The 114,142-nt window shown below is 42.8% G+C and overlaps 1 protein-coding gene across 1 annotated transcript; it reads right to left on the bottom strand.

Annotated features, from left to right (window-relative positions):
* Positions 1-8,882: 8,882 nt before the first annotated feature.
* MYH15 (myosin heavy chain 15) lies at positions 8,883-101,974 on the bottom strand. Its single transcript, XM_081198862.1, has 42 exons — positions 101,829-101,974; positions 99,386-99,489; positions 96,884-97,027; positions 93,203-93,359; positions 90,227-90,254; positions 88,416-88,509; positions 87,349-87,369; positions 85,912-86,004; positions 83,753-83,816; positions 83,539-83,637; positions 80,073-80,176; positions 76,120-76,258; positions 75,239-75,357; positions 74,013-74,162; positions 72,428-72,598; positions 71,158-71,337; positions 69,538-69,670; positions 65,485-65,558; positions 64,477-64,564; positions 64,237-64,354; positions 62,895-63,018; positions 53,704-53,840; positions 52,966-53,221; positions 47,818-48,060; positions 46,895-47,071; positions 46,134-46,279; positions 45,055-45,145; positions 41,595-41,984; positions 37,796-37,922; positions 35,347-35,465; positions 34,757-34,953; positions 31,974-32,323; positions 28,757-28,881; positions 21,699-21,814; positions 20,771-20,963; positions 18,557-18,760; positions 17,039-17,164; positions 15,846-16,016; positions 15,446-15,550; positions 14,646-14,741; positions 12,087-12,224; positions 8,883-9,017 (listed from the first exon to the last, which is right to left on the bottom strand). Exons 1-42 carry the CDS (start codon positions 101,917-101,919, stop codon positions 9,000-9,002), a joined length of 5,820 nt encoding a protein of 1,939 aa, XP_081054988.1. The 5' UTR covers positions 101,920-101,974; the 3' UTR covers positions 8,883-8,999.
* Between the last annotated feature and the right edge of the window lie 12,168 nt (positions 101,975-114,142).

Here is a 114,142-nt window from a genome sequence, read left to right as displayed (position 1 = left end):
AGCGCTATTAAACTGTTTAGTTAGGCTTAGAGAACATTCCCAGGTGTCAAGGATATGTCAGGATGCAACGAAAGGCATCACTTTGGAGAAGGCATCACTCGCTCCAACTAAAGGAAAGTATCTGTGGTTCAGTTCAGGGTAACAACAGAAGCAGTTTTCAAAGCAGAGCGAGCTAAAGTGTGAGAAGAAACTGAAGGCACCTTGGGATGCAGGTACATCTCACATCCACACACTCATACAGGCAGATATACCTTTTTGTACACACTCCCCCCGTCCTTAGCTTAGCTGTTCAGCTCAGCTGGAGGGCACATCATCCCCTTAACACTCATTAAATGCTCAATCTAATGCACAAGGGTGCATTGCAGCCCTGGGCTCAGCCTACTCCAGTGCTCTGTGTACTTTAATTTCAACCTTTTCACTGCCACTGTTAAAACATGGTTGGGTCTTTCATGCCAGAAAGGTTTGCTTGGGGCATATTAGACCTCCAAACCACCCCTGTTCTATATACATATTTAGAAATAAATCAAATACTTCGAATGTGTCTAAAGTCTCCCGCAATCTCCAAGTGGAAGTGAAGCCTTAGCACTGCTGCCCCTGGAACTTCTCCCAAATGTGGGAAAGTGGGAACTTTGGGGCAGAGGGGAGGCACAACATTTACTGATATTTCATCCCCTGTCCTGGGCAAACAAGAAACCAGGGCCAAACTGGACAAGACAATCTGAGATTTCTGATTTATTTGTTTTTTAAATGGTTGGGGCAGTGACTCGGGGCCAGACCTTGACCATACCTTTTCCTCATGCTATTTTCCACTTCAAAATACTTCTCTCCAGCACTTGTATGTTTCCATATATAGGTCAAGTAGCAGCAGCGGGGGCAGGCAATTTCGATTTGGAAAATGACATGGGGCGAAAGAGGTTTGAAAAACCCACCTCGCTTTGCGCTATGGCCTCCCGGGGCTGCTTTTAACTCAAAACAATTGATGGCAGGAGATTCAATCACAGATCTCTCACCATTTTGTCTAGTTGAGCCCTGAGAAGGAGTATGTGATGCAACTGAAGCAAGGATGATGCAACTGCCCCTCTCTTCCCCTTAATAATGTATTTTTAAAAGATAGAACGAAAAACATTATCAGAGCACCAACATTTAAGCGAACAAACAGTTCTTCCTCTGCACCATTACATCCAGACGAATGGTTCTACTGGCAGGTTGCATTTGCAATTTGGGAAAGAAATGCACCATTTCTCTCTCTAAATATTTATATCTTCCTACATTGCCTTTTAAAGGCTGTAGAAAAGGAACAGGGCAATTGTCTGGAGACTATATCCTGCCTTGGTCTATTCTGGTAATGACAAAAGCAATTCACTGGAAGAAATGTGTGCCGCCACCATTACAAGCAAGATCAGCTCCTGGATCAAAACCCCAAGTACAAAAATTGAACAGTCCTTTTTCATGCAGAAATCCCTGAGGAAATGTACGTGCAAGCACATTAAAATTGCATAGCCCTCGGCTGAGTGACAGCAGCTTGTACAGCTGTTATTGGAACACAACTCTGGATACAACAGAAGCAATGGTTAAGCCGGGAAAACTGATAGCAGGCTGAATACACCTTAACTGCATTATACGTGTTGGCAATCGCTGCCACGCACCTTGGGCTGTACATATCGCAGCATTTCAGGCATTCGGATAAAAGGAATGTAACTGTGGGGGTAGTGATACAGGAAGCACAGTGCACGGATTTTTGGAAGGAATCCAATCTGCAAGGAATCCAACCGTGGACTTCCTGCTAGAATGTCATAGGTAGGGCTATTCTATGTAGAGAGTAGTCAAAATATATGCAGAACTGCCTCACAGCCCTCTGTTGCAGCCATGTCTGTGGAATGAGTGTAGGTTGGAGCCCGCCAAGGTGCCTCTGAATGGATGCTAATTCAAAAAAGAGCCCTGTTGGGTCAGGCCAAAGGCCCTTCTAGTCCAACATCACAGGGCCCAACCGGAAGCCTTTAGGGATTCTCCAAGCAAGACCTGTTGTAGTTCTCAGCCTCTGAATAAGGCTGGTAGCTGTTGATACTTATCTGCCACAAATTTGTCTAATCCTCTTAAAGCCATCCATATTGGTGACTATCTCATGGGAGTGAATTTCATAATGCAACTATGCGCCATGCAAAGTACAGTGGTACCTTGGGTTACATACGCTTCAGGATACATACGCTTCAGGTTACATACGCTTCAGGTTACAGACTCCGCTAACCCAGAAATAGTACCTCAGGTTAAGAACTTTGCTTCAGGACGAAAACAGAAATTGTGTGGTGGTGGCGCGGCAGCAGCAGCAGGAGGCCCCATTAGCTAAAGTGGTGCTTCAGGTTAAGAACGGACCTCCTGAATGAATTAAGTACTTAACCCGAGGTATCACTGTAGTGCTTTGTTTTGTTTCTTCCAGCATTCAGTTTCATTGGATGACCATGGGTTCTCAAGTATTATGAGAGAGGGAGAATAATCGTATGCGCTTCTATTGTACAGTGGTGCCTCGCAAGACGAAATTAATTCGTTCCGCAAGTCTCTTCGTCTTGCGGTTTTTTCGTCTTGCGATGCACGGTTTCCCATAGGAATGCATTGAAAATCAAGTAATGCGTTCCTAGGGAAACCGCCTTCAGACCAGGTCCGGGGACAGTCTGTCCCCGGACCTCTTCTGAAGGCTGGGGGGGGGGACAAGGGCTTTTCTTCCCACCCCCAGCATTTTAAAAAACCCTGGGACAGCGGAGGACTTCTCCGCTGTCCGGGGCGATCTTAAAATGCTGGCGGGCGGCATTTTAAAATCGCCCCGGGACAGCGGAGGACTTCTCCGCTGTCCGGGGCGATTTAAAAGCCCCTGGGAAGGCAGGCAGGGGGGACAAAGACTTTCGCCCCCTGCCCGCCTTCAGAAGGTGTTCCCGCCCCCCGCCCCACTTCGGAACAGCTTTCCGAAGTGGGGCGGCTGGGGCAGGTGTCCCCGCCCCCCCGCCCCACATCGGAACAGCTTTCCGAAGTGGGGCGGCTGGGGCAGGTGTCCCCGCCCCCCTCCCCACTTCGGAACAGCTTTCCGAAGTGGGGCGGCTGGGGCAGGTGTCCCCGCCCCCCCTCCCCACTTCGGAACAGCTTTCCGAAGTGGGGCGGCTGGGGCAGGTGTCCCCGCCCCCCCTCCCCACTTCGGAACAGCTTTCCGAAGTGGGGCGGCTGGGGCAGGTGTCCCCGCCCCCCCGCCCCACTTCGGAACAGCTTTCCGAAGTGGGGCGGCTGGGGCAGGTGTCCCCGCCCCCCTCCCCACTTCGGAACAGCTTTCCGAAGTGGGGCGGCTGGGGCAGGTGTCCCCGCCCCCCTCCCCACTTCGGAACAGCTTTCCGAAGTGGGGCGGCTGGGGCAGGTGTCCCCGCCCCCCCTCCCCACTTCGGAACAGCTTTCCGAAGTGGGGCGGCTGGGGCAGGTGTCCCCGCCCCCCTCCCCCCTTCGGAACAGCGTTTTAAAATGCTGGGGGTCGGGAGTGAAGCGCTGCCGACCCCCAGCATTTTAAAACCTTCCCGGGACACGGGGAGATTTTAAAATGCTGGGGTTCGGCAGTGCTTCGCTCCCGACCCCCAGCATTTTAAAACCTCCCCGGGACACGGGGAGATTTTAAAATGCTGGGGGTCGGCAGCGCTTCGCTCCCGACCCCCAGCATTTTAAAACCTTCCCGGGACACGGGGAGATTTTAAAATGCTGGGGGTCGGCAGCGCTTCGCTCCCGACCCCCAGCATTTTAAAACCTTCCCGGGACACGGTGAGATTTTAAAATGCTGGGGGTCGGCAGCGCTTCGCTCCCGACCCCCAGCATTTTAAAACCTCCCCGGGACACGGTGAGATTTTAAAATGCTGGGGGTCGGCAGCGCTTCGCTCCCGACCCCCAGCATTTTAAAACCTTCCCTGGACAGGGGGAGATTTTAAAATGCTGGGGGTCGGCAGCTAACGCTTCGCTCCCGACCCCCAGCATTTTAAAATCTCCCCGGGACAGAGACTTCTCTGCTGTCCCTTGGAGATTTTAAAATGCTGGGGGTCGGCAGCGAACGCTTCGCTCCCGCCCGCCAGCATTTTAAGATCGCCCGGGGCAGGCGGGGGGGGGGAAGGCAGGCGGGGGGAGCAAAGACTTTTGCCCCCCGCCGGCCTTCAGAAGAGGTCCTCTTCTGAAGGCCAGCTGTGGGCGAAAGTCTTTGCTCCCGACCGCCAGCATTTCCCTATGGGCTTTCGTCTTGCGATGCAAGCCCATAGGGAAATTCGTCTTGCGAAGCGCCTCCAAAACAGAAAACCCTTTCGTCTTGCGGGTTTTCCGTCTTGCGAGGCATTCGTCTTGTGGGGTACCACTGTATTCTTCCTTACATTTTCTCCAGTCTGAAAAACCTGAAACGTCATGACTTTTCCTCATAGGGGAGTTGCTGCTCTATATCCTTGATCATTTTGATTGATCTTTCCCACACTGTTTCCAGATCTACGGTATCTTTTTGAAGTAAGGCAACCAGAATTGACCTCAGCATTCCAAGTGTGGTCTCACCATAGATTTGTACAATGATATTGCCGGTTTTATTTTCAATCCCACAGTAATATGGAATTCACCTTTCCACCGCTGGGTCAACATCTTCATCAAGCTGTTATCCACTGTGACCCCAATGGCCAGTTTTTTGTCAGTTACCGCCACTTCAAACCCCATGGACATAGATGTGAAATTTGGGGTTTGTTTGTTTACCCACTGTGCATCGCTTTAGACTTGTTTACATTGAATTGCATTTGCCATTCCAGTGCTTATCCATTTAGTTTGGAGAGAGCCTTTTGGAGCTCTTTGCAATCATTTTGTTTCGACCACCGTGAATGATTCGGTAACTCTGGGAAATGTGGCTACCCCAGTGCTAACCCCTAGCTCTAATCTAAACGAATAAGTTAAAAAGCACAGGTCTGGATACTAATCCTTGAGGGACTCCACTTAAAGTGCATCTTAATTCACATTAATGTGTTTTAAATGTGCATCTCTTTACACTACATTTTTCTTGGTCTTCATCATAATGTGCGTGCAGCAGAGTCTCTGTATCCTCCACTGGCAGATAGAAGGGCCACAGCTTAGCGGTAGAACACATACTTTCCATACAGACAGTCCTAGATTTGATTCCTGGCAGGCTGGGCTCGAAGAGACCTGGAGGGCAACCACCAGTTCATAAAACATTACTGTTCAATGGCCTGACTTGGTGTAACTGTAAGGCACCTCTTATGTTCACATTGTATTTAATGCTTAGAATTAAGATGACCAGGAAAGTTCATTTCAAATAGGGATCTCTCACATGAAGAGGTGGGTGATAATTGCATGGATCTAATACCAAAACTAATATTACTCAAAATCCTCTGTTACAACATTTTAAACAAAATTGGTTTAAATATATATTTATTTTTAAAAATATATCCCATGAGTTTTCTTCATACTTGTGCTTGCAAAGTTTGTTTCTTTTCCTTGTGCTGAACGCTGGCAATCTAGGTGTTTCTAAATGTAAAACAGACCCTAACAACATATATAGTGCAATTTTGGAGAAAAATAAACTGTGGTTGAATTTTTTTGAATGCAACCTTCATCCTCCAACCTCTGCTGTATTTGCCAGATACTTTCTTTTTCGTTTTTGCCATTGATTTGCAATGAACTTTTATAGCTCAAGCACAGCTGGCTGAAATTTTTCGGAACATGCAGTACAGAAGTTTTCAATTAAAATGTCCCTGGGGGTATGTCCTATAGTACTAGCTCTAACAGCTCTTACTTTGTATTTGAGGGAAATGATCAGATGGAACAACATCCCTTGAATGAAAACAGGCAGGGAACTTCTTCAGGAAGCAGAATGACATTTTGAAGCCATTGGGGGAAAACACATTGCTTTCCAATTGTCATAGACAAAAAAAAATATGCAGTCAAACTTCACTCATCCTGATATAATAGAGACCGCTCCTACTTGTATATATCATATCATATCATATCATCATATCATATCATATCATATCATATCATATCATATCATATCATATCATATATCATATATATCATATATTGGCATTAATTATGAGGGATACTGAATATTAAGTCATAGAATAGACTAAATGAAATCAATAGACCTATATAGCAGTGCATGGTCAGTAACCTTGTGGCCAGGCCCTAGTCTACAGATTTCCCCTTGATTCTGGTAATTCGGTGGTATTATGCAACTTTCAGGTTCCCCTGAAGAAAAATCATCAGTCTTTATCAGAATAAGACAGATAACCCAGGCAGTACAGGTCACCACTGCTCAGCCAAAGTTCAAATCCAACTCTGATCTACTTTTGCAAAAAAATGTTTTCAGCTACTCTTTATACATTTACAAGGCACTATAGTGAGGCAGATTATTCTCTTGCCACAAGGATCCATAATATAGGGCTGCCATACATCTGGAATTTCCTGGATATAGCCAGGATTCATGTGTCAAAAATGGCGTCTGGGCAGAATTTTCAAAAAGCGGTTAAAATGTCTGGCCATATCAGAAGTGTCATTTTTTTGCCCAATTTCCTTAAAAAATAGCTTAAAAACAACAACTTTTGTGTCTGGTGTAGATGAGTGAACAACAATAATAACTACCTATACAGAGGAATAGCCATGATTGATTTATGTGCTTATTTGTCCCTTTGCATGAAGGAAGATTGGTGCAAGTTCATATAGAACCTAGGAATTCCCTAGTCTTTCTGGAAGTAAACACCCATGTTAACTCCTAAATCCTTAACTGCTTTGTCAGTCATTAAGAGCAGCCTTCCCAAACTAGGTGTCTTCCATATTTTTTGGACTACAACTCCCATGATCCACAGACAATGACTATGGCTGATGTAAGTTGTAACTGAAATCAACTGGAGGACACCAGTTTTGGGAATGCTAGTTAAGAGAAATGCGTTTAAATCTTTGCCATTGTGTGGACATGTTGTCAGTGTGCGGTTTGGAACCCTGAAGTGACAGAGTGCTAGTCGAGTGCTGGCTCATATTTCAGTGCAAAGCTTTAAAATCCCTCGTGGCCATTAGATTATGCATTCAAGCCACTTTGTCTACTGTCAAGGAAGAATGGAACACAGTGACAGAGGTACGCTTTCCAAAATTAAAGACTATGCTTTCTCTTTTGTCACTCACTCTCCAAAGAATCCACTAATAGCCTGGAATCATTAGTACATAATTACTTCCTCATGTCTTGTCAGAAGGCACGCCTGACTTATGTTTGACAAAGTGGGTGGAAGAGCATTGATGCTGTCACGGCAAATCTGGCAAAACCAAAGAGGCTTCCACATCTTCGCCTTGGACCTAGTGGAAAGGATGGAGGCCTCCTTTTCCTTCTACTCTCTCCTCCAAACCCACCATTTCTGTGGAGGATTTGGCACAACCACCTACTCCCCTTGCCCTACGAAACCTAAATACATATACAGTCATACCGCGGAAGTCAAACGGAATCCATTCTAGTCCGTTTGACTTCCGAAAACCAGTGTAGCTTCTGATTAGCTGCAGGAAGCTCCTGCAGCCAATCGGAAGCTGTGGAAGCCCCATCGGACGTTCAGCTTACAAAAGAATGTTTGAAAACTGGAACACTCACTTCCAGTTTTTGATCGTTCAGGAGCTTGAACGTTTGACTCCCAAGGCACCTGGGAGTCGAGGTACGACTGTACTATCTACGTACATAATAATGCATATTCTCCCTGTTTACTGTGCTACCACTTCACCTTTCTTTCATCTGCCACCTCCCTTTGCAAAGTGGATTAAAAACCCTCTGGGCAAAGGCCTGTCCTTGACTATTAGTCATACTGACTGGGGCCGATGGAAGCTAAAGTCCAACCACAATGGGGGTCTCAGGTTCCCTACCACTACTGTAAAGAGTCATGCACCCTGAAGCCACTATCTAAGATAAATAAGAAAAACTAATTAACCTTTTTTGTCCACCAGCTACTGGTGGCAGCCAGCTGTGATGGGAAGTTCCTTTGTAGGACTCCAGATATACGAATGATTATGCCTGAATATATACTATAGATCCAGGCTATGTCCCCTTTCAATGAAAATCTTCAGCGGAAAGGTCAATGGAAAGCAGAAAATATAGTGTGACAAAATTGCTAGCATGCATAAGCCTAATAAGAGCTATATTTCCCTTGCTGCTTTTCATGGAGTTCCTGGCTCCTTTATCTGAATGCCTCAATCTCTCCATAAACTGGGTGACTGCTGAGTTATTACCTATCTCTAACGTCTTGTCATCTCACACACCTGCTCATGCGTCTCACATCTTTCCTCTGCAGCAGCTTCATATATAGAGGAGATCTGAAGCTCACAACATCAAGGAGGAGATGGTAGAAGATTTAGCCTGCTGGAATTTGAGATTGGTACAAGCCTTTGATTGGGAGTTAGGGCCATGTATGTGACAGACTGCTCTTGGCTAAGGTAACTTGTTACAAAGTCTTCAAAGTGACTTTTAAAATAATAATAAAAAAGCTATAGCTCACCTTTTTTGAATTCCTTACGTTTCCAAAAACAGAAGCTTGGCATGGGAGCATTTAGTATGCTTTACTGTGCCTTTAAACCAGATGACAACCTCTAGATCATGAATAAGAGGCTATCTGACTCATAGGTCTAGGGCAGTGGTGGAAATCTGTCCTGTACAAGTCACATCAAAAGGCAGTCATTAAGCAATTTCCAGATATTTCAATGGGGATTCCACAAAACATGTTTTCCCGTGAAATCTGCACTTTATCCCCAACATCCTAAATACTAATAAAAAGTGCTGAAATTGTTTTTTCACATCCAAATACCAAGCCTTGCGAAACACAACTGTAAACACATATAACAAGGGCATCAGCAGATTTTAATTTGATATTTGTTTATTTGTTAAGATGCCTGTTTTCTTCTGCTTCAGCGGTGGGCTGCTGGTTTCTATGCAAGAACCAGTCTAGCCAGCAGCTACTCAAGGCATAATAGGTTTACTCCTCATCGTGAACCTGAAATACATTATAAAATATGACAACACAGTTTAGGCTCAACAGAAATGACTGCATGGCTTTTTAAAGCAACAATCCTTTACACACTTCCTAGGAAAGATGGCTCACTGTATTCGTCCTGAATTTCCTTTGTGGAATGCATTTTTGTGTAGGAAGAATATACAATATAGACAGAAATGCAACGCAGAACGTCTTACAAGGCTTCAAAAAGTACCAGGGCACAACATGTTTGCACATAGCTAAGTACAAAATTAAGAATGTACAGTAGCATCCATGAGGAATGGTGCACCACCTCATGGCTGTGGCATCCCATGATGAGTTGCATATAAAGCACTATGTGAACTGTAGCAAGGTGGCGTTAATCCCATACTCACTTTCTCGGCAGCAAGACCCATTTTGCACAATGGAGCATACTTCTGAGTAGACATGCGCAGAATTGCATTGTTCCTTGAACATCATTCCCACCGAAATCAATGGGACAGGTTAGCCATAACTTCCATTAAGTTCAACTAATTTATTCTTTACTCTGGTCTGCTGCTTTAGCTCCCCCCTCCCCAATTGGCCAGTTCAAATGGAAATTTTGGTGGGCAATCCCACAAGCCCTTTCAGCCAGCCAGGGAGGATTACACCGGCCAGCCATGAGGAAAACAATGTTTTCCATTGTGCCCTGGGGAGTGCTGGGTTGAGCTGCAACCCCTGCCCCACCAGAATTGGGGTGAGTGCCCATTCTCTTCTGATGTGCAAGTCAGGGGTGGAGCTTGCTATCCCTGCCCCACACAGGGCCAAGTGTACAGGAAGCAGATGTATAGGCAACCAAGGGCTGCCACATGGAGGAGGGAGCATGCTTGTTTTCTCCTGCTCCAGAGGGTAGGACTCAAACCAATGGATTCAAGTTATGAGAAAGGGGATTCTGACTACACTTCAGGAAGTCCTTTCTGACAGTAAGAGCTGTTTGACAGCGGAACAGACTCCTTTGGAAAGTGGAGGACTCTCCTTCCTTGGAAGTTTTTAAGCAGAGGTTGAATGGCTGAGTTTCCTGCATTATGAGGTTGGACTAGATGACCCTCGGGGTCCCTTCCCACTCTACAATTCTATGATTCTAAGTAAACTGCACTATAGGGAATGAGGCTATGAAGGGGACTTTTTGAGCCAGTCTGTCCACATACCATGGAAGGTGGGAAAGGGAGATATTCTGAAAACCTTTGGGCAGAAAGTTTTCCTGGCTTTAAAAGGGAATCTGTGTCTTTAAGAACTGTGTGGAATGGAGAGGCTGAGTAAGGGTCTAGTGTTGTGGTGATAAAGTTGCAGCTTGCTCAACGTTATTAAAAAGCATAGCATGTCTCTTCAGATATTAGGTGCTGGCAGGGTTTAAACGTACGAATTATGAATAACCTCCGTTTTCAAGATATCAAGTGGGCTGATGTATTAAGAAGTATTTTTTAAAAAAAATGTGTTTTCTATTTGCATTTTATCTGCATGGATTTCTGCTGCCCAAACAAATGTGGAAAAGTAAAATGAAGGATAAATCTCTTTACTAAAACTTGGCTTTGGGTGTTTGGTGGAGTGTTGTTTTTCTTGTTGCCTGAAAAACTTCTGGAAGAATTCTATTAATATATTTTGCATAATGATAAGCCTACCATGGTAGTTACTGTGGTTCTTGTTTACTGTGTCACCTCTCTCTATTTAGGAACCCTAAAAGGCAAGAGCGTGATAATGACTTATAGCTACATACATTATGCTCATCCCACAGGATTTACTTCTAAGAGCAGGCAATGTCTAATCTTTTCATATGTTTGAATGACAGCATGTACACAGTCCCACATCTATTAACCAGATCTTGCCCCCTGTCCAACACCTGCATTTAGCACTGCTTGACCTGCATGCGGAAATGCACTTCTACTTGTGAGTAGCATTCTTTTGGTAATGTTTGAAAAACAGGAAGAGGAGCTAAATGGTTTTGATTTGGGGGGAAAATTTATCCGCCTCCAAGTTTCCAAAAATTGCTAGGAACTGCCACCTCCACTGTGCATTACAAAATCACAACAGGGATTTATTATAGCGTTGTAACTGCTTGTAACAAGAAGCAACAGGCAATGTGGGCACTTTTCTCACCTGCAGTGGAAATGGTTGTGAGTCTCTGACTATTACAGACATCATGTGAAGGAGGAAGTTTTGCTGCTTCACTCAGGTTGAAAGCGATTGTGTTTTCTACCTTAGTGTCACCCCATGGAGCTCTCAGAATGGTGGCCATGACAACAGCATCATAGGATTATGCAATATGGATGTCGGCCAGAACAGGCTTCCTTCTTAGCCTCTACTGTTCTACGGGGACTTTCATTTGTATTAGTGAATAAGATTTTTCTCAATACCCATCATTAGAGAAAATAATGTTGATATAACCAGAAACTATGAGTTGCAGCTGCCAAAATAATGCAAAATAAGCCAATGCCAAGGTTGTTAACTGCTAGTTTTAGCTGGTTTTAGGATGTAATCCAAATCCTAACAAAATCATTGTCAACCCTCCACACTGATTTTAATAGATCTGGATTGCACCTTTGATGATTAATTCTTATATTAATTACAGTAGCTCCAAAGGCATCATTACATGGGCAAAACATAGAGTTTGAGTGATTAATATGTGTTGGGCATTATCTGGTTTTGCCTAGACTAAATTAATATATTGATACCATGCAGTTTGGCTTGGAATAACAAGCATTCCACAACAGAATGGCTTCCTGCAGTCTGCAGTGTTTCATTCACAGCTGTGCCTTTGTAGTGTTATTTGCTGCATACCTTGCTTGGCTATAAACTGTCAAGAAAGATTCAGCCTTCAGTGCTTCTTGGCTGCATTTTGGGACCTCAGGAGTCAACCCATCAGGCTGGAATTGCTGCCCCTTCTCCCAAACTGGGCAGGCAGAGGAGAAATAGGAAAGACTATTCCAAGTATGCAGGCACATAGATGGGTTGTCTGAGATGCAGGCCCACGAAATCCTCACCTCACTCCAATGTCCTGCCCTGCTTTTCTGAAGGTTCTACCAGAAACATTCTCCCCCGATTCGCTTGACATACCTTTTTTATGCCAATATCTCTTGACTTGGTCCTGAGCTTATTGACCTGGGATTCAGCTATTTCGGCTCGCTCTTCAGCATCATCCAACTCATGCTGCTGCTTCCTGTACTTTGCAAGGTACTGGTTGGCTTGAGCTTCCTGGTAGGAGGGAGAAAAGAACATCAAAAGTGCTTTGCCTCCATAATCTAGCAAGTAGTGGACCTTCCACTACTTGTGAAAAGCATTCGTGAGTCAGTGGTAAACATTTCATGGAACTTTGTGGGATTTGCTACACAGGAAAGGCAATTTCATCTTTAAAAGTCTGTCTGGGAGGCCATCAGTGATCAGTCAGAGAGTTTTGTAGGTGGCAGGTAGTGATTTCAAGCCTTTAATTGGAAAGCAAACAGCGTAGAAAAATTCCACATTCTGTGGTGAAGAAATAGCAAATTGCTCTAGACCAGCCTTTCTCAACTTGTGGGTCCCCAGATGTTGTTGAACTACAACTCCCATCACCCCTAGCTAGCAAGGCCAGAGCTCAGGGATGATGGGAGTTGTAGTCCAACAACATCTGGGGACCCACAAGTTGAGAATCACTGCTCTAGACCCTCAAGTTGTGCTATTATCACAAAGGCCTCCAAGACTAAATAAGGCAACCTTTGATGCCCTCTAGATGTTATTGGACTACAACTCCCATCATCTCCAGCCAGCAAGGCAAAAAGTTAGAGATAGGAATGGGAAAAAAATCTGATTCAGTTTACATTTAAAGATGAGCCTATGAATGTTTCACTTTCCAAAATAATGCATGAACTGAAACACTCATCCTTTGACATCCGCACATATCCAACTTTGGCAATGCAATTCGCCAGCCACGTAATGTGTACAAAAATGCATATAACTGTAGTAAGATGTCCATAAAAACAAATGCAGCAGTAAATATAACATAACCATGCATTATATTAGGGGAAATTATTTTGCAAAAATGTGTATTTTAGGCAAAATGGCTTATTAAAAAAAATGTAAATTAAGAGAAATTCACACTAAATGCTGGTGATCTTCCGCAAAGATTTTTTTAAAATTGCAGACTGATGTGGAGATGTGGAACTTAAGAGAAAAATAAGAATTGATAGAGTCACCCATCTAAAGTCAGGGATAATGGAATTCAAGAACATCTAGAAGACACCAAGTTGAGAAAGACATATCCATAGACTCCACAAACAGTTCCATAATCAGCCTTTTGACTTAATCCAGAAATGTAAACATCTGAGTTTACAGGAATGCGCAGCAACAGATTTTACTGCTGTAAGTAGGCCTGCCTCGCCCTTTGAGAACTCTCATTCTAGGCAGAAAGCCATGTGAAAGTTGCTTGTACAGCCAGTGGCTGTGCTATGGAACTCCAAATACGTTGAGACACTTTTAGTAAACACATACTACTCTGTTTCAGATCTTTAGTGCATTAAGTCAGAAGATCTGTCTGTGGTATTCGCTGAAGCGAAAACAGGAATACAGAGTGAAATGTTTTCTGACAGCGGCATTATTTTGTCAAGCACTGGAATGCCTTAGACAAATGATTCTGTACCAAAGTATCGTTCATTTTCCATTCTGTGAGATGAAACTGTATTTAGATTTGTTGTAGATAATGGAATGCAGCAGAAACATCATCCTCTCTGTTTTTGGTAAGAGATGCAGCATGCGTGCTGTTGTGTATGAAGCCAAAACTTCACCACTCCCACATAAGACGGCAGTATCAGCAGATGAGAAGGAACGTGCAAGGTTCCAGGAGTACAAAATATCTTGAGAAAGTAGCCTTTAAGGTTGCGAGAACCTATCAAGATGGCCTAGTCAAGACTGAGTGTGCCCAGTGACCATGAAATGCTACCTAACCCTTTTTCCAAGGTGGGGGAGAGGTATACATAGAAAACTAGCAGGGAGGAAAATGGAATGAAGTCTGACAGACTGAGGCATGATTGACAGTGAATAGGGGTGCTTCACAGTAGAGCAATTTGCTGAAGGTCTGCATCCTTATTTCTTAGGGGGAGATGTGATTTTAAAAAATAATAATACACCAAATATTCCAAAACTGAGAAGCTTCTGTGCTGTGCTTTTTTAAAAAATTTAAACCATTTATAGAAACTGAATAAAATTAAGTAACTGTGCCTAATTTATTTGTGCTTCCAATTCAAGTTTTTCTTGTTGTAAAATTTGGAAAGGTCTGGTGTGGGTGAGGAAAAGAAAACCATTTTAAAAATTGGAGTTTGGAAACATTCTGGACTTAGGGTCAAAGCAATGACACAGCTCTCTGTGCCTCCCAGTTTTCAAAATCTTTAGTAGGAGATTTAGATGTACTCTCTGAACTTTCCTCCATGCTTTTGAAGGTAGAAGAAATGTGCTTTTCAAAAAGGGAAGAGAAATTGCTGCAATGTTCAGGATTCTGAGGCGACTTGATGATACCTCTTTGTGCAGTGTTGTTGTCACACATCAGCAGTTTGTCTTCCTTTCCCGGTTTGAATAATACAACTCCAATCAGAAATTAGGTGAATTACTGATTTGATAAGAGCCACACATTACACTGCACCAACTTACAGCTTCTTCTGCTTGATGCTTGTAGCTTTTCACTTTCACCTGCAGCTTATCAATCAGCTCCTGCATCCTTGTTAAGTTCTTCTTGTCTTCTTCTGCCTTTGTAGAACAAATAGGAAAAAATAAGTGTTAACTTGGCAACCATCCGCTCCTCAGAGTTAGAGAGCTTGTTTCACTGGAAATCTAGAATTATGGAACTAAGAGACTCTATCTAATTTTTATCCTAGCCTTCCTCCAATGAGCTCTGGATGACTTAAATTGGGTCACTCCATTTTATCTCACAGACATCCTGTTGAGGTTTCTGCTGATAGTGAGTTGCACAGTGAACTTCACCCAGAAAAATGTGTGGTTGAACAAAGATTTTGAACCCAAATTTTGCAAGTCCGGTACTCTATCAGCTGCAACATACTAGCTATAGGGATGCTTGGAGAATTCCATTGACCTCTCAGCTACCAGTCCTCATTCTCATTCCCTTGCTTCAGTGTTTCCTGGAATGAGTCAGAGGTTCAGGCAGAGGAAGAGACAGAAACTGAAGAGTGCTGGTGAGATAAGAACATTTCCTCCTTTGACTCAGACATCTCTCTGTCCTTCATCCCACAAAGCTATTTTAGTCAGCATGGAGATGAAAGAGCCAGAAGGAAAAGAAAAGTGGTAGAGAATCGCCTGCAGGCTGTTAGCTGCTGCCTATAATATATAAAGTCTTTGGTAATGCTGCTTTACATCAGAACAAGTTTCTGTGATTGGAAATTATGTGTATTTGTCCTAGCGCAATATTTCAGTTCACCCACTTTAGTTATTATTACCTGGTATGTCAGCTCTTTGATGCGCCTTTCATATTTGCGGACTCCTTTCTGAGATTCCGTATTGCGGCGGGCTTCTGCCTCTAGTTCATTTTCCAGCTCGCGGACCTGTAGCAGAATCAAAAGCGTTTATGTGCTCCTGTTGGGCTCTGCCTCATAGGAGTAGCTCAAAGAACTTAGTCTTAGCAATAGGTCTTCAGAACGTGCTTTATAAATATATACTCAAAAGCTTTTGGCATGTTTGTTGAGTGCTCCTTTACATCATTCTCCAGCACTTAGCATTTCAAAATAAAACATTACTGCTCTAGCCAGAGCTGAGCTCCCGTTTTAAAAATGAACACGCCAACCATTTTCCAAGGAGGCTGACACAACAGGTTCTAAAGGTGGACTCTTAGAAGCCTACCCTGGATTCCAGCTTTTGAATCTGCTTCTTGCCCCCTTTTAGAGCAATTTGCTCTGCTTCGTCCAGTCTCTTCTGTAGATCTTTAATGGTCTGTTCCATGTTCTTTTTCATTCGCTCCAAGTGAGCACTGGTGTCTTGCTCTTTTTTCAGTTCTTCGGCCATCATTGCTGCCTATAATAACATAAATGTGTGAAACGCCACCCCAAACAAACAATGAGTCCCAATGATTTTGGCGATTTGAGACAACTACAAAACCCTGGGAAATATCTATAACAGGAGGAAGGGCTACAAATCCTATCATGCATGACCATTGGACGTGCTGGCTGGGCCAATGGGAGTTGGAGTCCAACAGCATTTGGTGGATCACAGATTCCCTCGATCTGGAGAAAGTAATGAACCATTTCTAGGACTTAGGGCTCATCCAGCCTTGCCTTTGCCCTACCACTCCCCCCCCCAAAAAAAAAAATCTGAATTGGAGCAAACATAAATAAAATTTTCTCAAGATTGATGTGGGCTCTGATTTATTGCCAAAGGGTGTGTTTCCCAGGGACAAAACCTCTTGGACCCATGCTTCTGAGGCATGGGACAAGCACAAGGCTGGATGAGACCTTAGTCTAAAATTTTATTTATAACTTCATGTAGTATAATTAAGCACAATGTGAGTTGTTGTACACCTTGGTATTATGTACGGATATCACTTTATGATATCCCTACACTTGAGCCATCTTCTATTTAAGCTGTAACTGAACACATTTGTAATTATCACGAGAGGTGACAATAGGAAAAATCCAAAACAGACACAGTTAATATTTCAGAGAGGCAAATGCTTCTCCCACCCAATTTAGGAACACTGCTGTTATTCTACCAATTTTCACCAAATTTCACATCTGGGTTTTTGAAATGCAGTGAAAGCCAATCTGCATGAAGATATATGGGGAGAAAAGGTCACTTTCGCTATAAAAATGCCAAACATCCTTCTAAATTATGATAGATGTTCTAACATATATGACTTCTGATGACAACAGATCACCACTGCTAGTGAGTCTAAATAAATAAATTTTCACAATCCCTGACTTGCCAGTATGCAAAGCAGTACTTGATTCAGAAACGAAAACCATGGGCAACAAAAGATCAGCAAACCAGGAAGAATAAGACTGGACATCTGTGCAAGCAGGAATAAGCTGTCTACTTACATCAGTGATTGCTTTTTTGGCCTTTTCTTCGGCATTCCTGCACTCCTGGATGGCTTCCTCCACTTCATTTTGCATTTGAGAGATATCAGTCTCCAGCTTCTTCTTCTGGTTGATCAGGCTTGTATTCTTGAGTTTGAAAGGAAGAGGAGAAAGGAAGATCCTTCAGGGACACATGATCACCTTTATCACCTTCTAGGACTAGTGCTACACTGAGGCTATTCACACATTGTACCTGGGGGTGGGTGGGTATAATTCACAAATTATACTTGGGTGCACAAGTGAATGTGTGTCATTAACTACCTTTGGAGTTCCTAGGCAGACAATAGAATTAGAGATATAGAACAGACCAAAAGTATCAATAATGCCACGTTTTTGCTTTAAGATAGAATCAGAATATCTACCATTGGTCATACTCAGAGCAGACCTAGTGAAATGTATGGACATGCAGCTTAAAGCCATTGATTTAAATTGTCTACTCTGAGTAAGATTAGTATTGAATATTGCCCTCGGTTTTCAGCATCAGATTTTATGAGAGAAATTCATTCAGTAGTGTAGGAATGTCTTTTGGTTTTTACACCTGATGTGAAAAAAATGACATTTGAAAGCATCCCTCATCAAAGTAACCCGAATACCACTTAATCCACTTCTCTGGGTAATTAAGCACACAATCAGTATTGAACAGATACTTTTATGCTAATCTGTGAAGGAGAGAGCTAGACTGTGATTGAGCCAAAATGATGCATTTGTAAATCTCATTATTTCCATAAGAAAGATTTACAATTAACTGTTACCTGCTAAAATAATTGGATTTAAAGGTAGTTAATGTTGGCTGGATCATGTCCTGATCTCAGTATGGTTGACGACAGCAATAAGGAACATAATGTCTGTGCCAAAACGGCTAATGTTTTATTATCAACTCAGCTGTTTCATATGGAAAGTTCTCAGAAGTAGTGGTCGGTGTCATATTTTTGAAACTTGGACATTGAAATCATTTTTAGCAATAAAGAAAGGCTCTACAGTATTTATTGAGAACAGTCCACTCTAAGGCACAGTTCACTCTGAACAATATAGGTAAGGCCAATTTTAAAACAATGGAACCTGGGTAAATACTCTAAACTCTCCCTTGACAGGGATGAGTCTTTAATGTTATTGTAGCAGAGACTGAGATAAGCGAAGAGTAAAATCATGAAAGAGATCATTTTGACAGAAAGAGAGCACAACGGGAGGCAAACTAGACAATTTTAAAAGGTGGTAGATATCACAGAAATGTTCAGCAAAGCCATTTTTCTTTTATCTAGAGGCTTTCGAACTATAGATGTGTTAAAATTACTCTTTTTCGCTTTAATTTCTCTCCCCCCCTCAAGAATGAACAGTCTTTGTGTACCCTTGTTAATGGGGTCATACTTTGTCTGAAACCTGCATTGCTCTGAATCACTACTCTATGTAAGAATGTCTGGTTTATGATCTAATGTGATGGGGGGTGAGGCAGGTTAGGGAAACAACATTTGATATAACAACCTGGGTGTGCAGAAGGTTCACACGTTCAGTGGCTTCCAGCAGCTCCTGCTCTGCCAATTTACGGCCACGTTCTGTCTGGTCCAGCAGAGCCCTGAGCTCATCCAGCTCAGACTGGAGGAGAGTGTTACGTCGGTCAGTGACTGCCAGCTGCTCTTTGAAGTCTTCATTCAGGTGTGTTGAATCATCAAGTTGTACTTGCAGTTCCTGCAGAAAAACAGCAGCATGGTCACACACTGGGCCCAATGAAGCCAGGCTTTACTCCTGTTATGCAGAGAAGGAATCTTATAGATGGGATCCCCCATATCGCTGTCTTTCAGGGTTAGGATTGACTGTATTGTAGAAGAAGAAGAAGAAGAAGAAGAAGAAGAAGAAGAAGAAGAAGAGGAGGAGGAGGAGGAGTTTGGATTTGATATCCCGCCTTTCACTCCCCTTCAGGAGTCTCAAAGCGGCTAACATTCTCCTTTCCCTTCCTCCCCCACAACAAACACTCTGTGAGGTGAGTGGGGCTGAGAGACTTCACGGAAGTGCGACTAGCCCAAGGTCACCCAGCAGCTGCATGTGGAGGAGCGGAGACACGAACCCGGTTTCCCAGATTACGTGACTACCGCTCTTAACCACTACACCACACTGGCTCTCCTAGTGTAGTGCAGGGAATCCTATTCCTCAACCAAAGGTGCACTGTGCTTTGAAGCCCTGGCAGTCAGCTGATGGTTGGAGCTTCAAAGGCACCCTGATCCAGGCCAGGAGTGCCTGGAACCCCCTTTCGTTTTCCTACTGTGGTTTCACCTGTCCCATATGTGGTTTTCACCTTTACCATATACCTCATGTCAGGTGTAGGACAGATGGTCATGGCTTGGCCAAAATGTTGTGGACCAGAGGTTCCCTATCCCTACCTAGTACAATAAATCCGCTTTTCTTTGCAATGGACTTTTTGCTGTTAGGAAAGTGATGGGGAACTGCATTGAAATGTTTGAAATGGTTAACATGAAGGGATATAAACACCTTAGAAGCAAATAAGGATGCTCATTGTTGTATAATTGCCTTGCAAACAACTCAGAATGAATGCTCAATAAAATTGGCATGGGGGAGAGGACAGGAAAAGGTTAAACACCTTCCCTCACATTCTCTCCAGGTTGCAAGTACTGTATTCCCCAGAAACCACTTTAGTACTACAAGGGAAAGGTAACTTCTTGTTTGCCTTCTAACCCTAAGTTTGAAGCTGAAGGAGCGTCTCTACCCCCATCGTTCAGCCCGGACATTGAGGTCCAGCTCCGAGGGTCTTCTGGAGGTTCCCTCACTGCAGGTATAGGCAAACTCAGCCCAGCCCCCCAGATGTTTGGGACTACAATTCCCATCATCCCTGACCACTGGTCCTGTTAGCTAGAGATCATGGTAAAGGTAAAGGTAAAGGTACCCCTGCCCGAACGGGCCAGTCTTGACAGACTCTGGGGTTTGTGCGCCCATCTCACTCTATAGGCCATGGGCCAGCGCTGTCCGCAGACACTTCCGGGTCATGTGGCCAGCGTGACAAAGCTGCATCTGGCGAGCCAGCGCAGCACACGGAACGCCGTTTACCTTCCCGCTGGTAAGCGGTACCTATTTATCTACTTGCACCCAGGGTTGCTTTCGAACTGCTAGGTTGGCAGGCGCTGGGACCGAGCAATGGGAGCGCACCCCGCCGCGGGGATTCGAACCGCCGACCTTTCGATCGGCAAGCCCTAGGCGCTGAGGCTTTTACCCACAGCGCCACCCGCGTCCCATTGTAGTTTGGGACTACAATTCCCATCATCCCTGACCACTGGTCCTGTTAGCTAGAGATCATGGTAGTTGTAGGCAAAAACAACTGGTGGGCAAAGTTTGCCTATGCCTGTCTCACTGCAAGAAGTGAGGTTCAAGGGAACCAGGCAGAGGGCCTTCTCAGTAGTGGCACCTGCCCTGTGGAACACCCTCCCATCAGATGTCGAGGAAATAAACAACTATCTGACTTTTAGAAGACATCTGAAGGCAGCCCTGTTTAGGGAAGTTTTTAATGTTTGATGTTTTATCATGTTTTTAATATTATGTTGGGAGTCACCCAGAGTGCCTGGGAAAACCCAGCCAGATGGGTGGGGTATAAATATTATCATTATCATTATTATAATTATCATTATTTTGAGTGCAATCACTCAGAATATTTTTTGTTAATGCCCAGGTCCCACAAGCAACAAGACGTACCTTTATTTGAGCCTGAAGGATGCGTGTGGTCTTTGTTGCCTCAGAGGCATGCCGGTTAGCATGGCTGAGCTGGATTTCCATCTCGTTGAGGTCTCCTTCCATCTTCTTCTTCAATCGGATGGCCTCATTTCTACTCTTGGCTTCCGAATCCAAGGTGGACTGTAATGTGTCTATGGCACGTTGCTGGTTTCTCCTGATTTTGAAATCATGTCATGTAAGCAAATGTGGGCACAGGCTTCTCTTTCCCTAATTTTTGACAATGCCCTGTGCTGCTAGTGAAGTCTACCTTTTCACATATAGATTTTTTAGCATAAAGAGTAAATAGGAAAATTCAGCATTCCCCTCCATTCCCATCTCCAGATCTTCTTACTTCGCTCTGTAAAATAATTTCATTTTGAATCTCTTCCCTGAAATACTCTTAACTGTGAAAGATTCCAGGTTTTTTTTTTGTTTATTGCCTCTTGTTTATTAATGTATCTTTTGTCAACATATTGTGCAGACAGTAATTATCAATCAGCCTTAACAACATTCTTGCAAATTAAGACAGCATGTACAGATGGCAAAACAGATACATAAGCAGAAGAAAATTGCCCTCTTCTACATAATGTGTTACTGCCAGGACAAGTTTGAGAAATTCTGGTGATTGGTAAGAGACACACTGATCATTTGTGTCTAGTTCTTAAAAAGAAACAAAAAACCTGTGTTGGAGCCAGACTACATTAGGTTCTATTGAATTCCATGGGGGAAGATATTCAGGATTCAAGTCCCATTAGTTTAAACTGCATCTAAGTTCAGTTAACCTACTCTGGATGCTGAGAAATACTAAAACTAGAAATCTTGTTTTCTTTTAGTTCCAACCCTGTTCTTTTTAAAAATCACACTTCATATATAGTTTGGCTCTGTTAATTGCCTTGTGTGCATACTATACCTGAAATTATCAACTTCTTCATCTTTTTCTGCCAGCTTTCTTTCAAAGTCTGCTTTAATTTGGGAGAGTTCCAGTTGAAAACGCAATGTCTTGCTTTCTTCATGTTCCAGAGCCCCCTAAAATATATATAATGCATATTAACAACACGGAGATAATAACTTTGAAATATGGAGCCTAATCCTATGCTTCATTGTGCAATGGAACATACATAGGATCCAATTCTAGTGTCTAAGGAATGAAGCTTTCTGCAGCTGCATGGGTCTCTAGGAGTGAGAGTCAAGGGATATCAACAGCTATGTTTATCACACCCTAACAGTGCAATCCTATGTATGTCTACTCAGAAGTAAGTCCCATTGTGCACAAAGGGACTTAGGCCTGCAATCCTATGTATGGTTACTTGGAAGGATCTCCCAATGAACTCGGTGAGACTTAACCCAAGTAGTCATCTATAGGATTGGACACTCATGAGTGTGCACCGGGGAAGTCTGACTCAGGAGAGGGGTACAGTGATGGCAAGAGTCAGAAGCAAGGGAAGTTTCAGAGCTAGAGGAACGGGTGGGTCAGCAAGTGAAGCGCTGGGTCCTTCCTCACCCTTTCCTGAACCACTGTCTCACAGAATCAGGAGCGGGTGAAAGTGAGAAGAGCAGTAGCAGCTTCCACACAGGCGTAGTCTCTGGCTGTGTGTACACAGCCTGTTGGGGGAAGATGCATAAGCTGGTGAAGGGGACATGGCTCCCTGTTGCTGCAACTGCTCCATAGAGCTCAGACCTGGCAATAGCTGCCTAGATGCTAAACCAGCGTGTGTGGTACCTGGAGCCTACTGTAAGTGTGAGCTTTGACAATATAGAGTTAACTATCTGCCGTGTGCATTCCTTCGGCTAGGGAGCACCCTTGACTCAGGGCTAGCCCTAGCATTAGCTGTGTGGTTCAGGCGGCAGATGAACCTGCCATTGCCGCTGTCACCACTGCAGTTGCCACTTAGTCACCAATCCACCATGAAGCACTTCTGCTTTTGCTTCTATAGCAAGCATTAAATAGCATTTGCCACTGCAGGGAAGTGGAGCCCAGGCCTACATCCCCCCTTCCTAAGATTGAGGCAATGTGGGTGAGGTGGCCTAGGGTAGGAAAGACTCTTAAATTTTAAAGCAGCAGTGGGAAGTCTGTGGCCCCCCAGATGCTATTGGACTACATCTTGGGCCATTGACTCTGCTGACTGGGGCTTGCTGAAGTCCAACAACACCTGGAGGACCACAGGTTTCCGTAAACAGTAAAGATAAAGGGACCCCTGACCATTAGGTCCAGTCGTGGCCGACTCTGGGGTTGCGGCACTCATCTCGCTTTATTGGCAAACCAGAGCAGCACACGGAAATGCCGTTTACCTTCCCGCCGGAGTGGTACATATTTATCTACTTGCATTTTGACGTGCTTTCAAACTGCTAGGTTGGCAGGAGCAGGGACTGAGCAACGGGAGCTCACCCCGTCGCAGGGATTCGAACCGCCGACCTTCTGATCAGCAAGCCCTAGGCTAAGTGGTTTAACTCACAGCGCCACCCACGTCCGTAAACAGTATTCAGCCGTAATTTCCACCACTGCGGCAAAGCAGGGACAGCACAAGCACTCTCTGGGGCCACCCAGCAAACAATGCTTTGCTCTGATGAAGGACCTCTTTCTTAGAGTTTGACACTGAGGCGTGTGGTGATCCTGGTTATCTTAGAAGTGATTCTTATGCTGCTGTCAGCAAGTGTTTGACTAGGTGAGCCTGCATGTTAATGTAGGACAGGAGGAGGCAGCTGCCGTGGAGGCAGAGGAGGAAGACAGTGGCAACAGCCCACCTCAGGCAGTGCAATGCCTTGCACTGACGCTGTTCTCAGGTTAATGAGCATTGAGTAGCAACCAAAGTGATGTCAGAGCAGCTTCATAAGTAGCACCAGTATTTTCCTTCAGCAAAGGGTGCTCCGGGAGCTTGCCTCGTGTAAGACACTGCTTGTGTTGTTCTAGCATCTACATCAGTGGACCCAGGCGGGGGACTCAAGATGTAAGTTACAGTCTTTCGTTTTATTCCTGCACAAATATCCTCTCTAGCTGACAAGACTTCTTATTGATCCCTTAAAATATCAATAAGAAGAAAGTCCGGTTTTGCTATCAGAAGAATTGATGTAATTTGCTCTGGTTTCAACTTCTATGATATGGGATGTTGTGGCAGGTTCTTAAGAAGTGAGACTGGAAGGTGTAACCTTTCCCCACAGCTACTGTTGTTAAAGTTGGAGGGGGGGGGTTATATTAAATGCATTCACACATTTCGCCTGCAATCCTTCACATACATACCTGGGATCACTGCAATCAGTGAGTATTGCAATCTTATACCTGAGTAGACAGGTATAAGATTGCACTGTTGTGTCTGTTTTGGCCATCGAGTTCATCTCTTTTCCCTCTTCTTGCATAATCTTTCTGCAGAGTTTATATTAAACATGCATAAGAGTTCTCCCCTCCATCAGCTGAGAAGCAAAGAGGCATGGAAGGTGATAAAAAAAGAAAAACTTAAGTGGTAAGGCTGGGGGTTTGGGGACTGACACTGAGCTAAGTCAAGGAAGAACTTGGCATTTCTGCAGTCTAGGGACTGCAAAAGACATGGAGATTTGGCTGGACTGTGTGTGTTTGTGAATGTAAGAGTGTTGTAGAGCTAAATCTATATGGTAAATAAGGTTAATGGGTTATAGGGGCTCTAAGGGCTGTTTAATTCTCTCTCAACATCCATAAAAATGGAAATTTGTTCTTCTTTGTGTACAGTTTATGCCACCATACTATGCACTAGATAATCATTGCCCACAATATGAAGATCAGTTAGGGTCTGTGGAGTTCTTGACTATCCGGTCTTCAGCAGATCCCATCCAGGAAATCTGTGTCATTCAGTTATTAGCAAAAGCAGTGCAAATGAAGCAACAAGTTTACCTGATTTAAACAATCTGTCAGACAGAATCAAATAAGGTCTTTATATGGTAGTTATTGGATATGGTTTGGTATCTACTACCTTTAGAAATAAAAGACAGAGGCAATATCTGGCTGAATGCTGTCCAATATTGCTTTTGGATTGTGACAAAAGTTAGAGAATTTTGAAACGTTCTATGAAGGATAGAGGGTTTTTTTTTAACTCCAGGATAATAGCCAACACACACACACAAATACATCATGCACTACTTGCATAAGTAATATTTCACTCATGCGCCTCCTAATAAAAACCCATTTGTGCAAGAGAGGAAAGGAGGAATTTCTACTAAATTAGCATCAAAAGGCAGCCACTTAATATTGGCTGCTTTATATCCTAAGCAAATAATTCGTTCTTTGTGGGTCTCAATTCATGGAAGCAGTAAGGTACATAATTCCTGTAATGAAACTGTTGGTGATCAACAGCTGACTCAAGCTTTCTAATATTTGGGTAGTGCTCAGTAGCAATGGCTGTGAACTTCCCCCATCTTGAGTTAGCAAGGGGAAAGATTTATGGCTTAGCCGGGTTCCGATTTCTGTACAATAACTACCACAGCAGAGTAATGGGGCTTTTGGAGAGGGGGAGCAGGGTGCTAGTAGAGTTTAGAGGATATGTGGCTTGACTGTATCAGGCCTTTAGAGCTGTTATCTTTAGTGTGGATGGCCAGGAATACCAGACAACTGGAAAACAAACCCCCACCTTTGTAAATAATATTGAATGCTCCCAAATGGCTTGCAGCTTTCTTTGGAGTTTCCAAGCACCAGTCCCTGGCCCAGCACCACCACCACTACTAATGCGCAGCCCCTGCCTAGGACACTTGAATCCCAATACTGCCACAACAGAAAAGCAGAAATTATGCATCAGCAAAGGCCAGGGGTGGGATGATACCATATGCAATCCAAAGAACTAAAGGGCTGGGAGAATGCCTTGAAAGCATTTCTGCAGTTAATGGAGACCTATAGGATTGGTCTGTTAGTACGACACACTGCTTAAGAAGTGGGGAAGAGCAAAACACTTCCCCTTCCATTTTGTTTACAGATCTGTGGCCGTGCTGCTTTTAGCACTAATATGCCATGGCACGTTCTAGGGTAATCTGTCAAGGTAAAGCTCTTGAACACACCACAAGCTGATGCATTATGACCAATCAGCTAGAGTATATTCGCAACATATATTATATATAAAAATATAATATATCGATCATATATCTATCTATCATGCTTAGCTATTCAAAGCAGTGGGATGAAACATGCTGTTCCTCTGCTCTGATAGCAACACCTTTTTATTTGGAGGGGAAATCCCTGCAAAGTACAAAACAGCCTGCAAGATGAAAAAAAGAAAGAAAAGATTTTGATAAAAATTAAATAGCTTAAGCTAAATCTTATTTTCAAGTATTCCAAACATTTCTAACAGATGAAGAAATGGAACTTTTAAAAAAACTAATTATGTGTTATTTTTAAAGGTTAATTCATGAAAATGCCCTTGGTGATGTTAAATTATTCCACAATATAAACAAATCATGTTCCAGTGCACTGAACAAACCTCCAGATATCACAGCAAATGCAGGTGCCAGGTGGGGAAGCCAAAATGTTTCAGGCGCTCATGAGAATAACTGATGGCTTTTAAGAATATATTCACTCTAGCTTCATAAAAATAAAAGTGATTTGGGGGGTATATTAGCTTTCCAGTCCTCACATTATCCTGATGGCATTGGCTGTATTGTAGCAGATATGAGCAACCATTTTTCCTCCCTCCAAAAACACTCCTGGGAATGAGGCTGATGGATGACTGTAGTTAGCTTGAAACAGTGGCCAGGCATAAAAGAAAATTAAAAGAAAGGAGAAGAGAAATCCTAGGCTCTTATTTCAAGGTAAGCCCCTACTCTCCCCAAAAGGTGCTAGAATTTTGCCTGCATCAAGAGTCCTCAAATATTCAATCTCATCCTACTTGTGTAGGAAACCAATGATCTCCTGAAAGTCTTGGGGGTACATTCAGCATATCTTTTTTTAATTCCATGACTGAGATTCTGATCTCTTTTTAACTAACAGCAGGAGAAGTTAAGTTAATTCAGATTGGGAGCATGGTATCAGGGGGAGAAAGCGTGTTCTCCTTCATGGAGAGCACGTGTTGCGGTGGGGGCCGCCAGGACACTCCAAAGTTGGGGGGCGGGCTAATTGATCGTTGGCCACTGATGCGATTGGGGCTTCCCTTGTTGTTGGGAAGAAGTTAATGTTGCCATTTATTGATTGACAGCCAGAAATGCTAAAACTCCTTGCACGAGGCTAGGGCTTCCTCTTTTCGCCCGTGCATCAGATTGCCCGTCCCTCCCTCCCTAGAATAGGGTTCTTCGCTTTGACCTTGTTATGCCTGTCATGGGGTCATCTGCTTTGGAGCGGGGGCCTGGTAGGAATTTTGTCCATCTGGCTGATTGGCTGGGGCCATTTGGTTTTTGCCTACTGCGTAGCAAATCATCACAACTTGTAAGGTTCGCGGTTAGGCATTGGTTTATGGTTTGGTTGGTTGAAGGGCATGGATTGGCTGTGCCTGCCCCTCTAATGCTGCTGCTGCAAGGGATTCTGTTAAAGGAATTGGGAGCTAACTATTGCTTGCCCACTCTGTAAAGGGGGCTCGGGCCATAACAATGAGCTCCTGGTTGCATTTGGGGTGAGGGCAGGTTCCCTGCTCCGTGTAACCCCCAAGTGTATTCCCCCATTCTGACTTTCGCATCATGCGGAATGTCAGTCTGTCCCCCATGGTGGGGGCAGATAGTCGCAACCAATGCCTACGCAACCACTCACAAATTTGTATTTTAATAAAGTTGTGGCCAAAATTATGCCACCTACATCTGATCTAAAAAGAGAAAAGAATTCCAGTTATGAGATTCAAAGCCTTGCTTAACATCACATATAGTTTGATCCTCAAGATCACTTGATTCTCTAGACTGTGACTAGAAACCAGGAATGGTCAGCACCATCGAGCTGCAAAACCTTCGCAGTTATGGAGAACGTGCTGAACAGCCTCACATTACATCCAGATAGGTCCATTTGCATATTGCATATAAAATCCAAATGAGAGATGTGATATGAAGTGTAGAATCCCTCTTTCTTACATATGTGTTTGTTTATTATGGTTAAAAAAAGATTTTTTTATTGTTTCTAATGCATTGTGCGTGTGTGTGTGTGTATCTATCTATCTATCTATCTATCTATCTATCTATCTATCTATCTATCATCTATCTATATCTATCTGTACTATCTATATCTTAATTGCATTGTGCAGGCACAGATAAATAAAACAACACTTGAACATGTTTTGGCAGGGTCACCAGGGACCAGAACCTTGCTTTGGGGAACTGCTGCCTACAAGCCATTACTTGTCCATCCCTGTCCAGGGGAATAGTCTCCGTTGATGCAGCACTCTGTACAGACTTGTAGTGCTTGCTCATCACCATATGCTAACCAAGGATAGGGTGCCTGTGGTGCTCAAAATGTTATGGGACTACAACTCCCATCATCCATGGCCATTGACCATGTTGACTGAGGACAATGGAACTCGGGATTGGGCAATGTCTGGAGGGCTGCGAGTTTCCCATCGCTGCCCCAGAACATGCCCAACACTCCCCTATGGCTGTTTATTACAGGGTAAAATAGGTAATGGTGGAAAAGCTACCTTCAGGGAAACTTGTCTGCCATTCCTGATATGCCCAAGGATTTCTAGAGTCCATTGCTCAAATGTCTAATCTGACTGGGTTTTTCCCCCAAAACATTTTTTAAACCCACACTAAATTCAAACGAAAACTTCAAAATGTGAAAGTTGAAATCTTTCGAAAAGTGTACTGCAACAGCACTTGTACATAGCCTACCCTAGGATCCCTACGTAAAGAGAAGGGGAGGAAGAAATCTAAGTAACAATAATATTCCATATAATAAGTACTACATCATTTTACCACACTTTGTTTTCCCCGCCTATGCACATGAAGCAAATCTTGTTTATCCTTTGTTTCCTCTGTTTTTCTTTTGGGTGGAAAACTGACAGCGACTCTAGAAACCTCATTTCTTGTTCCAAACCTTTGTCTTACCTCAGCTTCTTCCAGGGCTAGCTGGACTTCCGATTTTTCTTGTTCAATCTGCTTCTTCATCTTCTCCACCTCATGAAGGTTCTTGTTTCCTTCACTGATCTGGTCAGTTAGATCTGAAATCTCCTCTATTTTTTATTTTTTTTTAAAGAAAGACCAAAGTGTCAGAAAGTCCTGAATGCACCAAGTTATCTCTTCACAATGGCAATTTACTTTTTCCTATCTTGGATTTTTGCTAAAAACTTAGAAATTTATGTTTATCTATTTATTTAAAAATTGGTGGGTGCGTATCATATAGAACCATCAAATTTATTAAACAGGCTTATGGAGAAATGAAATCTATCGACTGCATCTGAAAATCACATAGGTTAAAACACATTCATTGCCCTGCTTTTGTGAGGGAATATTTATATGATTTTTTTAAATGGATAATGTATTCTGTATGTCCTTACTCTGAGGATTATTTTTGCTTTGTGATGTGTGTATTGGTATGAGTGTGTGCATGCTCTAGGCTTAGTTGGTCAAAGAACAATGAAATATTTCTTATATTTATGATTGTTTTTTAATGATAAAAAGTGATAATGATAACAATACAATCAGTCCTCTAGAACTGGGTTTTGATCTCCTTCCTCTATGGTTCCCAGTTCCTGAAAACAGAGGTGAAAACTCTTATTCGACACAGCTGAAATCAGGGAAAGCTACATGGCTACATTTTCATCCTGACAGAACCGCTTGGAGCAAACATTGATTGGTTGGCTCCAGCTCTGGCAGTTCTGTTCACAGTTGCAGACAAAACAGGATGCATGCCAATCGACTGGAGCAGGGTAATTGTGGTGCCAATCTTTAAAAGGGGGCTTAGAAATGATCCAGCCAATTCCTGCCAGTAAGTCTTCTTAGTACATTATAAGCTAAACACTTATACAATAAATGAATTGACTAGATAGAAGCACAAGGTATATTATTTAATGAAGGAGCTGGCTTTAGACAAGGCCAGTGTATCTTATATCAGTGTTTCCCAACCTTTTTTGGGCAAAGGCACACTTGTTTGATGAAAAAAATCTCGAGGCACACCACCATTACAGCCCCGTGACGTCAGCGCGCAGCGTCATGCCGGGAGGGATGCACGAAAGTGTAAGTTTCAATTTTTTCCCCTCCCCCTTGCCGGGGAACCTCCAAGCTTTGGGGGTGGGGGGGAGGAGGCAGCAAAGCGAGGCAGGAAGGAGAGCGCGGCTTGGCTGGGTGAGCTTTGGCAGGGGCAGGGAATGAGAGCCGCGAGGCGGGCGCTGCGGACGGAGGCGCTGCCTGCCGAGCTCGCAGGCAGCCAGGCAGGCAGACGGCGAGAGCCCCGCGCTGGGCGGCCTCTCCTTGCCGTCGCCGCCCCGCCTCTCGCCGCCCGACTCGCCCGCCTCCCTCCAGGCAACATCTCGCGGCACACCAGGCAACATCTCGCGGCACACTAGTGTGCCGCGGAACAGTGGTTGGGAAACACTGTCTTATATCATTGCTCTCTACTACCCCATACAGTTGAGAAGTATATTCAAACAGGGGCCAATTGACCTGAAATCTGCTCTTGCCACAGTGGCCTGTGAAATCTAGTGGGATAAACGGACAGTTACCATACTCCACTTCAGGTGGGATAAATGGCCACCTTACCACTTCATCCAGCACTTATCAGGGACTCAGACAGGGGTGCACAATGGCACCAATTATTTTTAAAATGTGTTTATTAAGATCCAGTCTCTCCTCTTGCAGTTGTTGATTCTTATCCTCCTGATTTTGTAAGTCCTGTTATATACTGGCAATACTGTCTTGCTCTCAAAAACTCTACTTAATCCGGAAAGGCTGTTGCAAATCTTGTTAAGCTCATTATATTAATGAATGGCTTGTAATTATCATTAAGATAGTTTCTATCTGGCAGAGGGGGAAAGATCCTCCAAGCTCAGTTCAAACAGCTTCCTTAAAGTTAGGGAATATTTTGAACAATCACATGCTATTTTATTATAAAATGGTCAATATGCAATAGTTATTAAAGAACATATTCTGTGGAAGGACAAAATATTGAATATATTGTGTCAATGTATTTCAGTTTAGTATATAAAACAGCATTAACATGGGTCATAGAAGAGGCAATGAGAAGGCATTCAGCTTTACTTATGCGCATCCCTGTCCCATCCACATGTAAAGCATGGCTGGATATCTTATTGGATATTGAAATGGGCTCATGGGTGAGAACAGCTGTGGCTTCCATCCTACACTGCCTCACATTCTAATGTTCCATCACTTCAGGACCTTTTCTCCCCAGCCCACCTAATTTCTGGTATTGGGAGATAAGAGAAGCACATGCACATTTTCAACTCTTTTCACCTGTACACACCTCTTTGTATTAAAACAAGACCGCTTACCCATGACTTTATATGTGAATGGGGCAGGCAAATGAACAGCATGGCCACATCTAGTTTGGCCCCTAGCTATAAGCAATCTTCAGAGGTGGTAGGATTCTTTAAGTTCTGATACAATTAGTTCATGCCCCTAGATTATTTTAGACTTTGCAGGAGAGTTGTCCAAGTCCCATTTTATAGGAACAATATGATACTAAGCCCATATATGATTGGTAGCCTTGCTGTGGAAGAAGAAATGGGCAACTGCGGTGTTATTCCTATCCATTCCTCACTCCCTTTCACCATCGCTATCATATCTGGTCACCACCCTCTCAGCCACCAAAGAAAATTAAGGTTGCCCATGCCTGCTTCAAGTGAACCACTTCATATGCTTCTGAATACCAGTTGCTGGAAGCCACAGGGGAGAATAGTGCTGCAGTGCTCGGGTCCTGCTTGTGGACTTCCCACAGGCAACTGGTTGGTCACTTTGAGAACAGGATGCTGGAATAAATGGGCCATTGACCTCATTTTATGTTCTTACGATTACATCTATGTTGCCAGTCTTTGAAATAGCAGGAGGATCTCATACTAGCTGGTCTCACTGGAAAAAAGCTAGGCTCTTAGACTAATGACAAAAGGCATCTGGCCCCAATATATCTCTCAGTCCTCAGAGCAAAAATATTTTATGATGTAGAGACTGTTTCCTTGCCTTGTTTGTCTCACGCAATGGTGAAGCTAAACCGCTAGGACTCATGAGCTCTCTTTCTTTCATCATCTGGCTTCCCCCTCCACTCTCCGATTCAACTCGCTTGACTGTCCCACATCTAAAGTGCAGGACTTACCTTGGAGATTCTTGTTTTCCCTCTTCAAGGTCTCCAGATTGTCCATGCTCTCTTCGTACGCATTCTTCAGCTTAAATAATTCCGTGCTGAGGCTTCGGGCTTCCTTCTGGGCACCTTCAAGCTCTGCTTGGGACTCCTCATACTTTTGTTTCCACTCATTAAGGATCCTGTCAAAATTGCGCTGCTTCTTGTCCAAGGACCCCGCTGCTGCGTTGGACTTTTCCAGATCAATCATCATGTCCTCCAGCTCATTCTGCAACCTGTGCTTTGTCTTCTCCAGAGAAGAGCATTTGGCATTGGCCGCCTCGATGGCTTCCTCAGCCTCTTGGAGACGAGCTGCCAACTTTTTCCTAACAGAACAGGTACATGGTAAAACGACCCACAGTGAAAAGGCTCTTAATATTACCAAATCAAAACAGCGTGAATTTCCCTTTGTGGCGTTGTTATTTGATACATTTAAGCAGCCAGAGTGGCTTACAATTTAAAATAGCAGCTTACAGCTTAAGATGCATGATATAAAAGGGGAAAGGAAGGGGGTGTAAAGGATGAAAACAAGCAAATTTGTTTCCATATTTCATGTTTCCTTTCTTTATTATTGAGCATTCTTATATACCGCTTTGTGTAAAACAGGATAACCACCTCCAAGTAGTGTACATTGAAACCAAGAGTACCAATAGGGACCACACACATGCACACACAAGATGAAGAATACAGTTAAAACCCACCAATAAAATAAAATCATGTTACATTATGAAGCTACATTGTGAAACTGCCAGAGACAGTTCTGGGTCAAGAGGAATCAGATGGCCATTGGCCCTAGCCAAGCCAACAGAGGGGGTCTTTCTGTCTCATCTGTGCCTCTCAGGCAGCCAAGAGGAATGAAAACTGGTAAGACATTTCAAGGAAGGGAGGAGCCAAAGGGCAAGCTGATGGAGAGGGTTTTGCTGTCTCATCTCTGCCTCCAATGCAGCCAAGCAGAAGAAGAATTGATGAGACGTTTCTGGGAAGAGAGGAGCCAAATACCAGTTGGGCCTAACTACCCTTCAAAAGGACCTCACACTTCAGCAGGAGTGTGTGCCACAGATCAGGAAAGGTGCCATGAGGATGTCACCTTGGTTAATGAGCAGAGTTAAGGAAACTATTAGAGGCGAGAAGGCTTCCTTCCAAAAATAAATGGAAGCCTTGTCCAAATGAAGAGAACAAAAAGGATCACAAATTTTGGTGAAACAAAGTGCAAGTGGACAGTTGGGGATGCTAAAACATTGGGCACATTGCTAAAAACATTGAATTTGACAACATAAAGTTCTTTAAATAAATTTGAAGTGGAAGACTGTCTAAGGAGGCAGGTGAACCCTTGGATGACAAGGGAATCAAAGGTGTGCTAAAGGAGGATTAAGAGAGAAAATGAAATAATTCTTCGCATCTGTCTTCACAATGGAAGATATAGGGTTATCCCAATGCCTAAACTAACTTTTGCTGGAAAGGAGTCTGAGGAACTGAGGTGGATAGTGGTGATGAGGGATGAGGGATGAAGCTCTTGGTCTAACAGACAAAATAGAAACTGACAAATTACCAGCTCCAGATGGCATCCACCTGAAAGTTTCCAAAGAACTCAAAGGTGAACTTGATGATCTTCAACCTCCATACCTGATGACTGGAAAGTAGTCAATGTAACATTTTTATTTTTTTTACGGGATCTGGGGGGATCCTGGAAATTACAGGCCTGATAGCTTAATGTGTGCCCTGGGAAAACGGGTGGAAAGTAAAGTGAAAGATAAAATAACCAAAAACAGCCAGCATGGCTTCTGGAGTGTCAACAAGTGCATAGGTAGAGGCAATCCAGTTGATATAGTGCACTTGGACTTTAAAAAAGCTTTCAACAAGGTAACTCACCCAAGATTCCTGAGTCAAAAAATAAGATCCTCTTGTAGATCAGGTATTGGTAAAGCAGCAGGCGAGTAGGAATAAATGGGCAGATGGGGGACTCCAGTTTCTACATTTCTCCAAGAATCAATATTGGGACATGTGCTTTTCAACTTGTTCATAATCAGTCTAGAGTTAGGAGCAAGTAGTAAAGTGGCCAGGTTTGCTGGTGACATGAAATTGCTTAGGGTCATTAAAACAAGAAGAGACCATGAAGAGCTCCACAAGGACCTCTCCAAAATGAGTGAATGGGTGGTAAAATGGTAAATGAAACTTCATGGACATCTGAAAGATAGCAGTGACAGGGCAAGGGGAAAATGTCTAGAGAGAGAGTTCTTTAACTGGGGCACCACACGCAGCCACCAGTCTTACCACTCAAGTCAGGGATGCCTTAGATCAGCCTTTCTCAACCTGTGGGTCCCCAGATGTTGTTGGACTACAATTCCCATCACCCCTAGCTAGGAAGGCCAGAGCTCAGGGTTGATGGGAGTTGTAGTCCAACAACATCTGGGGACCCACAGGTTGAGAACCACTGCCTTAGATGAATTTCTCAAGTAATGAGCAGGCTCACATTGGTTTTCCTGATCATCCTGGATTACTGACATGATTGCAACAGGAAGCCATAAGAAATAAGACGTTGATATGCCTGGATTGTAATTTATAATCTCATCTGATATGGATGCTTTAGCCGAGGTTCCTGCATTGCAGGGGGTTGGAATAAATGACCTTTGGGTCCCTTCCAGCTCTAAGATTCTATGATCTCACTGCATGGAACTGCATGCAGTCTGTGACCTAGAATGCAACAGTTTAAAACAAGAATACATGTGGAAACGTAGGATGGCATCTCTTGTATATCTTACTTGGCATCTTCTAGCTCCTCAGTCCTTTGAATAGCATCGGTTTCATATTTAGTTCTCCACTGTGCCACTTCTGCATTCCCCTTGGAGAGTGCCCTCTGAAGCTCTGCCTTGGCTTCTTGCTCCTCCTCAAATTGCTCCCGTAGGAGGTCACAGTCATGGCGGGCAGCTTGCAAAGCATGGGCGAGGGCATTCTTTGACTGTAGGAGAGAGGGCGGCTGTAGTCAGCACATCCAGCTGTGGACAAAGCAGCTACTACAAGCACTGAAACTCGTTCTGATGGTGGGTTCGCCACCTGGAAATTTTCCCTTTTCCAAACTCCCTACTCCTATTTCTTCCATCACACTGTCTCAATCCTTAATAGCAACCACAGCATTTCTCAGTCATACTGGGACTATTGTCTCCCCAGCATCCTGTATTTCACTGATATCTGCAGACTGAGGCACATCCTCGGCTTATGCACTTAAGTGCCATTCCACTGCACTTACCTGAGTGCATGCGGTTCTATACCTGCTTAAGGGCAATAACTTTAAACCAAGTTGTCGTTTCAACCTGAGTCAGAATCATGTTGGGAGCCTCAATCAAAGCCTTACCTTGCTCTCTTCCTCCAGCTGCCTTTTAAGCTCTTCTATTTGTTGAGTGAAAGACAACTTCCCTCGGGAAAGTTGGTTTATAAACGATTCTTTCTCTTCCAGCTGTCTTGTAAATTCACCTGCCGGAGGGGTAGCACAAAAAAAAGATGATGAGCATCAGCTTTCCATGACAAGGGAGGAGGAGGGCAAGGAGAAGATATTCCCAGGAGTTCTGAATAATTGAAAGTAACCTGTGACCCTTTTGCCCTTCAGGCATACAGGGGTGGCTGGATGAGGTAGATTGGGGATTTTGTGGCACTGGACATAATTAGCTAGGTCTACATTTTGCCTAAGCCAGCATGACAGGAGACATCCTAAGAAGTCCTCTGGACACAGCCAAAGGAACTGGGGAAACTGTAGTATTTGATGATGGACTTGAAACATGCATGGGAGAGTCCCGCTGATCACAATATTAAAGTGCTCATATCCTATGCTGCACACTCTACTGTAACGTGCTCTATGCAGGGCTGCCATTGAAAACCATTCAGAAACTTCATTTGGTGCAGAATGCCGCTGCTAAAATCTTGGCTTCTGGGGTCATGTGATTCCCCCTTATTCTGTCAACTCCCAGTCAATCTTCTAGGGCTGTTTACTGTGCAGTCACTGTACCCCCTGTGCTGAGTCTTTAATCTGTGTTCACATGACTTTATCCCAAATGCATCCTGTACTTTGTTATAAAATACTACTGTTTGATGTGTTGTTTTCAAACCAGCTTCATGCCGACCGGAGTCTTTAAGCCATTCCTAATTCATCCCTAGCCAAGGGGTGAACACCTTTGCATAGGGTACAAACATCCCAGCCCCTCAATGTCTCCTAGTGTTTACACAAACAGAAATGAATCAGAAGCTAATGATGCATTCAGGTGGGGGGCAGGGGGGAGCTGGAAATGCACCAGAAAAAAACAATAATGTGAACACATGATTCAAGGTGCTGGTTATTAGCTATAACAACCCAAGCAGCTTGGGATCTAGCTTGTCCTGTGTGAATCTGGCTGTCCTTTGATTAGCTAGCACACCCATCTTCCCTGCCTTTGCCTTCTAAGGCAAGGGTAGAAACAACATGCAAGAGGGCATTTTCTATGGTGACACCCCATGTGCAAAAGTAACTTCCTCTTGATTTGTGACGCACCCCACTCCAGCAACTGAAAACATTTCTTTTTTTCAAACCAAGTTTTGTCTCCTCTGTTGCTGCTTGTTAGTGCTGTTCTTTGCATTTTTGCTTCTTGCCATGTTGTTAGATTTCTCAATTTGTGTTTTAATGCTTGGGTCACTGTTGTTTTCATGTTTGCTTTTTATTTGTAAGCCACTTTGAGTGAGTCATGTCTGAACATGCCCAGGAATCTAATAAAATGATATCATCACGTCAGGAAAAAGAAGTTGCCAATTGGGAAAAGATCACAGAAAGCTGTTATTGCAAGCTGAACCGGAATGAGTCCTTGGTGGGCAATGAATGGAGTGTGGTGGAAAGACAAGTGCATTTTGCATCAGGAAAACTTCTACTGAGCATCCAGCATAAATCAACAGCAGCAGTAAAGGTTGGGAGTCAATGTGATAAATGTTGTATAGCCATGAAACTGGTCCTCCCTCCCTTCCCATGTTTCATCATGTGGACAGGTATATAAGGAGAGGACAGAAAACTAGATGGAAAGGAAGAAGCAATTGACCAGCAGATGAAAGGGATCTGTTCTTATGTAGGGGAAAGGGAAGAAGAGTTTGGATTTGATATCCCGCCTTTCACTCCCTTTAAGGAGTCTCAAAGCGGCTAACATTCTCCTTTCCCTTCCTCCCCCACAACAAACACTCTGTGGGGTGAGTGGGGCTGAGAGACTTCAAAGAAGTGTGACTAGCCCAAGGTCACCCAGCAGCTGCATGTGGAGGAGCAGAGACGCGAACCCGGTTCCCCAGATTAGGAGTCTACCGCTCTTAACCACTACACCACACTGACTCTCAGAAGAAAGAGACATGAGTTCCTCATGGGAGAAAGGGAGAAGAAAGAGACATGAGTTCCTCATGAAAATATTGCACATGTGCAATTATGTGGGGATGGGCAGATCAGTGTATTTCTGATATACATATTTCTGATAAGTTTTAAAAAGAACAAAAAGTATGAAATTTAAAAATGTGTGTGCACCATATTTCTGGCAAATCTTTATGTATATTGTGTGTGTGTGTGTGTGTGTGTGTGTGTGTGTGTGTGTGTGTGGAGTAGAAAATTTCTCACAAAATTTGGAGAAATACAGTATGATAATTGCACTTTATTCCACACAGTGGTTCAGTGAGTGCAAATCAGATTGTTCTGCAACCACATAAAGATGAGGACTGAATTAAATCTTCAAGCATCCCTCCTTACTCATATAAGGTGTTGCCATGCTCACACTTCCTATGGCTATAACAGTGTTTGCCCAACCTACCATTTTCAGTTTGCAGCTTCCCTTTTTGGGCAGTGAGGTCATTCACCACACGAGTCATCTCGTCCACTTTAGTTTTTGCCTCATTGAGATGGTCTTCCAGAGTACGACAGAGTTTCTCTGCATTTGCCTAATGTGGTTAGAACAAAGGTAATCAAACACCATCCCAATCAAAGTGCATTGCTCATCTCATTTGTCCCATAAAAAGACCAATATCTGACAATTAAGAAAGATCATGACAATCTTTTTCTATGTAACCGAAAGATAAAACGTGGCATATGCCAATTAGTCTAGAAACTCAGGAGGCAAAACATAAACCATCCAACAGTAGGGCCACAATTTTGTAATTTTGTAACCAAGTGTAAAATTGGTTTACAAAATTTGCCAAGTGTAAAATTGGTTTACAAAATTTGCAAAAATGAAAAGGGCCCACCAACAATTATAATTAGAAAAAGAGCGATAGCTGCAATGATATATTTTTAAAAGTATTTTTATATGCATATACCAAAGATTCAGTTTACTGGAAGGAATAATAAAAACAGATTCCTTTAAAATAATTACCGTATTTTGCGCCCCATAGGACGCTCCGGCCCATAGGATGCACCTAGTTTTTTGGGGGGGGAAATAAAGAAAAAAAAATTATTTCCCCCCCCCCAGGTGCGGGGCTGGAAGAACCAGGTCGGGGAACAGTGGGAAGGCACGCTCTGCCTCCCCGCTGTCCCCCGAGCTTGTGGGGCTGGCGATGGGGAGAAGTGCGCTGATCCCGGGACTGCAGGCAGCTCTGCGCCGCCATCCGGAGCGGGGCGGGACTTAGCGCCCCGCTCCCGGTGGCCGCGCAGAACTGCGCTGATCCTGGGACGGCAGGCAGCTCTGCGCCGCCATCCGGAGCGGGGCGGGACTTTGCGCCCGGCTCCCGGTGGCCGCACAGAGCTGCGCTGATCCCGGGACTGCAGGCAGCTCTGCGCAACCCTCGGAGCCAGTCTCCCAAGGGTTGCACAGAGCTTCCTGAAGCCTGGAGAGCGAGAGGGGTCGGTGCGCACCGACCCCTCTCGCTCTCCAGGCTTCAGCGAAAGCCTGCATTCGCCCCATAGGACGCACACACATTTCCCCTTCATTTTTGGAGGGGAAAAAGTGCGTCCTATAGGGCGAAAAATACGGTAATTGTGTCCAACAGTTTTGAAGTACAGTAAGACTTACATAATCTTGCACACAAGACTTCAACAACCTTTTGTCTTTATCACATACATACTCACCAGTTTGCTTCAGCTATATTATATATTTTGACAAAAAGAAGAACATTATTTTCTGTTGTTAATATCTTACTGGAGTCATACAAAAGCAAAAGCAAACACACTGAGCTACTATATGATTGTTGTTTGCACTGAGAGTCTTGTGGCACCTTAAAGATGGATAAATTTATTATGACATAAACTTTTGTGGACCAGAGTTCACTCCATCAGCTGCAGTGTTCCCTGTAGGCCACAAAAGCTTATGCCATATGAAATTTGTTAGTGCTTAAGGTGCTACAAAAATCTTTGTCGTTTTTGCTACAAAAGACTAGCACAGCTACTTCTCTAGTAGAAATCGTTACATGACAGTGTGTGGCAAATGGAAGGGAATCAATCATGTAATTAATAACAGCTCTGAATTATTGAACTGAATTGATGCGAAAGAAAAAAGTTCACACTGAAAATTACACATCTGTGAGCCATAAACACATCCTTCTTAAGAGATTCCTTAAGAGTTGCTTGGGAGTTAAATATCCCCAGAGGAGTATTATTCAATTGTTCTGTATATCATTTATAAAACCTACACATGATGAGAGCTTTCCAAAGATCATAATGTGGAAAAAAACATACTCCACCTTCATTCCCCCTCCTGCCAAAATCAGAAAGTATACTAGTTTAGCATTCTGTATGAGAATAGTGTGAGCTGCAAAGCCATCATAAATATATCAGAATATCTATGAATTATTAGAGGATGCAAAAGCTTGCATGCTATTTGGTGATATTTTGGTTGGCCTAAAAAATATATTGCCCTAATATGGATTTTGACATTTATTAATAGCGATGCACTATGGTTTGCCTAAAAGCTAGTACCAAGTACGACTTAAGGAGTTTTAGAAATGATTAAAGGATGATATATGGAGAAAAATTTGGAAACCCCAGTGTCTGATTCAACATGGTGAATATCCTAGAGTTGTAAGGCATAGTAAGATGAGCGAAAGTAAATACAGTGGAACCTCGGGTTGCGGATGTAATCCGTGACAGAGGCACGTCCGCAACCTGCAGCATTCGCATCCTGAAGTGCCGCGTCTGCACATGCACCGGTGCGATTTGGCACTTCTGCGCATAGCACAATTTAGCATTTCTGCGCATGTGCAAGCAGCAAAACCCGGAAGTAACCCATTCTGGTACTTCCGGGTTTCCTGCGGTCCGCAACCCGAAAACACGTAACCTGAAGTGTCCATAACATGAGGTATGACTGTATATAATTAATTTAAGAAGTTAAAATGGACACTTGTAGGCTAAGAAGTTAGGCAAGCATGATTCTCAGAGAAGGCGGGCACTCAAGGGAGAAACTTATTGTTATGAGTTTGTGGTGGGATCAGACTCCCCTAAAAGGGTTCAAATTTCAGCAAATCCTTAAATTCCTGGAATGAGCAAAGGTTGGAAATAATGCTGGCCAGCTTCCTCATGAGGTAACCACTTGATAATGGCTGAGTCTTTAACCCAACCAAAGGTACCAGATGGATCTTCTGGAGATTCAATGCCAGACAGCCAAATGGGTGAAGCCCCTCCCCAGGCTCTGATTTTAGTTAATAAGACAAAAAGCTAGTGTTAGTTTTTTAAGGATGGCAGTTAGTAAGGATGTACTGGCAAAACTGTGAAGGGAGACAGAGAACACGGCTGATTTCTGTTTTAGATCCAAGGCTGTGGGAGAAGCAAGAGACTCTCTTGTAGTGTAATACTGGGAGCCTCTTCATTGTAGGCTCCAGTACTATATATGTGTAAATAAACCATATATCATAAAAACACTGCAGTGTCTGCTGTGCCTCATTTCCAGAAGGAAACACAAACCCTTGGTAAGTGCCTGGACCCCTGGAATCTCACACTGCTCAGTGATTGGTGTGGGGTGTAACAATATTTTGTCATTGCATCTCCACACACACTGTACTTCCTCTCTTACTCCTTCCCGTGATTCTCAATTGCCTGCTTTACATTTGAAAATTCTTGGATTGAAAGGTTTCCCCTTCTGAGAGCAAAAGGTTCTTCTGCTTGTACCTGGGAGTTACTGATCCCCCTAGCTACAACTCCCCTCTCCCCCCAGCAGCCCCCTGAAAAGCTGTTCCAGCAGATCAAGAGACCCTCCAGTGTGTGACTGACACATAAGGTGACGCAGGAGGGCTCAGCCAGGAAAGAAAATCAATGACATCCCTACATGAACAGAGAGATTTTTGGATCCAACCATTTGTTATATTTTGCTCCATTGTTTAACCACTTGGCATTTCTGCGTGGCCTTTTCTATATGCATACCTGATGTATTGCATGAACATTGTTTGCAGCTATTCAAAGAATGCAACTCCCCTAAGAAATGAGTGAATGTGACTAACTTGGCTCTATTCATTTCAGCAAGCCTACTCCCAGCAGAACTTGGCTGGACAAAGCCTCCTATTTTTGATTCACTGATCAGACTTTGTGGAACTGAATGGTTTTCGTTTTGGTTGTAGCTAATCCAGGTCGGCTTGAAAACCCCCTATCTCCATCCGGTCTGTCTTCACAGTAAACCCCAGAGGCTTTACCTTTCCCTTGATCACTTGCTCCATAGTGGAAGACAGATCGTCCACTTCCAACTTCAGCTCACTCTTCTCTTTCTCCAGCTTTTGTTTGACCCGCTGCAGGTTGTCGGCTTGTTCCCCAAGCTCCGCCATGCTGTCTGCGTGCTTCTTTCTGAGTGTAGCTGCGGTTGCCTCGTAGTGCAGCGTGGCCTCTTCAAGGTCCCGCCGCAGCTTCAGAAACTCGGCCTCCCGCTTCTTGTTCATCTCCAGCTGTGCCGCAGTGGCGCCCCCAGCCTCTTCCAGCCGCTCACTCAGCTCTTCCAGCTCTCGGGCCAGGTCTGATCTTTGCTTCTCCACTTTTGCGCGGGCAGCTCGTTCTGCTTCTAGCTCTTCCTCAAGTTCCTCTATGCGGGCCTATCAGACAGAGAAGCATGTGAGCATAACAGCACAGCCCTTGACACCACAGTGCCTCCATCTTAAGACATTGTACGTAACCTTTGTGGTAACTCTGAACCCTCAAATTCAGAGTGTTCTCTCACTCTGAATTTGGGTCAGAACTTTAAATCATGAATTGCAACTCGGTTAGATGTTTTTAATCATCTGGGGAAATGTTCTCTGCCATCTTTCCAAGACATCAAACACCCAGGCTGCAGTCCTACTTGCACTTACCTCCATTGCCCACTGGGAACTACTTCCAACTAATATTGTGCAGGATTGCTCCAACAGTATGGCAAAATAGAAATTTTTAAAAGCAAGATGATATCGGAAGTGGAGTATTCCGTTACAAAGAGTGTCCCCTGCCACTTTAAAATTGTGAGTAGGGGGTGAAATATAGGGTAGCAGCAAGCATTTGTGGTCCCTTTCCATAATTCACCTCTGTACTAGAACTGTCAAAACTGGTTAGTCACACATTCTGCCTCTGGGCAGCAAGCAAGTTGCAGAATTATTAATGCCACATCCCACCCCCTCCAGAGGGAAGAAAGAGCAACTTTGGCAGCTGCAAAACCAAGGAGGTCATAGAACCTCCATAGATCAGCAGCCAAAGGGACTGTTTTTATTCTTGACAGAGTTTCTTACTTCTGTGCAAACTTTGTTGCCAGTGTTAACACATCGCTGCAATTCACATTGTCTTCCTCTGAGGTGTATTCTGTTCTTTTACTGACTCGCAAGCCCCTAGGTGCTTGTAACCAAGGACAATACAGTCAGAGGCGAATGTTCCTTTTCCATTAAGGATATACTGCCTAGAAGCCAATTTCCCTGCTTCCATCCCTTTCTTCTTAAATATCTTTCCTTCAAATGTGTCTCTGATTATCTTTCCCAACCACCAACTCAACAAGGCACCTTCTGTTATTAGGATTCTTGTTGCTCAAGAATGGAATTTCATTTAAGCCTGCTTGTGATCAATGGTTTCACCCTCAAAATCCAGCACAACAAGCCCTGTGAAGACGTTCAGTGAACACACGCTGAGAAGGGGAGAAAGCTGGCTCGTGCCCACTCTCAGCCTATAGACTAGGGATGGGAAATCTGAGGACCTCCAGATAACATTTAGCCACAACTCCCCTCATCCCCAAGCCTGACTATGAACTGGGGCTAATAGAAGTTGGAATCTAACAATATCTGGAAGGACCTAGGCTCCACATCCTTGCTCTACATGTTCACTTGAAGGTCTGAAAAGAGCCAATATGTATAAACAATGCACACACATAGCATCCACAATGCATCCACAGAGCATCTTACAAATTTTATTTTCTGTGTTTGTGTAGATTTGGTTTTAATTGTTTAACCTTTTCTGAGCCTTCAAAATAGGTTAATAAATCAAAAAATAGAAAAAGCCAAACCATATGCCCAAAAAATCTTTCTCCTCCTCATTCTTTACTAACAGCTCTTCACATGACACGTAACAAAGTTATAAAATTTGCTAGTTTTTTAATCCTCATGAAAATTCATCAGAATATTGTTGTGAATTTTCTGAATTAAACCCATTCTTGTATGCAGTTTTGACTGACCTACATCTTTTGCAAGGCTTCCCGTAATAGAATGAATTGTTGTGTTTTATTTTCACTAATATATTCATGTTTATGGACACTTTCACCTAATAAGACACATTTTTGTAAACACTGTTTGGTTGAAGAATTTCATCACAAAATTCAGAGAAGTGTGAATTTTGAAGGCTGGCTGTGTTTCTGTTCTCATATTGCTTGGGAATATGCAAATTAGGTAGGTCCACCTTTCTTTCTTTCTTTTTTTAAAAAATAATATTTATTAGTTTTTCAACAAATTGAACACAACACTACAAAGCGCCAAAAAAGAAAAAAATACAATACAATACAAAACAAAGAAAAAACAAACAAACAAAACAAAACAAAACCCATTTAAAACACAATCCAATTTCAACATCTTATCTTTCTTTCCCTTATTTCCTCGACCTCCTCACACCTCCCCTTTTGTATTCCACTTCTGTTAATTGTTTCAGCAATTCCTTTCCATCTTCCTCTGTTTTCTATCCTATAATTGTCTTAACACATTCTAACCATATTTTTCTCTTTAAAGCTCTATTAATCTATTTATACTTAATTCCTTGTAACATTTCTACTAAAGCCATATAATTTCATTCCAACGTTTTTCTAACATTCATTAATTTTACAGTATTTCTGTAAATAGTCTTTAAACTTTTTCCAGTCTTCTTCCACCGACTCTTCCCCCTGGTCTCGGATTCTGCCAGTTGTAGGTCCACCTTTCAATGCACAGTTAATTTAATTTCTCCACCATCTATAATCAATGGCTGTTGGTTCTGGTAGCTAAGTGATAGCTACAGGTTTGGTGGTATTAGGCCACTGAATACCAGATGCTGGGAAGGAGGAGGCCAAACAATGGGAGAAAGCTGTCACCTTCAATCCCTGCTTTCAAGATTTCCCAGAGCTGTCCACTTTGGAAAACAGGGTGATGAATGAGATGGATGTCTAAACAGGCAGAATTAGACTGATCCCTGTATTGTATAAATATAAGTTTGTAGGGAGGTAAAAAGAAATTATACAAGAAATATGTAACTGTGCGGTATAAAGTAAAGGATAGACAAAGTACAGTGAGATTAATTGGAAGTCAGTTTTAAATTTCTTTTCTATAAATTTTATAATTGTGTATAGGAGTATATATGAGAATAATTATATTAATCTTCTTATATCTTATAGTGTGGTGGTTTGTTTGATTTTTCTGTTTTTTGTTGTTTTATTGTAATTTTTTTTACTTGTATGTATGTCTGTTTTTCATAAATGTATTTATTTTAAATTAATAAAGATATATTAAAAAGAGAGAGAGAAGGGTGGATGTCTAATCTGATCCAGTAGAGCTTTTCTTATGACCTTAAAAGATTTCTAATAACCTGGAATTCAGATCAAATGGGATGACCTGTACAAAGCCCAAGGCGTTCTTACAATACAATGTCCAGTATATCCAGTACTGAGAGAAACTGAGCAGGAATAATTACCTGAAGCTCTTTTATCTTCTTTTGCAGCTGCATCACTATGGCCTGCTCATCCTCCATCTTGGAGCTCATCTGACTGATTTCAAATTCTTTCCTATTAATGCAATAGATTGGGTTTGAGTACAATGGAGTAATTAGTTGGTTGCTTTTAAGCAGAAATGCCATCTCAGAACAAACAATTGCTATAGCCCTATTCAGGTGTTTGCATAGAGCAACACATGCATGCATGACTAACCTCCTCTCCCCCTTGCAGGGAGGGGTGTTCATGTGTATAGCAGCACATGTGAAGTCTTCTCCCCAAACACGCAGAATTCCAGGTTGGATGGAAGACCAGCCACCACTGTACATTCACGCTGAATGCAAGGATGCCAAGGACAGGGCTAGCAGTCAGCACACACTACGAAAGGGGGACTGGCTACTTAGTTTGGCTCCATTCCTTACCCATCTGATGCTCCATACAGGAGCTATAATGCCTGAATATGACTCATTCCTGCTACGTTTCAAGGTCCTTAGGAAATTGCTGCCTGCAAATCTGCAATCTAAGTAACACAGAGATCTGGTACCTGTTAGAACTCTGTTGGAGGGAAAAGCTGGTTAAGTGAACTACATTTTGATCTGCCTGCCAAAGCCCAATCTGCTATGACGTGGAGCACAAAACCATACCAGATGGAAGGAAGAAAAGCAGACTGGAGCATGGGGAGTTGAATCTGGCTGGCTGCCCTCCACTTGGAGGTAGCAAATTTGGTCTACCTTTCTATTTTCTATGCTGTTACTGTTTTATGGAACTGTCTCACTAGGCAACCCTATTTCTAGTTGTGGTGTGTGTGTGTGTTTAGCAGGCCTACAGAACCTTTGACCCATCAAGCTAAACACACCCACCAGTCACATATGGCAACTCACCAGGGACTAAACAAACCTCCTCTTTTTGGCTGCTTTCCTGGGACTGAAAGTATAGTGGCACTGCAAGATATTATTGTTACTCACTTCTTGCGTTTTACACAGAGTACAAAGCATCATAGGGCAGTGAATGTTTTACAGTATAAAAACAGCCTCTGCTACTAAGAAATCTAACACCACCTTACTTCTTTAACTTTTCATCCAACTGCAGCTTATCATTTTCCAAGTCCATGACACTTTCTTGAGTCAGCTTCAAGTCACCCTCCAGTTTGCGTTTGGCTCTTTCCAGATCCATCCTCACTTTCTTTTCTTGTTCAAGAGAGCCCTCGAGCTACAGAAATGAAAAGGGACAGATATAGGAGAAAATAGCCACTCAACTTTTCAAGTTCTTGGCAGACCACAGACATTTGGCAGCATTTTCAGGTATTGTAAGCCGTACTGAAGTTTAGAGAAACCGAGTCCTCTTTTTATTGATGTATACAGACTGACCTCTTTCCCCATAAAGAACATGCTGAACAAAATACTAGAAAGGGGTGTGGAACTACCTCCCACTCCCCACCATTCATAGGAACATATGAAGATACCATACTGAGTCAGACCACTGATCTATCTAGCTCCAAACTGTCAACACTGACTGAGTCTGTTGGTGACTCTCCAGAGCTCCAGACAGGAGTCTTTTTCCAGCTCTACCTGGAGACCCAGGGATTATACTTTGGTGTGCTCTACCACTCAGCTATGGCCCCACCACTGCATCTCTATGTGAAACTTGGAATGCAAATGAATTCTTTGCATTTACCTTCCATTCAGAAATTGAACAACAGATTGACTTTCATTGTCACCTATTTCAATAATAGGTCCAACATTTATAACAGGACAACCAAAGCCACTTGAATGCCCAACCCAGCCCCCAAACAACCTAGGTGAACGAACAGCAGCGCAAGCATACATCATCAACTTGCTGCTCCAGTTTCACTTTAGCCTTGCTCAGCGTGTTGACTTTGTCCTCCTCTGCTTGCAGGTCATCCAAGGCCTGCTGGTGAGCTTCCTGCAATGACTTCTTTTCCTTCGTCAGCTTGCTGATGGTCTCATCAAGTGCTGCCATTTCTTCTGTCAGATTTTTAACCTGTTGGGGAAGGAAGACATAGGCCAGAAGTTTTTGCAAAGAAATCTTAGCTCAAAGGTTTCTCTTCCCTGCCTGCGCTGTGGTTGAAGTGTACCAAGTGCTGTGTATGAATGTGGGACTGATTCCCACAAATAATTTTTCATCCATGCAAGTGATGCTCAGCTTTCTTGGATATCTGCTCATGTGAACTGAATTCCAGATATCAGGTGGGGAAGCAAGGAAAGCAAGTAGCATACATCAGGTGTCTAATGTGGTACTGTTCAATTCCCAGTTCTTAAAACATGAAAATCCGGGCACCAAATATAGGGCCAGAAACAACTTGCACAACAACTTTCTAGTCTAAGGGACATGATGTAGCCACCTTGTGAAAGGTAAGCAGATCCGGGTCTAGTCAGTGCCTAAAAGGAGATCTCCTGGGAACAACATGTACACTGTCTTGAGTTCCATTGTGAGAGAAAGACAAAGTATAAATATATTAAACAGACCAGGCAGAAGGTTGCTGATAGCAAGATCACAGATCTCCTGGTTCATAAATTGCATCAGTCTTTCAAAGAATCCCTAGACTGTTCCCATGGGCAAAAATATAGCTGTCTTCTTATTAGCCTGACATAGTACGGGCGGAGCATGTAGCCAGAACTTTTCCCAGCCAAGAGTTTTGGAAAATTATAGACTTGCATATTGATTACTGCCATAAAGCTGCTCTGAGGGTGGATTTTTTTTTTTTAATGGCCAAGTATTAAAGCTACCTTATTTTCAGTGGCATGTTTTTCTTTCTCCACTTTTGCCAGTGTTATTTCAAGGTCATCAATGTCCTTCTTCAGCTCAGAGCATTCATCTTCCAGCTTCCTCTTCTTGGATGTCAGCTCAGAGTTCATCTCCTCTTCATCTTCCACCCGCTCAGTCAGCTCTTTGACTTTGGCCTCCAGCTGGATCTTAGATTTAATCAGCAAGTCACATCGTTCTTCTGCATCTGCCAGGGTGTCTTGCTCCTGTCAGGATTTGCAAGGGACTACGTTAGTGGCTAGGGAGAAAACTTAAGTAGCAAACGGCTTCTCATCCACGAATTTTTTCTCTCTTGAGGATGCGTGTGCTCTCACACATTGCAAGATTGATATATCAATCTCACGCACAGACGAATGATCAGATATGAACAGCTTGGGAGATAATTTACATTAATTGTTCAGCGCATTAATTCTGGGCGCCTTCATAACCCTGTAGATAGATAACAGGCCTGAATGACTGGTATTCATTTCTGCCCCCTCACCAAATGTACCCATTATGAGTCCTCTTGGTAAAGGTTAACAATGAAACACACCATTGGAAGATAATGTAACAGCTGAGCAGAGACTTTACAGTGGGATTACATCTGTGGCAATCCAGATGTTGTTAGGCTACAGTTCCCATCAGACCCAGTCAGCATGTCCAATGGTCTGGCATGATGGGAGCTACACTCCCATAACTTGTGAAGAGCCACAGATTCCCCATCTCTGGTATGCAGCAAAATAAGAGATGTCGGGCCAAGATAGGACCCATATCACTGCCTCTATCAACCCTGCAGGTGACAGAAAGGTTCTTCTGGACATAATTGTTTTCCCTAACCCCCTGAAAAAGCCAAAGGATTGCTAAGCAAGCCTTCTGAGGCAAGACGTTCCTCCTGGTGAAAAAGGCCTGCTTTAAATAACAACAACAACATCTCTGCGTATGCATAGACATGAATGAATGATATTAGTGACATAGGGGATGCTTCCAGACGGGGGCCTTGGCTTGCCAATCAGCCATTTGGATCTAATTTTCCACTGTGTGCATTTGCTTCCACACATTCCCATTTTTCAGTCATAGCTATTCACTGCTATTTAGCCACTTGGCATCCAGACCAGTGGGCAGAGCCGGATGGAATTTATCTGGATGTTTGTTTGCTGTCCCTTCCCTCAGTCGCTCTTCCCTTGCACTCCACTACTTCCCCTACCCTTCTGTACTGCCTACACATGCAAATATTTCTACATGAAGAATGAAGTCTACAAGAGCAAATGTTATCAGCCTTAGTCATCATGTTTCACCAGAGGCAAAACGGAAAGTTGCCCTTTGGGTGGAGGGGCAATACCCATTTCCATTTGTTTTGTTAATATTGATGTTTTGTGCTAGAGGGCTATTTTATTTTTAGCTAAGTCTTTAGCTAAGACTGACACTAGAATAATCTCATGTAAGACCTCTGCCTTATTTAAATAATAATATTTTTAAGACCATTATTGCAATTACAGTCTCCGACAGAATCCCACACGTTCTGTGTGGAGATTTTGAGAGAAGAGCTCCTTCTGGCTTGGTTGCTGAAATCTGAAAGTGCCTTCAGCATGCAGCAATTAGGGGAAATAAGCACACTCAGACTGTGTGGGTTGTCGCAAACAACATAGCTAGGTGGTTCACAGGTGAGGAGCAAATGGCAGTAGGGGTTTGAATTAGATACCACTGACTGAAATGTCACCACCCATGTGACAAACTTCTCACCACAGAAAACACGCAATCGAGTTTACACCCTAGTAGTGACTGCAGATATAGTATAATGGGTTATTTTTTATGGATTTTCTATGGTAAGGGGAAAACTGATTATTATTAAGGTATGGCATTCTGATGACAACATTGTCATGTAGATGTTGAAAAAGACTTGTGTACATGAGTAACACTGATTGCACAATAAGCTGCCATCTGGAAACAGTTCAATTGACTGTTTCAGCCACAGTTCCTCGTCTTCTGAATGAAAATAATAGTGTCCCACAAGGGATTTAGGAAGATGAGCACGATAGTGATTACAAACCACTTTATGTATAAAAACATTCTGTGTACTAATAATAAACAGTCACTCATTTTGGAATGTGCTGTAAGCTCTCAAAAATTTAAAATCTGCATTCTTTGTCATCTTTTCAAATAATTTCTTTGCTAGTTCAACAGCATGCTTGCAAATTGCATGTAAAATGCCACATCTCCAAGTTTAACATCTCCTTGCTTCAGTGGTTTGCCATGGTAACCAACTCAACTGATTGGAATATAGATGAAAAACATTAGTATTTATATCCAAGCCTTTTAAGTATTGCAGTTCTTTTATTTGCATGTAAAGTAATGTAAACTAATGCAAAGCAAAACTAAGACGCCAGTCCTTACTTGAACAAATTATGGAAAGCAATTGTTATTTTCTTTTAATGTACTTATTTAGAGATAAAGATTCCTGAGAAGTCTAAATTTAATACAAAATATACACGCTGACATCTCACAACTGAATATGAATGTTCCTAATGCCTGTCTTTTACTGTGAGGAAGAAACTTTCTGAATATTTAATTATGAACTGCAATACTGTAATATAAAAAGAACTTCTATCTTCCAGATTTTGTAGATCAAAAGATTGACAGTGCCCCTTTGTTAATTTCTACATATTATCATGGTTTTGCTAGGTAGTTTGTACATCTCTCATTGCACATGTCCACAGTTTTAAAGAGACTTTCCAGTATGATTGCTCTGAATATAATAAATGCAAGCATATTGCTTGTTTCTTTGCAGGAGAATTGGAGTTTATGTTTCAAGACAGCACATCTATTGCTAGAAAATCACATTCTCTCAACATTCCTATTGCAATATTTAGTCACTAGAAAAACTGCTATTCTTTCCTAAATATTGAGATCGTAATGTGATGGTTGTCTGTCTGTCACAAGGACCTATGGAGCAATCCCTGTTACACCACCAATGAGAAGTGGCATAATTTCCCAGTGTGTGTGTGTGTCTCACTGGGGAATTATATATATAACAACTTTTTTAAATAAAATAAAATAAAATTATGGTTTTTATTACAGCAAGTCTACTTCTACTGCAATGCCCCATCGTTTTGTTAAGTTTTATGGGTTTTTTGAAGAAGCTTGGTCAATTTAACTTTGCACCTAGACTGTTCACACATGTATGTGATCTCTTGATTTTGTCTCACTTGATTACCCTAAACAGATGCCTCCTGGTGAAATGTGTGAACCAACTCTAACAATAATAATAATTTATTTTTTGTACCCCACCCATCTAGCTGGGTTGCCCAAGTCACTCTGGGTGTCTTCCAACAAGGTATATAACACAACAGAACATCACACATTGAAAGATTCCTGATACAGGGCCTCCTTCAAATGTCTATGGAAGGTTGTGTAATTGCTTATCTCTTTGATGACTGACGGGAGGGCATTCCACAGGGTGGGCACCACCACCAAGAAGGCCCTCTTCACTCCTTGCAGTGAGGGAACTGCCAGAAGGCCCTCGGAGTTGAATCTCAGTGTCCAGCCTGAATGATAAGGGTGTTCCATGTCAATTCTACTTCTCCACTTTGGGCAGAAAAAGTGAAATTGGTAAAGAGTTCATCTGAAGAAACTCAAACTTTTTTTAAAAGGTTAATATTTGGGAATCCTGGTTATGTTGCTGGAGCCATCCTTAATCTGGAAGCTGGCCTGAGCTCTTCAAAGTGCCTAGTGCAGGTTAATTCTATCCATTTGGGGCTCCTTTGCTATCTTGCATTCATTCCTTGGTATTTAAAAAACAATGTTCAATTCTATTCCTGGATCCAGCAAGGATTAACATCTAATGGAGGATCCCATTGTTGAATGAAGCAGCCAAGGGCCCATAAATATGGGGGGGGGGGTTACCATAAGAAAGTGGCTTTGTGCCAGAGGGCAAATGAGTGGGGCCCCCTCCCTCACCTGGCAGGTAGTGAGAAGCACAAGAGTTGTGTGTGAGAGCTAGACTAGAAGCAAGCTTGAATTCAAGGCTGTGGCTAGAGGGAAAGCTATGGGGTGTTGATGTTGTAAGTTAATACTGTGTAAAGAAACCATATATCATAAAAACACCACAGTCTCCACTGTCCCTCATTACACAGAACCCCTGGAATCTTGCATTGCTTGGAGATTTGGGAGGCGTGCAACACTTTATTTATCCCTAGTGAATTCAGTATGGTGCTGCTGCTGTTAACATTATGGGGTGATATTCTGCCTACTTGTTATAACCTTCTGATTTGACACCTCATCGGGGAACAAAGGGTCCTTGGAGGGAAATTGCCCTCTGAGCCAACCTTGGAAGTCCCCACTGCCCTGGAAGTTCCAGCAGAGGAGGAGTCCATTCTGTCAACACCAATCAGACCTGAAGAGGACCTTTTGTCATCCTATGACTCTGATGCCTCCAACCCAGAAGACCTAGCAGAACCACAGTCTTGAAAACAGGCAAGCCCCTTTGAACTAAAAAAGCTTCCATTATTTATTCATTTCATCTATGAATTCCTTGCTACAAGGCATTCCAAATAAATTTGTAATAACCTGGGGCAGAGCTAGCCTCCCAAACTGTGTAATATTTCTATTTAAGATTCAGTCTGAGGTTACCTGTTGGCAACCCCTCCCTTGCTTTCTACTGGAGCCATCATCACCTACAGCATGCGGACCACTGCCCCGGGCCACCAGCAAACGAGTCAAATCAAACAGAAAGTGTTTGTTTTCCCCTTGGCATATCTGGAAAGGTTCAAGTTATCTTCTCTGTTCCATCCTTTCCCCCCCCTCCCCAAATGCGGAAATGTTTGGCAATCTGTTCTCAGTCAGAGCCAGTTCTTGTAAACAACACGAGTGCCTGTAGATTCTATTTTTACTAGATACGGAGCAGCATATTAATAATTGCTCGGGCTACGTCTTTAGAGCTCTGTTTCACTATTCATTCCACTTTATGATTCATAGCAAGTGCCATGCAATAAAATGTTATATGAATTGTATTCACCACGTTTTTTTAAAAAAAGTGTGATTTTCCAGCTTTAAAGTGAGGCTTGCACTTTGCGTCTCATGCTGCTGCCCCCAAATGGGTCTATATTCCAACAACAAAATAATTTTGGTCCACTTACTGCCTGCAGCTGAAGAAGCAGGTCATTCTTCTCCTGCACCAGAGATACTTGCTTTTCTTCAAGCTCCTTCCTCCTGGCTTCAGATTTTTCCAGGGCCTCCTTTAATTTCAGGAACTCTTCTTTCATATTGGCCATTTCTTTTTCAGTTTCTGCAGATTTCAGCAGAGGCTTGATCTTAAAGAAAAGCTTCATCCAAGGCCAGTTTTTCACAACCATAAAAGCTCGGATATTCCACTGGATCACAAGCAGGGCATCCCTGGTGTAAGAAGAATAAGACACTCCCCTGAGCATGCTTCATAGGATCTCTGAAATGGGGCAAAATTATCTATGGGGTGAGCCCCAGACGGGGCAGCAAATCCATCCCAGCAGCTCTAGAAGTTTTTCAAGCCAAATCTTTGGCGCAGATACTTTACGGGGCCCAAATTTGGACGGGTAATCATTTTAGCATTCTTGAAAACTGTCCGGTCCAATTTTTTAAGGACAGGGTAAGCTCCCTAGCAGTTTGAAAGCACGTCAAAGTGCAAATAGATAAATAGGTGGGAAGGCAAATGGCGTTTCCGTGCACTGCTCATGCTGGGCACATGACCTGGAAAAACTGTCTGCAGACAAACGCTGGCTCCCTCGGCCAGTAAAGCGAGATGAGCGCCGCAACCCCAGAGTTGTTTGTGACTGGACTTAACTTTCAGGGGTCCTTTATCTTTACCTTTACTATGACATAAGCAGTCCATACATAAATACCTTCGCTCTACGATCTTCTGGAACTCAATGCGCATCAATCTGCCTCGGGCTCTTGCTTGAATTAGTGTTAAAATCTTGGCTAATCTCTCATCCCTCATTTCTTCCAAATGTCCCAGAAGACCAGCCTTAAAGAAGACCTGAAATGTACATGAACCTAAGACTTACAAATTCAACAAACCCTTGACGTGTAATATGGTCCAATTCAATCTTAGATTTCCAAAACAACAGTGCTAACTGGGTCAGATTACTAATGACACAACTTATACTGGCTGGTTTTGAATAGTGTAAAATCTTGTACCAAGGGACGGTGAAGTGACATTGTAGTGTCCTGTGTGCTCTGTTGCTCCTCAAAACAGCTCAAAGCTCCAATTCTACCCACTGACCCCTTTCCTGGTAATATGTAGCACTTAGTTCTGTGCAGACATGGCTAGGATTGCATCATAAATTTCTGCAGAATTGGACAAAATGACAGGCAGGATTCGAAACCTGTGGGACCAGAGATTTACAGAAGATTGGAAGAAGTATATGAATTATTTGAAGAGCAATTGTAATCAACAAATTACGCTAGTAGGACTACAAGAAGTTTTGTAAGGAGAAATATACAAAGTGTTACAAAGTAGAAAAAGATAGAGATATTGGTTATGAGTTTGAAATGTAATAGGGAAGATAAGAAATGCATACTGAGAGATTAGATTGGAAAATTTTCAGACAGGATTGATGGAAGTCAAAAACTTGAATAAGATGTAAAAGTATGTTTAATTACTGTTGAAAATGATATGTTAAAAAAACTAATAAAAATTATATATATATATATATATATATATATATATATATATATATATGCAGGTTTTGGTGTCTTCGGGTGTCTTCCCGTGTAAGAGTTGGGGTGTCTAGGCGACGTTTCGACGAGGTCTCACTCGTCGCCTAGAAACGTCGCCTAGACACCCCAACTCTTACACGGGAAGACACCCGAAGACACCAAAACCTGCATTCCTGTACCCGTGAAAATCTACGAAAGCAAATATATATATATATATATATATATATATATATATATATATATATATATATATATATATATATATATATATATATGCTTTCGTAGATTTTCACGGGTACAGGAATGCAGGTTTTGGTGTTTTCGGGTATCTTCCCGTGTAAGAGTTGGGGTGTCTAGGCAACGTTTCGACGAGGTCTCACTCGTCATCTTCAGGCTGGTGCTTTCGGCTTCTTGTTACTAGAACAGAGCAGGATCTCAGTGTTTGAGTTCCTATAAATACTGTTGAGGGGGTGTGGTGTATAGCCTCCAACATTCTGGGCAGAGAGGAAGTTCCCAGGTTATTGTGCCTTTTCTTCTTTTGTTCATTAATTACTTGAGGGATATCTTGAGTGATTTCTTGAGTGATATTCTGAGTACCACTTAGGAGGGTCATTAGGTGTGGATTAGTTGCTAAAGCTTTCGTGTCTTGACCTCTTGAGCTTGTGAAGAGTTTTTCTGAGTTTTTCTGAGAAGAGTTTTTCTGAGAAGATGGCTGTACTGCACTTAGTTGTGCTCTGGCTTGGCTTCGTGTATAGGGGCGAGCTGTGGTTTTGTGCCCTGTGCCAGCCAGATCTGTGTAGGGATTGCAGGGGGGTGCAGCATCCGGAGGTGCCACTATGGTTTGGCTACTGGATGGTATCTGTAATTTATCTGTGGAGAGGGTCTGGGTTTGGGTCTGGTGTGGTTGATTGGAGATGGCGTTCTGTGTGCCTCTGGTTCTGGTGTCAGTTTTTGTGGGGAGGGCTAATTTCCAGATGTCTGGCAGGCGGGACGTGTCGTCACGCTTGTTCATGTTGTGAGGGTGTTTCTCTATCTCGATGGCTTCCATGATTATTCTCTTGTGGTGATGTTCCATGTTAAAGAGCAATTTGGAATCTGCAAAATTAATTTCGTGTCCTGTTTCTTTCATGTGTTGGTAAAGAGAGGAAGTTTTTTCTTCTTTTTTGACGGCATTCTTGTGTTCTGCGATACGTGCATTTATTCGTCTGTTTGTTTGTCCAATGTACGTGGCTGGGCAGACTTTGCAGGGTATTTCATAGACCCCTTGGTTTTCTAACTGGATTTTATCTTTTGGGTTTCTGAGGATATTGGCTATTTTTTGGTTGGTGCAAAAGGCTGTTTTGATATTGTGTTTATGGAGGATTTTGCTAATTTTATCTGTGGTGCCCTTGATATAAGGAAGGAGGGCCATGCCATTGTTTTCTTCTGTGTCTTGGTTTTTGGGGGGTGTTTCTTTTTGGATTAGCTTCGTAACCCTGTTTTGCTGGTATCCGTTGGCGATTAACACATTTGAGAGATTCTGTAACTCAGTTGTCAAGTGGTCTTCGTCAGCCAGGCGTTTGGTTCTGGAGATGAGAGTCTTGGCTACGGAGTTTATTTGTGCAGGGTGGTGGTGTGATTGTGCATGTAAGTAGCGGTTGGTGTGTGTTTTTTTCCGGTAGATAGTGTGTCCTAGGGAGCCATCAGGTTTTTTGTAGATTAGGACGTCAAGGAAGGGAAGTTGGTTGTTGGCTTCTATTTCCATAGTGAATTGTATTTTGGGGTGTAGGCTGTTGAGATGTGTGAGGAAGCTATCTAGTTTTTCCTTCCCGTGTGGCCAAATTACAAAGGTGTCGTCAACATATCTGAGCCAAAGTTTGGGTTTGTGTTCTGACTTGTCTAAAGCATTGGTTTCAAAGTGTTCCATGTACAGATTTGCGATGACCGGTGAGAGGGGTGATCCCATAGGTGCTCCTTCTATCTGTTTGTATCTTTGTCCATTGTGGATGAAGTACGTGTTGGTTAGGCAGTGGTTGGTCAGGTCCAGGATGTATTCGGGGGGATTGTATTTGTTTTGAATGGCTGTCAAGGCTTCATTAATGGGCACTTGTGTGAAGAGAGATACAACATCGAAGCTCACAAGTAGGTCATCGGGATGTAGGTTTTGCTTCTTTATTGTTTCTATGAACTGGAAGGAGTTTGTAACGTGTGAAGCGATAGATTCTGCATAGGGCTGAAGTTGCTTAGCGAGATAGAGAAACACCCTCACAACATGAACAAGCGTGACGACACGTCCCGCCTGCCAGACATCTGGAAATTAGCCCTCCCCACAAAAACTGACACCAGAACCAGAGGCACACAGAACGCCATCTCCAATCAACCACACCAGACCCAAACCCAGACCCTCTCCACAGATAAATTACAGATACCATCCAGTAGCCAAACCATAGTGGCACCTCCGGATGCTGCACCCCCCTGCAATCCCTACACAGATCTGGCTGGCACAGGGCACAAAACCACAGCTCGCCCCTATACACGAAGCCAAGCCAGAGCACAACTAAGTGCAGTACAGCCATCTTCTCAGAAAAACTCTTCTCAGAAAAACTCAGAAAAACTCTTCACAAGCTCAAGAGGTCAAGACACGAAAGCTTTAGCAACTAATCCACACCTAATGACCCTCCTAAGTGGTACTCAGAATATCACTCAAGAAATCACTCAAGATATCCCTCAAGTAATTAATGAACAAAAGAAGAAAAGGCACAATAACCTGGGAACTTCCTCTCTGCCCAGAACGTTGGAGGCTATACACCACACCCCCTCAACAGTATTTATAGGAACTCAAACACTGAGATCCTGCTCTGTTCTAGTAACAAGAAGCCGAAAGCACCAGCCTGAAGATGACGAGTGAGACCTCGTCGAAACGTCGCCTAGACACCCCAACTCTTACACGGGAAGATACCCGAAAACACCAAAACCTGCATTCCTGTACCCGTGAAAATCTACGAAAGCAAATATCTCACCTCTACGGGGAGGAAACCTTCCAGCTGACAAGAACCTACGAGAAACTAGAAATCCGAAGAGCCACCATCTTATGTGATCTCTTGTTCCTACGCAACTGCCGAGACAACAACTTAATTCCCACATGCTTCCAACTTAAATTCCACTCTAAAACCCCAGCTACCGAAAGGATCCTGAAACGAACTGAACTATCCCTAATCAGAAACGAACTACATAAGAAAAGATACCTACTAAACCAAACCAACAAAGATCTGCTCACTCTTCACCTCAAACTCTGTAACAAAATCCACCCTGCACTCTGGGACAAATGCAAACAACTAGCCGTTTGGAGAGCTGAAACAGAGTCCTCACATAAGACAGACACACACACCAACAAACTCCACAAACTAGAGAAACGCCAGAAGCCCAGCCACCCTCCACAACAACCCATGAAACAAACAGTACATAACATATCAGACAGGATCCTCACCTCAACTGAAACCAAAGTACTCTCCAAAGGCTTCAACTTTGCAGTCGCCCCGAGACGCATCCCCACGGAAAACATCATATGCGGAGTCGAAGCTAGCCTAACCAAAATCAACCCAGATGAAGCCAATAAAATCAGACTCGAAGTCACCAACATCCTCTGCTCCAGCAAACCACCCAGAAGCAATTTACACAAAGAAGAACAGAAAGCACTCACCAACCTGAAGAAAGACAACAACATAATCATTCTCCCAGCAGACAAAGGTAATGCCACTGTTGTGATGAACACATCGGACTACCAAGCAAAACTATCAAATCTACTCCAAGACCCTACCTACCAACCTATAAAAACAGATCCCACCACCTATCTGGAAAAAACCACCAAATCCAAAATAAAAGCCTCTCCTATCAGTGAAGAAATCCAGCTAAGAATCATCCCCAGAGAAAAATCATCCAGATGCCCCAAACTCTACGGTCTCCCCAAGATACACAAAGAAGGAACACCACTCAGACCAATAGTCAGCTCCATAGGCTCACCTCTACAAAATCTCGCTAAATTTCTCGCTAAGCAACTTCAGCCCTATGCAGAATCTATCGCTTCACACGTTACAAACTCCTTCCAGTTCATAGAAACAATAAAGAAGCAAAACCTACATCCCGATGACCTACTTGTGAGCTTCGATGTTGTATCTCTCTTCACACAAGTGCCCATTAATGAAGCCTTGACAGCCATTCAAAACAAATACAATCCCCCCGAATACATCCTGGACCTGACCAACCACTGCCTAACCAACACGTACTTCATCCACAATGGACAAAGATACAAACAGATAGAAGGAGCACCTATGGGATCACCCCTCTCACCGGTCATCGCAAATCTGTACATGGAACACTTTGAAACCAATGCTTTAGACAAGTCAGAACACAAACCCAAACTTTGGCTCAGATATGTTGACGACACCTTTGTAATTTGGCCACACGGGAAGGAAAAACTAGATAGCTTCCTCACACATCTCAACAGCCTACACCCCAAAATACAATTCACTATGGAAATAGAAGCCAACAACCAACTTCCCTTCCTTGACGTCCTAATCTACAAAAAACCTGATGGCTCCCTAGGACACACTATCTACCGGAAAAAAACACACACCAACCGCTACTTACATGCACAATCACACCACCACCCTGCACAAATAAACTCCGTAGCCAAGACTCTCATCTCCAGAACCAAACGCCTGGCTGACGAAGACCACTTGACAACTGAGTTACAGAATCTCTCAAATGTGTTAATCGCCAACGGATACCAGCAAAACAGGGTTACGAAGCTAATCCAAAAAGAAACACCCCCCAAAAACCAAGACACAGAAGAAAACAATGGCATGGCCCTCCTTCCTTATATCAAGGGCACCACAGATAAAATTAGCAAAATCCTCCATAAACACAATATCAAAACAGCCTTTTGCACCAACCAAAAAATAGCCAATATCCTCAGAAACCCAAAAGATAAAATCCAGTTAGAAAACCAAGGGGTCTATGAAATACCCTGCAAAGTCTGCCCAGCCACGTACATTGGACAAACAAACAGACGAATAAATGCACGTATCGCAGAACACAAGAATGCCGTCAAAAAAGAAGAAAAAACTTCCTCTCTTTACCAACACATGAAAGAAACAGGACACGAAATTAATTTTGCAGATTCCAAATTGCTCTTTAACATGGAACATCACCACAAGAGAATAATCATGGAAGCCATCGAGATAGAGAAACACCCTCACAACATGAACAAGCGTGACGACACGTCCCGCCTGCCAGACATCTGGAAATTAGCCCTCCCCACAAAAACTGACACCAGAACCAGAGGCACACAGAACGCCATCTCCAATCAACCACACCAGACCCAAACCCAGACCCTCTCCACAGATAAATTACAGATACCATCCAGTAGCCAAACCATAGTGGCACCTCCGGATGCTGCACCCCCCTGCAATCCCTACACAGATCTGGCTGGCACAGGGCACAAAACCACAGCTCGCCCCTATACACGAAGCCAAGCCAGAGCACAACTAAGTGCAGTACAGCCATCTTCTCAGAAAAACTCTTCTCAGAAAAACTCAGAAAAACTCTTCACAAGCTCAAGAGGTCAAGACACGAAAGCTTTAGCAACTAATCCACACCTAATGACCCTCCTAAGTGGTACTCAGAATATCACTCAAGAAATCACTCAAGATATCCCTCAAGTAATTAATGAACAAAAGAAGAAAAGGCACAATAACCTGGGAACTTCCTCTCTGCCCAGAACGTTGGAGGCTATACACCACACCCCCTCAACAGTATTTATAGGAACTCAAACACTGAGATCCTGCTCTGTTCTAGTAACAAGAAGCCGAAAGCACCAGCCTGAAGATGACGAGTGAGACCTCGTCGAAACGTCGCCTAGACACCCCAACTCTTACACGGGATGATACCCGAAAACACCAAAACCTGCATATATATATATATATATATATATATATATATATATATATATGATTGCATCATAAATTTCTACAGCTCTATGCATGTTATTTTGCAAATGCTTCCAGATGACCTGTTTACTGAACTCTCATCCTGATGTGTTTGTGTTTGCAGAGAGATTGGACAGCAGTGGCTATTTAATGAGCATCCATTCTGTTTAGTTTACCAGGAGATCAGATGATGTTGCATCAAACTGTTTCCCCACTCTTTCCAGTGAATTATACCACCCTTTTCCTTATTGCAAAAAGTCTGGGGTTGGTTGGTGGGGGGGGAGATTTGTTGCACAAGGCTTCCCAATCAACTATAATTGTGCATCCTGAACTTACCCGTATGCAATTGAAAATAGCGACAGACTATCCTATATCTACCCTATATTACAATACTCTACCTTGCAAAAAGCATGCCATATTTTTAAAAAGTCAAAGAAAAAGAATAAAGACATATCTGGATGTTTGAAAGCTAGGGGGTATGTCTCTACCCTTGGCAAGGTTTTAAAAAAATATTATTCATAAAAGTGGCAATTAGTTCTATTCTTTTACATCAATTCCTTTGAAAAATCTAGCTATTAGTAATGATGAATGGCAATTGAAGCATTACAGGTACAATCAGAGCTGTGAATTATATATCCTTGGGTGGTAGACAATTGGTGGTATTTCTGATCTACTTCCTTCCTGTTTTATAATTTGATCTGACATTCAACATTATGGGGTGCATTTATTCTGGCCATTTAATCTGAAGTGCTAGAAAAGGTGTTTCCCTTACTTCTTCACATCGGTTTTCTGAACAGTGCTAGAGATTTTAGCATGAGAAGAGACCTGCTGGATCCAGAGGCAGTTTTAGGGTAGTATAATTGCTGTGGGCTGCAGGGGGGGCCCCGGTGTTGGACTGCAGGGGGTCACACAACATTGCCGTAGAACAGAATGTGAGAGGCAGGGGGCACCAAATTTTAGTGTTGCACAGGGCACTAATGAAATTTGAGAGCCCAAAGTCCACCACTGACTGGATCAGGCCAGAGGCCCACCTGGTGCAACATCCCATTTCTCACTACGGCCAACCGTATAGTGTCTAGCACAGAACTAGAACACTTCGCCCACGAAAATCAACAGCATTTCTGGCTAAGGTTTATTGAAATGGGGTTCCTTTTGCAAACCAACTTCCTTGCATGAGCCCAGGTTCTCTGCACACTAATTCCAATAAGCCAAACAAGCTGCATGTGAAAGCAGCAATGGTGACTAGATCAGGGGTCAGCAAACTATTTCAGCAGGGGGCCGGTCCACTGTCCCTCAGACCTTTTGGGGGGCCAGACTATATTTTAAAGAAGAAAAAAGAACGAATTCCTATGCCCCACAAATAACCCAGAGATGCATTTTAAATAAAAGGACACGCTCTACTCATGTAAAAGCACGCTAATAACCATCGGCCGGATTTAGAAGGTGATTGGGCTGGAGCCGGCCCCCGGGCCTTAGTTTGCCTACCCATGGACTAGATAGCCTTCTTTGTGTGCTTTGGAACACTTGTCACACGAGATTCCCTTTGCCCCTCTCTTTCATTTCCTTAACTAACTTGTATACTGTTCTATATTTCAACAGAAATCTTAAGTGGTTTGCATAAATACAACACAGAATGGAAGCGAGAAAATGGCAGTGGTGCCATTCTCTTGCTGTTTTCTGTCACTTAGTGAAGACTGTTTTACTCCAGGGGCCATTTGCCAGGTAATTTTTTTGCTTTTAAGGTTGTTTTTATATGCCATGCCTAGCTGTGCTGACTGTTAGTGGTGCTGCAATTTTATTGTTCAGGGGTTGAATTCAGGGGGACTAGAAAGGCCCAACCTAACTAGTTGTTTTAATGGGTGGATCCACACTGCCTAGTTATTACCATGGGGGTCTGTGTATTTAGCTTTCTACCTGCATTGATCTTTGTTCTTGTTGAATATCTGTTTGGCTTGCCCCTTGGCCTGGGTGCTTAAAGCTGAATAATGACACACAAGGAGCCTCAATTTGGTGTAATGTGTTAGGTGCCACGGAGCTACCTTCTTCTTGATTTCCACTTCTGATTGTCATGTTGTTATTTTAACTGATGTAACGTGTATGGGATTGATTAACACTTGTGATTAATGAATGCACAATTCTATACAAGGCTACTCAGAAGTAAGCCCCAATGAGTTGTTTTTTTATCCTTGGGTAAGTGGCTATAGGATGATAGCTTCTCTTTAACCAGGTGTCATTTCCTACTTCCCCACAACCACCACTCTTTCATAGATGGGACAGAATAGCGTACATTGATCTTCTAGTGATCATCCATCCATCCATCCATCCAGGCCTTCAACAGTGTTCTAGCATCAAATTCTCTCAGATGATTAACTGAGCTCAAGGAAAGATTGAAACCATTGCTTTACCTTTGTGTGTCCAAACTTGTACTGGTTATGATCAATATCTAAAGAGGCGAGCAATTTTTCAGCAGCTTTCCTGCTGTCTACAAACTTGTCCTCGGGAATTGCAGAAGGATTCAGAATGCGGTACCTGGCAAGAATAGATTAAAAAAATGTGTAAGCAGATGAAACTCTGGACCAGGTTGCTATGCCTCTCTTTACACTGGAATACAGGAGGTATGTCAGACAGAAGACCAGATTCTCTGCCTTTCTACCCATTATACGGGGGTTTCTCTGGGTTTCAGGCTGAAGCCATTTTCAGCAGTTGCTACCTACTTCTTTAAACTGAAGATGCCAAGGACTGAACACGGGACCTTCTGAATGCAAAATATATGCTCTGCCACTGATCTATGGCCCTTCCTCAATTAATGCACCCAATTAACCAGTGATGTCAGAGCAGTCATTTGTCCCCCCCCCCCCATTTACCCAGCCTCCAACACATTAGCTAGATAATAATGTAAAATAAGGAAAATTAGGGTGAAAGGAGATAGCTTTGAACTTCCAAGGCTTCACCCCAACAGCCAATTGAGCAAACTTTGCCCTGTAACTTTAAGTTATAGAAAGCATTTAAAGCAACAAAGGGTCGTAAATATTCCCTGTAATAGCATTGCTATTAACAAAACAAACTTAAAAACATTTCTCCTTCCGGAATCTAAACATAATGAGCTTATCTCTCTCCAGATGGAGATTTATATAGCTGCAGCAGCAGCAGCAGTAAACACTGACAACTTCCTTTTTCCAAAAGGAATGGCACAAACGTTGACATTTAGCGGTAATTGTTTCCTCAAAACTAGGGTAGATAACACTGATTTTTTTAAAATAAAAAGACCACTACAACATAGAAGCAACCAGGCGCAATCCTGTCTAGATTCTCTACCCTCCTGCCCAACTCCCAGATGTGCAGTGGCTGGAGGCAAAGTGATATATGCTAAGTACATGTTCAAAAGCATGCATTTCACAAGCTACAGGGTTGAGGCAGGCATGCTAACAGACGCTGGGCCAAAAGAGAGCCCTGGCCCAAATGAAGTTGAAGTAGGTAGGCAGCTGAACTTCCATAACACCCAGTATGAACTGGTGGTCTAGAAATACTTTTATGAATAAATAAAATTCTGGGCCAAAATCCACACATCGGCCAAATTTCCAGCATCTGCAAATTTTTTTGATTCAGCTCAGCTGTGGAAAGAACAATCAAGTAAACAAAAGAAGCCATCCAAAAGTGAATTAAGAGGATTAAAAAGCAAGGTTGCTTATTGGGTTTGGGGGATCAAAAGAAGTAAGAACTTGGCTAGGCCACTGATCTTCACGGTACCTTTGTTTAAAGTCAGCATAGATAACCCTGTTTGGAAATCCCTTGCGGCAAATACGAATTCCTTCTAAGACACCGTTACAGCGAAGCTGGTGAAGGACAAGGAAGGGGTCCATAGCACCTGGAAAGAAAATCCAACGTAAGGATTATATTTCAGGGTGGCTTTATCACATGTCACCAGAGATGATGATTTGTATTGTGAGACCTAAGAAATCCAATAAAATTATGCTGGATTTGCTTTACCTGGCGTTTTTGTTTCATTGGGAATAATGCAGCGCACAAAATGGGGAGATGTGGACTTCAGATTAGTCATCAGTTTGTTTAAATTTTCCTTTGGAGAGGAAAGGGAGATTAAAACAAGCAAAATCATGGAACATTTCAGAACAACAAGCATCTGATGAGCAAGCCACCCATCTCCATGGGATAAAGAAGTGATTCAGTAGGCAGGTACATACACTGGGACTACTGTAGCTCCTTTGCTGCCCACAACTTCCCGGTGCCTGGTTACTTCTTAGTACACTTGCTTCACAATCACTGCTCTGGTTTGGATGTCACACTAAACCATAGTTTAAGCTACGTCAATGAACTTGCTCGTGCACTTCCTTCTCCTCACCTCCCATCTGATGTAGTCATGAGAAGGAGGCTGAAAGCACCCAGGTCTTGGTTTAAATTAAGCACAGTTCTCAGTTACATCTCAAGAGGACCAAATTGTGGTTAGTTTAAACTATGGTTTATTAAACTGTGCCAGTATCAAACTGTAGCTTCTGATCCCGATCCCAAAATAATCAATTGATGTTGTCAAATCCAACCATGCCAACCACCTGCTAAGTTTTGGATACAACTTCTAGAGGGCTAGCCATATTTGACAGTTGCTGCCAATGCAAGAGTTGCCACCGTTTGTCTGTTATGGTCCCTTAAAGGTTAACAAGTTCACTCTATTCCCTTAAAGTTTATGTAATAAAACCCTGTAATTTTTTGAAGTCCTCCTGGATGCGTTGGTGGTTGTATTGAACCCCATCCTTGATGAGCTATGACAGCTGAGTATAGTTTACCCATCTGGTTTCAAGTGCTGAATCAGAAGAGGAAATCAATAAAATGTACAGCTAATGACTTAGGAAGCTAGACAATCAGGTCTTGTATGGAGGCCTGTTTCTAATATTTTAGGTTCTCTGTTAGGAATATTCCAGCTTGTTGGTGTAAAATGACAAAGACAACAGACAGGTTACATTTAAAAAAGAAATGAAAAATTACTTTATGCATGGATGACACTGTTTGGAAGGAAGCACCTTTCTTGCGTTTCTTCTCTCCACCTTTATCAGCTTGTGCTTAAAAAAAAAAAGACAGAGCAACTAAGTTAAATACTGATTACACCACTGACATGAAGCAGAAATGTTTAATACAGTTTGCATGCTTATCAATGGCTTTCTGCAAAGCCATATGCAGCAGTGTGGGTCCAGTGATGTTTTCAGCTGCTACAAGCTACAATGCAGCTTTCTTGTGGCCCCTTGGCTTGGTTCCTTGTGTTCTTCCTTGTATGGAGGAACCTCCCACACCATCCTAAATCCAGCACTGCTACCAGTTGCTCTCTAAGGCAGAGCTTTCCAAACAGTGTGTCATGACATGTTGGTGTGTCACGCGAATGCTCCCCATGCTCCTCTCAGGGCTGGAAAGGTGTTAGTTTACCTCTGGTTTGCTAGTAAAACTGAATTACTGTCGAGAAATGATGCACATCTAAAAAGTGTGTCACCAACATTAAAAGTTTGGAAAGCTCTGCTCTAAGGGTTCAGACTAGGATAGTCTCAGCCCTATCTGGAAATTCCAGGAATTTAAACTGAAACCCTTAAGAATGCAAAGCAGATGCTCTCCCACTGAGCTATAAGCCTTTCTCTAGGCAGCCGTGAGAATTGGGCCCTCAGGTGAGCAAGAGACAATGGCAGCAAGAAGCAGCAATAGGGGCTCCAGGCAACTGTGAGTCCTTCCATAGTGTTGAGGCTTTAACAACTGTCCAGTAATACTAGTTCCTGTGCCACTCGGTAGGTTTCTGGGTATTCTTCATAAGAATGGGGTACATACATTGGAAGGGATTCACTTACCAAACCCTATCAGAGGAGGCCTCGTGCAGGGAATGTTGAATTCCACCCAGAGACTTTCTGGCTTTGTCTGCAATGTATGACTTTCCCTAATATGATTGCATAAGGCCCCCAAGCTTAGTAGGCCAAGGACAATATAGGCATCTAAACTGATTAATAAGGGGAACTTCATGGAGGGGACTTTCCATGAGGCATTTGCTTTGGTTATAAGTTAAATATTATGTCATAGGAAAAGTGTCCAAAGGAACATTTTAGAAAGGAAAGGCAGTTTTAATAAATCAGCCATATATTCTGCTGCTTAACACCATGTGTGGGTTACAGATAACATCAAGAACATTATGGTGTTGTGGTGTAAAGTGTCCTCTGATCATCCTCTCAGCATACCCTGATCATGCTCCAAACACTCTTGTCGGGTTAGTGTGATGTTGCCTCATATGCACCCTCACAGAGCTACAATTCCTAGAGTTCCCTGAGGTCCAGAGGAAGAGGGATCGACAGTCACACCACTTGGAGAACTGCAGTTCTGTGTGAGGGAATAAGGGTCTCCTAACAACTCTCAGCACCCTTAACAAACTACAGTTCCCAGGAGTCTTTGGGGGGGGGAACCATGATTGTTTAAAGTGGTATGACACCGCTTTGAAGGTATACTGCACATGGGACTAACTGGAGTCAGTTCTGAAGACCTGCAAAGAATCTGAGAGGGCACCTGCTATTTTCTACAGCATAACATTTCAGAACTGGATGAGATCTTGAGGCTCATTTAGTCCAGTCCCCTGATCCATGTAGGGCCAACAATGCAGGATGCGACTAGAGAATCCCTGGCAGATGGCCGTCCAGCCTCTGCTGAAGCCAGCAGGGAAGGAGACCTCACCAGCTCCAGATGTGTTGGTTCTGATACAGAACGGCTCTCGGCATTAGGAAGCTTCTCCTGATAGTAAGTGTCCGTGTAAAAAAGACCTGAGTTGTGCCATGTGTTTCATGTTGCTACTAAGACGGCCATGCCCTTTGGCAGACATAGTGTGAAAACCGCATAACAAGTCCCAGGAATAACATTCCGTGGCAGATTAAAAAAAACAAAAAATCCCCACAGGCAAGATGACGATTCCTAGTTACCTGCAATGATGTGCAAGTGGCAGGTTGTGTTATTTTGGCTCAGCTCCGTCTCCAATTTGCGTTATGGAGTCTGCATTCTGGCTGCGTCTTCCAGACACCCTCTTATGATTCATGACAACTACATCTACTCACATGAGGTTCTTAATAAATATTCTGTAAATTGATTGTGGCTGTAGGATATAACAGCTAAATCTCTGTAATGAGTCACACTCCTACTTATTTAACATCATTTTATGGAAACCTGCAAATTGCTGCGGTGCCCAAAGAGGACAGTTGCAAATGCGGTTATTTAAGAATTATTTCTGCTCAGTGGAGCAGAACCTTCAAAACTAAGAGATTTGATATTGAGAACCACCATTTTCTTTAATTATCAGGTGCACAATATTTTTTATTTCCTGAAGCTGCATTTACTTTACTTTATACTATAAAAGATAGGTGGGGTGTTGCAATTTTTAAAAATGCTTTATATTCCAATAAGTGACACAACATAGCCTATATCTACAAAGAAACAATTCATACTATTCCTTTTTAAACTTTGGGTGACAGCCAAGTAAACAATTCCCTTAGTGCAACCACCTTGTTACACAACAGAGCTTCCTCTCCCTCTCTTCTGCCCATGTGCCCCTTAAAGATGTTCTGGAGGGTTTAGCTGGATACTGCCCCTTCTTTCCAATCCATATAACCATTCTTCCATAGCATCCATTATAAGCATCAACTGCTGGGCTGAATGAGCTCACACATTACTTGTGCTCAAGGCAGTAACTTGTGCTCATGGTTGCTGATTCACACAACCAGTTCACTATGTGCCCACTGAAACCCCTACAGAAGCCGTGTGCAGGCATTCAGGCTCTTATGTTCATCTTTGTGGGAGTGGTGACATTTCAAGCAGCCTCATCCTCTAGCCTTTGCGCAAAGAGCACAACCACCTGTGGCAGTGGAGCCTTCACACGTACAGCACTACGTATGAAGGTTTCCTCGAAACATGGACTCCCAATGGTGCAGAAGCCTAGAAGCCTTCATGTGCACAGCTGTGGGCAGAAAGAGTCTGTTGTTACAAGTGGTCATGCTTTTCACATTTCAGGACTAGCGGAAGAGGTTAATTGGTACATCCTTGTGTCCATGTTGATGAGCACAGGAGCATTCATGCCCAAGTAGGCCGTGACTGAAAAATGACATGGCCCCAACTAGGATATATAATTCCAACGTATTGGAAAATGCATACTATTTGTGCGTAGTACAGGTGTCTCCCCATTTACGTTATGTTCCAGGGCCCGCACGCATAAGTGAAAATAATGTAAGTAGGGAGCTGTCAAAAAAGCCCATTTTTTCTGCCCTCCAGCAACTAGAGTTGAAGCTCTGGGGATGCCTAGAGGCTGGAGGATGCGGAAAAGAGGTGGCTACCGCACGCATCATCTGCTAGGCGGGGAGACTCAGCAGCCTAAACAAAGCCCCACTGTGCCTGCAGTCTCTTTGGGGCTTCCTCCACCCTCTCTGAAGACCTCTTTGGGCTCTGGGGAGGGTGTCCTCATGAGCCACAAGGACTCTCTAACTCTCCCGCCATTTCCTGGATTGAATATATCTATTTATTTATTTCCCAGCGCCATGCATATATGCGGCCACACATGTGTCAGTCTCACATAAGTGGGGGCATGTCTGTAATATACATTTGCTACTTCTAGTATTTTCATGATTCATGGTTCTGACCTCCCACAGTACTCCAATCTGTTCTTTGCAGAGGTTATTTCACTCATTACACAGTATCATTCCCACCAACGGTGTATTCATCAGGAGTGTTAAAGACATTCCTAACTGTCTAGCATTTAAAGATGTACCTATAAAGCATTTTATGGGTGCACCGTCAAAATGTAACTCATAGTGCCTATGGCTGCAGCTGAGTGATGTACCAACATCTGAGCCAGAAAGAAAGCTGAGTGATGCACCAACTGTTTGAATCAGTAGAAATAGTCATCCCACAGAGATGTAATAGAAAAAAGTACATTTAAGGCAGCAAGACCTTCAGATCTCATGAGATGGTATATTTACTCAACATTTCTGCTAAGCTTTGATCTAGGAATTAAAGGGAAACGGTCATTCGACTTACCGCTGTCAGCACTGACATAATTTTCAAATAGGCTTGCCAGAAGTTTGTTGGAAGATTTTTGAAAAGTGCTCACTACAGTTTCATTGAGTGGGTCTTTGTTTTTCTCGAGCCAACCCATAATGTTATAGGGCACCTAGTGTGTGTGTGTGTGTGTGTGTGTGTGTGTGTGTGTGTGTGAGAGAGAGAGAGAGAGAGAGAGAGAGAGAGAGAGATGATAGACAACAAAACGGAAGCAAAACAATAAAACAGATTAAATAATCAAGTCTAATGCCTTTTGCTTTTACCTTACAACCATTTAAAATTCTGGTTTATCTATTTATGTATTTATAAACTGCACTTTCATTAAAAAAATGGAAGGGAAATGCAACATTTAAGAATAAAATCAACAAAAAGCATACATAAAAACATAATTAAAAAAAACAGTAAATACTGGTTGGTTTGAAAAGAGAACATTCATATTGCAAAGGTCTGTCTGCACAATATAGTTTCCAAAGGACATCTGAAAGAAGGAAGATAATTAAGGGGGATTTTATGGGTCACTTCAGGAGTCTTCCCAGTAATATATTCATCTTAATATCAGATCTCCATTTTCCTAAATAATCACCACATCCTTCTTCCATGCATGCCCCCAGTCTTTCAGTTCCCCCTATCACTTAGGAACATGGAAACTGCCTTCTACTGAGCCAGACTACTAATTCATTTGTCCACACCACGCCTAGCTAAGATGGTGACAGATGTTCTTGGATTGCAACTCCCATCACTCCTGATTCTAGGGTTGCAGATTGGGGTCTTTCCTAGCCCCACCTGGGGACGTCATGAATTAAACCTTTTGCATACAGAGCATGTGCTCTACCACTGAGTTTCAGTCCTTCTTTGTAGAGACAATAATAATAATAATGCCTAGAGATGAAGACAGAGACTCTGTGGTTGAATTCTAAGGCATATGTTTCAAGAGCAGATAATTTCAAACTGCTTCCAGCACACTCAGAAGCTCAACTGACTTCACCCTCAAGTTAACTTTTCAAAACTCAAAGCGTGGCATTCCTCTCGTGCCATTGCAACCACTTTGGCCCATGACTCCATTCTGTCAGGGGACTGCCATCGGAACAGGGGAGGGAGGCAGGGGGGCTGTTGGGATACAGAAAGCCTCCGAAACTCCTGAGGAACAGTTCCTCTTCCAGCGGTGGGAAAAGCCACACCTCCAGTGAAGAAGAGAGTGAAGGGGCCAGCCAAGCGAGGAAAGGGCTCAAGGATGCTGCTGAGAGCCCCAGCGCCTCACCTCGCTGGGCTGGCCAGGAGGGACGCACACCTCTTCTGTAGCCCAGCTTGTGCAGAGGGGTGAAACGCAAAGGGGGGGGAGGCTTGGGATGCCGAAGTTCTTATGTTAGAGGAGAAGCCGGAAGGGGCCACTCCCTGATTCTGCAAGTGACTAAGATGGGCATGAACTTTGTAGATCTGCACTGTAAATAGTTTGCACAATAACACCTGTAAAAGACAGGTCGGAGTCCTGCCTGGTTACTCGCGAGCAACCACCAGCAGCATCTGACACATTCATTCCAACAGGGCTTCATGCTTTGAGGTTAATGCCATTGTCCCCTTCTGCAAATGCCAAAAACTTACCGCTCCAGCATAGTGCAGGAGTTCAAAATGAGCTTCATATTTCCGCTTTTTGTCAGGCCTGGGTTTCTGCAGATTGGGTGACTTGCCCAGATGATTGTCGTACAGCTTGGCTTTGAAGGTCATATCTGTAGCCTTCGGGAACATGCATTCTTCTTCTAGGATAGACAAGATCCCCAAGGGCTACGCACAGCAATAGGGAGATAAATGTTAGGGTTTTGTTTTCCAAGGATGTCATTTTGGTTAGCATGAATGAATACTGCATCTGCAAAATCTCCCCGCTCCCAATAGCTGTTAACATATTACTCTTTCAGACTGCTATCAGACTTGACGACACAGTGTGAAAATATTATATTTTATACAGATTGCTGACACAATATTGATGCTTTGGTTTTCAAAAAGGCTTGGATTGACTTACTTTTCTCAATAAATCAGTCAGAAAACAACCCAGCGTTATAATAGCTGAGGTCTATATAACTTACTACACAGCATAATGAACACATACCACCAGCTGTGTCTTGTGGCTTGCCAAGTTACTGACACCCATCCCAGTCTTTTTCTGCAGTTCTTGCATTATTAGGCAACATTTGCCTTGGTGGGGCAAAAGTTGTTTAATGGTCTCTCCTAACTAATGGAAAAAACTGGTCAAGAAGATTTATTTGTTTTGAATGTGACTGCTACATCTCTGAGCATGGGCAACTATGGAAAAATGAATAAATATAGGTATATCTGTATCTCCAGTGGAAACATCAAGAATCAAAAGGTACCAGGTATATTGCTGTTGTTTAGGCTTGTCATGGTGCTAGTAGAAGAAATCAATCTTCAAAAGTATGTTTGTATTCCTTCTTTCCTTCAGAGAACTCAAGCTGGAATAGATGGTTATCTTCCTCAATTTTATGGTCAAAACTAGCTTGTCTGGTAGGTTATGCCCAGAGGCAACGACTGGCCCATGGGTCAAGCAGTAAATTTTACAGCTGCACAAAGACATAACCTAGTTCAGGGCCTAGTCAGATACGCTAGTCACTACATCACATCACTGGTAGACCTTGGGGTCTCAAATTTCAGCGGTGCCCTGTGCAATGCCAAAATTCGCCCCCCTCGCATCTTGCCTTCTGTTCTACATCATAGTTGTGGTGCCGCTTGTGGCATCCCCAAGTCTCCACTTCCAGTGTGACCAAACCAGTCACGCTCCCCTAAATCCACCCTAATCTCATTGTCTTTATGGTAAGCCTTTCCTGCTATCAAACAGAAACCCCAATGATGTTTTCCATACCTTTTCAATGAGATCAATGCAGGCTTGCAAATCCAATCCAAAGTCAATGAACACCCAATCGATGCCTTCCTTTTTGTACTCTTCTTGCTCCAAGACAAACATGTGGTGATTGAAAAACTGTTGCAGTTTTTCATTTGTATAATTGATGCAAAGCTGCTCAAAGCTGTTAAACTATGAGGGGGAGGAAAGACATAAAATTAAATTTACAGAGGAACAAGAACGAAGGCAAATATATGTAAAGTCTGTTAGTATATGATCTGAATTCCTTTAAGACTAACTTCAGTGCTAATGTGCAGAACACAACTGCTTAATTTTCAGATATGGATAGAAGAGCGCCACTGAATTCCCAAAGTGTGCCAGGCATAATATGCCAGGCATATTTTTTGAAGCCCTGATTTGTGCCTAAGTCCCATTGGAACTGCTGTGCCTAAGTCCCATTGGAACTGCTGTTAGATGAAACTTTGAGCAGAACTGAAGTCAAAGCCTAACCAGCATTTCCTGGATTGAGGCTGAAGTAGACTCATTATGAAAGGTATCTGTCAAAAGGCAAATATTTTCCACTTTCAGCAACAGAAGAATTGAAGTCCTGCAAATGTCGGGGCTGTTTGCTAAGAACATGAGAAGTAAATTTGTGCAAACTATGGCATTTTCCTTGGAGTGGATGGTGCTAAGTTATATAAATACTATCCACAGTTCACTGACCCTTCTAATTTTTATGGTTAAACATTTATGTGCATCTTCTCTGCCTTTGTGTGTGTATTTATATGTGCATTCCTACTGCCCTTGGGTGGATCAAATAAATTAGGTCAGCTGAACACTGGTAAGCCTGTTGCAAGTATAAGTTTGCAACTTTTGTATGAGAACTTGACTACTGCTTATTTCTTACCATCACCAAAAGATCAAAATTGTAATACTAGTTACAGTTCCTTGCTTTCCAAGATGGGTTTGGGAGTACGTTCCTCATGCTCTTATCAATGATAAATAAACTACACCTATACATTATCGACTAGTTCTCATTGCTCCTGATAAACTCAGCAAGCTGTACAACATGGGTGTGTAATCTGTGACCCTCCAGATGTTGGATTCTAACCCCCATCAACCCCACCCAACATGGCCAGTGGTCAGGAATGATGGGAGTCAAGCAACATCTGAGGTGACATTCCTGCTAATACAACATTGATAACTGATTCTTTCAACAAACGTTATCTTCTAGCTAAGAGACATAATAATAATTTATAATAATAATTTATTATTTATACCCCGCCCATCTGGCTGGGCTTCCCTAGCCACTTTGGGCGGCTTTCAACAAAAGATTAAAATACAGTGATCCATCAAACATTAAAAACTTCCCTAAACATAATTACTTTAAATCAATTTGTTGCTACCATGAAAATTTTGGGAGGCAATTACCATATTTTTTGCACCATAACACTCACTTTTTTCCTCCTAAAAAGTAAGGGGAAATGTCTGTGCGTGTTATGGAGGGAATGCCTACGGGTGGCATGCCTACGGATTTTCCTCCTCTAAAAACTACGTGCGTGTTATGGTCTGGTGCGTGTTATAGAGCGAAAAATACGGTACTCACATCAAAGATTTCAAAGCCAGCAATGTCCAACACCCCGATGAAGAACTGTCTTGGCAACTTGGTGTCCAAGGTCCTATTGATGCGAGTAACGAGCCACTTGAACATCCTATCATACACTGCTTTGGATAAGGCCCCAACAGAATAGGAAACCTGTAGAAGAGAGGTAGAACAATCACACAATACCATAATAATCCTTGTGATCATGTCTGCGGAAGATACTCCCTTTGAGCATCCTACATGCCAGGTTCAGATCTATTGACATTCTGGGTTTAAACCTAGCATACAATTATTGACCTAAAACACAGATCAGTGTAGCTCAGTATAGAGGGTGTTGGACCTGGGATACTTGATCCAACTATGCAACCTTGATAAAGCAAATCATTTCTCACCCTTAGTCCCTGACTTATAAAACAGGAATAAATATAGCTACATATGAAATCTGCAGGGGGAATTATATTTTTTCATCACCAAGCAACATATTTATTGGCTCAACGGCAATTTATCTAGTTCCTTTTGCACTTGCATAGTTTACTGCTTTGTCCAATGGCAAGGACTTCAGTGTGATAATGTGTGCTTTAATAATTGCCCAAAGCCATAGGTTTTGCAGTTTCAACTCGGCATAAATATGCTCACACAGCTGCATGCAAGATGGATTTCAATATAGCTTTGGAATCTTTGAAGCTAGATTTACAGTTTTGTTTTATGAAAATCCAGCTATGTACTTCCCTGTTTCATGATATCGTCGTGGGAGGTTTTAAAATTTTCTACATTAAGCCCAACTAACCCATATTGAAATCAGTAACATTTATTTCTGAGGAAATGTGGTAAGGAAATGTGTACTGAAGAAATACAATGGCTTGTATCCAAATACGGTAGTTCTTGCATTAATTTTTTTTTTCAGTTTGTTTGTTTTGCTTCACTTATATGCTGTGTTGTTTTTTCATATGCTGGAAGTGTTGTTTGCTAATTTTTAACACTTTGTTATTATTGTGAGCCAATCTGAGCTCAATGTATTTGTTGGAAAGGGTCAGACAAATCATAAATCGAAGCTCAAAAGAGTCCTCCACCCACTTTTAGCTCCACTGCTGGCTTCAGCCCCCCAGTAGCATGCAGTCCCAGACAGATTGCTCCCAAGGGAACTGCAGCCCTCAAAAGAATGATGGTTCTCCATCCCAGCATATAGGTTTGGTATCATGCTGGCTCATGTAGTTTAAACACCTCCTTACCTGTTCCACACTTTGGCCTTTGGTGACATACTCATTTCCAACTTTCACTCTAGGATGCACCAAACCCTTAAGCATATCAGAGGAATTAATTCCCATCAGGTAAGCAGCTTTGTCAGCACCTGATGGAGAGTTACAATATTTCAACAAGTTCATTGACACAGGATAGGACTGGTTTAGATTTACAGATCACTCATTTACTGGGATAGACTCTAGCATTTTTTAAACAGCAACAATGGAGCATGAAAATCAAATTGGCTATATAAATCCTAGCTAACACCTACCCTGTACTAGAATTTAATATATTTAAAAGACGGCAGACCTCTACATCATAGATCCTTCCTGAATTCACTGTGTTTCTCTAACCCCAAGTACCCGAGTCTGAAAGTCTAGATGCTGCTCTTGCTGTGTTTTGACATTTATTTTCCCCCAGGAGAGTAATATCAACATCATGGAAAACACAGAAGTGTCATGATATGTATGTTCCAATCACATGGAAATGACAATCGCAGAAGTGAGAGGAATAAAACTTGAAGATTATGTATGATCTGAATACAGATCACACAGCAATAACAAGGCTTATTCACATGTTTCAGTGAACACAGATATAAGCTGGCCCTACAAATGTACAAGTGTTTGTGTGAAAGATTGTACCCTTGATGTATAGCTTAACTATTGTGTGGACAGTCTGTACAGTTGCTGAACATTACTTGTGAATAACTGTACATGTGCACAGCTCAACTATTTGTGTACACAGATTGTCCACTCATTGAATGTAACTTGTGAACATCCCTGCAGTCATTTAAAACAGACCTTGCCTTGCAGCCTCGCAGCTCAACACAGGGCATGGAACATTGCGAATGGGCAGATACGGAAGAGCTTACTTTCAGTGCCATCGGCTTCTGCCTGCTCCTCCCTGGGTCTCTGTTTAAATTTCATGTTTCCAAAGTGCATAATGGCACCAGTGAGCTTGTAGGCACCATACTTTTCATCCGCCACAAAGCCCAAAATATCCATGGCTTGCTGTGGAAAGTAAAAAGAACAGGACATTTTGTCACTTGCCTGTGAAACAACATGCAGCTTTATTTTCTAGAGCTCTTTCACGGCACGGCTGATGTTTGTGCTTGTTCTGGTATTGATCTTTCAAAAAATAAACTAGAGGAACAAGAAGCCTCTGCTATTTATTTTGAATCTGCCCTATTCCTCAAAAACAGAGAATAGTTCCTACCACTAATAATCTACTGAAGAGAGAGAGAGAGAGAGAGAGAGAGAGAGAGAGAGAGAGAGAGAGAGAGATTTCATTTTTAAGGTAAGCAAATAAAACCTTCAACCAAAAAAATAGCCCAACAACTGCAATGGCATGACAGCTGAACATAATAGTGCTACACGCCAACCCAATCTCTGCCGAGCGGCTGCTTGAGATTCCAGGGGTTCCAGGAGCTCAGCCAGGGTTGCGTTTCCATTGGGAAATCAAGGCACAGTCTTGAAGAAATATGGTTTATTGTACCCATATTTACACCTGGGTCTACTTTGGAGAGAGTTCAGAGCATTACATCACAAGAGGGACTTGCTTCCCACAGCAGCACAGCATTGGAGTCTCTGTCCCAGCCTGCCAAGATGGTTCTGCCCTGCATGGCTTCTGCCTGGAGTTCTTGCTCCACCCTTCTCCTTCCCAAAGACCCTTGCTAGGAAGAAAACCCCAAGTCTCATGTAAAACAACTATTTTTTTCTGTGGGCACAGCCCCACCTTCCCTGTTTTCCTATGTCATGGAAGCTGAAATCATACACCCTTCTCCAACCATGGGAGCTTCCCACTAGGTCCTTGTCAGAAAATCTCTTGCCCTGTTGATGGTTTTTATTGATGGGGTAATGACCCACTTCCAGCACCTTTTGCCATTCTTAATAACTTCTATCCTAAGTGAGGCCCTGGTCTGGCATCTTTCCTTCAATACTCCAAACATTATCTAAATTCTACCATTTATTAATTTCTAGCTTTTACTAACTCTAGCATTTATGGGTGCCCTTGCAGCCCCAAACTCTGTTGCCCCAGACCTGTAACAATATTGTTTTTGCTATGGGACTAATACAGAAGAAGGCAATCACTGCTATCATATTCATCAATCAGAGAGACTTAAGGCATCATAAACAATGTTGTTTCACTTGTCTCTGCTTTCTCTTTTTGAGGAGAGGAATAAATATATTAATACAGCAGGTCTGTTCAGAATGTTAGTAGTGAGAATCTTTCTAGTCCAAACTTAGTGAAATTACAAGGGCTAGATTTATGGTTTAGCAATGTATGAATAGCTCCTTCAGAAGAAAATAACCCATGATGTAGCAGTATAGAGGGGAGAAAAGAAGCCAGTTACATTCTGTGCCAATTAATGGCCATTTTTTACATATGTGGAATGGAGAACACTGTTGACTGCCATCAGCACAGATTTGGACTTCCTGGTTGCTTCCTCCCTGTTAGAACTATGTTTGTGTATGTTTTGTCTCCTTTGATTGATGGAGATGATGGTGATGATATGATATAGAAGATCCCTGCTTGAAGGATTGACAAAAATAGACAGTAAGTGAATATGATTGAAGAGCATACAATATAATATGAACAAGAACACTTACTTCTGGCAAGAGAAGGGTGGACCCTTTCTCACTGTGTGGATTTAATTGTGTCCATTTAATATATATTACTGGAAAATCAATTAAAATATGGGGGATAAAGAATATTGTTTATAATGCTTTAAGTCACCCTGATTGACAAATATAACAGTGAGTCTTCTCCTGTATTCCACCGATGAGAATTCCCTACAAACTTAAATCATTGATTGTTTTTTCCTAAATCACGATATATTGTCTTGTCCTGTCAATCTTATTAGCATTAAAAAAAGCTACTCCTTTCTGTAAAAAAAAATTGGTGCTTTGTTTTGTTTGTTCCTTGATGAAATGGATTTGATGTATAAACTTTTCTGCAATGGTAATTTCCCAAGATTTACTGTAACCGAGATGTACCGTGAGAGTCCTATTGCTCTTTCCACAGTTCCATTATCACAAATCTTTCAGCAGCTAAAATGAATCTAAACAAGCCCTTAAATACTACATTCTCTCTCTCCCCCTCCAAAAAAAATCTGCTTAGTTATTATATTACTCTCATTGAGTACCCAAAATCTCACTATCTGTTGCCACTCTCAGCCCTGACCACAATCCCGCCAATGGTCTGGAAACATTGTGTCCTGCATGTGTGTCAGTTTCACTGAGGTATAATACCACATGTGGGCTATTCTAATGTATTCCCTTTAACATATGCAGAATCATTTCTGACTCTGATCATTTACCGTATCCAAAACTACATTCTCAAAATGCCTGAGTCCTCTGGTTGCTTGCTGCTCACTTGGTCTGTTGGAAACAACATAATTTATCTGATAGATACTAAGCAAGTGACTTTTGCATTGGCTTATCTTTCTCTCAAATTGTTGTTCCCATTGTTCAGATGAGGAGTGTTAATACAGAAGTACCTTAGCCAGCAAGATCCCTCCCCTTTCCAATCCCTAAATACACTTTAAAGGATGGATGGTTTAATACCAATATCAGGGGAAACTTATTGGGATTATGCTGGGTTGCTATGTTGTCCATACTAAAAATATGCATTATGTGCAATGTGAATGCATTACAAAGTACTTGAGAACATCAAAAGCGTAGGGAATAGCATTAAAAACGCATTATAGGATAGCATTAAAAATCCATTATGGGATATGTGCACATAATGATGTCAATATCTTGTGAATCCCAGAGGAATGAAATTTTACAGCTCGGGAACAGTCACCAAGAGTACCTCAGAGAGGCACCATTCACATTTGATGGGAACTCTCATAAGGTTACTTGAGGTTGACTACAGAGATTGCAATGGGCAAAATAGTTGGTCTCTACATATATATCTACATCAAGAGGGGGAACCTTCATCCCACGCACAACCTTCTGGGGCCCCCATGCCAGTTGTGGGCAAGACAAGAGATAGCAAAGTGAGCGGGATCAGAGACAACAGATTTGATCCTTACCTTTGTACAATAGGCTACATTCCAGCCACGTGTCTTTCCTTCTTCCAAGCAGGCAAGCAAGAGGCATTATCACAGCCCAGACACTTGCAGAGCATAGCCTACTCAGAGGCATAGTCTGCGAAGAGTCCCAAGGGCCACATTTGGCCTGTGGCCTGGAGATTACCCACCACTGCCCTACATCAAAATGGACTTCTTATACCTCGTGTGTTTTTCTTAGTGCTGATGTCTATGATTCTATGATATGACCATCGCGTTGTATCAAATGTTCAATGGAAATCCCCTTTGGAACAAAAATTTTGAATACCACCTACTGTCTCTGCCATGGCAGATCAAGTTTTAAAGAATTAATAATGCTGATACACAGATTTAGTGTTGCTTTTTATAAAATCTGTACATATAGAGAAAAGAATTATTTTCCTATGTACTCAAGACCTAATGGAAACCTACAAAATGTAATGGAAACCATAGCCCTAAGGCTATGTCTGCATTTCCCCACTCTCCCTACTCTGAAAGACTTAAAGCAAGAAGAGAGGTTTGGCTGAAGGGGACCCTATGCTAAGAACATCCTAAATACTGAAATGCGCCAGATGCCCTGACTTGGTAGCACAGTTGTGCTCAGCTACTCTATGCTACATCACGTTTCCCATGTGCTGGGTGTGCAGTGCTTCAAATCTGCTGCTACAGTTTTAGTGAGAACAAAAGAAATATCTAACCACAGCAACGTCTCCAACAGATTATGGCTTGCAAGATTTTGCAATCTTTAATCAAAATGAATCATATCTTACATCAGTTGCCAGCAGCTCTTCCCCATCATCCAGATTGTCCACAGTAACTACACCTTGTGAGCAGAAGTGGAAGTCGTAGGGATTTGTCGACACCAGGAGCATATCTGCAAATAAGAAAAATTAAAATAGCTTCTCTTCTTGAGATCTGGTCTGTTACTGAGTATACCTCATGAGCCAACATGTACCCATAAATGCAATGTCATAAGACAAGATTTATGGTGGCATCACAATGACAGTGGAATATCGTTGGAAGAAGTTAGACCTGCAGAAATGTGTAGAGTTTAGCTCCTAAATTGGATCACTTATAAGTGACATATGCATGACTTCCACAGGAAAGACCAGGAGAAAGAAGTTGGACACCACCACTTGAAGTCTGACAATTATTTCTTCTGAGCCAACCTGCTATTTGTTCACAAAAGTACATAAAGGTTTCCTCCACCACAAACCACTTTGATATGGGCTAGGGAACTTGTTGCTCTTCAGATGTTGCTAGGTTAAATAAGTAATCCACTTCTGACATCTTGCAGTGCCTGGATTTCATCTTGAGGTGGAACTGCAAATGATCTTTATTTCTGTGCTCAAATAATCAAGGGTGGTATTCAACTCTGTTTTACTCAGAGTAGACCTGTTGAAATTAATGGACCTTGCTGCACAGTGCCACCTAGTCACTCTTGTCCTCATACAGCTAATTCCACTTGGCCAAAAGCCCCCAAGTCTCACACCTTGGTCAACTTGGTATCATACGGTGCCATGCTTTCAGATCCTTCCTCTTCTGCAACAGATAAAAGTCAAGAGAAATTGCACAGGGCCCAACAAACTCTAAGTCAACTAAAGAGCCTCAGCTGATTCCAGTGCATTGATCCCCTGTAGAAAAGCACTGGAAATTCAAATGACAGTCAAGAATATTAGCCAAAAAGCAAGACAAAAGGAAGACTCAGGAGATTTGTTAAGACAACAGGATGTGTGTGTTCTATAGACATTATTACCGACAGTAATTTCTCTCTCTCAGCAGGACTACTTATGAGCAACTGATTGTAATAGTTAAATAAAAATTTGGGTGGTGACTGATGCATGCAACCATCTCTGCGAATGTGTGTAGCAGAGGAATAAATTCACCATGGAAGGTACATTTTCACAGTACAATATTTGCGTTCAAATCCTGTTAGCACAAAATTACTTTGAAACAGTTCCTTTAATCTTCCTTAATTAGACCACAGCAAAGGCTAACTGGGTTAAGGGTTTAGCAGATGGACCACTCTGCCGGGATAACAAGAACTCAAATGAGATTATTACTGCTTTTGCCAAGCAGCAATTTAGCGCATGGATAAAGGGATGCTTCGCTATATTAGAAGAAGCACTGCCTAGCTGGGGATTTCTAGCAATCTGCATCAACTCACAACCAGCATGTATAAATGTCACGAGGCAAAGATGTGTCTTAGGCAAAACCCTATCTACAGATTCAAAGAGAATAATATATTAGAGGATAATATATAAGAACATAAAAAAGAAGATGGCTGGATCAGGCCAATTGCCCACCTAGTTCTAGCATCCTGTTCTCACAGTGGCCACCCAGAAAACAAGCAGAACATGGGCATCTGAGCACTGTAACCTCCCATGGTCTCCAGCATTTGTTTATTGAAAGGAATTCTAAACTGCCTGAGAGGACACAATGCCCTTACAAGGCAGTGTACAATTCTAAAATGAAATGAAACTATATATAACATTATCGTTTGAACCCATGTACACATTAAATTGATCCCAAGTATAGCAATTAATGAAACACAGATTGAATTAAAATGGTTTCTGTTTTTTTAAAAAAGAACAAGTGAAAATATATGGAAGGGAATCAAGCAAGGAGATCCACCCAATGGGGTGGAAGCCAGATACCCTGGGAAGTGTTGCCAATTTCTTTGTTTAGCACCAGCACCAATAACATTCTAGGACATCACATAGCCCAAAGGCATTTTAAGGGTATGTTCACACAAACCCTGTCTTTTTATGTTTTTATATCTGTTGGAAGCCACTCAGAGTGGCTGGGGCCACCAAGTCAGATGGATGGGGCATAATAAATAACAAACAAACAAATAATAGTTCCACACCCAGTGTGCTCCCACTGTTAGTATACATTGCGTGTGTAGGTCCCTAGGCCACCCCTCAAATAACTTCACACATAACACGTAATTTAGTTTTGGTTTTGGGGCACTATTTTGGCCACAACTTTATTAAAATACAAAATCAGTGAGTGGTTGTTTAGACATTGGTTATGACTATCTGTCCCCCCGCCTGGGACAGAACTGACATCCCGAGGTCCTATCGGTAGCCAGTAGAAGGGAAAGTCAAACTTGGGGGTCATTTGAGCTAAGCGTCGGACCCACGCTGCTCACCCCAGCAGCTCCCCGAAAGCTTGCCGGCCCTGGTCCCATGACAGGGATTGGACGAAATCGTGGCAAGCCCCAGGATTCCTTTAACGGAATTCCCTTCAGCGCAATAGGAGGGGCAGGCACAGCCTATCCTGACCCCTCCACCACCAGCATATTATAACCAATGCCTAACCGCAACCTTACAAGTTGTGACGAATTGCTGAGTAGTAGGCAAAAACCAAATGGCACAGCCAATCACCAAATGGCAAAATTCCTACTAGGCCCCTGCGCCAAGGCAGACAACCCCATGACAGGCAAAGCAAGGTCAACCGGAAAAGAGGGCGGGTGGGCGGGTGATCCGATGCACTCTGCAAAGAGAAAGAGAAACCAGAGTGCACCAATATTTAAAGACTATGGTCCCACCCACCCAATTTGCAACATACAATTTGCCCCAGCAACCTGGTTATCCAATCACAATGCCAGGCAACAACTATTAACCTGCCTGGCAACAAGAGGCCTGGCCCGGTGGCCCACACCGCAACACGTGCTCTCATTTATTGGAGAACACGCTTTAACACAACATTAGTGCCAGTCCAGATCAGCCCTGTAGCTTCTCAAACCAGTTTCAATCCAATTAGAAAAAGTAAGCCACATTTGCTTTATACTGCAGAATGGTTTGAACATTTGAGACAGCCATTGTACAGGTGACAGCTTCAGTGGTGGGGTGTAGGGGGTGATGTTGCCGAGACAGGAAAACCAAAAAGCTCATGAGTATTGGGTGAAGAATTCTCTCTTAGGTGAACAAAACCAGGTAAATTGAGGCTTCAAACACAGCAGGGGAGGGGAACGACCTTGCCGTGTATTGAGCTGTCAATGTGAACATACCCCAAATGAAAAAATGAAAAGCAGTGGGGCTCACTCCCATAAAAGTGTGCATAGGATTGCACCAACAAGCAGTTACAAAAAGTGTAAAAACAACAACCCACCACCGAACCTAATTGGGTTCTGCAAGTCACCTGTCTTTAGTTTTTCATTCTTTAATGCAGCAGTGCTGATCATAGTTGCATTTCTTAATTTGCACACACCACGTCTTTCCTTTCTCTTACCTTGTAGCTCTGCTTTTTTCCCAGACAAGATCTGGTAGAAGATATGGTAGTCTCTTTCACCTGGTTGTTGGAAAATAACTCGGGATTTCTCTAGCAGATCTGGTTGGGTAATGAAGAATTACATTGAGAAATACTGTAGGTTGAAACATGGAATCTGAATATATAGCTCAAGTAATATAGCTCAAGTAAGTATAGAAATTAGCATGTTGCTTACAAATTTCAATATCCGCTGAAGATAGCTTGCCTGTAGTTCCAAAATGGATTCTGATAAATTTACCCTAATTTGTACAAAAGAGAATATATCAATACACATAACCGCAACAGCCAACAGATAGAAAAGGGATATAGAACCAATTAGAAATATGAACAAAAAAGCAAGGGCGGGCATCTATTTGGAGATGCTTTAGATATTGGTTGTCATGGTTTAAGGGGGGGGGCTAAATGATGAGTGGATACATTCAAATAATTTTAAACATTCCTTTCAGGTAGGCAAGGTTTATCACCTCACATGTATGAAGTGAGATTCAGGCGGGGGGGGGGGGGACCCATGTAATCTGCTTGAAACAGATTGTGCAACCTCCAGATGTCTAAAGATTCTCATATCTCCTCTGTCTTTGTTAAGTACGGGAACCGGGAAACGGCAGAGACAGACTATGGTTTCAGTAGCTTTGCATTCTGCATACCATAATTATAACAACAAATTATAACCCTTCAGTTGACTTGTGACCAGCTTGCTTTGCATCCTTTGGGCATTGTTCCGCATGACTTGTGTGCTTTACTTAACACAGTGTTACACAAGAGCACAGCAGTAATTGTGCTCTGCTGCAGTTGTTATCTGCATCCCACTCATCCATTCAGAAGATGTAACCACCTTCCATCTGCTGGACAGGAGGATGCAGCACTCAGTTCATTGATACGTCATTGCTGTACTTGATTAATTGGTCAAATTATCCCCTTGACAACCTTCTTGCATGGATATATGCACCTTTCTGCTTTCTGACATTTCCTGTGGTTTATGCATGCTGCTATGTCCATCCCTTCCTAGTTCCAATTAGCAAGCTCCATTATTTTGCTGTGAAGTGCTCCAAAAATATCTGTATGGAGGATGTAACGGGTGCTTTATAAATATCAAGTGATTGTCCAAACAGAACTCAAGTCCGCTGGCTGACATTCAAAATATGTACAATGTGTTCAATAAACACCTGTTGTGAGAGGGAGAAGCAAGATCACGGCAGCAGCCTCCAGACAAAGCCAACCTGTGTTCAAAGCTTGTCCGCACAACTCCTGCCTCGCAAGTTTAGGAACTCTGCAAAAAGCCGTGTCTCCAGCTGTATGGATTGTGTAGTTGGCTGGGTGAATGTTTGGTGAAGACAGGGATTGCTGCTTCAGTCCTGTTCCACCCGCTACACGGCAGAGACTACTGCGAAGTGCTTAGTCAGAAGGGCAAAAGGTGAGACTGGAAGCAACATCTGTAGATGTTTCAATAAGTGCCTTTCCACGCTTACCATTTTATAGTGGAATAGCTAATTGGGGATTTAGATTTGGGGGCATATTGCTAGACAACATTGGTATCATTCAGCTAGTATCCCAGAATAATGGCCTCACAACCCCATATTTCTTGGAACGCAAACCACCACTCCCCCAACTTTTGTGAAGATCCAGAATGGATTCTCAATATTTTCAGTTGTGTGGCATGTGTGCAAGCAGCATTCCAGTTTCTGTGAGGAGGGTGGGTGGGTGGGGTTGGGAAGATGCCTATTTCATGCCACTTTTTTCTGACAGGTGCAAGCTGTTGGTATGCAAGCTCAGTTCAGAGATGAAATGTGGCAGAAAGAGACGGCGATACTGAGGCAAAGTACTGGCCATGACAGCAGCAGACCAAATTTCATCAGAGGAACTAGGCTTGCTATCGCCTCAGGCAGGCATGTAGTTCCTCTTCTAAACTCCTATACTTCCACAAGGTCAATATTCTGGAATTAGTTAATTAAATAGCCATGAAAGAGCTATCCCCATGCTCATGCTCATAACTCTGACATTTACTGGCTGGCAGAACACGAGAGTTCATTAGGGGTGTGACTACAGTTACTGAACTTTTCTCAGCTCAGGCACAACCTGCCAATCACGTTGACAGGAAATCCCTACTCTGCTCTCTAATAATAGCAAAGTGTGAGCAAAAGTGTCGATAACTAGCTACAAATTCACTCTTACAAATGTCAGATCAAAAAACAACTCTTTCACCACAAATGGTAGGTGTGAAAAGGCCCTAAGTATCAGACGTACAGCTGTCTATGTTGAATGCTGAACATTTTTATAAATACGGTATTACTAATGAAGGCAGACTGGTAAAGTACCACAGCAATAAGGCATACTTACAAAGCGTGAGGAGTTGTCATTTCTCAGAGTTTTGGCATTCCCGAAGGCTTCCAAGGCTGGGTTGGCTTGGATGATTTGATCTTCCAAAGTCCCCTTACAATGCAAAAGATGGAAGTACATTTAGGGCACAACCCTGCACTCACAATTTGCCAACTAAAGGGCTTTACGATTTGGTCGAAACTCAACGATTTTGGCAGAATGCAGCTCTGCCATTTTAAAAAATGCACTTGTGGAAACTCCCAAATATTTATATCATAAAATTTATGCACTGCTTGACTGTTAAAAGAAAGAAAGAAAGAAACCTAAAAGTGATTTACAAAGATGCCAAAGGTGTGGTCTCTTTCTATGTTAAGGGAAGTGGGGAAGTTTGGAAGCAACTTAGAAGGGGATATTTAAAAAGTCTTATAGGCTAAATTTCTACACTTTACTTTGCTGTATATTTTATGGTTTTAAATCTCTGCTGAGGCTCTTTCACCAAAGAGTACTTGCCCAAACCTGAATCTCAGGCATCCAGGGAATTCTTTTATTTTACCTATAGTAAAGGTAAAGGGACCCCTGACCATTAGGCCCAGTTGTGGCCAACTCTGGGGTTGCGGCACTCATCTCGCTTTATTGGCCGAGGGAGCCAGTGTACAGCTTCCGGGTCATGTGGCCAGCATGACTAAGCCGCTTCTGGCGAACCAGAGCAACACACGGAAACACCGTTTACCTTCCCGCCAGAGCGGTACCTATTTATCTACTTGCACTTTGATGTGCTTTCGAACTGCTAGGTTGGCAGGAACAGGGACCGAGCAACAGGAGCTCATCCCGTCGTGGGGATTCGAACCGCTGACCTTCTGATTGGCAAGTCCTAGGCTCTGTGGTTTAATCCACAGCGCCACCCGCGTCCTTACCTATAGTACATTCCCTTAAAACGAAATACAAAATATTAAAAACCAACAGATTTGATGTGTAGTCTAATGCCTACTGGAAAAAAATAAAGTCTCTTGCTAGCATACTTTATGCTGAAGACATGCAACGAAGCTGAAGGAAAGGGAAAGAAGGGGCAAGTTTGTGTAAAAGGGAAAACAACAACAATCATGTCACTGAATGAAACCTGTGCTAATATTCTCCAGTTGAAATCAGCAGAACGTAAGCACTTCTCACTTAGGCTGACCCCAGCTTCACAAAATGAAAGAAACATTAAGTATAAAACGATGCAATAGGATTGGTCTAGAAAGCTAAAAATGTTTAGAATCATACAGTTAGATTGCTCAGAGCCAGTTTCTATGATTTTGAGTTGGCTTTGTAACAAAAATTAATTTCAGCTGTGTTGTTCTAGGTTTAGAAGCAGGGTGAGTGCAAATGAAGTTTTACATACGCCTGTGAACAACATTCACGGCACGTCAGCAAAATCTGTGAAATACAAATTCAATTACAGGAAACTCATCTACTTACCCCAGTCTTGGTTGCTGGTTGCTTTCAAAGAAAAATGAAAAGACAATTAAACAAACAGTTAGTCTAAGTGATTAGAAAATATCATTTAACATTGCTTATCAATCCCGCTCTATTTGTGATTTCAGAGACCTTTTTTATTCTGCAACTGCTTTTCCACAGAGACTTCTAGAGTAAATTTCCCAACACTTCTAAGCTGCTTGTCCTGAACCAAGAAGAGGCACCCAGTCCTACGATCATATGTGGATCTTCTGTATGGCTGCAAAACCAGTTTCTATATCCATACTCCCCATTCTTCCCCTTCCTTCACATTCAGAACCCTTTTTTTTTGCACATGCTTTGTTCCTATACCTATCAAGTTGTCCATTATTGCTGTCGGTATTAAACCATCAGTCCCTGCCATGTTTTAGATCCAACCACCCATAATCAGAGTCTGAAGCCCAGCCACTGACCCAACACACTAGATTTGCAGGGCTCTGTCCCTATCCACATTATGCTACTCCTGATGCTTTGACGTGTGTCCAGATGACTCTGTTGCAAAGCACAGGAAAAAGAGGTGACAGATCAGAGGTGGAGAATGCTTGTGCTAGTACAGCAGAACCAGGAATGGCTATAGCTGTTAATGGAGCATTACCAGTTACGGCACTGCTCCATCTCCAGGTCCCCAGGGTACATTTACACTGCAGGCTTGAACTGGATTTACAACCATTCACTCTTCCCTGGGATCTGTCATCCTGGAAGAAGGACTAGAGATCTCTAATATAAAATTCTTAGTAACCTTCACCAGTTTCAATATCCCTGCTCTCCATTCTGCCCCTTTCTTCACATTCAGAACCCAAAAAATATGATGATATGATGATAAACAACAGCCAGACTCATTGGGCAAATTCCCATGAGCTCTGCTTTCCCCGAATCACTTTGAAATATTACAGCTTCTTCTCACATATCCCCATGCAATTAACAACCATGCTAACTGGTGCTTACAGGGCCTTGGAAACAGAATGTCTTCCACCTGTTGGGTAATAAATATTATTTGCGCAGAAGAAGAAAACAGTCATTTGAATATTTACATTCTTTTTTCCAGGTTCACCGATTGCTGCTACTGTGGCAAAATACTGAATGACACGTTTTGTGTTCACAGTCTTGCCGGCACCAGATTCTCCACTATGAAACAGAAGGAAGATGACATTATTAATCTCAAGCTTTTCACTTCCATCAGCCTTATACATTTGCATTTTTTTCCAAACTCTAAACTGTGCTACATTTGAATGAATCATGTCCAGCAACCTCACCTTTAAGGAATTCACTTTCGATCCATGTTTACAGGTAAGTCCACTGGCACTGATTCAACACAGGCTTGTCATGATGGATGATTCCCAGCAGGCGGGAGGCCAGATAGGCCTCCTCACCTGCCAGAAAGTTTGAATCCATGCCTCCAGCCAAATTGGCCAATGGTGAGCAGGCTAAGGAGTGGGTGCTCAGCCATGGAGCAAACCCAACTGGCAGCAGGCTTCACTTGAGTCTGCTCCTTGAGTATAAAAGGAGGCCAGTTGTGGCCTTATTTGACCCAAATACACTGTGTTATGTCTGATTTTGTTCTCTAAGTTGGGATGCTGAGAACCGTGGCATCTGGGCACACAAGAGGATAGGAGTATGGAAAGAATAGCTCTATCAGTGGCTATCAGGGCAGTATCCCACTAACTCACTCCATCAGTGCAATAATTTACATTTGGAACTTTCTCCCCCTCTCATTCACCTCCTAAATCTGTTATGGGGCTTTCTCCCAGCCTTCTGGAGCAGATTTGAGGAGGGCAAGGGGGGCAGAGAGAGGGTAAATAGAATTATTCGAGGGCAAATCCTTGTGCTAAGGGAACAAGTTATTCAGCATCACATTAGATACAAGCCTTGGTCTTATTGATGGCCATGTGAAACACCACTGAATAGAAGATGGTGGAGGCAACAGTGGACTACTGAAACTCTCTTTGTGAGTTTTCTCAAAGCCACCTGGTTGGCCACTGTGGGAAACTGGGCCAAGACTTAGTACGTCTTTGGTCTAATAAAACACAGCTCTTCTGGAACAAAGGTACCAACAAAATATACACTGACTAAAACCTGAATATCAGAAGCTGCGTTGTGACGCAACAGAGCTGTGTTTCTTAGAAACAGACTCAAGGCACCTCAGGTAAATCCAATCAGGAACAGCAATATTTAAGCACAGTAGCCAGGGAGCCCTGGTTAATCCTTGCCACCCAGGCCCACACTGCCTTTCTGCTCACACTCACCCCTACCAGGTGTTCCCTCTTTAAGTACTTACTCTTGGCCCAATAACTAACTTTATACCCAGAACCCAAGGGTAAAATTTACTTCTCTTAATGCCCATGCTGAAAAACCTTGCAAACAAGTTAGCAAAGGCGAATATGTGCTTTGAAATAAAATGTATTCAGTTTTGTGTGCTTTGGTAAGCATACTAGGAACCAATTGCTTTTGCTGATGTTTGCTTTCGCTGATGTGAGGCATCTGAAAAGATGGGGGTGGCTATGTGTCCTATTTTACATAGAATAGTCCTCTTCGGAAGGAGTCCTCTGTGTGAAGGACTGTCTGATCAGATTTGAAGATAAGGGAGAACTGGGCCTTGAAATAAATATAAATAGTTACTGACTAGGCACATAGATCACTTGGTCACAATCTTTCCCACTGTGGTGGGATATATTGTATTTTTATTTATATTATAGCAATTATTTCTCAATTTGCATCTATACTATAATTAGCATATATAAATGTTAGGCGAATCTGTGTCCTCTTTTGCCCTTTTTTTTTCGAAGATGCATTTTTCCTTTTTTGGCATTGCATAAATAACCTCCCTAGAAAAAGATCCACTTACGTGATCAGCATTGACTGGTTCTCTCGATCTGTGCAGAAAGGAAAAAAGGAACCTGTAATTGCACTTGCTACATAGTCACCAGGGAATAATTTCTTATACAAACAGAAATAAACAAGAAGAAACCCATTTAGGCAAACTCCCCTCAACATGGGAAATATCTTGTTTAGTATATTTTAAGTGCTTTGGCAAAATGCATTGGCCTGCAAAACCAATTCATTTTGGGTTCTCTCCATTATTTAGTACCATATGCCTGCTGTGGAGGTAGCTGCAAAAGCCATTGCATGACTCCATCACAAGCAGAGAAAGACAATTTAACCAGATCAGTTTCTTGGTAGAAATTCCAAGAGCAAGGTGTGCTGTTGAAATTCACTGGGCTCTTCAAAGGAAGTAGGAATGAAGAGAGCAAAGAGAAACAAAGGAGGGATGGGTTTTTGACAGGTTGGGGTTAATTAGCATATCAAAGGCTCTGTAACATGGAAAACACATTCAGCTAAAGACATTCAGATTAGAGGGTTTCTAAACCTGTTGTGTTAGATGCTTCCCTTCAACCTGTTCTATTCGTGTTACATGGAAGAAACGTAGTGAAGTTTCAAGTTTTGCATTTAAACCAAAAGGTTTGGTTGCCCCGCAACAATTTCGAGAGCATGGGGCTTCTGTTTGCTTTCTAATGAAAGGGCATGTTTTGTGAATTAAAAGGAAATCAGCATTGGCAGTCCAATTGGTCAGGGCAAGGATGGAGAACTTGTGGCCCTCCAGCTGCTGCTAGACTACAAATCCCATCTTCCTTGACAACTGGCTGCGCTGGCTGGGGTTGATAGAAGTTGCAGTCCAATTTCTAAAGGACCACAGGTTCCCCTTCTTTGACATAGAGATTGTCTCAAAGTACCAGCTGTGTAACATGTCGGCTTAGCAATCTTTTTTGTTTGCAAGTGATTTGAGAGAGGAGAGAACCTAGAGGAATTTATGTTATATTGGGCAAGCATGTGCTTTATTTGCAAATGACTGTCGATGGAATTTGAAGTACTTGCCTCCCCTACCAACCCCACCCAGAATGGTCATTCCATACAAGAGTAGCAAACAAGACCCATACAGCTGCGGTACTGCACTGACTTGTTAGGGGTAAGGGAAAAGTTCTTAGTTCGGGGGATCTAGACAAACTAGCTCTGTAACAATAGTGCATGCCTCTTAAGGGCAGGCACCTCGCATTTAAAGATGCTATAATTATAAGGACCTAGAAAGCCAAGCACATTACTGTGCCAAGCATAATTACAGATTTTGCTTTGCTTTTTATGCTCCAGCTATTATTATAACTCAGCCAGCTCCAACAAAAAGCACAAGACAGGAAAATGTCTCATACTTTGATATATTATTTTAATGTTATCAATGGCAGTATACCTATTGTGCTCTGTGCAGAGTCACATTTGAAACAGATGAGCACAAACCCCAAGCTCCCTTGGTAATGTTCCAGAATGTCGATGGCTGCACAAATATTAGTGCTCCAGATAATCAGGCACGCATCACCACTGCCCTCTGATGGAAGAAATCTGCTGCTCGGACATGAATTTGAAGTGTGCTCCAGTTCTGGTGGCATGATGTTATATCACTGCTCCAGTGCTTGAGGGAGGCTAGAGTCAGTGGCCTTTAACATTTGGCTGTAGTGCAGCCAAAGCCAGGCAGTTTTAGCACACATTGATTTCAACAGGAGAGCTAAGCGCATGCTCCTTCTCTTAAACAGCTGCTCCAGTTATTGAGATCACTATTTCTGCCTTGTGGTTTCTGTTCAAAGAAGGCTCATTTGTTACAGTACATTCCTTTCTTTCAGCCAAAGGGAAGCAGGACTGTAAAAAAGAAAAGAAAAGAAAGCGCCCTGACCTACTGGCTGATTATTTCTCTGTGTAAACAGGGAGCAGGCAGGGGTAGGAGGAACAGAAATGTGCACATAGAGATTGAAGCAAACCAAGGTTTGCCATTCACTTTACTGTCAGAAAGAGTTATGGGGCTACTGAGTACACAGATTCACCCTCTGACAATGATGTCCATGGAGAAATTCTTGTTTATGGGTGGTCCATTTGAGCACAGGAACACAGGCGAGGTGACCTGGATCATTGTGTTGTAAGATTGGAGGTTTTGACAAGAGAGTGTTAGAGACTAGAGAGTAAGAATGACTGCTGAAGCTCCTTTAAGACACAGTTGCAAAACCTTTTTTTAGGCAGATTGCTAACTGATTGCTCTTGATAGATGAATCTCCCTTAAGTCATCTGAAGTGGGTGGGTTCTTTCCCTATCCAGCTAAGGATGGTGTATGCTAGGTCTGTGTGTGCCTGGGAAGTGAGCAAAAGGGATAAAGTCTAGTTTCTGAGAGACAGGCACAGAGAGCTGAGTTTTTAGGAGCACAGTAAGCAAACTGTGTCAGGGAAGTTGGAGACCTGACACATGACAATGAATTTGGCTTTCTGTTGGAATATTAAATCTAGATCTGCACCTGTAAATAAATTCAAATGCTTAAAAACTGTCATAACCTTTCATTGATCTTCTTCCAAATAAATTAACTCAGAGTGAGCGCTGCACATCCCTGGAGTTTCTCACTGCTCAGAGACGGGAAGACTGTGTAATGATGCTTTTAGTGTCTTATAAAACCTAAGCATTGCTGGGGGGAAATAAAAAAATTATCTCAACAATTTCTCTTTCTTTCTTGTAAACCAAGAGCAGGGAACCTGTGGCCCTTCTGCCATTGTTAAGCTACAAGTCACTTCAAGGATATACAGTGCCGACAGTCAGGAGTTCAGTAGATATTATCCCTAATCTGAGTGGCACTGAAGATCACAGATCTTACCATCTCCAGGCTCTTTGCCCATGATATGGTGCCTAAATGCCCTTCCTAGAAGCTTCTCTTGTCAGCATTTGGAAAACGTTTGAAAGCAAGATTTAGTTGTAGGACAAACAAATAAGGGCCATGTGGGCAAATGACGCTACTTACTACGCAGCATGTCATGGTAAGCATTGTCAGCTATGGAGAAGATGTGAGGAGGAGACTCTGAACGTCTCTTGCCCTTGTAAGCTGAAACAACTTCTGTCTTGTAGACAGGAAGCCATTTGTAAGGGTTTATTGTCACACAGAAGAGACCCGAATAAGTCTGGAAAGGAAAACAGAAGAAAATCACTAAGAACCTTGGTAAAGAACATGAGGATTTCACACAGTACCAACAGTGCAGTTGTTCTAATCCAGTTCATTTGTAGGGTTTGTTGTTGTTTTTAACAAAAGATGGCTTAACAGAACCAGACTGCACTGGCATGGAAATTGAGAAAGAAATTTACTCATATATTAATACTAAACACACAAAATGAAAGTGAATCCCATTGATAGCAGAATGGTTTGTATCAAAGTTGTCTGTTTCATTTTGGAGCAACGGATATGTTGGTCACAGCCAACCATTTGTAACTTTCAGCTCAAGATTTCCTCGTAATCCCAGCCTCCAACAATTCACCTGAAAATGCAAACCTCTGTAAATATAAATGATAACATTTTTAAGGGAAAGCAACATTAGTTGATTGGGACTTGTATAACGGTAAAAAGATGGGGAACATGTGGCCCTCCAGATGTTGTTGGATTACAACTCCCATCATTTCTAGCTATTGATTATGCTGACTAGAGTTGATGGGAGTTGGAGTCCAACAACATCTGAAGAGCTACAAGCTCCCATAGATGGCCCATAGTCACTTGATGCAGCAACCTTTCTAAAACTAAATGGGATGGAAAGCCACCTGAGAATCATATCCATGCCACCTGGAATTCTACTGAAGAAAGGTGTGATATATATGAAGTATCCCCAGACTTTAATGCTGTGTAGACTGAAGCCCACTAAGAAAATCTCATGAATAAAAAAAACGCATTTCATTAGTACAACTCAGTTAGAAATTAGTTTAACCTTGGAAATGAGGAACATGGCCAGTAACAATGAATTTCGTTGTAAACTACTGTATTTTTCGCCCTTTCGCAATTTTCCCCTCCAAAAATGAAGGGGAAATGTGTGTGCGTCCTATGGGGCGAATGCAGGCTTTCGCTGAAGCCTGGAGAGCGAGAGGAGTCGGTGCGACCAACCCCTCTCACTCTCCAGGCTTCGCGCAGATCTCCGTAAGCCGTGGGAGCCCATGCCGCGGCTTGCGAAGAGTTGCCTGCATGCCGAAGGCTGGGCGCGCTGAGCTCAGCGCGCCCAGACTTCACACAGCTCTCGGCAAGGCACAGGAGCCCTGCGCTGGGCTCCCGCGGCTTGCGGAGAGTTGCCTGTTCTGGGTGCTGGGGTCGGAGGAAACTCGGGCTTCCCCCACCCCAGCCCCGCACCTGGGGGGGAAATAATTTTCCCCCCTTTATTTCCCCCCCCAAAAAAAAAACTAGTTGCGCCTTATGGGACGGTGCATCCTATAGGGCGAAAAATACGGTAGTATGCATTGGAACATGATTTTCCAATACCAAACACTTCATCTACAACAATAAAATTATGCACAAGGCATTTAGAAAGGTAAGCAATCTTAACGGCTAACAATATTTGTTAAGAAAGGCGTTCAACTCCTGTTGCAATCAGGACTGGGCACACGCCATGCTATAAACATCCAGATTCTGCAGCAGTTATCCAATCTTTGCACTTTAAAAGGAAACTATTGCATTTTGATAATATTATGCATGTGTCTTTGCTTAATATTCATAGTTTATTCTGCTTCTGCTGGTGTGTAAAGCATGAAAACCTATTGTCCAACCAGAGTGAAACCAAGAGGTAAAGGCTGGCTAAGCCACAGAGACAAAGTAAACAGATGCCTGGTGTACCCAAATTATACGGGTGCCCTCATTTATTCAAATATATTAGAAAGAGAGCTGCTCCCTGCATATTTAGAGACTGGGTACACTGAGGCAAGTTGTCTACTGTTTGACACCACCTGTATTTCAGGAGACAGGAACATTCTGACCTCTATCAGCTGCCCAAGGCACAGACGCAGTCATAAAATGGGTGAATTAAGAATGTGACAGACATTAAAAAATGAAAAAGTAGCCCTCTAGTCAACCTTTGATCATTTAATGTGCTATAGCTATACTGCTCGGCATCTGATAAGACATAGTGACAAAAATTTAATTCACTTACGGTGATTTAAAAAAAACACTTTAGCTTGCTAGAGGCAAGGTAACATGTTAGTACAGTGGTACCTCTGGTTAAGAACTTAATTCGTCTGGAGGTCCGTTCTTAACCTGAAACCATTCTTAACTTAAGGTACCACTTTAGCTATTGGGGCCTCCCACTGCTGCTGCGCCGCCGCTGCACGATTTCTGTTCTCATCCTGAAGCAAAGTTCTTAACCCGAGGTACTATTTCTGGGTTAGCGGAGTCTGTAACCTGAAGGGTCTGTAACCTGAAGTGTCTGTAACCCGAGGTACCACTGTACTGAGCATTACAAACATGGGAAGCACCAGAGGGGAGACAGGGGGTTAGCACTCCAAACAAGGTGATCAGTCATCCTCCACCCCCACTTGGACCGTCATTGCAAATAACATATACAGTGGTACCTCGGGTTAAGTAGTTAATTCATTCTGGAGGTCTGTGCTTAACCTAAAGCACCACTTTAGCTAATGGGGCCTCCCGCTGCTGCTGCGCCGCCCGAGCACAATTTCTGTTCTCATCCTGAAGCAAAGTTCTTAACCTCAAGCACTACTTCTGGGTTAGCAGAGTCTGTAACCTGAAACGTATGTAACCTGAAGCGTATGTAACCCGAGGTACCACTGTACTGCTATTTTTATTTCAGAGAACAACTCGCCCACCTAGAAATAAACTTTGCCTCTTCTATGCCCCCATTTTTTTTTTCTGGTGACACCACAACATTTGAGACAGGGATGCTAAAGAAATCACATTGGGGCGGTCTCATTCCTGTCTTCTTCCTAGTAGGCAAAACCACATGAGAAAGGTAATGGTTCTGAATACCAGTTGCTGGAATTTTCTGCACACCAGTTTCTGGTAGCTGCAGGAAGTGAGAATGCTATTGTGCTCAAGTCCTGCTGCTTGCAGGTTTCCCATAAGCACCTGATTGGCCACTGTGAGAAAAGGATGCTGGACTTGATAGACCACTGGCCTGATCCAAGAGGCTAGTCTTATGTTCTTAGGGGGGGTTACAAAATAGCAACCATTCCGCAATATGCATTCTGAGTAGTTGTACAGGCTCGAATGACAGATAATCCATGTTCAAGGAGTTGCTGGAGAGCTCATACAGAATTACAATTTTATGACACAATCTACCACTCCATTTAACCACATACTTGACACTATGTGCAGCAATAACCTCCTTACCCCTTGACAGGGGTGTAGAGAGCTGACCTACTTTTGTGGGAGGGAACTGAACCCAAGGGTATTTTGGTTGTCTGCCTGTCAACGGTTATTCTGGAAACTTCTGACCAGCAGCATGCACCAGAAACTCAGTTTCAAAGGAAGATCACAGAAGTAAATATACAAAGGAGCAGAGAGTATACAGAGGAGAGTCCCTCATGCATAATAAGCCAGGAACAGGAACCACAAAGGGGTCAAAGGTCAGAATGTCCATCTGGCACTATTGATTCTTATCCTGCACAATGGAGATGCAATTCAACATGCAGTTTTAAATGAAAATCAATGAATGACTCATACATAGATCATCCAGTTACTGTAGCGTCTGTTCAAATTATGCAGCACAGATGCCTCGTTGAGGTGGGTCAACATAGCCATATCTTCAATCATGTCAAACTTGGGAGGGTTCATCTGTTGAACATCATCTTCCTTCAAAGTGACTGTCTGCAAGAAAAGGGAACACTGTAACCACGGCCTTTCCAAAATTCCTGTACTACAGAGCGATCTGACAACACTTTTTTTAAAATTAAAAGATTGTTTAAGGATTACTTTCAAGGACAGGCTGCCCACAAATGGAAACTCAACTTTGAAGGCTTCTGTGCAACCCTAAATATCTGGTCTCTTGGGAGACTGATCGAAAAGAAAAAAAGAAAATGCATCTCTTATTCATTTCAGTTTGTTTGATACTGCCACCCACTGTTGTAAGCAGTAGAATACATGATTTTAAGAAAGGAATACTGATGATGGCCATCTGAAGTTTAAAAAGCAAGATGGAGAAAGTGGTCAAACACTGGGAACTGGTTATAAGCTAAATGCTATCCCAATTTGCCTATGAAGGATGTAGCAAAGCATTAACCTGAAGCTGTTGTGATTTTAAAACAAAACAGGAACCAATGAAGACATAACAGTTACTAAGCATTATAGTTTGTAGATAAATTACTTGCAGAGGGGTAGCAATATTAGTCCGTGGCAACAAAAACAATGAAGACCCTTGTGGCATCATAAAGACTAACAAATTTATTATGACAAAAGAGTGGTGTGGGTGATGGACCATTTAATCAAGTACATTAAGTGTTATCCTGGGTTGTAGGTAGATATACAAGTGGCAGTGGGATAGGGGTGATTGTAAACCGTGAGGTCAGGAAAAAAAATTAAATGCAGAAAGTACAGACCACGACAATTAAATTAACAATTTTCATTATTCACAAAGGACAGTTGTTGATATCAGAGACATCCTAGCATTGGTAAGTCAATAAACTCACATGGACCTGATTCACACATAATGCTAAGTCAATCCATGGCTAAGTACAAGCCATGACCAGATGTGCAGGAGCAAAGGTCATGATCCTGGAGAGAAGGTCATGATCAAAGGAGTAGCCCAGAAACCCACATGTTTGCTCACTCATACTAAGCCCTGGTTTGGCGTAGTGTCATGTGTGAGCGGGACCATGGTGTGGGGTAGAAATTTAATAAATAAAAAACCTACGTCCCAATTCAGTCTACAGGTCATAGCAATGAAGCGTTTGGTGAACCTTAATTCAGTGCATCTGCTTCATGTATACCTGAAGAAGCGTCTCCACCCCCATCGTTCAGCCTGGACACTGAGGTCCAGCTCTGAGGGCATTCTGGCAGTTCCCTCCCTGCGAGAAGTGAGGTTACAGGGAACCAGGCAGAGGGTCTTCTTGGTAGTGGCACCCACCCTGTGGAATGCCTTCCCTTCAGATGTCGAGGAAATAAACAACTATCTGACTTTTAGAAGACATCTGCAGGCAACCCTGTATTGGGAAATTTTAATGTTTGATGTTTTATTGTGTTTTTAATATTCTGTTGGGAGCCACCCAGAGTGAACAGGGTGTAAATAAATTATTATTATTATTATTATTATTATTATTATTATTATATTTTGCAAACTCATGACTAAACCTCTCTCAGGTTTTATTCATCTGTTTGTGTCAACAGTGATTTTTAAAAGACTTTCTTGCTTAATCCTTTGCGTCGATGCATACAATATAAAAACAAATTAAATATACTAAGGCCTTCTTCATTTATTCTGTAGGAATCACAGAGAGATGTTTATGGCTTCCATATGTGCCACATATTCTCAGTCACCCCAACTGCCATGGGTAGAAGCTTAAACAAAAATGCTTTCACATAAATGCAGGGGGCTCCTCATACACTACCCACATGCAGGTACCAATAAACGGCATATCTGTAGGGCCATCCCCCCCCAAAAGACTGCAAGTCTCATAAGCTCATGTGCACCTATAGGCAATTGCTTATAGGCTCCTGGATATATGAAGATAACATACACACAAAGAGCTAGGAGGCTTAGAGAAAAATATCCCATTGTGAACTTTTTTGCCTAAGCTTCCTAGCTATACTGGGAGGAGGGGAGGGGAGGATTTTCATCGTGAGCATGTCTGGGGGAAGAGAGATAAGCCTCCCTTTCCCTTGTGCTTTGGTCTGGATAACTATCAGGCTCCTCCTCACACAGCAAAAATTAATTAAACAAAATCTGGAGGTGTAGCTGTATATATACGCGTTGAGCTTAACACGCATTTTGGCCCTTGGTTTTAGAAGCACAGTGAGATCGTACATAGCGTAGCAGCAAGGAAATCTCCAGCCCTCTATATGGTTCTCTCTTGTGTGATCCTCCGTCCCTTCCTCGGATTGTTGCTTCTTTCTGTTTAACTGATTCTGGCCTAAGTTTGTACGCAGCAAAAACTGTTTCTCTGTCCTCATTATGTCTAGAATGTTTTATTCTTGAGACTAATCAAACGGGGGGGGGGGGGGGCTCTTTACCTTCCCATCCACAGTCTCAACAGTGACTTTGCCACCGCCAGTCTCTTTTATCTCAGCTTCAAGATAAGCTTTCTTCTCATCTGGAATCCAGCATTTCTTCTTCCCTAGCATAGAAAAATGAGTCCTTCGTTGTTATGCAAAAATATTTGATACTCAACATTGCAAAATAAATTACGAATTGTATATAATAGAATATTAATTAATAGAATAGAATTGTGTTGTTTTTGTATGTGTTCAGAGCACATTCACAAACTCAAGTAATCCTTACAACAGCCCTGAAAGGTAAGATGGCGCTTTGACCCTCCTTCATATTGGGAAGGTGTTGAAGCGGGCAGTGGCCTTGAACAAGACCAGGCATAGGGAAACTCGGCCCTCCAGATGTTTTGGGACTACAACTCCCATGATCCCTAGCTAATAGGACCAGTGGTCAGGAATGATGGGAATTGTAGTCCCAAAACATCTGGAGGACCGAGTTTGCCTATGGCTGCACAAGACCATCATTTGTGTTAGCAACTCAAGTGGGATTTTATCTAGAGATGTTCCAGCTCATAGTTCATTTTCCTGAATACTATATTCCACTTGCATTGGTCCTCCCAGACAGAAGATGAATAACCTGTGCCTACTGCACGCAGTAAATGCTCTGGCACCATTTCTGCACTACAAAAAAAAAAAAAAAAAAAAAAACAACTACAAAATGTGCTTTTGGTTAACCTCAGCTAAATGCAAGAAAGTGTGCAATTCACAGGTTACAATTTGATTGTTTGGAATTTGAGTAATTTACAAGTATGTTCCACTCCCCATTGCTCCACCCTCTTACACTAGCTTACTTTTTACTTGAAACGCTTTTGGAGCATTCGCTTTTATGAATTGCTCAAATCAAAGAAGCCAGCAAAGTCAAGCTGAAAATTCAAGAATCAGGGATGCAATAATTGACACATTTGCACATCATCACAATGTAACAGTGCCAAATCTGTCATAGCACAGGGTAGAGTATACTTCATGGATGCACTTATACTGTTGATCTTACAGTATACAGTGCAAGTCATAAGAGCTGCAAATGACCTCAGCCATTTCTTATCACCCTAAAGGCGTGGCATCACGCTCTGAACTCTGTTGCTTTTAAGTTTTTTCTGGTTCCAGCTAGTTGATGCTTATAGCAGTGTTTCCCAACCGGTGTTCCGCGGCACACTAGTGTGCCGTGAGACGTTGGCTGGTGTGCCGTGGGAGGGAGGCGGGCGAGTCGGGCGGTGAGAGGTGGCGGCGGCGAGGATCCGCGTCGAGCCGGGGGCGGCTCCGCGGTGGTGGTGCCGAGGTTTCTCTCTCCATTCTCCCCTCACACACACACACAGGAAATAACACAGGATCAGCTGACAGGACCCAGCCAATGGGGCGGCGGCGGGGCAGCGCGTGCAAAAGGGAGGAGCGCGAGACAGCGGACGAGGAGGAGGCCGGCATGTCCGGGCAGCAGCAGCAACAACAGCAGCAGCAACTCCCGGCGACGGCTCCTCAAGCCCCGGGCAACCCTACTCCCTCACCGGCCTCGGCCGCCCTCCTGCTCCACCCGCCGCTGCCTCCCCCGCCGCCGGCGGCCACCTCGGCCCCGCCGCCGCCCCCTCCTTCGCCCGCTATCGCCGCCACCACCACAACAGCCGCCGCCTCAGCTGCCGCCGTCCCTCAGTCCCTCGCTTTGCTGCCTCCTCCCCCCCCACCCCCAAAGCTTGGAGGTTCCCCGGCAAGGGGGAGGGAAAAAAAATTGAAAACTTTCACTTTCGTGCGTCCCTCCCGGCGTGACGCTGCGCGCTGACGTCACGGGGCTGTAATGGTGGTGTGCCGCGAGATTTTTTTCATCAAACAAGTGTGCCTTTGCCCAAAAAAGGTTGGGAAACACTGGCTTATAGAACAATGCCTGGAAGCTGTGTGTTCTTTGCTTTGATGTCTAAAAGCACACACTGAATCCAGGCAGGCCATATGTCACCCACATGCAACAGACATACTTACCTTCTTAAAATACCATTAAGAACAATACGTGTTCTCCGAGCTGGCTAAGAGCTGCTGTGCTATTTCCAGACAACGTTACTTTATACTTTGAGATGGTGAACATCAAAGTTCTGCAACCCTTCTTGCAAGATCTTGACATCAGAATAATCACAACATCAATGGGGAAAAGAGGGTCTTGTCAAGTAAAATGGAAAGGCTACCTATTATATATTCAAATTGCAGTGCAATTTAAGCTACATAATAAGCTACATATGGAACATGCAGCTGGTCAGACCAGCAGAACAACTGCACATTTTTTAAAAGTGCAGAAGTATAAGGGGCACCAGTCTAAACAGACTGCTGTAAAGACATTGGCCCTTTACGATAGAACTTCTAATCATAAGCTATAGAGTATGCATCATTCAGCCTTCCTGGTTGATGGCAGAATCAACAACTAACACCTTACCTTCAAAAGCCACAGTCTGCAACACCATCAACTCCTTGTCACTTTTCCGGAGGAAGGGAGCAGCTTCCCCGAATTCCGACATGTCCATCATCTTGGCGAGCAAGCTGAAAGTTGCACTCCCCAAAAGAAAAACAAAGCAATCTAGCCTGTAACAACAACAAAATTACTATCTATCTCATATCCAAAGCAGAGCGATGTATAGCACTTCCACATGGCAGCTGTTTCCAAGGAAAGCTGAACTATGCATGCATTTATTTTTCAAATGTGTGTCTTGTCACTCTGTTCTGCACAGCTAAAAGCTGCCTGCAATGTGGTATTTGAGAGATAAGTTGTAGTTGTACAGGGTTACGGAAAATTAATCCCACACATGTTCAGAATTGGTTTGTTGCGTGCCCAGCCAATACAGCTCACCACCCTCTTATCCACTGCAACAATTAAAGCAAGGACTCAGAGAAGCATCATGGGTTCAAATTAGACCACAACTTTATTGAGTACGGATGCAAGTCTGGCATGGTATTGAGCATCTCTGCTATTGTCCAGCCTGCCTGCTGGTCAGTTAGTGGTTCAAGCCTGCCAAAGGATGACCTATGACATACATCAAATGGATACCATTTGACAGTTTTGCCATGATAGGGAGTGCTATGGCCCTTAACTGCCACCTGGGTGTATGGACAGAAGCTCCTCCCCCTGGATTCATTTAATAGAATACCTCACTGCCACGGAAGGGTCTTTCCCTTGGGCAAAGACTAAGGATCAAACCCAATGCCATAACCACCAAAGTTGTGATGATTGCTATGAGGAAGGCAAACAAATCAGACAGGCCCAGTTAGCCTGAGGGTGAAATTCCTCCCTGGCCCCAAATACAGAGACTAAAGCAATCCATAGCAAGGTCAAGCAAATACCAGTACAAAGAAAGAAGGCCAAGGGATAAGGGAAGGAGGGTGGGAAATCTGAAAGGCAACTGCAGTGCCAGGCAAGGAGGTGGACCACTTTAAATGGCCAGGGAACAGACCTGAGTAAAGACTTCCTCTGGTGTCCCAGTCAGCTCTGCCCACCCACCCATCCCAGCACCACCTACAGGCCCACCTGTGATTGGCCAGTTGGCAGGCAGGCCAGTTTTAATTTCCTCAGCTGATGGGAGAGGCAGCAACATCTCCCATTGGCTGTGGGAGCCTGGCACATGGAAGCCAGAAGGTGGCAGCAGGGTTCTGCCAAGCTGCAAATGCTGCCCAACTCTCAGGTGAATGAGTGGAGATTTGTGACTTCAGGGCTGAAATCTGACCTGGAGAACAGGTTGTTTCTTAGATCTGATTAAGATTTGCTAGAAATAAAGTGTGGGTGGGTGCGTGCGTGCATGTATAAAGATACAAAGACTCAGGTCTGAAGGCCCCTTCCTTAGCCAGGAATGCAGGAAAACTCTGTGATCATTCACGGGTGAAGGAATTTTAATTTATTTCTTTAAAATATTTCTATTCCTTTCTCTGTTTTTTTGCTGCACTCCTATGCATATTTATTGTATTTACTTATTGTAATTAATCTTCACTGAAAGCTTTAATTCATTTATATTCAAGACAACTCTCAACATATCCAAAAGACAATTCAATAAACATAGACAAAACAAATGGCCTATCGTTTTAGCTTGCGCTCCGAAAATTTGTCTCTACCTTATTCTAAGTCAGATCATCAGTTCATTTTGCCTAGTATTTGTCTAATCTAGACTGGTGCTGGCTTTCTAAGGACACAGGTAGAGCTGGCAATATAAGCCATGAACACAATGATCTTTAAGAGATCATCAGTTGCTCTCATGGCTCAGCAATACATAGACTGCTTGATGAGGAATCTGTATGTGAATAAAGGAGTTCACTTTTTTTAAAAAACAGTAGAGCAGGCCAAGTGGAGCAAACCCTATGTCTGTCTCCCATCCAGTGCCATATCTGGTAGATTTCTCAAAACAAGCTGTAATAGTGAACTATAGTGAGAAAATAAAGAAATGCTTCTGGAAGGAAAAGGGAATCGTACCAAGGACTGATTGATTGGGAGTAATATTTCCCAAACATGCAGCCCTTAAAGAGTAGCAGATTAATGGCATTAAGTTTATTAACGGTACAATCCTAAGGATGCCTACTTTGAACAATGTCTTGTTGTGTTCAGTGGGGTACGTATGCACAAGATTGTCACCTTTAACAGGTCCTTTTATCTTATTCATCCCAGAATACTTGTGGTAGTAATGGGGGGGGGGTCCTTGTGTATTTTGCTTTCTAAATAATAAAATATTTAACGCTTGGATAATGAGCCTTCTGTATTTAGTGACGTAATGTACAGGTAGAGGGACAGAAGAGCAATCTGGGGGAAGATAGCTAACTTTAACCTTCAATTAACACAAGATTCAAGACAGAACAGTCTGTAGTCATGCGGTACTTGTGTTTTTCCATCTATGTAGGCCAGCAGAGACCAGCTAGAATGAAAACCATTTACAGGTTTATAATGGAAGTGCTGAAACATCACTCTCCCTGTGCCTGAAATCACAGCCATCTTTAAATGAGAAATTTCATTTAAAGGGAAATGAAATAGCCATTCGGCTCTCATTCATTTTGTGCATTATTCTCATCCTGCACCGAAGTGAATTTTGTATTAAAACTGTCCCTTCGGATCTTGCTGCAGCAGGTTCTAGCACTCTGATATATTTTCATCTCCAAAATCAAGCACCAACTGGGAGAAGGGTTGCATTGGGAAACATTAAATTGACACCGGGTTTTTCTCAATGGGTACTGTATTTGGGTGCAGCGAATACTATTTTATTACTGAAACAACTGAGCAAAATATTCTGGTCCAATTGCAAGATTTTTTTTCTGTTTTGAAGTGTACATGCTGCTGTCATTCCTCCTTAACTTTAGACAAATGCTCTAACAGTCAATGCATGATGTTACAACAAGACAGCCTTGTTAAAAACTAGAAAGCAGAAAGCTCACCTAACCTCTATGTACCAGAGGCCTCATTAACTTTCGTCTACATCAATAGCAATTGACCCAAGCTTGCAATCTCATTACCAAATATAAGAACACTGCAGGATTTCTTCCTCGTGTCTTCACTGTCTCAAATCTGTATGTGTCCATGCATCAGAGACTGAAACTGCACTCTTAAATGAGTCTACTCTGAAGCAAGTCCCAGTGAGTTCAGTAGGGTTCATTCTTAGGTAAAGGATTGCAGACTGAACCACCTGGAACTGAGTTGACTCATAAGAGACTCTCTCGTGAAGCCTTTCCATTCATTGACTCTCTTCAGTATTAGTCAAGTTTCACAGATTCCCAGGAAATAGTGCATTGCATGCACAGTATGAATGATGTGATGGTTATACAAAGTTTAACTAGGGCATACTTCCTGGGCTAAACAGGTATTGGGCATGAATGCTGGTGTGGGTATGAAAGCTCAGGACTGAAAGAGGGAGGATTAAAATGTATGGGACAGCCTATAGTCTCTGAAAGAAATAAAGCCTCTGGAGGGGGCGGGGAGTGAAACACAACGAGAAGTTAAAAGGAATGTTTTCCCCACTGAAACCCAAGCAAAAATTTGTATTTTTTTGCCCTCCACAATCCCAACCAGTGTTTTCTTGTTTGCAATATCACTGAAAACTGGCTTAGGCTGTGCATTTTCTAAGGTGCTTCAGCCTCGTTTTCATCTAAGCATGTTTTAGCTAGCTGATCCACCGGAGCATTTAAGTTGTATAACTGAAAAGCTCCCGAAGGTATTTGGAAAGATAGAAAACATGACTTGCATATAATAAATGATCAACCCATCCTCAGCATACCAAGGACAGGAATCTCCTTTCAAAAGGAATATGGTTCTTCCCAGCTGATTGAGCGTTTGGCTTTGTGGGTCTCAGCAGAGAGATCTCTTCCCGGAGCCCCCATGCTGGCTGGCAGCATCACAGAGCAACTTAAACACGGCTATCAGAACTAAAACCTTTACATCTTAGCAGCATAAAATACAATACTGAGAAAAGGTTACAGCACTCTGGACTACAAATATATATTTAGAAGAGAGATTGGTACCTACCCTGAAAAGTAAAGGACCAAGTAAGGGGTTTGTGCTTGCTCTGGACTTTATATACACCTTCTACCAAGGTCATTGATGATAACGTTGTACAGGGCATCAACAGTTCCCCTTGTTTCTATATTTGTCTTCTGGGCCCTGGAAGAAGAAGAGGAAAAAAACCACAAAGCACTTCAGCATGTGTGGCATTCTAAGGGGAGTGGTTTGCTACTTGATATGTGGTTTATCTTCAGCATCCTTTCATTAAGCAATATACATTGTTTCTTGTTTTTTATTTGGGGAGGGGGGCAGAATTTTGTCTAATCATAGCTCGCTTCAACAGAAAAACTACGAACTGCAAGCCAGTAACTTTCGAGGATTGTTGAGATGTTACTTTTCAGGAAGGAAAGCTCATAGCCCTATGCAGACAAACAGCTCAGGGAGAGAACATGCATGCAGGAGAGGAAAGAAGAGCATGTCAAAAGACGACCACCTCCCCAACACACACACACACCTACAAGCATTCATTAGACTGCATGAACAGACCTACACGCATATGAACTGAAAGACTGCCTAACCCTGTATCACTTTGATCACCTGGGAAAATTCTACTCGTGGTACTGCAGTTTACAGAATAGAATAGGAGGGTGACTTGGAAAAAGATGTTTTCCAGGGCCTACTTGGAACTAACAGCACACCCGTTTGAAAGAAACATCCTTCAAGCTACTATTCATGTGCCAGAATGTGGATAGGGGGAAGCATTTAGATGCTACCCACTGTTGCTTCCAGTCCAGAAAAGTGGGTTTGGCAAGAAGAAGTCATGTCCATATCCTGATATGTCTCTCTAGATTGGGATGAACAAGTGTGCTCCAAAATAGTTTATAAATTTTCAAAGCCATTGGAATTTAAGACACACATAGTACAAAGTGTTTTATTTACTAGTAAAGTCAGACAATTGGAGAGTTAGATTATGTAGATCTGACTGACATAGAGAACTTGTGGTCCAGACTGTGCAACCTCTGGCCACATCCCTAGAGTACCCTGCACATAGAAAACAAGCCTATCAGGAGCAGGTCTGGGCTCAAAAATACCATACGTTTTCTGTGCAGGGGGCATGTTTAGTATGGAACAGTGTTCAATCAGGTGAGCCCTTATCTGCAATGGTTGCATCCAGACACAGATTTATCTTCTCAATGAAAACTACTCAATTATTCTGGACTTCACACCTGATGTTAGTCATGTTGAAGAAATGACAATGATTGTGTGTTATGTTGATGTAATCAAACAATCAGATAATGATATGTCTGGGCCTGAGGTTATCTAAGATAATATTTATTGGGAATTGTTCTAAAGGAGACCACAGGTGCCTTTATAACAGAAACTGTTTTGGACAGCTTGAGCAAATGAGATTGGGAATCTGCATGGTCAGGGTTATGATAATGGGAGTGACATGAAAAGAAAAGGAAATGGCATATAAAAGAGAGTCCTGGACATTAACCCATGTGCCCTTCTTTTGTACCATGCAATGCATTATTTTTAAATCTTTGATGACACAAGCCTAAAAGGTTTACAGTGGTAGCTCGGGTTACATACGCTTCAGGTTACATACGCTTCAGGTTACAGACTCCACTAACCCAGAAATAGTGCTTCAGGTTAAGAACTTTGCTTCAGGATAAGAACAGAAATTGTGCTCCGGCGGCGCAGCAGCAGCAGAAGGCCCCATTAGCTAAAGTGGTGTTTCAGGTTAAGAACAGTTTCAGGTTAAGAACCGACCTCCAGAACGAATTAAGTACTTAACCCGAGGTACCACTGTATCTGGAAATAATTCCCAAATTGAAGCTAAGGCCCTTGGTGATACAATTTGTAAGTTCACGTTTGTGAGATTCCCTTGTTACATAGGACAACATCCTTTTTTGAAGTCAAACTTACAAGCCAGCTTCTGAAAAATAAGGAAGCTGATTTAAATTCAGCTACAATCCAGTTGCGAGTGATCAATTATTACCTTGTGGGATGCAGAATTTTCAAAGTTTTGATAAATGCTATTGAGATCGCAAGGAGCTAGAAATACCACCAAACCTTGAGACAGATCAAGTTAGAAAAGGAGAAAGAAATAGCACTTTGAATATGAGGCCCAAGAAGAGGCACCACAAGATCTAAAGCAGAAATTCAAAGTACAGTAGGTTCCTCCTGTGTTTTCTTAGACATGACCATACAATCTGTTGATATAACAGATGCAACAATATAATTCCATATTTGGATTTTTTTAAAAAAAATCTACTAATGATGGGCTTAGGGGCTGCAAGAATTTGGAAAAATAATCGATCCACAATGGAAACAAAGATATTGATGCTGAAGAGCTGTGCTGTGAACATACAACAATAGCCCAAAGTCTTTCAAAGTCTATGCTGCCACAAAGAGTACTTCTCTTCACACTACAGTAAACAAAAACAAAAAATCCTGAATAATGTGCCTAATGTTTCTGTTGCTCTAAGGATCCTTCTCACACTTCTAGGGTTCAAAGGCAAGTGGTGAATGCAGTTTCTCAAACCTCAAACTTATAAAAATGTACGCTCCAGATAAGGCTGCCATTGGCAGACCATTCAAAGATGGTAGAAAGCACTCGTGGCCACTGATGACATGCCATTAAGGACTTCAGAGGTACATTTCAGACCATAATAGCTCCTGGTCCAAAATCCTTATTAATATGGAGGCATTACATCAAGAAGAGGTGGCAAGAATACACAGAGGAATTATACCAGGAAGATATGGATGTCTCGTACACCCCAGGTAGTGTGGCTGCTGACCTTGAGCCAGACATCCTGGAAAGTGAAGTCAAATGGGCCTTAGAAAGCACTGCAAATAACAAGGCCAGTGGAAGTGATGGTATTCCAGCTGAACTATTTAAAATTTTAAAAGATGATGCTGTTAAGGTGCTACACTCAATATGCCAGCAAATTTGGAAAACTCAGCAGTGGCCAGAAGATTGGAGAAGATCAGTCTACATCCCAATCCCAAAGAAGGGCAGTGCCAAAGAATGCTCCAACTACCGCACAATTGCACTCATTTCACACGCTAGCAAGGTTATGCTTAAAATTCTACAAGGAAGGCTCAAGCAGTATGTGGATCGAGAACTCCCAGAAGTGCAAGCTGGATTTAGAAGAGGCAGAGGAACCAGAGACCAAATTGCAAACATGCGCTGGATTATGGAGAAAGCTAGAGAGTTCCAGAAAGACATCTACTTCTGCTTCATTGACTATGCAAAAGCCTTTGACTGTGTCGACCACAGCAAACTATGGCAAGTTCTTAAAGAATTGGGAGTGCCTGATCACCTCATCTGTCTCCTGAGAAATCTCTATGTGGGACAAGAAGCTACAGTTAGAACTGGATATGGAACAACTGATTGGTTCAAAATTGGGAAAGGAGTACGACAAGGCTGTATTTTGTCTCCCTGCTTATTTAATTTATATGCAGAATACATAATGCGAAAGGCTGGGCTGGATGCATCCCAAGCTGGAATTAAGATTGCTGGAAGAAATATCAACAACCTCAGATATGCAGATGACACAACCTTGATGGCAGAAAGTGAGGAGGAATTAAAGAACCTTTTAATGAGGGTGAAAGAGGAGAGCGCAAAATATGGTCTGAAGCTCAACATCAAAAAAACGAAGATCATGGCCACTGGTCCCATCACCTCCTGGCAAATAGAAGGGGAAGAAATGGAGGTAGTGAGAGATTTTACTTTCTTGGGCTCCATGATCACTGCAGATGGTGACAGCAGCCACGAAATTAAAAGACGCCTGCTTCTTGGGAGAAGGGCAATGACAGGCCTAGACAGCATCTTGAGAAGTAGAGATGTCACCTTGCCAACAAAGGTCCGTATAGTTAAAGCCATGGTTTTCCCAGTAGTGATGTATGGAAGTGAGAGCTGGACCATAAAGAAGGCTGATCGCCGAAGAATTGATGCTTTTGAATTATGGTGCTGGAGAAGACTCTTGAGAGTCCCATGGACTGCAAGAAGATCAAACGCATCCATTCTTAAGGAAATCAGCCCTGAGTGCTCACTGGAAGGACAGATCGTGAAGCTGAGGCTCCAGTACTTTGGCCACCTCATGAGAAGAGAAGACTCCCTGGAGAAGACACTGATGCTGGGAAAGATGGAGGGCACAAGGAGAAGGGGGCGACAGAGGACAAGATGGTTGGATAGTGTTTTCGAGGTTACCAGCATGGGTTTGACCAAACTGCGGGAGGTAGTGGAGGACAGGGGTGCCTGGCGTGTTCTGGTCCATGGGGTCACGAAGAGTCGGACACGACTAAACGACTAAACAACAACAACATGGAGGCATTCAAGTGTATGAGTTTCCCACATCTTTGAATGCCTTAGGGTTCATGTGCAGTCTGGATGTCCTGTTGGAATGGAAATACTGCAAGTTATGTTAAGTTGACTAGAAGCCGAAGTGCTAACAAGGCTCCAAATAGTCTGCTTGTGCAAACGTTGAATGCTGCTAACAGTAAAAAAAGAGAGAGAGCAAAGGTTAGATGTTCTATTCCTAGATTCTACTCAGAAAGGCAATTAGCTATTTTGAGCCAGCCAAGTATAAAGCCATTGTTTACGGATTATATCTGCTCTTGCTAATGTGCTCTTTAAAACGTCTTGCCCAGGGGAAAGAGTGCTTGCCACAATAAAGATTTGCAGAAGATAGGACTTTCACAAAAAGTGTTGATTCAACAGGCTTTGAGAATTGGTGACCCAATAACAAGATAATTAGGTTCAGTAGGAAAGGGACTGGATCTCTTTGAAGGAAGTTGTTGTTTACCTTTTAAACTGTAGGCACCAACTGCTGGCAGGATTCATGGTGCAGACCTTTCACACAATAGCTGAAATAAGATTGCATGAATGTGCACCTGAACAGGGAAGAAGCCACATTCTCTCTAATCTATCACCACAATTTAAATGCCCATCGACTATACTTCTTTCTCCACTGAAAACACAAACTCAAAATAATAACTTTTTTATTTTGCATTCAAAAGTGCCTTGAGCAGCCAAATTGATTCAACATTATTCTACCAGAGGAATGTCCAATGTGATGTAACCGTGAAGTAAAAGCAGAACAGATAAATTAGGGAAAGCCAGTGTAAATTAAGTAAAGCCTGTTTTCAATATATTTCCCCTAAGCATGACTGGATCCAATGTCCCTGAAAGCAGCCTTGCAATGGAAATCCATCTCCAGTTAGGTTGTTAAAAGTATCCAGAATGTGCTGAGAGCCAACACTCTTTCATCCGGTTTTGTAAATCCCAAAACATTTCATACCAAAATGTTGCAGTGTAAAAACAAAGTATTCCGCTGGGTTTAGGAACTGCTTATAAGCAGCTGAGCTTCCCACATGGCATGGTTACATTCTTCTTTTTAATGAGCTGAAGAGCTTTATGGATGTATGAGAAGTTCCCCTATTGTTTGCAGAAAACAGCATAAAAAACACCAAGTTCCATATGCACAGAGTTCTTTGTGAGTCATGTACACCCATGAGAACACCAGAGCCACAGGGGGAAAGTATCCCACTCCAACATTTAAACACAAGCAAACCAGAGGAGATGAAATATTATTATTTTCTTATTCTCTGATCCTTGAAGCTATTCCACAAACCCTTCCCAACTTAGAAAAATCAGGAATAGAGAACTTTATACGTGTGTATATATTTATCCTTTTTATTCACCCTGTTTGAGCAATGAATTATTGATCCTGTGAGAGCTTGATTAAATGGTGCTACCTCAAACAAGATGGGCTGCAACCCCCTCATTTATAACCAGGAGGACATTGTTGTGAAGGCAGGGTGTGGGACAGAAGCCCTGTCAAGAAGTGTAATTAACCGGTACTTCCACAGATGTGCCACAAGAAGGCAGTCTTCAAAAATAATGAAAAGATCCCCATAAAGTTCTGAAATCTGATTGGCTCCACCAAGTTCTGAAGAAAGACAATCCTAATTGGTTGGCCACCTTTGCCTTATTTAGATGTCCAAATTACTTGCATGTGTGCAAATAATGCTCTGCTCCCTCCAGTGTGTCACCTTCAGTCCATTTTTAGCCCTCTGTGAGTTGGAGGGTGATTTTATGAAGCAGAGCCAAGTGTGGTGTAGTGGTTAAGAGTGGTAGTCTCGTAATCTGGTGAACTGGGTTCGCTTCCCTGCTCCTCCACATGCAGCTGCTGGGTGACCTTGGGCCAGTCGCACTTCTCTGAAGTCTCTCAGCCCCACTCACCTCACAGAGTGTTTGTTGTGGGGGAGGAAGGGAAAGGAGAATGTGAGCCGCTTTGAGACTCCTTAGGATAGCGATAAAGCGGGATATCAAATCCAAACTCTTCTTCTCTTCTTTTACACATAGAGACTCGACACAATTTAGAGTCTAGAACATAAATTGCTCTACTCCACAAGTGGAGAGAGGCTCCTTGCTTCAGTTGCCCTCACTCGGGGAGGGTTGATAACTGTCTGAAGGGGGCAGGACTTTGCAACACACTTCCTATTCTTCCTACATGCAAGTAGTCTGAATGCCCAGATGGGACCTCTAATCATTAACATTTCAAATTTCAAAAGTCAGTGTACAGCAGCAAAGTTCTTAGACTTAGTATCCAGAGGATGTTTAATGCAATATGGTGAGAAAATCAGATATCGCACAAATAAGCACAACTGGTAGAAACATTTCTACCATTTCCTCATACTGAGATGATAAATGGTTCCTTATCTGTTGGCATATGTATCATTTCAAGTTCTAGCTGCTGTCAGAAATGGCTAATTTGCTTTCCTTACTAACTTTGGCTGTTTTCAATGTGATAATATTTCAGTCATATTTTTATGTTTCCCGTTGTTTGAACTAATTCATGTGAAAGGTGACTTTTCTTTGTTAAATTTGGAAACAAAACAAACACCATAACTAATTATGTGGAAAGGTCAAAATTCCTTTAATTGGTAGGTTAAAACAAGAGCGCATAAGAAATGCTGATAAATTATCCTGCAACTAGTTTAGTCTATTTTTAATAACATTGCCTCTTGGAAAAAGAATGTATAAGATTTATCTTCTCTAGGCACAGAGATAGTGTGAAATAGAGTGCCACAATCTTCGAGTGGTTGTCTGGATTGTGTAAAATCTACTTATGACACCTTACTCCTTTCTAAATGAAGAACTAGATGCATTTTTTTAAAATTGGTAACTGACGTCAACAGTTTTGTTCTTTCATATAATGCCCTGGGTATAAAACATCTGTTCCAGAGGCAAGACTGGGTGCTGAATCATGTTTTTTATTAAAAGACCAGCATGGAGGTCCGTTCTTAACCTGAAACTGTTCTTAACCTGAAGCACCACTTTAGCTAATGGGTCCTCCTGCTGCTGCCGCGCAATTTCTGTTCTCATCCTGAAGCAAAGTTCTTATCCCGAGGTATTATTTCTGGGTTAGCGGAGTCTGTAACCTGAAGTGTCTGTAACCTGAAGCGTTTGCAACCCGAAGTACTACTGTAATTTGTTTTGAACTGTTTTGAGTATTGAATTTTAGATGGTTGTAGCCTCCTTCCCTGGGACCAGATAGTGAAGGGCCCATGGAAAATTGAAATAATAGTTGTAATGATGATGATAGTGATGCAAGCCACTATATCTTGAAGCAGCACATGGAGATGGAGAAGCACTTGGTGACAACCAGGCTTAGTGGCAGAGGTGAGGAGGTCTTTGGATAGGCCCTCTCCTCTGGGACCTGGGAAGCTTACTTCATAGAGATGGCAGTGGTGGCAGCCAGTATCAGCACTCTGAGCAGCAACCAGGTGCCTAGCAGCTGCCATTTGAACCTCCCAGAACCAGGGTTGGCCCAAGACATTTTGGAACCTGTTCACCAAGAGGCTGCTGCTGGAGAGGCAATATTTGGGGGGGAGGGGCTGCCAAGGAAACAGCAGGTCCTTCCTCTAAGGAGCATGCCACAGCTGTCATGGCCACCATGGCAGTGGCAGGCAGTGGTGGCAGCAGCAGAAGTTGCATTCTGGATCTGCTGCCCCTATGCATTCTGCCGCCTGAGGCGGTTGCCTCACCTTGCCTCATGGGTGGGCCATTCCTGCCCAGAGTGATGCTACAACATAAAATTCAAATGGCAGTGACCAGGAGAGCTGAGCCAAAATAAAAATTAAATGTGGGTCCCACACAAAGTGCTGGATCCCTGGCAGCTGCCTAAGAATATCCAGTGCTGATGTTGGTCCCAATAGCTATGATCTCTGCATTTTAAGACAATGCCCTACCCCTTGTAAAAATACAAAAC

This window comes from Podarcis bocagei (genome assembly GCF_964188305.1).
Source record: "Podarcis bocagei genome assembly, chromosome: 6".
In the NCBI taxonomy this organism is placed as follows: domain Eukaryota; kingdom Metazoa; phylum Chordata; class Lepidosauria; order Squamata; family Lacertidae; genus Podarcis; species Podarcis bocagei.
This window is presented reverse-complemented; position numbering and strand designations above follow the sequence as displayed.

Excerpts from the sequence above, each read along its gene's own strand:
- MYH15 (XM_081198862.1), bottom strand. The coding sequence starts at position 101,919 with ATGATGGACATGTCGGAATTCGGGGAAGCTGCTCCCTTCCTCCGGAAA. Across the intron at positions 90,255-93,202 it reads TTACCATGACATGCTGCGTA|ATCGAGAGAACCAGTCAATG; the intron begins GTAAGTAGCGTC and ends CTTTCTGCACAG. Across the intron at positions 83,817-85,911 it reads ATGACAACTCCTCACGCTTT|GGTAAATTTATCAGAATCCA; the intron begins GTAAGTATGCCT and ends TGTACAAATTAG.